Genomic DNA, 137166 nt, shown 5'->3' on the forward strand with positions numbered 1-137166 from the left:
CTTTGATGATGTAGTTGTTCTACTTGTGGGACTACTGATCACAAAACTCATTCTGAAATATCACCATCTGCTCTGTTGTGAAGTGAGAAATGAGCTGTGAAAATATAGTGAGTCATGTGACAGGACATTTATAGAATATAAGAAATGGGCTTGTGGTGCGCTTAAGATTAATTTAAAGTATAGTTTATCCATAGAGTGATGTTTATGGATATCAGTTTAAACCCAAGAGAAACTGGGTTTACTGTGATATATGTATTTTATATATATGCAACGTGGTCGTGGAGCACCATAAGCCTCTTTGGCATATTACTGTCCACCTCTCCTCACTCATATCTCTAATCCCTACAGATGGAAAGCTGATATTGCTCTGTGACAGACTCAATCCTATTAACTCGGTCTGTCCTATATTCACCTCTCCTCCATCTCACACTCCTTGCCCCCCAGGAAATTTGACCCAGGACACTTTGCAGAAGACTAGAAGGAAGAATGCTGGGATTTAAGTCTAGACAAAAGATTAGGAGAATTGGCACACTTATGGCATCAGATCTTTTTTGTCTGATGAACTACATTTTTGTAGGACTAGTTGGCGAAGGAAAACTATCACTCCTAAGAAGCAGTGTTCTCATTTTTGAACCATCTTGACATTCTCATCTTTCAATCAGTTCTGCCATTCACAAGAAAAGAAAACATGTTCAAAATCTTTTAATGCTCAATTACTCTCCCCTCTCCTGTCTGATGCACCTGTTACCCATTTCCAAAGTGTTCACAGTACCATGAAGAAGTTTGGATCTGCGACAAGACAATAAATCTGTCATCAGCAAAGAAACAGCCCCAAAGCTTTACTACATTCTTTGATCTATAAAGAAGTTAAAATCAACTCTACCAAAGCAGCTCAGCCATGAACCAAGAACCAGTTGTATCCCCGAATGCCACAGGAAGAGCTCTGTTCTGGAACCTCACGCAACTGGTGTTTGAGCACCGGCAGCTCCTCCAGCTGTCCAGAAACAAGGAGGAGGAGGAGGCCTATTTCGTGGACTACATCCCCCCAGCCAGAGATGCTATAACTCTGCCGCGCAATGTAGTCTATGTCCTAGTCGGGGTGGTGTTGGTAATAATGGCAACTTACGCCATAGTGGGACACCTGATTAAAGATCTGATGCATGACTTTGCAGGTAACCCCCCCCCCCCCCCCCCCCCCCCCCCCCCCCCCCCCCTCCGGCAGACACATCCTGAGCCAAAATGTTCTCCTTCCCAACACTCTCTCCAGTCTTGCGTACATGTTTGTTGTGTCCCTGAGCCTTTTTTCCCCCTGAATTCTCAGGCCAAAACTGGACCACCATTTTGTCTTTCCTTGTTTTCTCCCTTGGGGTGACTTTGTCTCCTTCACTTCTGTCCTGTGGTTTCTGTGCAGAGGTCAATCTTCCCAACAGTGTTCTTGTTACATCATCAGGGTGAATGCCAACAACTGAGGAATTTTGAGTTGACATCTTGAAGGGGTACTCCAGCAACTTAGTACTGTGCCTCCACAAAGTTGGGAGGCTTGCAAGACACACTTAAAAAAAAAAAAGTAATCAGCTCCAAAAACCTTTCTTATAATGCAACTCATTAGCATCTTTCATTAGAAATCCCCTGCTTTGTAAATGCCCACATTCTTCAAACTCCAAGCCCTAGTTTATAATGAAATGTTAGTCTCCAAACTTCAGGGTTATTTTTTAAAACTTTACAAAGTTCATCCCAAGAGCTTCAGAAGAAATTACATCACTTTTTTTTTACAGTGCTCCTCATGATGAGTAAAATTAACTTAATTTGTAAAATTGGTGGAGTTCCCCTTTAAAACACACAGACAAGTCACAGAAAAACATTTCTCATTCTCATTCATTTTCATGTCTTTTGTCCTGTTTCTCCTCAAAGACTGGGTTCTTGGCCCCAAACCGGTGGATGATGATTCTGAGGAGGGAAGAGCACAAATAGAGGAAGAGCGACGAGTGAGTGTTTCCAGTAGACTGATGGGGATCGACAGACTGAGGATGGAGAAGGAGAAAGACGGACTGCTGCCCGGCTTCCACCAGGGAGACGGCGGCGGCCATCGGCCATCCACCCCTCCTCCACTGAAAAGTGCCATCACGTCATACTTGGGAGAAAAAAGGATTTCTAATCATAGTGTGACCTTCGCCTGCCCTGCCACCCCTTACGTCACTTCCCTTTGAGTTTCTGCAACATCAGAAGTCCTCTGTGTTGATGTCAATCGTGTCATGCTTGTAGTTCGGATACATTTTTTTCTCTCATTTCATTGCAGTGATAAATGTTGTCTTTTTGCTATAGTGAGGCTTCAGCTATGGCCTTTTTGTTTCATATAAAATCACCTCAAACACTGGTAACACTGAGTTTGTACTGATTTTACTGAGCAACTTTCTTTACCTATTAAATATTTCATGTAAACATGGTTGATATTGTCGGTCATTTAACACACATTGCACCATTTTAATATATTATTTCCTGTTCCAGCAATCACTTGTGTTAAAAAAGGAAATTATTTATCATGTCAACCTGTTATCCCCTCCATTAACATCACAGTGTATCAGGAAATATAACACTGACATTCTCACAGTAATAATAAGTGAAATGTTAATATCAATTGTAAAAATTGTGTTTTTAACTGACATTTAAGTGTAAAAATGTAAAAACTTTTAGACATGTTCTGATAAAAAATTTCAAATCATTCCATGAAATTATTATTTGGTTTAAAATGACACCACTGTGTACCATCATTGGAAAGTTACATCATCACATGTTTCTGTACTTCAATTTTTCCTGTGCTGGTATTGGACTAAGCTTGTCTTCAGTAAACAACTGAATAATACAAGAGTGTAGTTGTCTTGTCTTCTTTCATTAATCCATCTTACCTGTCTCTAATGCCTGGTCGTGTCAGGGCCAGTGACCTTGTTGTAAATACCAAGGATTACTGTACATCAGCCATATTGAATACTGTTTAATAGTGATGTAAGCAGAAAGAACACATACAGACAGACTGACAGACAAACAGATAGATACATAAATAAGATGGATAGATACATACATACATACATACATACATACATACATACATACATACATACATACATACATACATACATACATACTTACATACATACATACACACATACATATATAGATATGAGATATATGCAGATATATGCGACAGGTAAACACGCTCCTTCATTGGGAAACTGTCTTCTCAGCGTCATTCCTCTGACCTTGAGTACTTCAATCTGCTGCAGCTAATCTAGTTTCCACCTGTGCAGCTCCACAAGCAGACAGCAAGGGTTTGTGCTTGCAAGCAAAATGAAAAATTCTCCAGTGAGAGGCATAAACTTCTAATTTAAGTTTAGGATAGTTTAGCCAGAGGAGTGTGAACTGGAGGATTGCCACCTGCTTTTCTGCTGTATGTACACTTATTTTTCATGTTCAAGTTGTGAGACTTTGAGCAGCTTTGTTGAAAGTGTAATGTTTTTTTGTTTTTTTGAGGCAGTCTGCGATTAATGTTAGAGAACATTTCCTTGTGATCTTCTCATAACTTGAATAGGAAGGAGACGTTTGTGCTGCCTTATTTTGGTACAACAATGATGCTGAGACTTTAAGTGGATTCCCTGGCTGACAATAGAGGTTTGAGGATTCCCAGACAGCCATGGAAGAGCCAGTGGACAGCTTGCGCGTTCGCTACAGAGGAGAAGATGGGACGGTGTTGTTTGAGAGCTATATACCCCCCTCTCGGGATGCTGTCCACATGCCTAACTATATGCTCTACCTGCTCATTGCCAGCTTCATCCTGATGGGTGTTCTTTATGCCATCATCGGCCACCTCATCAAAGACCTCATCCATGACTGTGCAGGTAGGTTAACCAAAAGCTACTGAAAATGCCTGTTTTTACAATTAACTAGTATAATATAGCCTACAGGTGCTTCTTCAAGCTTGTTCGATGACTTAAGAAGCTTTGACTTGCATCCCATCTATTGTTTTCTTTCCTACACGTCTTCCCTCTCTGTATGTTTTCCAGACTGGATGTTTGGAGAGCAGCCTGAGGAGGTGGTGGTGAACTATTGTGAGGCCAAGGATAAATTTGTGGCAGACTGGTGCCCAGAAACCTCCCCCGAACTGGAGGCAATGGCCCGGGCTGAGGAGAACAAGATGCAAGAAACGGACTTCATGAAAGCCCCTGCTATCTGGATCATCAATACAGACGTGCGAAGGGGAAGCAAGTCAGCACCCCGTGTGGTCTTTGAGAAGAGGACTTAAATGTGTGGACACCCAGAAAAAGAGAAGATTTAAATGACAGATTTGCTGATGCAGATCTTGTGTATCTGATTGTGATTGGATGAATACTGATATGATTGAGAGTGTGAAGAGAATGAATGTAATGACTCATTGGTGTGTAAGTGTAAGGCTGAAACTGTGTTATAATACTGTAGCTCTCTATGTAGGGACAAAGTGCTTTAGTAGTCTTATGGGGACATCTAGTGTCTGATGAGGTCAGTGCAGCAGATTTTGGCAATGTGAACATGCCTTAATCCATCTTTGATTTTTTTTTTTAAATGCTTAAATTGCTTAAGCTTCATTGTTTTTATTTTAGAAAATGATTATATTTCTCAGTCCTTTGTATCACATCTATATTATAGGTGTAAAACAAAAGTCAACTGTTTTAAAATGAGATGCTATTGTTGTGCCTGCTCATTACAAATTAAGTTGAAGCCTATTGTAATAAAGATAACTGGAAACATACTGAAGTAGTAAAAAAAAAAAGTTGTTTGTTTTCATTTTCGTTTGTATGAAAAAAAAGCTTTATGCAGTCAGGAGTCAGATGATGTACACAAAATTACAACTTATGATGTCAACACTAATGTTTCAGACTGATTCAGGAATCATACAGGTATAGTATGATAATACACCAGCAACTTAACTTTTTGTCACACATAGAAGAGTAGGATAACAATTGTAAAATATGTTCGTCAGAGGATGATTTTTTATAGAGGAACCAATTAAGCACTTTACAAGCTTTACTTTAAAAGCTTTCTGTCAGAATTAAAGACTAGTGAGTAAGATTGAAGTTGAAAAAATAGAAGAAAAAGAACAACCCTGATTCTGATTTGTATCTCTTCTGAGTGCATTATTTGGACATATATTAATAATGAATTCAGTTTTGGTCATATATTCAGTCACATCCCCATGTAAATCAAAGGACAGGGACATTTGGGAAAGAACAAAAAAGGTAAGATAAAGGTAAGTTTGACTGTTGGATGGACATAATACTTTCAACTCCATCTGTCTGGGCTAAATTTCCAACTCATGCAGACCTTTTTTACACTTAAGTGTACAACTGTTTATAACTCTAAAAAAAATTGTAATCCTGATTCTTAGTCAGCTCAATCGAATATTAAAAGGCTGGTCCAGCTTGCACAGAAGCTCCCAAACCATCCAGCAAGCATTACTGTGAGTGACTAACTGTGGTCCCAGACGGAGCCATTAAGTACCACACTTACAATTTCAGAAAGACCTTAAGTAAAGACAAAATGTGAGAAAGAACTTCTTATCTCTGATCATTTCACTCCTTTATCATTGGTTGCGAGTAGTAATTATTCATCTTTCGGGCTTGTGTGTGTTTTCACCAATTCATCTTAAAGCAGACCAGCTCCGCTCTTCTTTTTGTTGTGTTTGGGTTTCTGTGTGAAGCACTTTGTAAGTTTGTTTCCATAAGTGCTCTATAAATAAAGATACTATGATTATTATAATGCTGCTGGCTGATGCCTCTTCCCACCCTCTTCCTGTTACTGACTGCCAAAGCAAACAATGACATAATCTTATTAGCCATGTCCCTCCAAATCCTCCTACTGTTTCAGAGCAGGACCCTAACATCTGCAGCACTATCTGTAAATAAATAAATTAATCAACAGCCACTGAAACTTGATGCTAATACCAGGCAAACAGCATATCACAGAACGTTACAGTGTATTTACTTAACTTTTACACTGGGGAAAAGTGGCTAAATACTGTAGAATATGGGGCCATTTAAATTCAGGTAATCAGGCAAAATCATATGGTTGAATAAAGAGCAACGCTCAGTAAGAATTGGAAACACTCATCTATATATATATATATATTTCTGTTTAGTAGTACTCAAATGCGAGTATATTGAGTATATTTGCTGTGGTACTTTTACTTTACTTTGCTGCCCAAAAACTAAACTTACAGTAGCATCACCTCCATCAGCTACAATATGAAAATGCTTCATGCATCAGTAATAACAATAATACACAAGGTAATATAACTCTGACATCTGTCATTCTGCTGCAAGTACTTTCACCTTTGATAGTTGAAGCACATTTTTCTGATAAACGCTTTTACTTTTTGCATGCAGGACTGATTTGAATACTTCTTCCACTGCTGCTGTTTAGAGTGCTTGTGTCATTATTTATTATTTGTTCATATCTGAATAATGTCTTCAGTCAATGATAAACCTGTATTCACAAACAGTATATATCTCCACTATGCACTGGGGGAGAACAGGGTTAGTCACACTTTTTACTTTCATTTGAATTCCTCAAGAGAGAACATAAACAGTCATTCCTATAAGTGCATTTTATTAATCCTTATAATATGCAGCTTCACCTCTCTGACTGTCCTGAGCATTGTATCTGGCCCTTGTTTTTCTCCCTGATACAATTCCTGCCAATTTTTAGTAAAAAAGAAAGAAAGTACTAGATATATCACACCATGCATGTGACAACAAACCCTTTCCCCCCTAATCAAGGAACAGGCATATTTTTTGGGGGGGTGGGTGCTGACAAAGAAATGACATAAATCCATCAGTGATTACATGAAGAACATGTCAGTGAAACATGCCATCATATATGATAACTGCAGTATAGTATATAGCATAGGCTGCATTTTGCCCTGCATGGTTGTAGTAGGCTACTTATTGTTTTTTTTTTGGTGTGTGTGTGTGTGGGGGGTTGAAACCGTATCTTTTTCCTCTCACCTCGGTGGTGGGCTGGTTGAACAGCAGGGCTCTACTCTGTGGGATGGGGACTCTAACATCCCTTTTTTTTTCTACAGGCATCCTCACACACTCACACACCCCCTTTCAATGCTGAGCGATGAGCGGCGGCGCGTCGACCCCGCACATTAACATGTTCCTGAACGGTGGCGATATCTCTGAAAATGAATAATGGACTGGTGATTTGAAGGCAGTGGATTACCGGCATGGATGCCCGTTGACTGACGGAACAGCCTATATGGATTGGAGCTCATCGTCGCCAGAGCAGATCTGGGGAGAGTCAGAGAGGTGAGACGGCATTTAACCGATTGTGTGAGAGGGGACACCGCAGCGCGCACCGGGCATCTGAGCAAAACACAGCCCGGTTGTATTAACCGTGAGGCTAACTAGGGCATGTGTTTCGGTTACAATGCAGTTATTTTCAACCATGTGTAGGTTACTCTCTTTGTCATAAAATAGCCGACCATCCTACGAGCATAAAGGCCTTTTCTTTCACACAATACGTGGCTGTGTCACATACAGTAGCCATCTGCATGCATTATGGTGCGGTGGATGAAGCTATTGAGGCCACTGGCGTTGTGGCATTGTGACTTTGAAACTGCCTTTGCACTGGATTTCTGTATTTTTTAAATATCCCAAATACCTTCATAACATGGACTTGAATAATGGAAGAGGATGCTCTCCTCATGGCTAAATTTGGCCTACTTTGGACAAATAGGCTACATAAATTGTGATGCATGCAGAAGCAAATGGACGATTTAAAGGGCCAAAATGTGCTTAGACACAGTAATGTAGCCCACCAGACCTAAAAGTGATAACTTAGATTACATTCCTTCATAATCTAAAGGCACTCATCACATGTCGTTTTTAAAGTAATACAGTAGCAGCACCTTTACGCTATTAGTGATACAGTAGCAATCCCCCACGATTCAAACTCTCCATGCAGTGTGTCATATGTATAGTTACTGCATCAATGAATCCCTTCCACACATGCTACTGTAACCATAAATGGACCATCTTGCTTGATATTTGCACAGTGGATAAGAACAGCACTGGTGAAATGCGATTGTGACCACAATAATGCAGCATGTGGACTATTTACCCACCTGGTGAACTTTTAAACCCCTGGCATGCAGCAACTGTCTTTACATTTTCTGCCCATGCAGCTGTCAGAGGAATTTACCATGCAGGGACTGGAATGGAAAGCACTGATGGGCAGTGTGTAGCCCAGTATGCGTAGTGGTTGCAGTATAGGCAAAATAGTGAGCCAGTGTTGGACAGAATTTTACTATAGTTTTATTGCAACTGTCATTTAAACACCCCCTCTTTAGACCGATTGGTAGGCTGATAGTTGGGGGTAGAAAATCCCTTCAGTTCCCGCTCTCTTCCCTGCTGGGACTCCCTTAAACCTCTCTGATGACCCCGGTTCCCTACAGAGGTGCAAATTGGATCATGTGGCTGTTGTGAAAAGATTTTAGAGGCTTTTTAATTTGCAGAAGAGCTCTCTGCTTTCAGAGGATTACAAAGAAACACTGTAAGCTGCATATTTTGTGTGATAGTCACACCTCCGTATGTTCTTTTTTTGTTTCTCGCTCTCTCTTTTGTGTGCTGACAGCGTTTTTTGTTTCTCTCAACAGAGCTGTGGAAGAGGAAACTCCATCCAAGACCACAGGTCACATGACAGGTAGGCCTCATTTTAGAAAAAAAAAGAAAAACAATTAAGCTTGCATGAAACAGACTGCGTGTATTTTAAAAAAATATTCCCTCTTTTTCTCCTGTTTAGATTTGTGTAATGATGACACAGACAACTCTCCCCCTCTTCAGCTTCACACACTCAAGCAGTTTGAACAGGTGAGGCTTCACTTTTAATTATCATCGAGTTGATGTGAGTGATTCTACCTTGTCCTTAGGCATCATGAATTATACTATATGTGAATAATGTTATGAGTCCAATGAAAATGTGTGCTACAGTGCCATCATGTGGCTCCATATGTTGCTACAAGATGAAATGAGCTGATTTGGTTTGCTTTGATGCAGATTTCTCTGTGACCACACTTAAACAAGGCACTGACTCTGCAAGCTATTTATTGATGCACCTCTTGTTAAGTTTAAAACATGAAATAGATCGAACTCACTAAGTAATTATAAGGAAGGGATTTATTACTCTGTGGAAATAAATTACTTTTGGTTTTGCTGAAAAACAACAAAAAAAATAAACTACAATAAACAATCATTTAAAAAAAAGTTAAAATACAAAATTACAGTAAAAACTGAAAAACCGTAACCCATTTTTTGTGAAATTCAGGGTAGGCTATGCATTCAGACATGCTGTACACATTTGTAGTGGCTCTCACTTGTCTACAGTGCCTCCCTGAGGGTAAACGCTTAAAGTGTGCAGATGCAGAGAGTGGCAAGCATCATTATTGATCTGGGGGGCTTTACTCTTTATATTTAGCTACTATTTCTCTCTTGGTTGCATCTGTGACTTCCATATAATTTTGCTAGCTATAATTACTATTCTTTTTAGTTTTTTAATTTGTTCCCACTATTAAAATGTCCATCATTTACCACATGACCATATTGAAAAATAAAATGTTTTGAACCAGATACACAGAGGGAAACATTTTCTATACATTGTCTACACTAATGGTTTTAACTATGGGTGTTTTCAGGTTGATAGAGCAGAAAAACAATCTTAATGCTAAATTATTTTAAGAAATGTTGATCTTTACAGTATGATTTGTACTGTTTGCTACAGCTTTCTTCCATTCGAAGCTTACACCTTCATCTTTTTTTGAGTGCATATTGTCCATCTCTATAACTGTGCAGTGTACCCAAAAATAGCACCCACCCAGACTTAGTCGAACTCTCTCCTTCAGTGCACACCTCAGTGCTCTTATCCAAAACAATTAGTATTTCAGACATACTTGATCAGAATAACACACAAGCTAAGCTTTAAAACTTGCACTGACAACTCATCACCACCAGCAACAGCCCTTTAATGTTATCCTGGAGTTGCTGCTACGACCCTGTTAAAACGGGAGGTGTCAGCAGTTAGTCATGAAAGCTGGATTAACTTTCTGAACGGTGGGACCCAACTCACAGCCGAAGTCACTTTCATGACTGCCGACTCTTGGATGTGTCACTTTTACACCTGATGTAAACACATGCCAACACACAAATACTCTCACACGCACATATTTACACATATTCACTCTCCAATTTATTTTCATTTGATCAAGAGCTAAAAACACGAGTGAGGGCCTGGCTGTGTTTAAAAACACACACTGAGTGCATGATGTCATCCCAAATGTTATGTTGAGACCTGCTTGGCGCCTAGCCTATCTTTGCACTGAATTATTTAGTAACACCATGTAATTTGACACTTCAATGGGCACACTTACTGAATGCAGCAATAGCAGCAACTACTAGTGATGTAATGTGTTGGTAACATGTGTCATTCACTTCTTTGCACTTGGCTGTTGCTTATTATGAGATTGAAAAGACAAAACAGCTTCAAACCTTTAAGAGTCCCCTCTCCCTTCTTATTTTCACTTCTTTCTGTCCACTAATCTCATCTCTCTGAGGGACATTCAGGGATTCACTGCTCTGTGATATTCAGGACACCTCTCTATTAATAGCACTGTGGGCTCACAGCTCCCAGGTCTCCTATTTCATCCAACTTCTTTCCACTCACCTGTCTGTCAAGCTACAATCAGCAGCTCCTACTTCATTTCCCCATGATAGTAAGCCTTGTCACGACCACAGTCTCAGATTTTAAGCTTACCTTTATAACTATCACAGAGTAAAAATAATTTCAGGCTGGGAATATGTAGATATGTTCCCTTTCAAATGATAGATGATATTGACTCATTCCCTTCAGTAACATTATGCTTGTAACTAAAGTAAAAAATAAAAATAATAAATAATAGATGTATATATACTGTAATTAGAGCTGCAAAGATTAGGCAACTGACAGAAAATGAATGGGTAACCACTTTCATAATCAATTAACAATTTGAGTTATTTTTAACAAAGAAATAACTAAAAGTATCTAGTTCCAGCTTCTTAAATATGAATACTTTCTGGTTTCTTCTGTGACCTTTGGGTTGTGGACTGTTGGTTGGTACAAAACAAGACATTTTAGGTTGCACCTTGGAGTTTGGGAAACAAAGCTCAACTTTCTTTTGACAATTTTATGACATTTTGTAGACCAGATGACTAATCGATTATCAAGAAAATAATCACAAGATTAATTAATAATGAAAATAATCGTTAGTTGCAGCCCTAATGATAATATATGTAGTTAACGAAAGTATCGCAGTTACATTTTCCATTTGCTTAGTTAAAAGTTACGTTAGTTTGTCCTTTAGTGGTGCAGGATCACAGAAACAAACTGTGTTAATTTGTGTGCTAACAAACAGTGACGTCCACATCCAGCAGACACAAAGCAACATTAGCATTCATTTTAAGTTGTGTAACAGTTCATGAAATGAATGCACATCCAATATGTAGTCTCCTATTGGCTCTGTTTTGGTCCCCACAAACTCCTGAGAAAAATATCTGGGTGTTTGGTTTACAAACAAAAAGTATTAAAAGTATTACAAAAGTATTAAACTTTCTTCACTAACTAGCTAGTTTTAACTAGCGCTAGCATCATTTGCTTATTTTGTCTGATGAGTGACCCTTTTCACATTAGACGTTTTTGTTTGACTCAACATTTATATTAATCTCTAAATAATTATATGTATCACTACTCTGAGCCAGTCATGCTACAGGCTTATTTTTAGTAGAGATAATGCTACTTCCGAATGTGAACAATCGCTTATAAATTTAAAGAAAGTGCTTTGAAGCAGTTTGGGTCTAGAGATTAAGGGTTTACTAGGTACAGGTAAGAAGGTGAAAAATCCCAAAGTGGGGTGTAATTATGTTGTGCTAATGAAACCTACCTCGAAGATGTTTCTTCCTCAGTGAAGTGTTTCCTCACTTGCTAAACGTGTTGCATGTATGTACAAAGTGAATTATTATAAAAGAAATGGATTGGTGTGCACATTAGTGAGATTGTCCTGTCTCTAATTGAGCAGAGACTAAATGAAGATAAGTCACTAATGTGATTATATAAACTGTTGTGGACACAGTTTCAGCTGTTCTCTTAAATGAGGACTCTGCACTTGAATTATATAAAAAGGGGATTGGGAATGGTGGGCACAAAGACCATATGGCTAAACTGGACAAATGATCCAATAAATATGAAAAGAAGTCAAGAAAAGGACACACACTTACCCTCCTCTTCTCTATCCACGCCCCCGGTGTGTACCCTTCAGTCCTGTTTTGCAGTGGGGTGAGATTTCCCTTCATGTCACAAGTGCCTGTGAGCCTCTTTCTCCCCCCCGTCCCCGCCCATCTCCCCTGGCAGTCTGGGATTCCAGGGATGTCTCCTCCAGTAAAATAAACTCCTGTCCTGTCCCCTAGAAGCCCAGAACACACCATGGAGCTGTCATGGCTGCATCTCTGACTGCTCGGGCTGCAGAGTAGCCCTCTGCACTGCAAACGCCCCTTGACACTGTGTGTGTGTGTATGTGTGTTAGTTTTAGTGTGTGTGGTTTTGTAGATAGTGTGCCCATGGCCTGTTAAAGGCTAGGGGGCACATTTGTAAATAACTTGGCTTTGTCAGGTGCCATATTATGCACTTTTGGAGAAAGAGATAGCATGTCTAACGGTTACCAGACTCTAACGGAAGGACTGGCCCTGACGGTTGCTGTCCTTTAAAATGGACTCCGTAGTCCCCCATGATACGGAGAAGTCGAAGAGGACTTTTAATTTCTGACCTATAACTGACATGTCGAACAGTGTCGGTGCTCTTTAACGGTCATGTCTAACGGTTACCGTACTTTGTCACAGCACCTGAATGACCTGAAGAAGGAGAACTTCAGCCTCAAGCTCCGCATCTACTTCCTGGAGGAAAGGATACAGCAGAAGTACGAGGAGAGCAGCGAAGATGTCTACCGCACAGTGAGTAGAAATTTGTATGACTGGTGATGAATGGGATGATGAATGGGTCATTGGTCAGCGTTGTAAAGTGCACTAAGGATTGATTAATGAACAGAAAATGATCAAACCTCCTTGATTTTGCTTTGTTGAGGGAGTTGGGTGGCATTGAGAAAGTTATTAAAAGAGTGATGATAACAGCCGATTATACAGTATTTACAGTGTAAAGAGCTGCTTTACTGAGCTACCTCCACTGTTTGTTGACCCAGCTGTTACATTTATCAGAATAGGGTGATGTGACCTGTCCTGTCCTGTGTTTGTTTTACCATGTGCTTGCTTTAAGATATGACTGCAATGTGAAGGGCTACACATTAACTAAATGTTCGCTCAGGAACTTTTCATGCAGTTTCTGTGTATGTGGCTGTAAATTGTCTAATAGGACCTTTATTTTGTTTGTTCAGGGATTTGTGAAGATTTTCTGCCTTTAGGTTAAACTAAATATTTACTCTCAACCCACAGCACAGAGAAACTAAACCCAGTTATACTGCAATTCGTAAAATAGGAATCCATGCTACAATATGAGCAATATACTTTAAATAAGAAATCAGATCTAATAAATCAAAAAAACTTATGATACAGTGAGATTGAACCTCAAGATTGTCTTGGTACAGACCGAAATGTGTCTTTTGCACCAAGTATCAAACATTTGAAAGTATAGAAAGTTGACATCAAGTGCCTAGTCAGACTGGCAATCATTACTTAAATGATTAGTGTGACATTTTGGTAAATATGCCTGTTTGCTTTCTTGTCAAGAGTTAGGTGGGAAGAGAGCAATACCAATCTAATATCTGTTCATTAAATATAATGCCACAGCCGGCCAGGCAGTTAGCTTAGGTTAGCTTACTGTAGTGCAAACTTCGGAAACAGCTAGCCTGATTTTGTTCAATGGCTACAAACAACACCTAGCAGCACCTCTAAAGCTCACAAATTAAAAATCGATAAGTCACAGTTTTACACTAGGTTATGTGCGACTTTGTCTTGGCTAGGAAGTCGCTGCTCCCAGCCAAGTAATAGTCCAGCAGATGGTTTCTTCACCTTTGGATAAACCCACTCTTGATGTTTCCCCCAGCTTTGTGGTAATCATTTTTCAGCTGTACATGAGATAGGATATGAGAGTGGTTACTATTCTTCTCATCTAAATAAAAACAGACTTAAATTTATTCAGGCAAAGTTGTTGCACAACTGCTTGTGTTTGCTTGTGACAACATTTAAAAGTGGAATGTCTTCTTCTTCTTCTTCTTCTTCTTCTTCTTCTTCATCATTCATCCAACTTTGGTGTGTTCATGAGCTTTTAAGTCTTAATGTGGGAACAACATGGACACTACAAAGTAGATGCGATGTATTTTGTCTCATACTTGTTGCTGCACTAGTAAATTCATTAAAACCACTCAATTATTGCTGTCTGACTTGTTGTCAGGGTTAATGATAATACATAGCTTTTTTTTATTAAGGTCACTCTACATGGACAGCAACTGACAACCTAATACCATATTGCAAATTAAATTTGAGCAAAAAAGTGTTCTGTGCTTCTTACCATTAAACATTTACTTTCGTCCGCCATGTTTCTGCGTGTATGACTTTCGGCAAGTCGAGTACCACAATTTTTGCCAACTTTCCGAGGTTGTTGTTCTGACTTGAGGTGACGTTAACAGGGATTTTCCTGGTTGGGAGCTAATTTTACCAATTATTCTGACACCACATGAATGCCTCATTAAAGAATATTTATCTAGAAAAAACATTTATGTTCCTCAGATTAGTTATTGGAGGGTTATTGGAAACAAGGATAATATTGATATTGGTACCAAAATAAATGTATTGCATCGCACTAGTTTATTTTAATTTGGTAGTAAGTGTGTGTTTAAGTCATTCATTGAGTTGTTTAAGTTTTGACAAATGTTCTGTCTTTCCAACTCCTTGATTGAGAGAATTTTCAGTTTTTTCTCTGTTTTTCAACATTTTAAATTAATTCTTCAGTATTTTGGAACCAAAAAAATGAAGAAGTCAGTCAGGTTGTTTTTTATGTCATATTCTAGATCTAACAATTAACAATTAACTTTACACTTATTTCATTTAAAAAAATGGTAATCAAAATGAAAATAATCATTAGTTGCACCCCTAAAAAACTAGAGCACGCAAATACCATTTTATGTATGAAAAACTTTAGCAGTCTGTCTTTAGTTTGTGTACTTGTCGTGTCCCTGTGTGTGTACATGTGCACCTACAGTACATTAAGGTGACCCAGTTCAGCTGTTGTCTGTTTATACGAGCCAGCCAGTTTAAAACTCGTGTCCTTCTTCACTCAAAATCCCTTCATATCATCGGCAGCTCTTTGATATTTTAAAATTATTCTAAAAGGCTGTTTGATCCAGCTGAAACAGACCTGAGCGTCCTGCCACTTATCTGTCACATTACTGCATACCAGCTGTGATTGAGTAAACTGATCTCATGTTATACAGACATCCAACTGGATTTTAATCCTGATGCTCTTTACAATCTCCCACTCTGTGTGGATAAAGGTTAATCAGTCTAATCACTTTTTATTGGAGACTAAATCTTTGTTCCGTGTATGTTATCTGATCTTTCATTCATTGCTGTGTTGGCTCAGCATCATGACAGTGAGGGTCAGTGTTCCTGTCCTCTCGTTACACGTCTCAGTGTAATAGACTAGGTGTGTTGGGCACATAGTGATCTCTCTGAGAGCTTGAGAGACTCTATTTATAGAGCCAGCTTGAGTACACTGATTTATTTATCACATGAATTCGTATGAGTGTCCATATGAAAGAAGACACACCTCAGTACACGTGTGTGTTTCTCTTCACCATATGATTTGTCAGATTGATTTGCTTTTTTAAAGCATGTAACTTTAGAAATGTCAGCTCATTATTACACAGATGATTTAGACTGATGCATTTAAATAGGAAATGTAAGCAAACACACACAATCAATAGCATCTCGTGTTGAAAGTTTCACAGATTTTATTCATGTAAATAAGTTTCTGATCAGCTCATGGATCAAAATGGAATCAAAAGATTGAGTGTAAATCATATCTGATCATATGGATCATATCTGTCAGCAGGTTGCAGGTATGTTTGGTTTGTGCATGTCAGTCCTGTCAGTGTTTTGTCTCCCCTTTGCTGCGCCGCCTGGTTATTAGGGGATCTGTTGCTGAGGGCCGAGAGGCCAGCAGGGGCCAAAATAGCAGGTGCACTGTGATGGGGGTTCTATATATAGAGCTGTTTTCAAGATGGGAAAACGTCTCTCTTACTGTAAACTGAGTTGTTGACACACACGGGATACATGTTCCTCTTAGTTGTGTGTTACATTATTCATTGTTAGAGTATTTAGTTGAGTCATTTTCTATCATTAGCAATTCAGAGCATATGTTTGGTCATATGTTATATAAGTTCTAGTTTCTGCTGCATTATTTATTGAGTAGATTATGTAAATTGTCAAAATTCAAGAAACATCCCAGATGTTTTAACCATGTAATGTATTTTTGCACTGTTCATAATAATATTAAAATGTGTATATCTGCCCTGCTTTGCTTAACAACTTCTACTGTCATTTTATATTTCTGCACATAGATAGTTTCACAGTCACAGTTTCTGTTTTTAAATGAGCTCTTTCTGAAAGTTGAACATGCCTTGATCAGGACACATCAAATCATGTTCAGTCATAGTGCTGAAAAATATGTCAATTAGACAATCAACAAAATTGTCACAAAAAGGCCACCTATTAATCAAAAACAATAACTGCTAGTTCCAATTTCTTAAATATGAGGATTTGCTGCTTTTTTCTTTTGTGTGATTGTAAATTGAATACATTTAGACTGTTGTTTGGACAAAAGATCTCACTTTGTGCTTTTTAAAATTATGATGATTAAGATTAATTGGCAGATTGATTGATAATGATTATCTGAGCCCTAATTTGTCAAAATGAGAACTAAATTCATCATATCACAACTATATTTCTCACTGTCTGCAGTGATTATGTATGAACTTGTTTTGTCCAGCAATATGGGTGCAGGCAGCACTCTTCGTACAATATGCAGCACTCTTCGTACAATATGTTTATAATGCTGGTGTGGGTTTCAGACTGTTCGTGCTACTTGCTGCACGTGTAAACTGGCTCTCCACAAGCATTGAGGACATAAAACTCTCTGGCTTGGCTGCCAGGACAGGAGAAGGTCAGCAGATTTGCACTTGTAATTCTGCACAAAGAGGTACTAAGACATTTTTAAAAGAGAAAAAGGGGAAGATGAAGGTAGAAAAGAAGAGACTAAGTAATAAAGGTGGAGGAAAGGCAGCTAGACCAAGATGAACCAAGAAGGACAGTGGACAATCTGTTGAAAGGAACCTGAGCCTGGCAGCATTGATAACGCTGATAAAACCAATGATCGCAGTTATCTGATCTGAGCCCAGCAGACAGACAGACAGATAAACTGTCCTCTCCCTCCTGTCTGAGGTCAGAATGGAAAGACTGAGTCCCATCTTTCCTACTGTTAAATCCTCTGTCCCCTAGCCCGGTGTAAGAGCCCTGATTGGCCCTAAAATGTTCCCTGTGGACCCCAGCAGGTAAACAAACTGGGGAGTTTAGCATTTGACCCCTGGGATAAGTATCTGAGACTCCCCAAATTCTCCTGATCTAAATATACCAGCCATGACAGCACGGTCAGATGCTCTGTACTGATGATACATAACACCTACCAGCTCTGATTCACACAACAGAGAGGGAGAGATTACAGAGTGATGGAGTTATAATGACTGAGGAAACTGAGCAAGAAAGAAGACAAATGTGTGTGTGTGGAAGATTGGAGAGAGCGATGGAGATTCAACAGTGAAACTACAATGATACAAACATTTTGAAATGCTAAGAAGCTTTAAATTGTGAATATTTTGTCGTCTTTTTAAAATATACATTCTTTAATTGAACCACAAATGTACAAAGATATAAAAACACTAAACAAAACACAAAATTACGACATATTTTTATTTCCTGATTCACATGCAGCTTGATCCTTAAAAAATTCAATACGTGCCATATGATTAATACCAAAACATAATTGCTATTAATCACACAGTATGTTTATGTTTAGGTCTCATTTAAAAGGTGACAAACTTAATAACTTACAGAGGAGAAGAGGTCTCATTAGCCAAATAAGAAAACACCTGTGTGAGGGTGAACCATGGATGTGTAGGAGCTTTCATATTGACATATTTTATGTTAATTAAGACAATCATCAACAATATATCTCATTGTTTTCAATTTTACTGTTACAGCCTTATAGTAATTACTAGTTGGCTATTTACAGATAGTGAAATTGTCATCATATTTTTCACATAAAAGACCTCATGAAAGCTAATTGCCAAAAGATAAAAAGTCTCTGTAAATAAATGACCAACTGTGTATACACAGTGTTTGTCTTGAGAATTAAATGCTACAGATAATAGTCGCATTGCGTATAAAAGTCTCCTTAGTGCAGCAGGTATGATAATGTCAGAAAATATATGTGTTACATGTATGCTTTGAATTGCAGAAATTGTTCTAAAATCTCAAAATGTTCTTTTATTATGCCAAAGTTTCAATATTCAGCTGGATCTCTCAGTCACTTTAACAGCATGTGATCAAATTATCACCTTAATTCACAGTTCTAGTCAACACTATCCACCATAACTGATGCTGCAGTATAGTAGGTCATTTATCTGTTGCTGAAATGCTGATGTGTAACAATGATAATGTGATGGATGATTAATAAACTGACGATTCACTTTCTGCTTTCATCTCTTGTAGAACATCGAGCTGAAGGTGGAAGTAGAGAGCTTGAAGCAGGAGCTTCAGGAGAAACAGCAGCTTTTGGACAAAGCCCTGTGAGTCCACACATATTGATCTTTTATTATTGTCATTCTTTGTCTGTTCTGTTTCTGTCAGTTGTCTGAGGTGATATGAAAGAGGTTATATCCAGTATAAAAGAGGGAGAGCCATTAATGGGATTTAAAATATGTTATTTCTATGTTAGATTGTTGTTGTTGATTGTTTGAGACAGATGTCCTCCTCTTCCTGCGGGGATTCTCCTGTCCCAAGATGGAGCTTGAAACTGCTGCATGGGTTTAGTAGATTTCATGGGTGATGAAGTAAACAGTGGGGCTTGTTCTGGGTTGATTGAATGATGGCATTACAGTAACCTGTCTATATAGCTTACACACCATAAATGTTTAGCCCTGTATTACTTTAATTTGATGATAGTGTACAGAAAGAGAATTTAGCTGTTGCTCAAATTGACAAAGACGCTTCTGAGAGGTTGTGTTGTTGACCTTTATGTTGGAATGATTTGTTATTGGCCACCATGTAGTGTTCCGGTGAGGGATAAATTGGCTCTAATTACTGCTCTCAATTTTAGTAGCTGTTGTCACCCCCTCTATCCTTCAGTATTGTTACAGTGTATAGATATGATGAGGACTCTGCTTGGTGTCAGCAGAGATGATTCTGAGTAAAGAAGTGAATGATTTTAATGCTATGGCTAACAGTTATGCTGCTGAGGTCTGGTTGTTACCACAGCATTTCCCTACATATTAAACTATCTATTGGTATTTGGTATTTCTCGTTGCCACAGATCGATAGTGATGCTTTTTGTTTGATTTACTGCTTATTATGTGGTTTTAATATCAACCTAATTGCCTGCAATGACTACCATAGCCACTGGAGCTGCTGGCAAAAAAGAAACACATCATAAAAATCCATATAATAACAATAAAAAATCATAATACTAAGAAAATGCAAGGAAATGCCTAAATATAAATCACAGAACTCCAAACCAACAGTAGAAACTCAGCCTGTCTTGATAGCTTTAATTATTTATGTTGTCAATAGACCAGCATTACTGAATCATCCTTCATCTGACCTCTTGCAGAAAGGGTGGCACTTCAGGCTGTCTTCATAGGCGAAAGGTCTCGTTCACTTCACATAAAGAACATTTGTCCAAGACTCAGATATTTGCATTACTCAGACTGGTTCAAAATATCTCAGTTATTTGAGCTGTTGCATGTGGTGGACAGAGTTAAAAACGTATGTAGAGAGGGTCTAGAACAGGACTCATGGCGACAGAACGGCGTGTGGTGTGCCATTCTGGGAGCAGGAATTCTGGGATAGCACTGTCAACTGACTAAGTGATATAGACAGATGCTTGCGCAGTCGGGGGTCTGGAGGAATGAGAGTAACACTTACATCATGAGACAGATCATTTGGTAGTAGGAGAACACAAAGAAAGAGACAGGCATGAGGAACAGATTCATAGCTTTTACAGTTTGTATGAACTAGGCATTTGACCACAAACGCATCTAAAAGTAAACCTTCATACCTATAACAAAGTTTGAACTCAATAAATACTGCAGTCTAGTTTACTTGCAATAGAAAAAAGGACTCAAATTGCTTCCACTGCTGTATAAACGTCAAGCCTTTCACCACTTTTTTTTGAACAGCTCTAATCTCTGCTCTCAGTGGGAGTGTGTTGGGCATCCCATGAGCACTGTAGCATACACGAAAGTGATGACATCATTTTGCTTTCTTGGCATTTACTAATCTCTCTATCATGTCCCAGTGCTCCCCCCTCTGACTATATCTGTGTGTGTGTGCTCAGACTCAGCTGATTAGTACTGTGTTCAGTATGATACCTGATTGATTTGGTGATCAACTCTGACATGTCAATTTTGCTGTTTGACAGCACGACAGCAGAGAGCTTAACCAATCACAATGAGGCAGAGCTGCAGAGACGGTGTCAGGAGCGACAGCATGAAATCGACCACATGCAGCAAGTTCTTGAGACCAAGATTCAGCTCCTGCAGGAGGTCGGTCAATTCGCACACTCAGCAGTCAGTCACACTGTCACAAAGACACCCCAACTTTATAAATCATAACTGCTTTTGTGTGTATGTGTTTGCAGGAGGCCCAGTTAGCACGCAGTGAGGCTGATCGGATGGCCTCGCTAGCTGGATCACACTCCCATGCCTCCCTGCTCTCCCTAGACACCCCTATGGAGGATATCCCTGAGGATGAGAGGCCTCTGAGCATCCTGTCCCCTTCCAACACCAACAAAGACAGGTGCAAAACACTACAAAATCTCCTCAATCATCACCAATGCTAAACCAAATCCATCTCCCTGTGTTGCTGACCATGCTTCTGTCTGTGTTCAGGGTAATAGAGGAGCTGACTAAAGAGCTTCGCTCCAAGGATGCCCTCATCACGGAGCTGAGCGGAGATAAGACGACTCTCACACTGAGGGTGGGAGAGCTGGAGGGACAAGTTCATGAGCTGTCTTCTTCTCTGCTGCAGAAAGACAAGGATGTGGAGGTATACATGTTCTTTAGTTACATTAAATGACTCTTAGTAACACAAATCTTCATAGGTGGCAGTCTCTCTAATCAGATGGAAGCCCAAACTATTAGCTTTTAGCTATTTATACTGCATTGCTGTGGACCACCATGTCTCCTCTGCCCAGACATCTATTCTAGAAAGAGGCTCCTGAAGTAGCATATGTGACATTCCTCAGTGTTATTTTAACAGCTATTCATGTAGGTCATACAAGCTATTTGTACACACATCACTACTTAAACAAACGCACACACTGATGTATACAGGTGGCCAAGTATAGAATTATTGGAATACTTTTACATATCTATAAAGTAATCATTTCATATTTCTGTACAGGTTTGTTCATTAACTCCTATATCTGTGCCTATGTTCCTCAATCATACATCTTAAAATTGTGTGTAATTATTGATTATTGTTTCCAGTCTGAAGGTGGTACACACAGCAGATTTATAGTCTGTCTTCTTTTTCACACAGTTCTATCAGGAGGAACTTGGTCGAGAGAGGCTGCGCATCGAACAGGAGATGCAGGTATGTGGAGCTCTTTATTTTCATGTAAAGAGACTAAAGCATGTCTACAATGTGGGCAAGAAGTTGTAAATTAAGTTTAGCGTTTACAATACCTGGAGCCTTTACATGTTGTTTTAGAGTTCTCCACAGAGTGTCAGAACAGCATCATGGTTCTCATTGTTGAAGTTCAGAGCTCTTTCTCAGACAAACTCTGCCTCCTTATGGAGAAGTGATGCATCGCATTTCCAACAGGAGTTATCATGAACCGAAAAACAACAATAATTGAGACATATTTTAAGAATTTGTTAAATCACTGGATGTTTTACAGAAATGCCTGATAACAAAAGAAATTAAGTTTGGAAAAATCACAAAGTGACTATTGCATTTTCATTTAAAGTAAAATAAAAGAGAAGGTTGTGATGCAGAACCTAGTAACTGCATCTATATTTGACCAGTTTTGTCACATTTTGCTAATGTAGTCTGCCTCTGCAGAACATTTTGTGCAGAAACAATATAACAAAATCAATACAAATACTCTGCAGTGAGAACAGGGACATAATTGTACCTCGTATTTCCAGAAAGCTGAAAGAACCAATTGTTACAGTATCATGACCAGTGACTGTTTAAATTTGCTATGTTCTCCCAATAAAAAACAGAACTGCTAAGAAAAAAAAGAAAAGTCATGGCAAAAAAGTTAGTAAACATCCAGTGAACCCTTCTGTGGAGAGCTGAAACTCTCCTCGTCTTTGTAAAATCTAATCCTAGATGTTTCTTGAGTCAATGTCAGAGTCTTTTTCCAATCTGAATGGAAAATAATACAATTGGTGAATTAGCACATTGCAGCTAACAAACAGAGGTGAGGAACATGACTCGCCTGTGCTCATCAAACCTAAAAGTCTGTCTTACAGATCTCATCTCACAAAGTGCCAGAATCTGATTACGTTTACATCCCCAAGGACACATTTGTCTTAATATGTAATGAAACTTCAAATGGAGAGGGACCATTATACTGACAGCTGCTCACACTGCCTAGTGTGACTCTTTGACACGAGATTGTTCTGCATATTAAAATGAATAACCATCATTACCTTTATCAGTGTGTTCACCCACATCTATCTTAGCTGTGCAGTGTTAGTTCTTGTTATTTGGCTGTAGCCTGAATGAGTCACAGTATCTGTGGCAAACATGTTCGTCACTGGGTGAATTTCTCACAAGCAGCGTTTTGTTTTCAAGGTGCCCCTGCAGGCGTTTTAACTTGTAAATCAGTTTTGAATTAAGGATGCAAATGTACTCACCAGGCAGGCTGTCTGCTCAGATTTCACTCTGGATGCATGTGTATGCATAGTGTGGGTTTTGTGCTCTGTGTTGGCAAGCACTGAAAAAACAAACAAAGCTGAGATGTATGTTTGATGATGGATAACTGCGCTGTATGTGCAAACATTCAGTTACCAGGGGAACAGTGGACTACTGTCCACTGTGACACAGGTATAATTTACATATGAAGAGGTTAGCGTTTTATATATGACAAAGGACATAGCATCAACATAAGTACAACAAGGAAAGGATGTTTGTTTTGTTGATGGCAAAATTTGAACTGTCAATGTGTCGAAAGGCCAGTTCTTGAGTTTTGACTTTGCAAAATTAGCGGGAAGTGGCTGTTGTTTGTTGTGCAAGTGGTGAGTGTGCAAGAATGGATGTGAGACAGCCTGTAAAGCTAAAAGTAGATATGTACTGTTTATGACAGTGATACCTTATAATATGCCTAACAAAGATAAGACCCACAGTGAGGTTAAACCTATGGGAAGATGTTGTGTGGAAAGCTGAAAGAGGCTTATTTTGATTTATCAACACGGGTGGTGAGTTTGTGTCTGTTGGATACAGGGAGGTTCTGTTTGCTTATGGCTTCAGAGACCTAGGCGCTGATTGTGTACACATGGCAAAATACTTTCTGAGGTTTTGCTTATTAAGTCTCAAATTACCACCACTGAAGTACGAATTCTATGTGTTGTATTTTCACTTAATTTTATCTTATATTTATTAAGATTATCAAATGGGTTTCATCTTATATACATTTACATGCTTTTATGTTGATTTTATGTCTTTTTTTGATGTGACGCAATTGGTCTTGTTTTAAAGCACTTTGAGTTGTATTTTTGTCCTATACAAATTAAGTTCTTATCATTAGTAATCAAATATACAACATACAATAAAATATATTTCTGCATTTTAATAATTTACATAAACTATTTACAGCAAAATATGACTAAAACAAAAGTACAAAAACAAAAATGTTTTTCTTATGTAATAGCTTTAGATTACACTTGTTTCTTTTACTACTAGTTTTATTTTATTTTATCAATTTAAGTCTTACAGCAGTCCAGGTGAATTCTGCTCACAGCTGCATCTGCATCTACTCACAGAGATTAAAAGAGATCATGTTAGCATCAGTGTAAGTGGGGTCTTGCTTGTGTGCGTGTGTGCACATTCCCATGAGGTGCCTCCTTTCATATGTGCGTGTGTGCATGCAGGCATCTGGCTGGTTAGCACTTTAGCAGGTCTGGTTTCAGCAGGGTTGTCAATAGGTCAGCTTGACCTTTTGAGTGCTGAGCGACCACTACAGTGATATAAAGTTGTGTTGTGTCCAGACAGACGCCCACCACAAGGCCTCTTAATTAGTTCCCCAGACACCACGGCCATTTAGATAAAATCTATGGCTGGAGAGAGGGGAAAGAGATGTCACTTGAAACATCTTACCACAATAATTTCAGGGTTTCCTTTTCAAGAATAAGCTGTAGTAATTTGTACGTTGTATTTTACAAAACATCAACTCAAAAAGGAAAATAGTGGACAAATGTATTATTCAGATGCATCTTTCCCCTGTGTTGTTGCTTCTTTGAGGGCTCCTCGAGGCGATTTTAACATCTGATTTAGAGAAAAAGACAAGTAATTAACCCTCAAATAATCAGCAATCAGAGGCCTCAGAGCAGACACAAGATCCATAAGTCTGTCTGATGTTAATTAGTTAAATATGTACTGAATCACGCTGTCCTGAAGCAAAAGAGTTGCTTTGAGGATTCAAATATACAGACTGTTGATGGTATTCCTTTACTGCATATCTACGTGGAAATCACAGTGTGACAGCGTGACCATCTGTTTCTGCACCCTCTGGGGAAACTAAATTCTCTGCAGTGATCAACTTGCACAATCACGAGAAAGGCCTGGTTGTTTGACCATCACAGCCAAATCATTGTTGAAATATCAGCACCATGCAGAAAATATAACTATAAATAGTAATCTTGGAACATGTTTTGACATTTGGTACTGGTGATTGGATATATATACCTAATAAATGACTAAAACAATGAATTGATTATCATAATGATGATTTGCTGTTGTAATGCAGCCAGTATGACAATGACCTTATTCAAAGTTTATGTTCCTTTGCCGTGTAACCTCAGGCAGCATTACATCACAAGTAGTGATGTTTAACTACTGCACTTACGTGTTGTCTTGGTAACAGATTTTATGGTTTACTGATTAGTATGTATATAGTAACATTCCTATGTCTTTAATCTGCAGAGCCTGATGAAAGACTGACTCTGGAAACATGAATAGAGTAAAATAACATACAGTGTGAAAATGATTAATCTCATTGGTATGTTCTGTAGTCCAAAGATATTAGTAGTGGCTTTATGAGTTCTAGGTCATGTACAGTAGGCTTTACACTCCTCAGTATAATCATAAAGATTGTGCCATCATGCAGAAGTAAAAATAGGCCCTTTTTACATTTTACTGGAACACTTGAACAGGGCAGATACATTGTTATTGTTAACAGTAACATATTTGCTGTGAAAAAAGGCTTATCAGACAGTGCTTTACTCTAATTGTCAGTTTTGGTTAGTGAATTTCATGAGGGAACTCGTTAAGATACAGTGCTAGAAAATGGAAACCATTTCTATTCAACCCTTAGTTTTGTGTGTGTGTGTGTTTGTTTGTGTGAGAGAGAGAGAGAGAGAGAGAGAGAGAGAGAGAGAGAGAGAGAGAGAGAGAGAATTGTTAATGAAAAATCGAATTAGACAAGATCTAAAATAGTGCCTCATGTTTGTGCTTAGACACGTTTGATTTCATTCGACATAAAATAGAAAAAAAGATATTAGAATTAAAATAGATATATTTTATGATATATATCATATATATCATATATCATATTATATAAAGCATACAGTAGTTTGTATACTGTACAAAGTATACTACGCTACATATTTCTTACATTTTAAATTATTATAGCCTACTTACATTATAGACATTGTGCAGCATGCTCTGGCAATACTGTATTCATGCCAGTGATGTAAACTTGAATAAAAAACTGAGTGTAATATAATAAAATCAACCTTGCTCACTCAAGTAAAGAGTGGAGTCATTTCACTATACAGAGCGTCACTAATGTTACCCTGATACTGAGCATTTCACCTGTTCAGTCAGGCGAACGTAGCTTAGTTAACCGGATAGGAGGAAGTAACAGACTCCTAGGGGAGCATCACTTTGTCTCTTCACTAATAAACCCAAATTAAACTCATATTTGCTGGATTGGCATTTATTTCTGCTATGTAAATCAAAACAGTGTGGCTTATGAATAAGGATCATAGTGGACATTGAAGAATAAAGATCCCTGTCTGACTTCACCGGGCTCCTCCACCCCCTCTTTTCCTGAATGGTGCGCTCCGTCGCTGCAGGTCTGGTTCAGGCAGCTATAGCGTTATCTAGCCGCCCGGAGGATCTCGGACCGCACGTAGGACTGTGGACACGGTGAGCGCGTGCCTGAGTGTAGCAGTCGGTAACGGCTCTGAAATGAATGAACTGTCTCTTCTCCGGACACCGGCGGAAGATTCAGAAGGTTGCCCAAAGACTCCCGCTCCTGCTCTGCGTCCGGGGCAGTGGATAATTCTCGATCCCCGGTCATGATGAACCTGACGGCGCGCGGTGCTGCTCGTGTGTCAGTGACAGCCCGGTGATGGTGCAGAGGCGCGTGCGGTGCTGTAGGGCAATGCAAAACAATACTTTGGTGACAGCGCGAGGACAATATAGACCTAGAGAAAAATACTGCATCTAATTGATTAGAACAATGATGACTTCAGAGTGCGTCTGTTGGAGGACTGCGTCATATTCCTGATGCACCTGCACGAGCTGATCAACCTGACCTGATAGATAGATTTAATGACTGTCTAATTGTCTGTAATCTGTTATACCTCACCGTTTTCTGTCCTGCCAAGAACCACATGTGCAACCAATTCTCTATAAGCCTGATGGATTGCTTTTTGTCGACCTCATCTCCTTAATTTTTAAGCCATTGAATGTAATGCCATTGCAAGGACTGATGTCAAAAGCTATATCCTTTTTATTTCCTCTTAAAGTGTGTGTTTGCTCAGATTCCCCTTAAGGATTCAGCTACCCTTATGTGAGAGTAAATAAAATATTCTGCCATTCTCAAATACTCATAAGCCCGTGGAATGCTTGATCTCAAGATGAAAGAGACATGTCGCATCTGTGGCCGAGATCTCTGCGGCAACCAGCGGCGATGGATCTTCCACCCCACTGCCAAGCTCAACTTGCAGGTGCTGCTGTCTCATGCTCTGGGGCAAGAGCTGGCCCGGGATGGCAGAGGAGAGTTTGCCTGCTCCAAGTGTACCTTCATGCTGGACCGCATGTACCGCTTCGACACAGTGATTGCTCGTGTGGAGGCCCTGTCTATAGAAAGGCTGCAGAGGCTCCTGCAAGAAAAACACCGGCTGAGGCAGTGCATCAATGGACTTTACCGGAAAACAAACTCAGAGGAGGCTGCTGTAACTGGGGCTATTGATGAACAAGGGGATGGGATGGTGGACATTTCAGGTCTCACCCATGCTAAATACTGTTCTCTGCTTCAGGAGGATCTGGTCTACTCTTTGTATGAGTCCTGGGCAGATGATAGTTTGGACTCTCACCATCATCACCACCATCAGTGTGCTGCTGATCCAGGGTCAGAGGTTACAGTTGCAGGGTCACACCGTTGTGTGCCCGGCACTCCAAGGAGGTGTCGAGGATGTTCCTACTGGCGGGTTGCGGACTCTGACTATGAAGCTGTTTGTAAGGTGCCCAGGAAGTTGGCACGGAGTATTTCTTGTGGGCCATCAACCCGATATTCAGCCAGTGTTATTGGAGGGAGTGTGACAGGAGGAGGGGGTGGTGAAGCAGAAAGAAAAAAATTGGAAGGGTCAGATGAACCCCCTTCCTCTCTAACTCTGGTGCCTGGTTCTCAGGACCCCTCGAGGACATCAGACAGCGATCGCACCCTGGCTGGAAGAGCCAGCTCCAGCCCCTCTGTAGCATCCCTGGAGACAGCTGAGGAATACATTCAGCCTGGAGCCAAAACAGATGGGCCACTGAGCTCCCCCAGGGAACCAATAGATGACAGGATATCTGACTCCCTCTCTGAGGAGCACATGGGAGCCCCACATGGCCAAGCCTCTCCTGCACCCAGCCTTTCTCTGGCCCTTTGCTTGCTGCAGAGCTATGCTGTCCACCGACCAGTCCAGAGCACTAAAGGGAGTAAACTCCCAGTGCTGCTCAGACGGAGCTCCAGCAATGGAGGCACGAGGCTGGGCTTCCCTGATCCAATTCTGGGAATGTCTTATGGAACTCCAGATGGAGAGAGATACAACCACATGCCGATACCTGAACTGGATACCCCTCTGATCAGGCTGGATATCGGGGTTGATCAGGGTCTGAGCTTGGCTGACATGGAGGATTTATTGGAAGATGTGTACAAAGAGTACCCTCCCCCACCTCCCCACCAGGTACAATACCTTGATGAGGATATTGCTGAATAGATGTATTTCACTACTGCAGGATGATCTCATTGGGATAGTACATTTTTGTATAATAAATCCGCAGTATCTGCAGCACTCTGAGAACCAACCCCACAGGCTTCATCAGCCTCCCCACAAAACTATTATTTTTCACCACCTATTTGCACTTGTTGTATTTACTCTCATGTGTATGTCGCTTTGGATAAAAGCCTCTGCCAAATGAAATTGTAACATTGTAAGACCAGATAAAAAAAGCTTATTAGCCACATAAGCCAACTCTCAGTCACTTAAATCCTGCTCACAGCTTCTACAACAAGCTTTTACCCAGTGGATGTGAGCTATAGTGTTGTGTGTCCATTATGCTTAGTTGTGTAAGTGTGGGAACACATTACATTAGCAGTCAGGTGTGGGTAAGCTGTAAACCACGGCATGGCCTAATTACTTACTGTGCGTGTGAGCATGCACATAAAGGTCATTAGTCGTGTCAGTAAAGCAGAGTGCAGACAGTGAAAACATAGACATTTTTTCCTTGTTTTTTTCCTATTTTCATGAGCTTAAACTATCCAAAAAACTGAAAACTTGAATTTAATAATCTTGATTTTGTAATTCCTTATCTAATCTCAGTGGTCTAGATTTAGTTCTGATGATCTGAAATAGCAACCTACACACACACCCTACACTGACTTACATACCAATAAGAGCTGCTGACGTAAGTAGGTTAGATGTGGGGAGACAATAAGTCAGAGTGACTCCACTACTGGCCTATTTTCACTCGGAGCCCTTGAGGCAAAGCGATCCACGCAATGTCAGACCACCCTGTCATATCAGCACTGGTTGGCTCCTATAATAACACAATTAAAATGATAAGTTCACTGCAAAAGTTCTATCGGAAAAAAGAAAAAAACTACAATAACAAAAATCAACTGAATTAATTCTTAACTACATCGTACTACAAATTCATGTGAAATTAATGTGTAGACTAGCATATCATAATAACATTCTTATTCTAGTTTTTGAAAGTTGTAAACATTTATATGCCAGTTATGTAAAAATATAAAGGCACAGAGCACTCTGGGTACACACACTCGTGCTAACTCATGCATGCAGCTCACACATCACTCGAGAAGCTCTATCCTTCATCAGAGCTTTTTTACAAAGTACACACATGAATAAGCAGAGCAGATAAATGTACACATATTACACAATCCACTGTGAACGTTATACAGCCTGCAGCCTTTGCATTTTACATGGATTTTGAGCTGAACATCTACGCTCGCTTTATTGTCAGTCTTTAAAGTAACATCCTATTCACAAATAATTCAGCTTCTGGATTTGTTCACAAGATGAATCCAATATATTAGGACTTGAAACCCTAACATCTGACCCTCCTCTCTCTTTTACAGAGCCTGGTTGAGGAGCAGCAGTCTCAACTGAACCAGTATGAGTGTGCAGCCGGCCAGTGTGTCAGTGAGCTGCAGAAGGCCCAGCTCCAAGTCCAGTCCCTGCAGGCCAAGGTCCATGAGAGCGAGGCCAACAATATGGTATGGCTCATAAAAACACCTCATTTTAATCAGATTTGATAAAAGCACATTTGAGGCCTGATGACAGCCTGACAGTGATTTCTGTCTTGTCTATGTAGAAGCTGCAGGAAAGTCTGAATGAGATGGAGTGTGAGCTGCGTTCACTCCGTCAGTCTACTCAGAGTCAAGAAAGAACCATCCAGGGCCTCACAGAGTCCATCAGCACCAAAGACAGTGAGGTGAGTGTTTTTCTTTGTTGTATGAACAGAGATCAACCTGTTTAAGATGATATATGTATTAGAAAATGTGCTCATATGATTCATTCTGCTCCAAGGCCCAGGACCTGTACCAGCTGATCGAACAGCAGAACACTACACTGTGTAAGCTGCGGGAATTGGCCCACCGCAACCAGCTAGCACAATCCAAGGTGAGATATGATGAACGGTCAGTGGTGAAAACCCTGATCCAGAATCATTTCTTGACTTCAGACTGGTGACATACATTCTGTCCTTGTTGTGTGGTCATCCTCTCTCCAGGCTCCAGAAGGGGTCAGCGAGTCCTTGACGCTTGCCCAGCTGCAGGGTGAGTTGGTGGGAGTGCAGAGCTCCCTGTTCTCACTGGGTCTGGAGCTGGAGGCCAGTCAGAGGAGTCTGAGACAGAGCCAAAGGCAAGGAGATGACCTGGTTAAGTTCAAAGACAGACTCAACTCTGATCTACAGGAGGCATTGCAGCACAGGGATGTCACTGAAAAACATAACCAGGTTAGTGTGTTTGTGAGGAAAGTGGGCGTTTAAAAGGACTTTTGAAGTATGGATGATGCAGAATGTGTAATGTCCTCGCTCTCTCCTGCAGGACCTTTGCTGTGGCCTCCAGAAAACTCGTTCTGAGCTGCAGGCTAAAGAAGCAGCTCTGAAAGAGAGCGAGGCAGAGAGACTCTCTGTAGTGCAGGAAAAAGACAGAAGCATTGCACAGCTCAAACACTCTCTGCAGGACAAGGAACAACAGTTACAGGTAATACACCAAATCCCTCACATGTTGCATGAATACAGTATATATGCACAGATATACACACATGCACATTTCTCATCCTTTACAAAAATCTTTATATCTGTAGGAGTACTCAGAGATGTTGGAGTCAACAGGAAGCTCCAAACCAAGAGATGCCCTGCTGGAGAAACTAAAAGAGCGTATTAAAGATAGAGATAGAGCTCTAGAGGTAATACACATACAGGCACACGCACGCACAAACACACACACACACACACACACACACACACACACACACACACACACACACACACACACACACACACACACACACACACACACACACACACACACACATTCAGACATTGATTAATACTGAAGTACACTGAGTATCCCTCTCAACTGCAGTTCCATGTGGGTTACTGTACTTTACACCATGTGATTAATGGGACCGTCTCTCCAGAACATTCTGTGCAGGGAAAACAGAGTTTATTTTTTCATCAGAAAGCAGCAATGTATGCAGCTTGCAGCAGCTGAAAGAGCCTGTGGTAGACAGTAATGAAAACCCCCCATAGACCAGTAGGTCAGCATAAAATATCACCACTTATTAAGTAAAAAATCATGGGGGGAATTATTATGGAGAGACAGAAAGAAAAACATCACTACTGTTTTCTGTTAGAAATCAAGCAGTTACAAGAATAGACAATATAAGTCAGAAAAACCATGAAAAGGATCAAAATATTCCTTAAAATTAATTAGTAAATGTCTCTCATTTGTTTTTATGCATTTCTAAGCGAAAGGAGCTGTGAACAAGCCACATCCATTAGTTTTTGCCTTTAACCATAAAACTGCGTGCTGTACAGAACATGATGAATATCAGGGTGAAGATGAATATCACTTTTGCCCAGAATAGCAGAGTGATTTTTTCCCCCTCCATCTGCTGCCTTCAGCGCTCCATCGATGACAAGTTCCGCTGTGTGGAGGAGCGCGAGGGCCAGGTGAGGAGGCTGCAGCTGGCTCTTAGGGAGAAGGAACGAGACCTGGAGAGACTCCGCTGCATCCTGTCCAACAATGAGGAGACCATCACGGTATGCTAGATATGGACATGAATTTGATGCATGTGAAAAATGGTAACATTTTAGACAAATATGAGGTATCGTGTTCACATTTTTCATCATTTATGGTTACACCTGGGATTGTGTATGTATTTCAGAGTCTGGATGCTTTGGTGCGAGGTAAAGAGCTGGAGCTGGAGCAGGCGGCCGAAGCCTACAGGAACCTCCAGTGGCTGAAGCAGCAGAGCGAAGAGAAGGAGAGAAACACTCTGAGAGAGAAAGACATTATCATCAGCCAGCTACAGGCAGCTTTGCAGGCACGCAGCCAGGAGACACAGGTAACACACACACACACACACACACGCACACTTATGCCTTTATTGTCACGCCTTACAAGTGTTTGTTGATGTCTAATTTTCAAAGTTTTGGAAAAACATGGTCATGGTAGACAAACCTGTAGTACTTGTTTGGCCTTTTACAAATAAATACTAAGTGTGCTGACTCAGCCTTTTCTGTGTGAATTTAGTTTTGTGTACGTCCACAGGATCTGACAGCTGCCCTCGTTGCCAGAGTCCAGGCTGGTCCCACTGAGGTTGTGGAGGAGCTGAAGGCTCGACTGGCGCTGAAGGAGAAGCTCTTCCAGGAGCTGTTGTCAGACCGTAGCCGCCAGTCTAATGAACACCAAACCCAGGTCCATGACCTGCTCAACACTCTCAGTTCCAAAGACCAGTATCTGCAGGTAGGCTGTATTGCTGGTCTGGGAACAGATGGGTAGCATGGTAGAAGTCTGAGAATAGAAATAGAAATATAAAATTCACAGATACATATATTGTGCATGAACCATAGAGTCCAACAGCTGATTTTTTTCACACATTTGACACTGTTTCTCTCTTAGGACAACTCCTACAGACTGTCTGTGGTGATTAGTGAGCGGACAGGTCAGCTGCAGGAGCTACGCAGACAGCTGTCAATGAGAGAGCAGGAGCTGTGTGAGCTGAGACGAGACAAGGAGAGGGAGATGGGAGGAGAAACGGAGCATCTGCAGACTCTGCTCAAAGAGAAGGAATCCTTTATCAAGGTACATGTTCATATTGTCCTTACTTATCTCTTTAGCTCTCTTCCCTGTAGACTTGGTCTTCACAGTGTACTACGTTCATCAGGAACTGTTACAGGGCCAGGAAGAGGCGATGCAGTCATCCTCAAAAGAGAGCGAGGCAGAGATGAATGCTATCCAGGAGGAGCTGCAGCTGATACTGAAGAAGGAGAGAGAAGCTCAGGTATCTGTGTAGTACCTGTAATTATACAATAATCTAACAATCTTTGACATTTTTTAAGAAAAACTCTTATCTTTATGCCCTCTCCCTGCAGAAGGAACTCTCTGCTCTGCGTCTATCTATAGCTCAACAGCATGCCAAGGAAGCTGCCACAAAAGACAGCACTGATCACCAAGTAGGTTTTTACTTCAATCTTAACTAATGAGACAATATTTTGTTGTTTGTACTGCTCAAGAATTGTATGTTTTTACTGTCCTTCCTCCACCCTGCGTGCCACGGTGATGTAGCTCGTGCTGGAGAAGCTTGTGTCAGAGTACCACAAGTTGAATGACGCCCTGAGGGCGGAGAAGAGATTATACCAGAGTCTCACTCACATTCACAGCAAAAGTGACAGGTAAGGAAGCGTCTGACCAATCAGTTTCCTGTAAATACAGTAAACTGCATTTTCTTTCCCTTTTACTATAAAGACACTTTTTCCTTCTCCTCTTCTCCACCTCACAACAGTTCACAGAAGATCCAGGCTCTGCACACTGAGCTTGACTCTGTTCAGGCACTCCGCGGACAGCTGGAGGAGGTCCTGGCCAGGACCTGTAACATGGCCCTTGTGCTGGAAAGGGCAGCTAAAAGGCAGCCCGACATTGGAGGTGGGGATGGGCAGGGTCCAGCCTCCAGGGCTGCAGGGGGCACTGTCACTAACGTTGTGTGATGTTTTGTCTGACAGCACTGAGTGAAACTGGCACTCTTTATGTGAGATGGAGCTGTTTGTTGCCACTGACGGGTTTTTTTTTCTTCGTTTTTTTAATGTCCCTAAAGTAAATGTAGAGGCACACATCTTCCTAATCCTATCCTTTGAAGAAGATCAATTTACCATGAATAATGCTCATTTTATTATGAACAAAAATTAGCAATACTAAAGGTAAATACCCCAACAACAAATGTCACTCTAGGTCAAAACTTGGCAGCCCTGTAAATATGATCAGATGATTTTATTATGTGTGATTATGATACTATGATCAATGTGAGCCGTCAGTCTTCAGACAGCTTCTTCCAGATAGCACAAGCACTACTCACAGTAGCAGAAGTTAAGTCTGTTCAGATTAACCTCATTTGTATGAAGTGGTAACGTGCAACTCGAAGTTTTATTTATTAATATATTGTGTTGTGAGTGTTGGTGTGACTTTGTGTTTTATATTGTTTTTAAAAAACTGCCTGCGTATTGCTTTTGCAGTGCAATTTGTTCTGTATTGCCATTTCTGCGTACTGTCTCTCCCCGGTGTCACCCTTCCAGCCTTACTGTCACAGTGAAGAAACTCAAGCTCATGCCTTACAGTTAAATGTCTTGCCACCATTCATTTGTTTTATACCATTTCTTTGTATGCAGGATGTGAATATTTACTCCAGGCCCAAAATAATCCAAAAAGACGGCCAAGTAGCTCAGCTCAGTACTACCATCTGACTTTAGCTTTCATACACAGTTTTATAATGTAAACCTGCTTGCTCTAGTTACATTTTAGTCTAAAAGATATGCATGATCATATGGGATGGTAGATAACTTAATGGTAATCTAAGATAATATCTATTGTTTGTAGTTTATCTGCTTGTTGAACTTCAACTCAGCTTTGCACCCAGATACCAGTAAATTATAATGGCAGGTAATTTGTTAGTGTGCACTGTCCTCTCTATAAGTCACATGAGATGTGAATGCCAGAAATAATATTTTCCCATTTGATATTTATTTATAGGTAGAGTACATTTTCTCAATATTTGTGCCCTGATCGCTCATCTTGCCTCAAAGATGGAATCCTTGTCAACACTTCTTTTGTATTTTAAATGCAACAGAAATAAAACATGTGCTGGCTTTTTGTCAAAAGCACTTCTGTTATGGATTTCTCTTTATTGTGTTTAATTTGGGAATTTGTCTCAAGAATATCCCAAATGTGAAATCCCCCACTTGATCCTTTATGTACCTCCCATCTCTCCTCAGAACAACCCCACAGTGTCTTTGTCTTCCTATCGGGGTTCCTCATAGTAGAAATAGCAATACCATGCTGTCCTCAATATCCTCAATTTGTCTCCAACTTTATCATAATACACACTTTGATAATCACACTTACATGCATAACAATTTTAAAAATTGTCAAAAATATCAGAATTTTTTCAACATATTTCTTCAGATAATTCAGGGTTTATGTGAAACTATTGTTTCTTCATGTCTGTGATGCATGAGATTGTGGCATGGTTTCATGTTTGCATGGCTGTTCTGCTGTAATGTCCAGTTAGATATTCACAACACTAAAATACAAAATGCACCAAATAAGGGAAGCTCATGTGAGCCCTGTCACTGAATGTCAATGATATTTCTGAAACATGAAGTCTGTGTAAGTTTATATGTCAAATCCTCCAAACAACTAAAAAAAAAACCCAGCTTCAAGTAGTGCCCCCTGTACATGTCCCAAGTGTGAGAGGTCACATTTTCGAGTGCCACTGTGTATAAACAGGGCCCCACATTCACTCAGTTTGGCTTACAGTGCACATTGTTCAATCAGTAATAACCCAGCAGTTTCTCTCCATGAATTTGACGCCTTGTCATTATAGTGGCACAAAAAAATGACTATGTTAAACTGTCATACTTGTTTAATGGTCTAAGGAAACCTTCAGTTAATAACTGCTTTTGAACTGATTATAAGGAAATACAGTAAAATAATAAGCTGCAACAACATGTGTAACTGTAGATACACAGCCATACACCTATGGTTCACGTCTAGTTCTGCACAGTGTGTGTGTGTTCAGGGACAAAAAACAGACTTAAGACCAGTTGACTGGAGACAGCTTGTGCAATTGGGGACAAAGCCGTGTCCCCAATTAGTCTCCAGGAAATTAATGTAAGTCTATGTAAATACCCCAAAAGTCACGTAAGCAAACCTGTATGTGTGTGTGTATGTGACTGTTTGTCTGTTGTGTATCAATGGAGTGTATTATGTTGTATGTAAAACAATTTTCCTTTGAAATTCCTGCCCGTCACTTTCCACTGGGCCTCTGCTTCCTGGCAGTGAACCAACATCCATTTATGTGTTTTCCTTTTGCTCTTCCTGCGTGTGTGGGTGTGTGCGTGTGTCCATTATAGAGAGTTTATATTATTTAAATAACAGAATAATATTCTACATACATATTTAGTGTTCGCACGCAATCTCAAAATGAGTGACTGACACATATGAAACATTCATTCTCTGTTTTAAGTGTTAAAAGTTTCACACTGGTTCTCATCAACACACACGCACACTCACTCACACTGGGCTGTACCGCCTTGGGTGTTTTTTGGCTGGCTGGCAAACTATGACCTAACATTTCCCTTTAGTCCCATGACTTCCAAAGGGGTGATTCAGAGTTGAGGAAAAAAGGGACAGAGTGAACTCTAGAGAGAACGAGACGTAAAAAAAAATGGCAAGAACAAGGACAATAACAGAGGATTAAGAAATAAACAAGAACGAAGACTCACAAGTGGATCTTATCCTCATATGTTTTTTGTGTTTCAAGAGCTCAGCACAGAGGAGGAGGGGGATGATGAAGACGGCAGCAGTGACGAGTTTACGGACAGCATAGAGGAGGACGATGAGAAAGTGACAGCTAGAAGTTTGGCCTCCATTCAGGTGAAATACTTCATTTAAATTTGAATTTACATTATTTTATGGATATTTTCTCAGTTTAAACATTGATGAAAGCACTTTACCCAATCCCATGGTTTTGATAATAACATACAATATTTTATGTTTTTCTGATGGTTTAGACATCTGGAAGGGCCAGTGGACCTGACAATGTCTCCGGAGGACTGGTGATGGGCTCGCTGGCCCAGCGAGCCGATGGGAAGAGGGACAAACAGCAGCTCGAGGAAGCAAAAGCAACACTCGAAGGAGAGCTCAAAGAAATAAGGTCACAGCTGGAAAGGGATGGATACACCTCTGTGGCTCAGATGAGGTACGTACTTCTCTCATAAAATCATCACCAAACATGTCTGGAGTGAAAGTTTTGATTGTTTTGATCTCTCCTTCGTGAGTTGTTTGCATTTGAGGACAACTTTAATCTTATGTCTGTTTCCTTATGTCTTTCTTTCCATCATATCCTAGGAGTTCACTGCAGAGGCTGCAGGAGGAGAACCAGTTCCTGAAAGCAAACCAAGAACAAGCTGGACTCCTGGGAATGAGGACAAACACGGAGGAGAATCACAGGAGCCTGAACCAGGAAGAAAAAGAAGAGGACGAGGAAGAAGAGGAGGAGGAGGATATTGAGGAGGAGGAAGAGGAGGAGGAAGATGAAGAGGAGGAAACATCTTCAGTGCCACTGGGAAAGCGTCGTCCTCCCTGTGTTAGTCTGAGTGAGGAGCGGGGGAAGAGGCACTGCACACGCCCATGCTCTCTGGAACCGGGCACGCTGACGTCTCATCAATACAAACACCAGCCTGAGACGGTAACACATTATCACATTAAACATTTAATTAGAAACAAAATAATGAAGAAGTCTGAGTGACTTAAATCTGCAGCTACAATCCATCACTGATATTTTAAGAGAATCTATTAGCCTTTATTCTTTGCAGGATCATTGTGTAGGATTACATGTAACTTTGATGTTATTTGTCCCACCCTTTGTACAAAATGGTCATCTTTACTGTGACATGCAGTGATCAAATAATTTCCTAAGGTGCAATTGGCAAATGCCAAATTGATGAAAACAGTGAAAAATACTCAATATGTTAGTATCAGAAGTTCATTTTGAAGGATGGTTCCTTTTAGAGTTTTAGATCATTTAGATAATTTAGATAATTGCACTCAAGTGTTTGATTTTTTTATTACTGTCAGTAATCAGGCTGTAGTATGAGGATTGTGTATTTGAGCTCATCAGCATGTAAAATGTACAAGCATGTAACTTAAAACTAATGAAGTAAATGTAGTAAATGTTACTTTTGACAAGCTGTGTTTGAGCAGCTTTGCCTCTAGGTCCCTTACGACTTCTCATCTCTGTCTATTTGCAGCCTCTACATTAGGGTGTTTTGTTCTTTCAGTCCTGTGGTTGTTTATATAAGTGATGGAGTCCTGCTGCACCTGCTTTTCCCACATTAAAATAAAACAACTGAGAAATATATATCATTAAAATGATGTACCTGGGATATCTTCTCTTTTTGTATTATACTTCACAGTTGTTTAACACTTTGCTGTTGCAGGAGGCTGCTGGTGACATCAGTGAGGTGGGAGCACTCTGGCAGGACATAGACGAGGGTCTCCGAGAGCAGGCGGCCCGTCTGTGCTCTGATCTGGCGCTGAGCCGCCAGGAGAACAGAGAGCTGCAAGAGAGGCTGATGGTGTCTGAGGCCACAGTCCATGCTCAGGCTGAACAACTGAAGGACTACAGGGATCTGCTCAGTGAGTTACTGTCAGGAACGGGTATGGAGGCACATTGATAAACAGTTATAAGGACACGTATGACTTGTCTTTTGTGTCTCTGCAGCGGAGACGTCTGTCCAGCAGGCTAGTAAGCAGGTTCAGGTGGATCTTCAGGATCTGGGTTATGAGACTTGTGGCCGTAGTGAGAACGAAGCTGAGAGAGAAGACGCCAGCAGCCCAGGTGAGAAATTTATCTTGAACCATAATATTATTTTTATCATTTCATTATTTAGTCATTAATCATGCAACAATATTCCTCCTCATCTCTCCCTCTCTCAGAGTTTGATGACCTGGAGATGTGCACATCGCTGTCCCATCATCAGGATTACGAGGGGGTTGGTGGCAGCTGGTACTCTGGTAACTGCAGCACTAATAGAGGTGCTTATGATGAAATGGGGGATAAGTCAGCTTCTCTCCAGCATCTGGTCCAGGATCTTCGCTCACAGGTGACCCGCTGCCACAAGGTGATCCGTGGGCTGCAGTTGCGTGTCCGCTCTCTGTCTACCACGAGTGACTATGCCTCCAGCCTGGAGCGCACCCCACGCAAGGTAACACTGACCAGCTGCTCTGCAATAATGATTTTGCTCTCTTTTAGAGTAATAGTTTTTTGATATTTTATTCTGGCTTTGTAGGTAAACTGGGCGTTTGAGACATCACCAGCCCCAAGTGGTGTGGAAGAGGATGAAGGCTGGATGTCTGACACTCAAGGGATTCGTTCAGGGTCCAAGCCAAGCAGGGAGCTGCAAGAACTGGTGGCACGTGTTGCATCACTGGAGGCACAGCTGAAGAGCTCCAAGCTGGAGGGCAAAGGCAAAGCAGAAGAGGGGAAATGTGCCACCTGGCCCGGGTGAGTGGACAGAGATAAAGAGTCAGATGGAAAATATAGAAGAGGGACTTAAGAAGGGTTAGCATTGTTCTTGCTGCCTCTTTAGTTGCTGTGTATCCTAAGGCATCTGTGCTTTATATAGTATCAGTTAACACATGGGAATGGTTAGTCATGCAGTTTAAAGGTCTGAAAACACACTCTGTTAATCTCTCTATTAATTATGTTGTTTCTTGTGTCCTTCTGGGCCTCTCTCTTCCTCTCGTCACAGGAAGTACAACACTCTGATCCAGGCACAAGCTCGTGAGCTGTCCCACCTGAGGCAGAGGATGAGAGAGGGGCAAGGAGTCTGTCATATCCTCACCCAACACCTGGGAGATACCACCAAGGTACTTCAAATCCTTCTTTACCAATAATTAATTTTCTATATCGTGCCAACATTGGGAAAGAATATGAACAAAGGGGAAAACTACATCTTCATGGTCCATATTTTCACATCTGCTTAATTTCTCAACAATGTACAGGCCTTTGAGGAGCTGCTGCGGGCCAATGATATTGATTACTACATGGGCCAGAGTTTTAGGGAACAGTTGGCACAGAGTTCTGCCCTGGCACAAAGAGTGGTCACCAAGATCAGTGGACGTAAGAAACATCATCCCATCACTTAAGGCACAAAAAGACAGTTACATTTTCACATTATGGTGCTTCTTTTCTGCCCAGTTTGAACTTTGCTTCCCCTCTCTGTGGTGTCTTTTCCTGTTTTATGTCCATAGGAGATCGTGCAGAGAGCCATGATGATAAGACAGGCCATGAGTTGCTTGCCCTGCGGTGAGTCAGCTAGATCATATTGTTTATATCACTGTGTGAGTCCACTGTAGCTTTTTTTTACATACCTGTAAAGTACATGTACGTATAGTATTTTCATATTGAGCTTTCTTATGATCAGCTCTCAAAATACCATTAAAACTGAAAAAAGTCCTAACCTCTAAACCTTTGCAACAACAAATAAAAAACCCTCTAAGTAATTAGCTTTCACTATAGAGCACTAACTCGGTCCTGGAGATTAATTTACTGTCATGTGACACACTGCGGCATGCAAGGAGCCGTCCACATGGCTCCTTACGGTGGAAAGGAGCCAGAAGGCTCCTGTTAATCCACACACGAGCAGTAGCACAGATCCTTTGCTGTTAAGTTGCTTTAGTTTTACAGACGACTTACAGGTGTCCCACCAGCTGGGGTTAAGAGGCTCAGTGCGATAGTCCTTTATTGTTGTTCCCTCTTTCAGTCGCAGCCTGATGAATGGATGAATGCTCCTGTGGGATCTATGAGAAGTCAGAAGTATTTGCTTGAAATGTATTTCTGGATACATACTGGTCATATAAGAGTTCAGGGTAAAATTAATAAATGAATAAATCTATGATTTCTAAGAGCAGCTCCATATACAGAGACTCTCTGTGGTCTTTCTCTGTGAGTGATGGAAGTTATTACTAAACTTATTATGTATACATTGCGAGATGAATAAAATAAATAAGAAAAATGGCAGCTAGGTTATATTTCCCACCTTTTCTAAGCATCTTCTCATTTCATTTTTATTTTTATTTTTATTTTTATTTTTATTTTTATTTTTATTTTTATTTTTATTTTTATTTTTATTTTTATTTTTATTTTTATTTTTATTTTTATTTTTATTTTTATTTTTATTTTTTAGGCAATGCTAAACAGTGTCCATTAAAGTAGCCTGCTGTTATAGATATACTTAATTTTTTTATCACTGGATAACAGCTGAGAATCTAATGGTTGGTCTTCATCCTCATGTGCAACTATAGGTTGAGTAAGGAGCTCCAGCAGAAGGATAAAATTATTGAGTCTCTCCACACCAAGCTGCAGCAGCGTCCAGAGACTCCATCCAGCTGCCAAGCCTTGTCTGAAACCACCGACCAATCAGACAGGACCTCTCTGGTGTCCGATGAGTATCGAACCAATGAAGACTTGGAGCTCTGCTCTGATTTAGACGCCAGAGAATATCAGGAGGAGCATCGACTGCGGCAGCCAGGACACCGCTCAGAACAAGACGGTATTGTTGATGCTATTTCTTTTCTTTCTTTCTTTTCGTGAAATACCTCTTTTCTATCCTTTCACCTTCCATCCCCCCTCTTTTAGTCCATCTATCCACCTCTTCTCCTCGTGGCCTCAAGTCTTCCCACAGCTGTCCCAACATGCTTTGCTCAGCTCCTGTGGCTTTGACCCCTCAGTTCTCTCGAGGTATGGGAATCACAGAAGTCGTGCAAAGTACCCCAAAAATGTCTTTTCTCTTCTTTCATTCCGCTTCCTGTCATTCTCCTCCAGCTCTTGTCAGTGAGCCTGTTTCCTCCTCCTTCTATGTCCCCTCTGGCCCTGACGTCTGGGGTGTGGAAGTCACTTCTGACATCCGGCCCCGGGCCCTGTCTGTCATCGCAGTTCGCCCAGAGCTGGAGACACTGTACAAACAGATGAATGAGCAGAACAGGGGTGAGGGGTCAGGGAGAGTGTGTGACATTATTTCTAAACTACAAATCAAAGACATAACTCTGAAACTCTCTCCTGTATGCAACCACTATCTCACCTGCATAGATTAAACATTTGAAGTAACAATCCTCGCGTTACCTGTTTTCTCATCATTTTTTCATAAATCTCTTCCCCTGTGTGTGTGTGTGGTTACAGGATTTGCAGTTCCTCATGACAAGGCTCTGTTCACTCTCTCACCCGGTGCCTGCAACCATCATGACCTCTCCAGCTACAGCCAGCTATCCCATCATGCCTTTCAACAGTACCAGCTGAGTGGCATTCCTGAAGGCCACTCGCTGAAGTCTGACTCAGGTCTAGTGCCGGGGGGGACTTTGTGGGACATGGACAACATGGCTCAACAAGTCGGAAGTTTCTCTGGATCACCTGGACATCAACCAGTAAACAGCCACGCAGGTATGCTGCTGTCTGTGACTCAAGAAGCAAGGCGTACACTTGAGCAAGCAGTTAAATGATTATTACAATATTTTTGTAATGCCGTTTTGTCTCTAGGGGTAAATTTGATAGAGGAGCACCTGCGTGAGGTGAGGGGTCTCCGTCAGCGTCTGGAAGAGTCCATTAGGACAAACGAGAGGCTCCGACAGCAGCTGGAAGAGAGACTGGCCAACACTGGGCGTGATGGAGGTACTGTCACTCTCTCTCTCTCTGTCTCTCACACACACACACACACACACACACACACACACACACACACACACACACACACACACACACACACACACACATACACACACACACACACAAACACCCACTGAAGTAACATTATCACTGGTTTATCTAAGACATGACAATAACTCCTGTTTTAATGTCCAGGAGCACCAACGAACATCTACATCCAGGGACTGGATACAGTCACTCAGCTGTCCAATGAAATCAGAGTCCTGAAAGAAGAAAACCTCAGCTTAAAGTCTCGCCTGCAGGCCAGCACAGGTACTTCATCTGAAAGTACAAACAGAAGTGATTCTTTGTGTGTGTTTTTAAAAAAAAAATCAAAACCTAATTGGGCTCTCCTCTTCATCAGACACGTGTGAGGAGCTGGTGCAGTTGCGGGAGGCAGTGTTTACAGCACGTGCCCGCCTGAAGCAAGCAGAGCTGGAGGCTGAGCAGTGGAAGGAGGAGTTAAGGCGACTGCAGGCCCACAGTCAGGAGCAGGGACAGCAGATTCACACGTTAAGGCAGGAGCGACAGGCCAGTCAGGAGAAAACCAACAGGTGTGTGAACTCACAAACATACAGGTATCATGCCTGCGTCTGTTCTCTGCCTTTACAGTGTCTGTATCTGTGCTTCTTCAGGCTCCAGCATGAGGCATCTCTACTGCAGCAGCAGCTGTGTGAGAGCAGAGAGCTCATCCACTCCCTGCAGAGTGAATTGCAAGTTTACGATCGTGTGTGTTCCAGCACAAAGGCCAACAAAGGTCCGTCTGTTATTGTTAGCACATAAGCTTAATATTACTAGTATATAACTTTTTTAGTTAAAGCCATTATTTGGAAAGATTATAAAAAGTATTTACTCTGGCGCCATCTGGTGGTAGTTTAAAAAGCAACACTGGTGTTAACATTTTGCTTCATTTTACCTTAACATAGATTTTTCATCTATAAAAGTATTGACAATCATGTAAGCAAACTCTTATTGTACTCCTGTGAAACTCTCCACACTCACAAGAACCGTGGACTCTCCTGACATTTTGTCTTTTATCTTTAGGCTACCTCTGTGAGCTTCCAGGTCTACCAGTGGAGCTTGGGGAGCTGTTGGGGGAAGTGAGGAGTCTGCGGGCCCAGCTGCAGAACAGCGTCCAGGAGAACAGCGCCCTCAAGCAGCTGGAGCTCCACAAACAGCTGGAGCAGAAGTTAGGTGTCGGCTCTCCTCGCACTCCGTCCCTTTCGGCCCTCACTGCCAGCCCACAGAGGGAAAACTTTTACAGACGACAGCTGTTTCATGGTAAGAGACAAACTCTTCTTCTTATGAGTCTACATATAGTACACACATAGTGCGGAATGGTGTGGTTTGCTGTGTGTCCAAGCTTGGTTTGTGTATCTGTGTGCTCAACAGACCCAGCTCCGTCTCCACCTGTCAGGGACATTGGTCTGTTTAACTGTGGATCCCCCGGTCCGCCCTACTCAGACCTGGACGACAGCCATAGCACTGCCAATGGTGTGACTTATTCTGCACTGCATGACTGCTGCTTAATCTGTCTTTAACTTGTGGATTTATCGTAAAGAGATTGTATTGCTTTCTAAAAATTATTACCCCATGTTATGATGCTAATGTGCCTGTCACCATATTGTTTTAATCACTGAATTCCACATAATTGTCTGTTTCAACATAATAAATACATTAAAAGTCCTACTAAAAATACTTTTCTTTTATCTCCATCAGACCCTCTCGACCCTCACTCTGAGCTGGAGGGGGAGGCCCCTGACGGATCATTCGCAAACCGTAATGGCCGCCACGCCATCGGTCATGTGGATGACTTCAGTGCTCTGCAGCAGCAAGTCCTAGAGGGCCGGAGCCTTGTCCAACGCATGGAGACAACATTACAGGCCTGCCTCGGCCCACCACTGCTGGAGGGGAGCCAGAAACAGAGCAGTGAGCTGGTGAGAGCCAAAGTAGCTAAAATATTATTTTGAGAACAGACGTAGTAGCTTTAAAGCACCAGTAACAGTATCAGTAACTAACCTCTCTTTGCAGGTGCTGGACTACGCATGTGTGAAGAGTCTTCTGTCCAACACCAAGACTCTGAGACAGATTTTGGAGGAGGCCATGTCTCTGCTGAAGATGTTCTGGAGGGCAGCACTGCCCAGCACCGATCCCTCCATCCATAACCTTAAGAAGGTTTGGAATGCAATGTGATATTTCATGAGCAGCCTGATCTTAAAGGGCGTTAACAGTCAGACATGTAATTAATGCCGCTTTGCATGCATTTTTGTGCAGGAGCAGTGTATGCAAGAGGAAATATTGTCCCTGAAGCTGCGTATTTCAGAGCAGGAAGAGGTTCTAAAGGGGACAATTCAGAGACTGAGGAGCACCAGCCGCACCAAGGAGAGCATGGAGCACTTCATAGTCAACCAGCGTAAGTCTTCATGTAGGGATTTATATAGTAAAAAAATAGGAAAGTAGAGTGCAAAATAAAAAAACCTAATAAGGTAAGTAAAGGAAGTGAATGAGAGACATTCTCAGCAGACATTATTTGTTCCTTATTGTGAATGTAGAGAAAAATTCAGAAATTTCAAGGTTTGACAAAAAACAATAACTCACAGATCTGTAATACAAAGACTTCTGCAGCCTTTAGAAACACAAGTACACCTTATAATGCTAAAAAGAAAGTTTATTTTATCTGGTGTTTGCACTCATTAATGTCTATAGCATATATTGCACTGACATCATCACTGTGCTCTCATGAAAAAGCACTATAGCATATCTTTTTTTTGTGTGTGTGTATTTTCGCAGTGTCAAGGACTCGTGATGTGCTGAAGAAAGCAAGGACAAATTTAGAGGTGAGCACAAATCACTGTTTCATCTGCAGCCTCACTTACCCACTAAATCACTTGCATACTGTATATACATACTCCATAGTTCACAGTATTATATGTATCAGTATTATATGTTGTGATGTCCCTGGTGTCCCAATCTTAGTCTTAGAATTTATTGTGTATGTGAAATCATCACTTTTGGCCTTTCTGTCTCACTTGTTCCTTCGTCCTACATTTGTCTCTTCCTCCTCTCCGCTCCTCTCCGCTCCTCTCCTCTATGCTCCTCTCCTCTCTTTCTTGAAAACCTCCAGAAGAATGAGCTGAGACTTTCCTCTCTAAGCTCCTCCTCTTCCTCTCCTTATCCTGGTAATTGTCTGACATCTTGTGGTCTTGCAGGTAGACATTGTCCCAGATACTGCATCTTGTCAGTCTGTCTGTAGTAGTTGAGACCCATCAGTTAAACCGTAGTTGTAAAGTAAACCTAATGGTGACTCTGTGGTCTGGGGCAGCTTTTACCTCTGCGTGGATTTTGCTGTTTTAATCATACTGACATCACTGCTTTACCATGCCGTCTGACTATTGTAACATTTGACTGTCTTTTTTAGTTTTTTCTGAGATCACTGCTTTATTAAGATTAAACATTGGAGATAATGGAGATGATGCAAATATCCTTGTCCTGAGTGGAAAACAAGATGATCACATGCATGTACAGCTCTGTTTAATGATCTAATTATACCAATGTTTTGACCACACTGTTTCCAAGTGTGTTGGAAACATTGGCCACAACATGACATCCCTGAACAGCTACTCATCTATTGTGAATAACTGTTTTTAAGTGATCTCCTTGAATAAGGTGTTTAAAACCCCACAACACTGACACCAAATTACATACACACCCCATCTACTCAGCCACCTCTACTCCAAACTGTTGCTTACTTCTACATGTGTTAAGGTCGAGTCTATTTACAGCTTCAGACCCCCCACAGTGAGTGCTAAAATAACCACACACTGCATAGTTTCCATTCTGTGCATATGCTGTCACAGTATCACCTATCGAGGATGTACACACTAACATGGTTTCTGCTGCCCTTCAGTCTGAGGATCGAGAGGCGCCATAATGCCCATTCATACCAGCAGGCACGCTAGCAAAAACATAGCAAGTGTGAGTGTGTGTGAGGGATTGTTTGTAATCTTCAAATCACTCATCCTCTTCTTCATCTGCAATCAGTTGTGTTTTGAGAATCTTACTACAACTAACATTATTCACAGCAAACCACCCCTTGCGATGGTTTTTAACATTTCACCTCGCCGGCAGTTTCTCAGTAATATCAAAATGTCTTACAGTTGTAACAAAATCACTTACATCTTGTTTTCTTTCTAAATCCAGCTGAGGAGCCAGGAGGCGCTGTCAGAGAGCGCCCTGCTGATCGCAGTTTCCTGAAGACCAGCGGTGCTTCAGTGGCAGCCAATCAGCGTCCAGCAGCGAGGAAGCGCAGTAGCGAATGCCTGCTTTAGACTTTTAAAGAACCAGCCTCAATGCTACCACTTATGACCTCTGACCTCTATGCTGAAACAGCCAAGATCCTCCTCCCCTTTCCCCTGCCAACCTTTACCTTCCTCCAGTCATGAGATTGCTCCATCCCCCCCTCCTCCAGGCAATATGTGCACACTATAATCTGCACTTCGAGCCTTAGCAAACACCCCCCATTGCCCTCTCGTCCCCTTTGCCCCCCCCCCCCCCCCCCCCCCCCCCCCCCACACTCCCAACCCTCAAAACTCCACCATCACCACATGAATTATTGTCTTTGAGTGATACAGTCAGCAGTTTGCCTTGTTGTGTGTGTGACAGAAGAAGGTGTTGGAAATGTGCCTCTGGTGGTTTCAGTGACGTGCGTCCTACTGATGGAGCTCGTAGAAGCTGCTCCTAGACTCTGATCTCAGACCAGGTGTAGGCTCTCAATCTGGTTTCAGTAAATTTTTGTGAAGTCATCTTGATTGCAGGGTGAAACTTTACAGACATTTTCAGAACAAACAAAGGAAAATTAAGAAATTTCTAAAACACAAATCTGACTGTAAATATTTTCTGCTGGGTTAAAACAGAAGGTTTTACCCAGATCTGTGTCTAAGAGTATCTTCTTCTGAGAGCCAGACAGCCTGTGGACAGAATAAGATTGTTTTTGTATGTTAAATCGTGGCTTGTGAGAGGAATTCTGCACACACGTACACACATACAGTATGTGTGATCGAGCACAGTTCACTCAAAGACAAGAAATCCCTTAACTCTGACTGCCACAGAAGTGCAAGTTAACTTTTCGTGGCGCTTTTATTAAACGAGGAAGTTTTTTTTTTTTTTTTTTTGCAAATGCAATGCAAAGAACAATGACACCCACAATGTATCACTAAACACAGTGGAGGAATGTAGAGTAGGTAGGTGATCACTGCTGAGTAGTCGTGTACTTGCTGTTCTGTACAGTATTTGTAGGAGGAAGCTCATGAATGGTTTGTTAGCTATCAGCCAAGGGTTATGAATAGCCAAACAAAAGCCATACGAAGGTTCCATTTTTGTCACAAGCCTCCTCTTTTAGGTCCTAAAGATGCTTTTTTTTTGTTGCATCGAAACACTGACTTGGAAGTCAGATATGGAAGACGGATGAGTCAATTAAATTTTTAAGGTCACTTTCTATTTGGTCAGTTGTGATTTCTAAGCTAGATTTGTGCTGCAATGTGTAAAAAGAAAAGAGGGTCAAGTGCTCAAATGGAACCAGGCTAAACACGCGTATTCAAGCTCCTCTGTAGGAGTTCTCATACGAGCATGTGCAATAATGTTGTTTCTTGAATGATCATGCTGCACCGGTTTATTGTTATTTCTCTGCCTGACACTGGATTATTAGTCACACTCAAATGTCAGGACATCGGTGTTAAAGGGAGATTTCAGTATTTTTCAACCTGGACCCTATTTTCCCATCTTTTTGTGTCTATGTGACTAATGTGGACAACAACTTGTAAAATTGGTTGAGTATTGAGCAAGAGTGCTGCAGCCAACAGCCACAAAACAGGCTTTACGTCCACAAAAAAGTGCTTGTTTTTGCCACTGACAGGCTCAGGCTGCTATTATCAGTGGAAAGGACACTCAAACAGGAATAAAATGGTTTTTTTTTTACCTTTCATTTGATCCAGTTTGTTTGTTGATGTGTCTAACCAAGTCTCACTCAAGGAGAAGGAGCTGTTTTCAAAATCAGCTAAATATTAAGCTATGACAGAGTTGGAGAGAGGAGTGCCTGGAGGAGTTTGTTGCGCTGCAGTACAGAAAGGGTAATTTAGTGTTATCCAAAAGATTTTCAAAGTCACGGCTGAATATTTAGCCGATTTCGAGAACGAATTGCAAGATTTCAGAGCAAAACTTCTCCTTGAGCTGGACTTGGTTAGATGTACATTAATAGGGCACTTTTGCCATGTTGGATAACATTTCAGCCCGTTTTGCAGCTGCTGGATGCAGCACTCTCAGTCAATACTGGACCAAATTCAAACACTGTTGTCTCCATTGGTCACTTAGACACCAAAAGATGGGAAAATAGGATCCAAGTTGAAAAATACTGAAGTTTTCTTTTAATGATTGTACTTTTCTTTTGGAGTGTGGATGCATGACAGCGATTGTAAAAATCAAACTTATGGAACAGGGGGATTGCCAATACTTGCCAAAGTTTGAACTTTGAACTCTTCACTTCACTTTGACTTGCCTTCTCCATGCGAATGACAAAACCCGGGTCTGATCAGACCATAAGGAGACAGAGTTGACGTTTGTTAATAGAACCACAGAGACGGTAACCGTTAGACAGTTGGTTTGGTTTATTTCAAATTTTGCGACGGAAATGATTTCCTTTTTAGGACCAAAATACAAGTGTATTTTCTCAAAAGGCCATATGCTATTATGTCCTTATGTTATTTCTCTTGTCTCTCAGCATTCCCACGGCAATGGCAATATAGGTTATCAAGTTCTTAGAGATGATACAAACTTTGGCAGGCTACTGGTGGGATCATTGTTCTGTAATTCACTCACTTATAACAGGCCAACTTCACATTTGGTTTGATGTGTTTTTTGCTGTACATTTGCCATTTTATGCTGTAAATAACCTGCTTCTCCTGTATGAACTTTGGTGTGTGAGTGTGAGTGTGTGCGCGCATGTGTGTGCGTGTGCATAAACATCCAACATTTGCTTTTTGCAAAGTTGAATATCTGGGTAGCTGTGCAATAACTTTATATGTTTTATTTTGATGTTAAACATCATTGTATCTCAAGTGTGTTTGCCACATTCACCTCCTGCAATGTATGATTTATATGCAGAGTATGTTAGAGGACATCACTTTGAATCAATTAGTCACATAGGCTGTGTCCGATAAGAAATCACAAACTATGCCTTTATGATATTTAAGTCATTGATCAAAATATTGTTTACCTATAACAAACGCTCTGATTAATGTTGCTTCGCTTGCCTTTACATTTAGCTTGAGAGCTTTGATCTGCTCTCGGTGATAGAAATGGCCTTGAACTAGCGCTTGTCTACCTGAGATCTGCCAAGTTAGGTTTTGTTTGCGCTCAAGTCTGAAGAAAAAGACAAAAGTTGCCAAGTATTTCAATAGGTTCAAAGTTAGAAAAGTCCTGTTGAAATTAAATATGTTAAAGGGAAAAGTTTTGAATTGTCTACTGTTTTAAAAAAAAAAAAGCCAATGACTTTAAAGATTGTGAAACGTTAGATCTACACAGCACCTTGTCGGAGCGTAAACAAAGCCTTATCGCTTTTTGCTATTAAGAAGGGAATTTGAAACGACTAACTGTTTGTCCTGAGTTGCGTATGTATATAATGCTATCTGATTGGTGCAGCTTTTATGTGATTGGAAAGCAGCTTTGTTTTGCATAACGAACTAGAAAGCCGATACAGGACTCATACGGATCCTGTCTCTGATGACAGTTAAGTGTGTTGTGTTGGCCAAAGTATTATCAATGAACGATTTTGGGAAATATTGAATAAAACATTTAAAAAACCTTGTGTGCAGTTTACTTTTGTTTTATATACCTAAAGGAGTACTAGACTTGATTGGTGGTGTATGAAAGTGTCTTTACCCCTGAATTCAGGGCTACTTGCTCCAGAAAGTTTCAAGTTTAATTCCACTTGTCAACTACGTCCATGTATTAAACAAAGAGTATCATTTCTCCAGGACTAAGGTAAGCAACAGGACAAATACATCAAACATCCAAAATGTATGTTTGCATCAGCCCCTGGGTTCAATAAACTTATACAACTTTGAAACTTGTACAAGAACATAAAAGGTGTGTTTTTATCCCAAATACAGAATAAAGGCTACTTGCACCAGAAAGAAAAAAAAGGACAAAAAGACAGATACCAGGAACAGCCTGTTCTCTTTATTTGCAAACAAGTTAAACCTTGTACAGTGAATCACACTTATTTACTTTGCAAAGCATTTTTAAAACATTCATGAAACGGTTGTAAAATTCAAGTTTTGGTTTTAGCCTTTACACCACGACGCTTGTCAGTTCTCCGTTATCATGTCTGCAAGTCTTGCACTTCATGGCAAGGCTCCACTTTCACAAAATACTTTCAGAGCGTCTCGTTAAACGCTAAATGGATTTATAAAAGCTCCTTTTTACATTTCTGTAGAATATCAACTGTGGGTATATACTGAACTGTAACTGCAGAGCATTAAACATCAAGACTGACGAGTGAGAAAAAAATAACTTTCACATGTCTCAAAGCCACTGTACCTCAAAACACAGATTAGCTTAAATAGTTATAAACAACACACACGAGCAAAGATTGTACAACTTTAAATTCGCCCTTATAGCCCTGTCAATTCATCTGCAGTACGTCAGATCTGTTACAGACATTCAATACATGCAAAGCAGCAAGTTGAAGCTGTCTGAGTGTACGCACATTTGTGCATGACGATACTAATAATCGATAAATACAATACATTCCAGTTTGATAAATACAAACTCAACACATGCACACTGCACACACACATACACGCACGTGCGCGCGCACACACACACACACACACACACACACACACACACACACACACACACACACACACACACACACACACACACACACACACGTATAAAGCACTGCAAGGTCTGAATATCTAAAAATGAATGAGCACAAATCAGATTCTACAATCCAGAGAAGCTACAGTACAAGAGTTGTCAGGCTGCATAGTTAAAGCTTATATCAACACTCCTGCTCACAGGATGGTAAAGTGCTCGCAACGTTATGAAAAGATAATGGCAACAGCAGAACCAAACAGCGACCTTTGACCAACAACATGTTTAGAAAATAACTTTGAAGAAACAACATAATCTGTAACATGAGAAGTTGTTCGCTGCTGCCTCCTCAACAAGCACAGACATCATGAGTCTGAGTCTACCTTGAGGTTTCTGCACTTAAACGTTCAAGCAAGTCTACTGCTCTCTTCAGTACCTAAACCCTGACTGTGGGCTGGATTAAGTCACTCTCTTATTCTGCATGCATGCACTACAGCCCAAAATTACATCAAGTCAATTTGTTAAAAACTTAATTGAGTCAGCTCAAGAACACTTTTAAAATCACCAGTAACACTCAAAAATCCCTCACAAAATGACAGCTTCCTTTAAAAGGAACCATGAATGAAATATCAGTCAATGCAGCATACGACAGGTCTGTGCTGCCTCACTGTGCCTCTTCATTTTCTCTCAATTTTTAACACACCGACATGCATAAGGTGCAGCAAACACTCACACACAGTGATTCTGTCAGTCTCTTATCTGTCTGTAGATGTTATAGGTACATACGCAAAAAATGCCCTATGTAGACAGAAGTGCAACCTTTTTAAAACCAAGCCACAGTCACAGCCGCTGACGTTCAACTCGCCTGTAAACTTGTTTCAGTGCAAGATTTGGCTAAATGTGGTGTGATACAAACAAAACAAAAAAAACAAAACATGCCGCTCTCTAAAAGCACTGTGGAGCACCCGAGGTGACGTTTAAATAGGCTTGTAAAGCAGAGATGTGACGTATTTCTTCTTATATCGGTGAGTCGCGCTCAGCACCATCACTCCATCCTACACAGAAACAAACAAAACACATAAACAGGCTGCCATTAGATAAGCCACGGGGCAAAGAAGAAAGTGCTAACTGGTCCACCCAGCATCACAGAGAACAATGAAAATGTGATTTTAAAACACAAGTTAGTCACTTTAATCGAAGTTTGTTGGACACCGGTTCAAGTTTGCTGGTAATGTTTGTAGCTTAGTGGTGAAAGAGATTTAACCTCACTACCAAATCTGAGTGCTCGGGGATTTATATTCAATAAAGCTCTAGCGGGAGATATGGAGAATGGAGAATTGGAAAAGTGTTTCTTACCTTTATTGAGAGGGCGTACAGGTGATTCAGCATGACGTGGTTGGGTTCCGGCAGCAGGGCAGGGTCACACTGCAAAGAGAATGAGAGAAACACAACAACAATGACAAATCATGTCTGAGGAATATATAGCAAAGTAATGTAGGTGGAGAGATGCGAAGGAGAAAGACAGAGAGACTCACAGAAATGTTGGTGTCCTTGTTGAGTATGACTTGAAGGAGGTGAGGGGGGAGTATTGGCGGGGCCTTGAAATGCTCCTCAGGTCTGAAGACGTACTGCTCCTGTCCGTATGGACCTGGAGGGGAGCTGGACAGATCTGTGATGATACAACAGTCATGTTATCCACTTTGTTAGCATTTGTCATTATATGATATAAGTAAGCTGATAGCTGCTGGCTAGTTTATAACTATAATAATCAATAAAAACTACACATATTCAAATGAATATGAAATGACATTGAATTAGGGTCTATATGTACCTGGACCGATAAGCAGTGGTTTTGAGTTGTTTCCATCGGATTTTACAGACATTTCCAAACTGCTAAGGTCTATTTATGTGACACGTATTGAAACATAATAACACTTTTCCAATAACAATTGATATTAGCTGCTGAAATTTGGTTGTATAATTGAAAATTGGAATGAAATAAGACAATCAGTCGGGATGCAAGCTGACCTGATGTGTCTGAGCACTCCAGAGAGTCAACCTGCAGGGCATCGAACACCTCAAAGTCAGACTTCTTCACCTGGATCAGGTTGTTGATGGTACCGAGCTGGCTGGTTACCACCGGCTGCAAGAGAGAAATGGTCCCAGAGGTGATAATCGAGCATTTTTATAATTATTATTTGTAACGCTCTGCACACATTTCTCTGGGCTTTAAACAGGCTTAGCTAACAGTGAGTGCAGCTACTTTTACACAGTAACTGTGAGTGACTGAATGCTTTTAAATAGCACAAAGCAAAGTTTCATATGTTTCTTCAGTGTTAAATTCCTTGAATCAGAATCCTCTACGGAAGCATAGAAAATACTTAGAGTTTTTACACTGGTAACATGAAGTGATAATAAAATGATATTGATGTACCTCTGAAGAATCATGGACCCACTGTCCATCTACAAAAAACTTGTACTGGTGCTCTCCTTCAGGCAAGTCCAGGATTGCTACAAAGTCATTATGGCTTTGGAGAGAAGAAGAAAAAGTCTATCACTGCAACGCCAGGCTGTTCTATGTGTGGAAACTCTACTGTAAAATGAGACTGGAGCTAATGTGTGATAATTAGCATGAGAAAGTATATGCACATCAGTGACATGCTGAATGCTAAATAATTGTGTTCACCTTTTATTTAGTGGTATCTTGGTGTTCCAGTTATTAAAGGAACCTGCTATGTAGACCTCCTTCCCCCCTCCGGCCCAGCGGATGACAGTGGGTCGAGCCTGAGGACCAGTTTTCACCAGGTCATCCAGATCTGGGGTGAATTCTTTCTCTCCTGTCGCCTGGATGTAAAGTAGAAATTGAGTAAAAGCTCATTCAGAATTTCACATGTTTCTAATTTGACTCTTTACTTCTATCTGTGTGAAAAAACCAAAACAAAGAGTAAGAAATACAGCGTCTTTAGTCATTAGTCACTTTTCTGAATAGTAGTCTTGTGGATTCTGTACCTTGGACTCTGACCCATGGGTGTTAAAGATGTTGGGGTCATCTGTGCTGTCCACCATCTTACTGCTGTGTTCTTGGTCTTTGTGACTGCCGCTGCTGTCTGAGCGGTGGGCCTTGGCGCCATGGCGATCTCCCGACACTCGGTCGCTTGTGTTGCCCATAATGTCACACTATTTATAGTGCTGCTGGAAAGAAAATAATTGATGATTGATGATATTAGAGAAGTTGCCTGAACTGATGTTTTGTTGGTCATTTGCTTATTTTCCTGTAAGCCTGCAACTAACAACTATTGAATCACTGATTAATATTCAGATTCTTTTTTTTACGTTCGATATATCACTTTGGTGTATAAAACATCAAAATAAATGTGAAAAAAGCCCATCACAATTTCTTGTCCAAGGAAATGTCATTTAATTGGGACCTGCCAAAGGACTCCAGATAAAAATGTATGGCAACTTTTATGTTGAATATTTTACATAGTTCCTTTTTTTAAAGAATTCAAAGCCTTATTTTATCAAACTAACAATCCAAAACCGGAAGATATTCAATTTACTAATATGTAAGACGAGAAAGAGCTGAAAATTCTCAAAAGTGACAACCTGAAACCATGAAACATCCCACTATATATTTATTAATTCATTCGTTGTTGCAGCTTTAAATGAATGCAAAACCAATGCAATCAATGCAAACCCTTGAAATACCATTGATAATAGAGTATCGGTAATAAGACAAAATCAATTATAGTGAATAATAGCCAGTTTGTGCCACTCATGTACAGTCTTTTTATAACATGTCATTATATTACAGTACATGACTGTCATAGCACTGGGAACAGGTAATTATTGTAGTTCTCCTAAAAGCTTGACTGGCTTAACGGGAAAGCTAAAAGGCTTTCCGGTAGACTAGACCGCCTCAGATATTAGCAGGGTTGAGAAAATGGCTCGTAGCTGTGAACCTGGACTTGTCCCGGGGAGACTGTGCAGCCGCTTAACGTTAATGTAATCATCCGGTCAGACAAACACAACACCCACCGGCTGGCTGCTTATCAACCAATGAACCTATGAAGCTACCGGTTAGCAATCAACGTTCACAGAATATACGACACTTTAGCAGAGAGCATATATCCTGCTATACAACCTACCACAGTGTCCCCGCCTCGGTAGCTCAGCTCAGATCACTTTGACAGGAGAATATTTAGCTGTTGCTAGCTGTCACTTTCTAATAACTCACACGCTGTTTGTCTTATTAACGACGTCGGTGTCGATTATGACAACACGACGAAAACTATACTTACTCAGCATGAAGTTGCGATAGAGCAAACACACTCACTGCCACCAGCTGATATGTTTATGTAGTTTTTGTTTTTAGTGGAGGTGCCCCCTCTCTCTCTCCCAAAGGCTGCAGCGAGGCGGTGCTACGGCGTGCGTCTCGGGACAAAACTAATGACAACATTTTTCACAGGAGCATAGACTGCATGTGAAAAAGCCTATGCTCAGGAGGGTGAAGGACCGTAGGGAGGACGCAGCCTGTGTAAACATTTTAGAGCTATAGTACAGATATCCAGATATCCAAAATACAACATGTGCATGATTAAAATGCTAATTGTAGCAGATAGGTTAGATATTTGGCTACTCTGCGTTAATCTAGCAAATTATTTTTGATTGCTTGTCTAAAACTGGACTGGCCTCACCATCCTAACAGTGCTGTAACATATTGTTCATGTATATTATTATTAATGTATAATTCTATATCATCAGACGCAACACCCTCTGCTACAGATGATGTGATGTAAGCATGCTGTATATTATTATTTTCTTAATATATAATTAGAACCATTTGAATAATTAATTAAGTAAAAGTCATAATATCGACTGATACTGATGTATAAAAAGAAATAGTCTCTGTTCATAATCTCATGTTGTCCATTTCACCTCTATTTGTCTCTTTCTCTTACGCATCAATTTTGTCGACCAATATTATAGAATTAAAATTCAACTAAATTCCCGAAACAGATATGGTAAAGCTCTTAGTCCGCCTCCATTCAGTATCTTATTTTTGTTCCGTCAGTTTTACATTCACTGTCCAGAATGATGTATGTGGACATCTGACACTAGGAGGCTGTTTTCACATTCATCAATTGAAAGTGGAAACTGAGAGATTTGTGATATCATAACTAGCTTGGCGCCAACTGTGGTCCAGCGTGCAGCTTAGACAAGGACAAGGATAGCAGAGACGTTATGTGTCCAGTAGTTACATTTTTTTAAATGAACAATATTTGCATATTCAAATATTATTTTTGTATATCTTAAAATGTCTGAAAGGTTCCTTTACTTTTATACTCTGGTTTACTTACTCTACTGATACACACACACACGCACGCACGCACACAGCAGTAAATCAAGTTTCAATCCTGTAATGTGTCAATGTGTTTTTATTGACGACTAGGTGGAGTCATTAACACATCTCAAGAGTTGTTCAACCAGTAATCCCCACTCTGAAGGACTAAACTCAACACCACTGAACCACTGCTCTCAAGTAAGCCGTCCACCAAAGACAACGTTAAATTTGTTACAGCATGTTCAAGTTAACATTGATTAAATTGACACAAGTTTTAGTTTCTTAATATTCACATGAGTGTAATTAACAATGATAAAAACTTGATTGTCTGTGGTAGATAAAAACAAAACATCTCCACCACAGGGCTGTTTCAAAGAACAAGTAACAAAAATGTTGAATGTAACAGGATCCTGTGTGTGTGTGTGTGTGTGTGTGTGTGTGTGTGTGTGTGTGTGTGTGTGTGTGTGTGTGTGTGTGTGTGTGTGTGTGTGTGTGTGTGTGTGTGTGTAATGTATGTGTTTGGGGTGGGGTGTCTGGATGTGTTGAAATGAGGACTGGGACAATACAAAAACAACTTGCAGGTACTGCAGTCAGATGACAAGTTACTACTGTCTTCTTAAAAATATAAAGTAGTTATGAAGTGGTATCCATCATTACAACCCATAAATAATGGCAGCTGCAAACAGAAATATTTATATATATACACAGTAAATAAATACAGTATATATATAGTAAAAAACATATCTGCTTATGGCATACATACATAAGGCTCCCATTGAATGGCAGTAAGGCACATTTAAATGATTCTCAAATAAAAGAGTGATTTATCACATTGTACATTGTGTGTGTGTCTGTGTGTAGGAAGTATTCCAGTGTTAACACGTATTGATTTTTCAGGGCCAGTTATTTTTAGTGGACAGCTGGTGATTGGAGTGCAGTTTGTCTAAACATAGAGTTGATTTGGCTGTAGGGCAGGTGTTCACAACTTTGAAAAGTGTTAAATTACCTCAGAATGTAACTGGCAAGTGTTGTTTTTTTCTCTTTAAGGGTTTAACAGAGACCTTTGCTGTGTCTCTGTGGGATAAGCTGGTAACATATTTCCTTTGTGAACAAAAAGCACAGTGTGCTGCAATAAACTATTTTTTGGGGGGATTTAAGGAATAACTGAGGGATATATACTATGTGACCGTCATGTTTTATGATTTTTCATTTTTGTGTTTGTATTCATATGCAGTTTTGTCTTTGTGTCAAGCATTGTTTAGGACAATGTGTAAATATGGGGAGTGCATTTCTTTACAGTAGAATGATAATCTAAAGCATGCTTACCTCAACTGATAATGTTTTAGCTACTGACAGACCGCCTTTAGTGGGATACATACAGTTTTCCATCTGCTGAATTCCTGTGCCAGCTGGTGGAAGTCATGCCCTGTAAGTGTTGATGTCTGTCTATTCTTTTCGAGTCATTTCAGGCAAAAACTGTCAAGTCTGACAAATACAGTACGTGTTTTTTCTCATGGCTTGTGGTATCATTTAGAGATTCCCAAACCAGTCTTCATGTACTCGTAAACCACATAGCTAATGCTGACAGCAGGAATGACTTTCATGAAATTTGGCAGGATGCCCCGATAGAGTCCGAAAAAGCCATCTTTGGCTACAATCTTCTTCATCAGAGAGCTCATGGAGGGCTGGTCTGATGCATCTAGGGACGCTGAAGAAAAAAAGACAGGGAAGAAGTGAATCTAAAAGCATGCTTTTTATTTTAAAAATCTGGAATGTGTTTTTTGAATGTCAAACAAGGGTGTTATCTACATTTCTTTTGATAGAGTGTTCCTCCTTATGAACATCTATCCTATCATTAAAAATGATCATGCACTGTGTAATTACATGACATGTAAGTTTTGTCATCACTATTACCAAATGACGGAGTTTACCTTGTGCCTGCATCCGTGTGCGTACAAGTGCGAGTGGATAGCTGGCCAGCTGTCCACAGGTACTAGAGATGGTCCCGCAGCCGAGCAACACCAAAATTCCCGGGTTAGCTGAGTCTTTGGGGTGGTATGACAACCAGGTGTTCTTCAGAGTCTGAGATACAGCAGAGAAGTGGTGAGAGGATGAAAAGACAATTAGCATAGCACAAAAATCTATTTCTCTGATTAAATTTAAAACAGTTCTGCAATCTATGATCACACAATCAAGCAAATGAAGTAATTTAGCAAAGTGCACTCATTTGTAAAATAACACTGGAGGGGCAGCATATATCACAAAGTCTGCATACCTCGTAAACAGCAAGGTCTATCCCAGCATAGGGAATGATGCCCAGTAAGTTTGGAATGTAGCCCTTGTAGAAAGCCGTGATGCCCTCCTTCTTCAGGATTGTCTTGGCACAATCAAACATTCCTGAATACTGGCCGGTTTTCCGTAGTGTCAGTCTTGTCTTCAACACCTTAAAAAGTACCCAGAAAAACCCAAAAGAAGAAAAACTGAACACTTTCTTTTGATTTCTGTGGTATCTTAAAGTTTCTGAGTCATCTTAAAATAGCTTGTCAGTTTATTTTAATACATCCCCCGACTGAGATGATGAAACAGTAGTGCAGTTGTACCTCCATGGGGTAGATGGCCGTTTGTGCTGTGGCTCCAGCCAGCGAGCCTGCCATGAACCTCTTGTGTGTCTCAATTTTTTCGCCCTCTGATGATAACAATTTTTTATACTGCAACAGAAAATTACAAATATTTGTACTGTGATAAGTACCATCATATTACTGTGTTAAATAGTCTTTTCAGAGGCACAGTCCCTTACTTGTTCATATGACATGAATTTGATTGCTGTCTCAGGTGCAATCTTTAAAACATTGATTCCATTTCCCCTCCAGAGTGAAGTCAAGCCTCCCTCTTTAATCATCTGCTTGAAGCCCCCTGCCAGGCTTATTTTATTGACCTTAGAGGAGTGAACCTGAAATAAAAAAATACACAAACATATAATATTTAACATTCCTTAAAAAGGAAGAGGATATAGCTTAACATGATATAATTGCTCATTTTCTGTCACATTATTCACCTGCATGAAGACTTTCATTCTATCCAGAGGGGCAGTACCGGTGCGAGAGACAGCCCCTGCCATTGCACCTGCAGCAAGCTGCTTCCACCAGCCACCTGAGCTCTTCTCCTCTTCAGTGAATTCATCTGGGATGGCAAGACTGTCGCCTATGTCCAGCACCTGGTGAGCACATAAGCCCATTTTCTCACATCACTTTCATTTATGGACACTAATACATGTTTGACAACACAACTGCTATTACTAAAGCTGAACATATACATACTAAGTGGCCTGTTTATGGTCCTAATACATATTTAAGTGTATTGTTCATACCAGCTTTGAGAATGTGTTTCTCTCAGGAAGTAGATGTCACGACAAGTAACAAAAAAAAAATCCACAAGCCTATTAGAAGTTCTTCTTTTGAGGTCTAGTGTAACTGATGATGTAACTTGCCAAATTTCCAACTGTGCATGGCAGAGAGAGCCACATTTACAAAAACTTGAATGTAAGGTGTCAGCCAGACAGAAAACAAATCAACAACATGCACAAAGAAAACACCATACTTTGAAGAAAATGCTTTAAAAAAATCCTAATTGTTGAACTATTTTAACAAACAATGACCTGAGCTTCTTATCCTTTAGCTAGAACTGTTTGTGAAAGCATAATCACTGCTCTGACTGAGCCCTTGTCTTGCATGCTTTGGCTCTTTCAGATAAACATACCCAATGTTTTTCCAAAAGCACTAGTGACATACATGGTGCAAATGTAATTTACAGTAGTGAAACTGCATAAGAAATCACATGGGTTTATGCAGCTATTTATGTGTTCTGTGGTCACTAATCTCACACCTTTATTAGAATGCGGTTCTCTCTGGTTTTGTCATCTAAAATACCAAAAATGTGCACTGCAGAAGATTTAGAAACATTTGCATGCATTGTCTCTTAAAAAAGGTAATGTACTGCTCATGACAGAGCAAATATCTTGAGCAGGAGAAGTAACAAACTAGTCAATGACATCTTTTTCTTCGCTCTAAGAAGGAATGGAGGAGAAAGCTGTAGTTCTGTGACCTAATTATTTCGGACAGTCTAGTCTTTCAAAGCAGCTGCCAAATCTGCTGAGAAAATCCATAATATCTAACACATGAGCACTTGACGACATGTGATTCATTCCACTGCAGTTGCCTCTGTATGTGTCCACAGAATGCATTCGTTTCTGTTTATATGTAAATGTCCCATACCGTGGAGTGTTTCCAGTAACGTATGATCTCTTCCAGGTTGTGAGCAGGGCACAACAGGAAGTGTTCTCTCCACTCGTTCCAGTCCACCATCATAGTGCCATCAATGTCCATACTAAGGAAAGACATAAATATCTATTTACCTTGACATATTATGTTGTATTACATCGTAATGAGCATATCTGTGACCATACAGCTTCTAAATTACACACAAACAATCATTTTGAACTGCTTCAGTGGATAGAACTGGGGACAAACCTATGTAAAATTTTCCGGGCATCCTCAGTGCTGATATGCATGCCCAACTCTCCAAGGGACTGCTGGATCTCTGTGGAATCAATGCGTCCTGACATGACATAAAAAAATCTGCATTAAGACTCTGTATGCTGTAGTATAAACAGTGTGTGTGACTTTGTAAATATTCACTGCCATGTGTCCTTATGTGTGCCAAGTATTTCTGCAATGCTTCGTCTCTTACCATCGTTGTTCCTGTCCAGACTTTTAAATGTCAACCTCAGTTTCTTCTCGTGCTCTTTCAGATATTTGGTGAACTCTTTGAAGTCGAGACTCCCATCTTTGTTTTGGTCACCAGACGACACAATTTTCTGCAGAAAGGAGATAACAAATAGATTTGGTTTATTTGCCTTCTCAAGTAGTTTTCGAGTGACTCACACAGCCCAGACGGACAGACATTCACACACACTACTGAGGAATTTCATGCAAAAGAGCCAAACCAGGATCTGGTCTGGTCCCATTTACTTTTACCTGTGCAGCACCCTGGCGGAATATGCCCATCGCCTTGAGGCCCGCCCGTAATTCTGCTACATCCACCTTCCCATCTTTATTGGTATCAAGCCTCTCAAACAGGTCCTGATATGTCCTCTCACTGTCAGCATCCCAGCACCGGGCATTTGATAGTACAAGCGTCCGTAGCGTCTGATACATTGTAGGGCTAATGTGTAAGGAGCGTCTGAACGAGTCGCCCTGTGGTCAGGATCTGATCATTTAATCCATATCAACAATCATAATAATAAACCCCGTTAAAATCCAGATGTGCGCGTAAATGTGCGATGAAAATATGTCTTCCAGTTATTAAATGTTGCAGACTGTCCCGTGAAAAGGAGTATTCCGTAGTATTTATTTCAGGGGAACTGCAGTGGTCGGGGGAGGAGCTATGAATGCGGCGCAGCTATTCGATGTTTTCTACGGAAAAGCAGGAAAGATGGTAAAATAGAAAAGTGCTGAAATAATCCGTGGATTATGTAACTGTATATGTACTCCAGCAGCTGTTGCTATTGATGGTGAACGTCATCATCTGTCATTTTACCCTCATTATGTGTGCAATATGATGATGCATTGTAGAGGAAATGTTATCGCTTCATCTACACGGACGTGTCATTTAAAACACAGTGTCGAGTCTGTTGGGCACCGCTGGTCGTCACCAGAGGGCGCTGTTTCATCGCAGTAAAGGTGGTGCATGCCCTGGGCCACTGAATGTGGGGCTCCTGTGTGTGGGACCCCTGGACCCTAAACGAATACTGACTCTCAGATATGTTTTATCAAATAAGTTGCCATTTCTGAGGCCATAGTGTTGTTGAGGAAAATACATGTAGACCTTTAGATGCTGTGGTGAAAGGTACATTTATTTACTTTTTTGGGGTATTTCTACTTTATAGCACCTTATTATCCTACTCAGCTACATTTCAGACAGAAATCAGTTGTAATGTGGTTTGTTTCTCTACATTTATTGTATCTGGCAGATGGAGCCTTCTCACTTTTCAGATTACAGTAAGATTACTTATAAAATGATGCATTATTACAGTTTCTTCTTTTCTTCTCTATTACTGTACTTGTGTGGACGTGTATGTATGTATTTATAGATAGATAGATAGATAGATAGATAGATAGATAGATAGATAGATAGATAGATAGATAGATAGGACTTTACCACTGTTGTCATATACTTATTTCATCACATAACGAACTCCTTTTCACACGTATCGTCTGTGTTTATGGGACTAATGCTATGATTTCAGTGTTGCTGATGTAAAAAAACAAAAAAACAAAGCACCCAGTCAGTGGGCGTTTTGAATGAGTTCCAGCTAGATTGAGGGGTTTGGTGTGTAGGGAGGCATTACAACCACGATTTCTCTTTCTTCACACAGCTGCAGCGAATCAAACCTAGGAATTTCCTCGCGTCATGCCTTATGTTTTTCAGTGGGTGGGAAGGAGGAGATTTGAACTTTGATTCGTTTCTGCTGCAGCCAGGAGCAAAGCAGCCGCCACCAGCAACAGCTGAGAGAGTAGCGGTGAACAGTACCGTTGACTGCAGCGCAGAGACAGTCTTCAGCTGTCTGTCCACTGTAACTCAGGACTTGTGGTGTCCCGCTCATACACGTTTGAGGACACACCATGTCCTTCATTCTTATGAAAAAGAAGAGATTCAAATTCAAAGTTGAATTCGTGTTGGAGGAATTATCATCAGTTCCCTTCGTCAACGGAGTTATATTCTGTAAAGTCAGACTCATAGATGGAGGCTTTGCAGTTGAGTCTTCTCGGTAAGAAGTTTTGCTATTTATAGAAGCAGCAGTTCAATGGTTGCTCAAACAAGCTCATGTTAAATTTAAGTGAAACTTGTTCTGAACAAGTTTGCCCTCTTCAGTTTTCTTTAGACACCTGTTAAGCATTTGTTGTCTGTTGTGTAGTAAATATGTAAAGCTTGCTAACTAACGTTATTTATATACACCACATTAACGTAGTTCGCTAGAAGCTAACTAACATTAGTGTTTACCCTTAACAGTAATGTTATGTTATATTAACTCACCTTTACAACAGTTTGACGACTTGTTGCTGTGTGCAAGCACAGTCTAACACACGAGGCTGTGTTTTAGTGTGATTTTTAGAGCTGGTGAAAGTAACAGGTTCATTAAAATAGCTAGTATTGTGCTTATCGATGGAAATCATTATTTTTTTAACCAGTACGATAGTTGATCAGAGCAGTTGCTAAGCAACAAGTACTGCAATTTACGTTAACTTAGATTTGACTGGATTGAATTGCTTATGTCAGTCAACATTTTTTTATTATTATTATTTGGAGATATTTTAATAGTAAATATACTTTGATGGTGGCTCTCTCCAGTTCTTCATTTTATAGTAGGCTATGGTTATGTTTTATATATTTATCTGTCCTGTTTAATAACAACTTCGACAAACAAAACAGAATTTCCTTCAATTTCAAAGGAAAACAACGGTTTGATCTATCGAGTCCATGGTTATAACTGTTGGTAGCACTTAAATGAGTCACTGGAAAAAACGGACACAGTCATGTCAGCCGTGCGCCCTCATTACTTGCTGCCATTGTAACTGTCTGCCCCCAAAAACTGTCATGTAAACACTGTATTTTTAAATTTAATCTGCTCTTACCACAGCCAACTTCTTTCTTCCATATAAAAGCATACTGACAGTCTTGTTCATGATGTAAAGTTATGTAGTGTATGAAAATACCTTGAGGTGGTTTCCTAAAAATATATGTTAATGTCATTTTAGGAATAATGCAATAATAATGTTAGAAAGTGATATGTCAAGGAAAATATGAAACGTTTCCATTCCTGTGATTAAAACATTAAACCTCCGTATTGTTGCTTCTAGTGATCAACAGTTCATTTTTAATATAACCCAATATCACAGGACTGTCTTCAAACAGATCCAGAACTCTTAATGTCAGAGATCGGACTAAAGTGTTACACTCATTTGAGATCTGACAACAGATGAATGAATACATGAATACATAATCTAGTATAATTTTGTAGGATATAGCTCATAGCCTTGAAGAACATCATAAGCTTGTTTACAGAATAAATTAAAGAATATAAGTTGCAATATTCTTCTACATGTTAGATTTAAATTAGAAATGTGCAAAACTGCTCTTTCAGCATTCAGTATGCCTGTGTGTTTCAGTTTTTGTATGGGGTAATGTTATCAAGTGTGCTTTTCTCCTAGTGAACCGGTCCAAGCGAACTGTGTACACTGGAAGAAGAGATTTTCCTTCATGTGCAAGATGAGTGCCAATGCTGGGACAGGTGTACTAGACCCTTGTGTGTGCCGGGTGTCTGTGCGCAAGGTACAGAACATTGTGTTTTGTTTTTTTTGCAGCCAAGTTCTGCTTTGTTGACACTACAGTAATGAGTCCAAGAACCTGAGTGAAACTTGCATGTGCTAAGAAAATGTTTATGTGCACAAAATCAAAAGCACTGTTAATTTGTAACCACAGCGCAGCAGCCAAGTCATTTGTAGAAAATGCTAGGAGTCACAGATTTTGTAAATTAAAGTAGTGTGTTAAGTGGTAATAAAACAGGTAAACGCAAATTCACTTTTTTTTTGTCATTTCAGGAATTGAAAGGCGGAAAAACGTTTGCAAAGGTAATACTTGTTTTCTTTCTCTTCTGTAGACTGCAGTGAGTGTTGTAAACATAAAGGCTCAAGTATGAGGGATCTATTAGAACAGTCTTATCACAAAATATGTGTGATAGCTGTTTAACCAAGTGCCCTTAGAGGACTTCTCTGTTAGGCAATATTCTATTTACAAAGAATGTTTATATTGCCAATTTCCGGCTCTGGTTACTGATTGAAAACCTTGTAAATCAGAACCTCTGCTATGTTAACCAATAACTATGATGAGTGAAAGAATTAGGTTATATGATTTCTCAAGTATTGAAAGTTTCATCTTAGACATAGTGTGTTTCTTTGCATATTATGTCTTATATTCTCTTAGGATGTAATAAAAAACAATTTAAACTCACACTGGTTGATCTACTCTGATCCTTTGCAGCTGGGTTTTGCTGACTTAAACCTGTCTGAGTTTGCTGGGTCTGGCAGCACTACAAGAAGGTGCCTCCTAGAAGGATATGACACCAAGAACACCAGACAGGACAACTCAATTCTCAAGGTTAGGAGTCCATACCACATTTTAGCATAGATAAACGTATTCTTACAAAAATGGTCACTAGAGCAAACACTCTTCTATTTAGTTAAAATGGATGTATTGCATGGATGGAAAAGTTGGATTTCCTCACAGTTTGTGGAAGACATGTCTCAGCCTGTTATCTACAGCATACATTGCCTGAGCCATGAGAGTAAATTTAAAGTATGCAGAATGTTCTTCGGGCACAGTTCTCAAAATCTTATTGTAAACCTTTATTAACAGGATTCCTTTGAAACCACACGACACAGGCCTTTTTCTGCTTGACAGGTCAAGTTGTTTGATAGCCTAAAACTGAAAGTATTCTTCTTGTCTGTTACAGGTTGTCATCACCACACAACTTATGTCTGGAGACCCCTGTTTTAAAACGTAAGCACTTACCTTAACCTCATGTTATAGTCGTAGTTAAAAAGTATGTACACAAATGTCTGCATGAAGCAAGATGTAACCACAGAGGACATCCTGTCTGTCACCAAACTGAAGCGCACTCTGATATCACAGACAAACACTGAGTTCGACATGTAATGTTGCTGCTGAGATCTTACAACACTCTTATCTGTGTGCGCTCATATACACCTCACCCAGACATTAATCAACCTGTCATGAGCAATAACTGATCTGATCAGTTCAACAAAGATGTTATTTATTCAGGAAAGAGTTGGTGTGTAGACCAGTTTATCAGGATACCATTTACTAATACACTCCTGGTAAAGGCTGCGCCATGTGCAAACAGTCAACTTTCTTCAACTAACGCAAGTCATTCTCTTTATTCTGTCATGTTTCCGACTCCCTCACAGTGTAATAAAACACATGCTGCTGCGTAGGAGATGTGTAAAGTTTGAATTCAAGGATAGCGTAGTGATTCATACCACGCAGTGTTACTCATAGTGTGTGGAGCTCAGCGGAAAGATGACGCTCTTTTTCTTTCTTTTTTTAAATTACTGTCTGTCAATCTTTGCTGTGCTCCTCTCATTCCTGTGTTTACAACATCATCGCAGCAGAAAATAAGTAACATTTGACATAAATAGATGAATAGATGATTTACTTATCCACCAACAACTAATATTTGCCAGTGAATTTGAAAAAAAATGACAATTGACTTTTCATTGTTTGCTTGTTGATGTGTTTAAATATCTGCAATTTGCATACATATTACAGTATGTTGACATGTAAATTGAAAGTAAAATAATATTTTTAATTGTAAATTTGAATGAATGAGTCTCTTGAGGAGCAGCAATAAGAATCACCTTGACCTCAATGGCATGCATTGTCTGAAACAAAAGTGAAAGTCATCTTAGTGCAACAACAGACTTATTCACACCAACTTTTGACTGAGAAGCACAACACATGAATTGCAACATGCAGCAAATGTCACGTATTCAACAATGAAGGTAGAGTAGTTACTGCACAGGTATGCATAAATAAAATTCAGTTTGCATTCAAAATAAATGGAATTTACTGTCTGAGCACTTGGACAAACCAGCATGTCTTTACACACTATCCAGCTTAAATATCAAACAATCTGGATAAGGTTTTTACAAGAAATATAGTATCTTAAGAATGAATTGGGTGATTTTTGTTTATAGAAACATTTGACAGTCCCAGGGTTAGGTCATGTATTGCTGTCTGTCTATGTGTGTTCTTGTATCTCACCACTGGGAGTCACCATTTGTGTGTGTATGTAAACAAACAGTGTTGATAAATCACTTCAAAGGTGCTCTTCTCCAGAAACGTTTGATACTTAAGGCACCACCCTGCTTCCAAGTTAATGTACTTCCTGTGTTCCCTGCAGTCCCCCATCTACAGCCATGACTCTGGGAATCCCACAGGCTGAATCAGAGTGTCTGCTCGAGGAGAGGAAGGGAGGGGACAAAGACATATCCCATTCAATCACTGGTATGTGCAAATAGACTACGTAGTTGAAATGACTGTAATTCCTCAGTTCTTGAGAAAAGGAAATATTTGGTCAAAATTTTAAAATAAAAAGCAGAATGAAGTGAATCTTTTAGGGTAGTACCTTGGAGATCCATCACTGCCTCTGAGTAGCAGTTTTAGATATGAATACATTTTGTTCTTGTAAATGTTCATGAATGTTTTTAATGTTTTGCATATTGTGTTGCTGAGTTGCTTACACTTTTTTTCATTTAGGAACTCCTGGACATTCGGTATCAGTCCCAGAGGACCTGGTAGCATATGGTCACAAAAGGACGTCCAGCTATGCGAGTCAGCAGTCAAAAATCTCAGGTACCAAACACACAGATGCATTTTTATGCCCTTTGAACATTAAACATTACCTCCACACTTGTTACACAAATCAGAACTTTAACCTTTTCCTACTGTCCTGCAGGTTACAGCTCAAATCACTCCAGTTTAACAGATCTAAGCCATCGGAGGAGCGCATCAGGAGGTTCTGCCTCCACAGGCATCGGTAGCATCATGGAACCCAGTGAGCAGCAGGCAGAGAGAGGAGAGAAGGAGAGCAGGTCCAGTCCCCTGATCTCTGCAAACTTCCATCATGCACCTGAACACCCCTCGACCCCCGCCAAGGTTCCAAGGTAATACACATAGTCACCTGGGTAAAGTCACACCTGCAATTGTATCCCATTTTGCCTGTTCTCAAACTTTGAGTCTCTCATTTAGATCACTTGAAAATTTTGAAATATTAAATTTAAAAAAAACTTTTTCACACTTTTCATCCACCGTGTGCCTGAGTGACAAAGACTGAAACCAAAACAGTACATTGCTCACACATGCATGTTACTCATGTGTCATGGATAAGCAGTTGGAATTGCTGCTGAATTGTATGGGAAGTACAACAGGAACTAAAATTAATGGTTTTGGATCATCAGTTTGTGTAAACTTGCAACATTTATGTTGACTATTAATAAGATTACTATTTGACTATTCATTTGTTATTCTGCGTTTATTTGTCAGAACTGGCTATGATAGAAAATCTGCTTTACTTGATAATGACCACAGAAACTAAAACACTGCAATAAAGCTTAAAGCACGTGAAGACAGTGAGTTCCTTGTCACATCTGTCAACCAATGACTCAGACTGAGATGTTTCACTACAAATATAATTAAATTATCTTGTGTCTTATCCTATGAAGTATATTTTTTTTAATATTCCACCTTGTTTCTTATTCTTTATTAGACATCCAGTGAAGCAGAACTCAATGGAGAATCAGTTGAAAAGAGTGGATGCCACCAGGGTGGATGCTGATGACATAATTGAGAAAATCCTACAGAGCCAGGATTTCAGCAGTGGCTTCTTGGACTCCAGTGCAGAGGGTGTGTACATGTAATCCATAAATTAATGGAGTTATGAGGGTTGGCTCGGAAAGTTGCCTACTATCTGGCTGATAGGATCAAATTACACTGAGGTGTCGCAATACAACTATGCAGTGTGTCAAGCACTCCCTTGAAATGTTGAATGAGAATGAAATGTTCATAATGGCAAATCATGAATTGTATGTCCACATTTTGGACCATGTCAATCTAAACGTATTTGATGAGCGATTACAGAGGTGTAAACGATATCATTTTCTATGAATAGCACAAAGACAGCGATGAAAAGTACCTAGTGGTCACTGCCACGTGTCAAATCCCCACCCTTAATCTAAAAGACGTAATGAAGAGGACTTTCTCTTACATCATTAATGAGACTGAGGCTGGATACATTTATGGTGTGGAAATGCACCCTTAGCTATCAAGTCCCTCCACAGATGTTCTTCAGAGTATGTAACAATCACAATTGTATATGCCTTCTTGTTAGCTGTCTCACCCACTTCTAAAGTCCCCCAATCAATTGACATTTATTATCAGAGTGATTTTTAAAGTCTGACTGTGCACAATGATTGACAGTTTTCTTATTAGGGCCCGAGCGGCGACTGCAAGTCGCCTGGCGAAAGCCCTATTGAAATTGTAATGTTTATTATTAGGGCCCGAGCGGCGACTGCAAGTCGCCTGGCGAAAGCCCTATTGAAATTGTAATGTTTATTAGGGCCCGAGCGGTGACTGCAAGTCGCCTGGCGAAAGCCCTATTGAAATTGTAATGTTTATTATTATTATTATTATTATTATTATTATTATTCCGACATTTCGTGCCCCAATTTCGCCCCTTTCCCAAATGCGAAAATGCTTATACTTTTGCACGGATGTCCGGCCTCATCCGAAATTCGATATTTTTGGGTGGTCGCACATGGTCGACGCAGAATGGCGGAATAGCGCCCCCTACAAAGTCCAAAAATGCCCATAGGGAATTTTGCTAACTTTGTCCTATGCTCACAAAATTCGGTACACATATGTATTATACCCACATATGCAAAAAAGCCTCTTGACCTCATGACCTCAACCCAACAGGAAGTCGGCCATTTTGGTTTTGATTTTTCCCGCCAAAAGTTGGTGAAGCTACATTATGAACACTGTGAAGCTACGAGTAATGGCGTCCCTGTGGGGGCATGGCTACCATCAATTCCTCGCCATGAAAATACGTTTGGCTTTTTGATGGCTTTATTGAACACGTATCATCATGAAAATTGATACACAGGTCCAGGGTGGAGACCTCTTCCATCTGATAGGGGTGTCGCTCATGTCGCCCCCTAGTGGAAACAGGAAGTGCCATTTTTTGCATCAACATTGTCCGATTTCCACGAAACTTCACATGTGTGATGAGGGACTGACCCTGAACACACCTGCATGCATCCCATTACTGCCCCCTGGTGGATGAACCATCAACTGCTCATAACTCCCTCATGCTTTGTCCCATTTCCACGAAACTTCACATGTGTGATGAGGGACTGACCCTGAACACACCTGCATGCATCCCATTACTGCCCCCTGGTGGATGAACCATCAAATGCTCATAACTCCCTCTTGCTTTGTCCGATTCACTCCAAACTTCACATGAGTGATGAGGGGCCGCCCCTGAACACACCACACCACATGTGCTGACTGCCCCCTGGTGGATGAACCATTAACTGCTCATAACTCCCTCATGCTTTGTCCAATTCACTCCAAACTTCACATGAGTGATGAGGGGCCGCCCCTGAACACACCACACCACCTTTGGTGACTGACCCCTGGCGGATGAACCATTAACTGCTCATAACTCCTTCATGCTTTGTCCAATTCACTCCAAACTTCACATGACTGATGAGTGGCCGCCCTGAACACACCAGACCATATGTGTAACTACCTGTGACTGCCCCCTACTGGATGAACGAGACATTGCATTTTTGGCCTCCTTCCAGGTTTTTTCTCACTTTCTGCTTCACACCACAGCCCCGCCATGCCTCAGGCCCCGCGGTGGCATGGGTGAGCGAGGGCCCACCATCGCCGCTTGCGGCTTTAATTTCTATTGTGTCTGTTTCTGCAGAGGAGGGTCTCCGGTTGTTTGTAGGTCCTGGTGGGAGTACAACCTTGGGAAGCCAGCACACAAGGTGGGTGTGATTATGTAACTGTGGATTGTGGGTGCCAGACACCAGGCATTTACTGCAAATACATATTCATTACAAGTATGTAAAATTGGGATTCTAATAAGGAGTGTTTGTATTAACACAATGATTTGTCATCATGTTTGTTTCTACTGTGTAAAAAATCATGTTAAGATACACGTCAAAGTACGCACCAGTCAGATCAGATAAACCACCCTCATTTCTATTGTGGCATTCTCTTTCAGGGTTGCAGCTGGAGCCTTTGAGCAGGTGGTGATCAAGCGCTAGGCTTTGGGAAGCATGTGCCTGTCATAAAGGGTGCCGTATTACACTGATGCAGGGGACACAAGACGAAGCAGCGGAGTTGAGGCAGCATCAGAAACTGCTCCCTCCTCACTACAGGAGAATTCATTTCTCTTACGCAATCCCGCTGCACGTTACCTACAGCATCTGTAGACCGGGAGAGCCCTCTAGTGTTCAAGAAGTGGAGTTGAAGGCCAAATTGTCGGAACATTTTGGTGGCTGAAACAATAGTTGTGTTGACATTTCTGTTTGTCTTCTTCTGCTCTAAGAGAACTGTAAGACAAGTGGTTAGAGCGGTAAATCTACCATATTCTGTTCACCCCTCCTTGCAGAATTTGTGTGTATATGTTTCTCATGTTTTTTGTTATTTAAAAAAATATGTAAAAGTCTTCAGCATGTTTTTTTTTTCTGGTCCAGTTACATTTTGTTTAACCATTATACTGGTACCAGTAGTGTAAGTGGGTGGTGATGAAGAATGTGAAAGTGTTTCTCTTAAACTGACTGAGTATAGAAAAGATAATGTCACGAACTATCAAGGTGTTGTCCTCTTCAAAACTGCTAATTAATATGGATGTCACTGAGGACTTTGTGAGCAAGATGTTATGTGATGTGAAAATCACAGACCACCACAAGTCCTATTTTCTTAATGGAATAAGTGGGTGGAGGGGGGACTGCGTCTGTTCCTTGCAGTCTCATTTATTTACGTAGAAGAATAGAAACTTGTGACTGTGGAACTGCAGGTTACAACCTCTTAGCTAATATCACAAGCCCGTCTTCACTGAATCACCTCCTCACCTGGTTGTGAGGGAGGTTCATTGTATTGAAAATATAACATGATCACCATTGAGTTTTTATATTTGGTTCCTTTAGTATTATATCTAGTTGTGTGACTGTGTGTGTATGTCAGTTGTCTAAAAAGTGAGAGCAATGAATTTATTTTTAACAACATTTTGTAAAGGTGCAAAACTCGGTAAAATGTATATTTGAAATATATTTTATACCCACTTGGAAGCTATTATTTAGTGCGAGTCAGCAGTATAAAGGCTATGGTGTTTTTAAGATTCATGTGTTATCTTTAAGATGTTGAATGTTAATGTTATATTTAAGGTCAAATCTGTAAATTAAAAAAAATGTGCACTCTGTATAACTCGTTACAACTTTTAGTGGTGCATTTCACCAGACCTTTTTGTAAAAGGTGTAAGGAGGATAATTATACACAGAATTGAAATAAAAGGGAAATAGAAAATTATAATTGCCAAAATGGCAAATAAACTATTTTTTATCTTTTATTACTCAGGATAATCAGAGCATTATAAGAATGAAACCGAAAGAGGAAATTGGACATTGAAATTAATAATCGATATTGTGGAAGAATAATTTAGGCCCCTATTGGGTCCTTGTATGGTCCGTGAATCTTTTGGTCATTCCATTTTTTTTCTTTATTGAAAAACTAAAAAACGAGTGGTTATTTGATTTTCTTTTTAAAATACAAAAGATTAAATTGAAATACCAGCTGTTTTTTTTCTTTTTCCTGGTCAAAAAGAGATGAGCAGAATTTTAAAATAATTTTATTTTCATATTTAGAATAATACAAAAATTAAAATCTTTGTACAGATACAGTGTCAACTCCTACAAGTAACTTTGTTATTTACTTGTTATATTTCTGAGACACCCCTGAGAGAGATATGGTTTAATCTGATGGGGCAATTGAAGACCCATTGATACAATGTAGGCGAGCATCCACACCAGAGCACACTGAAATAAATTTGAAAATAGAATTTCCGGTTTAGGCTAAAGCAATATTTCAAAATGAACGTCTACCGAGTACATCGCTATGAAAAGCATAAACCAAAAGACTATAAATGCGGGCGTTTTTCAATGCACCAAAATGTAACTTTATGATAACTACATGTTATTTGTAAACAGGCCTTAGATATGTCAGTTTGCACAGTCAAATACAATTAAAAACAATCACACATGTTTTTATTTTGAAAAACAGACGCTGCCGTATCTCCTGCACAACAGACGTTACAAATCCGGTTCCACCTCGCAGCTGCACTTTAGATACAACGACGGCGGGAAGTTGTTATCATCAATTTAACCACAAATCAGCAACAACTTCACGGACGAAATTGTTAACGATCGACAACTGACTGTATACGACTGATGGATCTGTAATCAGAAAAACGCTAATTGTACACTGAGCTCAGCGACGTCGGATCCAGCCATCATGGCCAACGTCGGAAACCAGCAACCAACACAGGCCGTTAGCAAGCCTGCAGCAGGGAAACATGGAAATACACTGCCCCTGTGGGGCAACGAAAAGACTATGAACCTCAACCCAATGATTCTCACCAATGTGCTGTCTTCGCCGTATTTCAAAGTTCAGCTTTATGAACTAAAGACCTACCACGAAGTTGTGGACGAAATCTATTTCAAGGTAACGTTAGCACATGCTAATCCGCATGCTAGTTAGATAACCGCTGCTCAGCCAACCTAGCGGTAGCTACTGTGTTAGCAATGTGCTGCGGCCGTCGAATAATAAGACACATAGTATAGTGTTTATTTTTTAAGTGTAATATAATGGCCCACGTATATTAATAGTGCAGTGTTATTAATAAAAGGTTTACCCGCCAGCTTGTAAGATAAGCTCATATTAGAGTTGTAATGTTTAATGACCAGTTTGTGCGAGTGGCTCCACATAGGAGCCATGTTGGGATCATCCATACATTACTGCTACTGTGTAGTCTGCTGCTCTGCTCACCGTGTGCAGACTACACTTGAGTCTCTAATCACAGCGCACCTTAACTAGTCCTAATTATTTACTAGACTCGTCAAATTATACTTTCACTCCCTTTAGCGTACTAAATATGTATATAGCATAATAAATTAAATGAAAAGAAATGCTAAACTAATAAACTTGTTTATCATGACATCAAACAGGACTAAACGATAATATTGGCTTTTTTCATTGTGAACATTTTAAATTAAGGGTAGACTGCTGGTTGCCCATATAGATGCTGAGGATGATTCTGCCATAGCAATCTATTAACTAAATACAAAGTCTTTTAAGTGAGATGTCTTTTCAATCACTGTATGTCTTGATGTGGTGACAGCAACTGGTGTCTGTGTTGTGTCATTAAGTGGTGAAAGTTAGAAGCCTTTGCAAAGTGTGGCCCATTACTGGTTACCACGATAGTGGGGCAACCTCACCTTGCAAAGATGGTGCTGAGGCGAGACCTCACTGTGGCATCTGTTGTGTCTGGTAAGTAGGCAAGCATGATATCTCTGGATAAGTAATCAACTATCACAAGGTAATTTGGCACTCTTATGGCACTCCACTATACTCATGTGACCATCGTACAGTCGTTCCACTATCTCTGACCTCGCTGTAGAGATGCGTTTTACAACATGTTGTGAGAGAATCTGTCACTGTACCAAATGTCTAGATACTGTCTGTCACTTTGGATGCATACTTCGGCCAACTATTTATCACACAATGCATCACCATCTGTAGCTTCAGGTCATCATGTGTGTGCTCTGTAACAGATGTGGACTGAATCAGCCATGCTGTCTGTATGGCTTCCTCTTGGGCCAATATGTCACCTGACAGTTGAATTGTCTCCAGGTGTAGCGCTACAGAAGGGTGTCATGAGAGTGTGTTTGCTACTACAAGCAGGGACATATTCAGCTGGTGTGGTGAATTTCATCATTCTCAAAATGAAATCATTGACAGCGAAGTGGCATCAATGTCCTTAACACTGAGGAGTGGAACCATGGGCTTGTGATCTTTGTCAATAGTGAAGCTTTCCAGGCTGTTCAGATACCTTTTCTCATTTCAGTTTCTGTCTGGTGCGAGAACAGAAGGCAACCAGCCGTAGTTGTCCGTTGTGGTCCTGAAGGAGAACACATCCCAACCCCTAGCTACTGTCATCCGCACCTATGATTGTTGGTTTGCCGAATCATAAAGCTCGCAAAACCGTGAGCAGTTGAATTGTCTTACCTGTACCCGAGTGTTGCTGCTTGGGAGATCTATAGCTTCCAGTGATAGTCTGTTCTCACTGGATGCACCCTTTGTCTGAACGGAGTAAACTTGTTTGCATGTGTGCATCAATTCACACAAAACTCTGGCTCCACTCCGCTCTGAAATCTGGTCTTTGATCTGTTTCGACAGCCTGTTTTGTCTACATATTCTCTCCAGGGTCAAATCCAACATCACCTACCATTTCTGTGACAATTCTTTGTCCAGGACACCAGAACAAGTCTGATTCATTCTTTTTGGCGCCAAAAATTGTACTTATCAATCAACTCTTGTAAACGTTGGATGTATACCTCTACATTTTTGCCATGTTTCTGTGCCTGATGGACTCTTGCCCTCTCTTGTGGATTATTAACTGTTCTGGATAGTGTGAAGCCTCTGTTCGTTATCGGGGAGATAATTGTTGAGTGCCGTGCATAACACCAGCTCAGATTGGGTGTTTGCAGTCTGTGTGTATATAAACTTTTAACATCATTCTCTCATTGCATGCAGGTTACTCACGCTGAGCCTTGGGAAAAGGGAAGCAGAAAGACTGCAGGCCAGACTGGAATGTGCGGAGGGGTAAGTGAGAAGTACGTGATTTTTATATTCCCCATCTCCCCACCATCACCACCACCACCCTAATCCCTCTCCATCTTCCTTAACAGTCTTTGGAAAACATTGGATATGACGTACAAGCAGGGCAAATTCACACGATTCTTTGGGACATGAGTTTTTGTACTTCAGCGATTTAGTCAAAGGGTCAGCCATAATAATAAAGTTAGCTGTGAAAAATTTGCTTTGATTTGCTTAATAAACATATTTTCGTCCTTTCTAGGTACGTGGAGTTGGGACTGGTGGAATTGTGTCAACAGCTTTCTGTCTTCTATACAAACTGTTTACTCTCAAGCTGACTCGCAAACAGCTGATGGGTCTGATCACTCACACAGACTCTCCATACATCAGAGCACTTGGCTTCATGTACATACGGTAAGATCCATTTTGTGGAATATGTAAAAAATATTCTGGGTGCACTGCTGATAAAGATATGTCAGCTTAGTCTGACTGCCAGTTTTAGAAAAAATGTTTTGTTCTTAAGGCAGCAAATATATGATTTTAAAGTCAATTCTCTACATGATCAGTCATTTGATAGCATGAGTGTTTGTGTGTAATGCTCATATTGTGGTCTCTGTCTTCAGATACACTCAGCCGCCAGCAGATTTAATAGAATGGTATGACGGCTTCCTGGATGATGAGGAGGTATGTCACTTCGGGTAATAATTTATTGTTTTTTCTCTTCATTAAACACACAACAGTCACACAACACACACTAAAAACTGTATGCCCCCCTGCCCCCTCCCCTCATCCTGTGATGCTCATGGCTGATTTTTCACCTTTGCCTTCATTTGGCTTAATTGTCCCCAGTTTTGTCCTCTAAACCTGAGTAGCTAGGTTACTAACTTGCTCACTGCTGTTCTGCTGATTTTTATCAGGGTAAGTACCATATATGATGCTGAGTTCATCTTTTAGTCAAATGTTATATTAAGGCATGCCCTCTGTTTTTGACAAGATTTTAACAGGACTTGTTGCACAAAACTAAATTTGCTATAAATGGCAATTGGAGCATCCACACAGATACACACACACACACAAATACTGCATTCATCTCTTGCTATTACAATATAATTTGATTTCAGGTGTGCAACCAGGCCTCCTTTATTGTTCTGTTGCATTATATTTGAATTGATCATATATAATCGTACCCAACTGGTTAATTTACCCTGTTTTTTTCTTTAGATGCCCATTGTGCAGCAGGTGAATTGGAAATTGTATCTCAGCACTGTTGGTTTGCGTGTGTGAGTGCAAAGCGGCTGTTCTCTACACTCTAAAGTTGACAATTATTCAACTGGTGTGCACTTACCTACCGGCTCTAATCTGTGTTTACACTGGGGGTGATTTTTATCCTCTGATGGTCTTTTAAGAGTTCATTGTGCTGAAGGGAGAGTGGACAAGGAAGCCAAGGCTTCTCTCTCTTTGTCCCCTCAGCACAATGAGGATGTGTCATTGTTTTCAGATACTCCTCTCACTTCCCTTCATGTGCAGTCTGTAAAGGGCATACTTTTTAAAGTCGCTCTTTTAAACTGATGATGTGAAGGAAAGAGGAAATATAAATAACCCTGACTATCAAAACTCACTTTGTAAATACAGACGCCATGAACTGCTAGACAGTTTACATGAGGAAAACATTTTGTGATATTTATACTTTTTCGTTTCCTCTATTGTGAATTAAAAGTAAAGCCAGGTACATTTGATTGATATGAGAGATTAAGCTAGATGAACAGAGGTGAAGGTTCAGTACTTGGTCATCACAAACTGCTTTTTGATTTGAGGCAAGATTGATGAAAAAGCAATCAGATTTACCTGTGCCTTGCCTGTGTGTGCTAATTGAGTATCTGTGGCTGTTTCCCACTGTTTGATTCTAGGAGCTCGACGTGAAGGCAGGAGGCGGCTGCGTGATGACCGTCGGAGAGATGCTGCGCTCCTTCTTGACCAAACTGGAGTGGTTCTCCACTCTGTTCCCCCGTATCCCAGTGCCTGTGCAGAAGATCATTGACCAGCAGATGAAGGCTAGGCCTCGTAAGGTCGCTCAGAAGGAAACGCAGGAAGAAGAGGGCGACTCTACAGAGCCTGCGAAGCAAGGGGAACGCCGCCGCTCCAGGTGACACATTAAATAATTAAATAACAACACTTTTTGTGTTGACTGTTGTTTCTTTAGAAAAGCTTCCCTGGCCCCATCAGTGTCTTTGCTTCAACACATTTTTAAAATTCATTTTACGTTCCTGTATTATACACACATCATTTATACAATTAAAGTTGTAAATATTATTATTGGTTTTAAAGCCTTAACACACCAGTTTGGTTAGTTGTTCTGCATGTTTGCACTTTTTCTCAGAACTCTGTGAGTGAATTTGCCAACATAACTCAGTGCGACTTCAGCTACAGGTCTTTTCATAAAGGTGTAAATGACAAATTGAAATGAATGTCTCACTCATAAGTGTGACGATGCAGCCTCTGAAAATAAGATATGGTTGACTTTAGTGTCAGTAGTCAGTTGTTTGCTTTGGTTTTACTGTCTTAGTTGTTAAAACTAATGGTACTGTTCTCTCCAGGACCCCCAGACGGACACCGAGCCCCAAGCGATCTCCTAAACGGTCAAGGAGCAGGAGCCGGCACCGCGATCGAGAACGCCATGGTCCAAGCTTTGACCGCGAGCTGGAGAGGGAGCGCGACCGGCAGAGGAAGGAGAGGGAGGGCAGGGATGGCAGGGATGGCAGGGAGGGCAGGGACCGAGATAGGGAAAGAGGGGACAGAGGAGACAGGGAGAAGCGACGATCCCGAAGCACAGACAGAAACCAAGACAGACGAGAACGTAGAAGAAGCCGCAGCAGCAGCCGGGACCGAAGGAGCGAACGTAAAGACAAAGAGAGGGAAGGAGGAGATGACAGGAGCAAGAGGAAGGACAGGGATCACCACAAAGACCGTGGCACTGAGAGGGAGCGGTCTAGGGATAAAAAGAACAGGGGAGAAACTGATGACAGGAAGCATAAAGACGACAGGGAGAGGCACAGAGAGGAGAGGAAGGCAAAACGGTCGAGTCGGAGTCGAAGCAGGGAGAAGAGGCACAAAAGTGGGGCGGAGGAGAAGAGCAAGAAGAGGGAGCGCACCCACAGCAAAGAGAAGGACAGGGATAGAGACGGAGAACAGCGTTCCCACAAACGTAGTGGTAGCAAAGACAGGAGCCATCATCAGCGAGAGTCCAGTAACGATCATAGTAAACATAGCGAACGCAGAAGGAGTCAGAGCACTGAGTAAATGTCACCTTGGAGAAATATTACTTCTACTCCTGTGTTTTTCTTCTTTTTTTTTCTACCCAGTTGTCTAGTCTGTTTTGTGCTACAGAGAATGAACGTTAGCACATCGGACATCTGGAATCGTCGTCTTTGGCCGATGTAATGTTGCTTTACGTTTATGTTTTCCTGCCTTTTTCACTCCCCCGGTAAACCCAGTTAGTCTTCACTTATTTGAAAAGTGGAAAAAAATGGCATTTTAATTTTCTACGGTTCATTCTTTTGCCCCTGAAAGATGTGGGTTTGTATATAATGTTTCAGAGGCTGTCTACACATGAAAAGTGGTCTGAGTTGCATTCATTGCTGGGTTGGGCAGTCACGCTGAGCTCAACACCGATTTGTTTTCTAAAATTTTTGTAATCTCTAGAAAAGAACTGTTATGTTCAGGCTGTACATAAGCCGACGAAACTTTTTTAAGAATTTGGCTAATATTCCAGTTTTACAGGTTTAAGCTATATTGTGATTAGTTACACTTGAAGAGCCAGCATCAAACAGTTGAAGTTCAAATTTGAGCACAGCAGCGATTACGACTCTAGCCAGCACAAAGCAATTATGTCCATGACCATGTGTAGACAACCTGAGAATGTTTTAATCCCCTCATGGGCCATCTGCAAAGGGTAATTTTTACTACACACACTGAGCCCTGCTTGTGCTGTGTTTGGGTTATTGCTCTGTTGCATTTTGTTTTCTAATAAAACACTTTTACGAACAATGCGTGTTCTTGTTTTAATAGTAGTGCGTGCAAGTGTCACACAACTATAGAAATGGAAAAATATCAATTTCCTGGAGATTCAAAAGCTGAATGCAAACAATATTTTTGACAGTTTTATTAGAATGTAGTTTTGAAACATTTACCATATTAAATATACATTCAGATATTACATGTAAAACACTTCCTGATATATTACCTTTTGAGATTACTAATATATAATTTACAAAAAGTGAAAAAAATATAAAAAGCAGGAGGAACAAAGCCCCAGATATAAAATATATAACCTCAACCAACAATAGACAAAACATGTACCTCAATGAAAGACTTTTACACAAGCACAGAATAAAGGGAACCATTACAGCCTGGTCTGAGTACCCTTTAAATCACTAAACGGTGTAAGATACAGGAATTCCCTCTGTTTATGTGTCAGCTGTTGCAGCTTATGGTAAACTAATAGAAATGTAAATGTCAGTGCATCCCACACAAATTCCCATAATCTATCAACTCTAAAACTATTGTGCTTCATGTAAAACAGGGAAAAAGATTTGTCAAACATTGACAGAAAGACCATCACATTTTAGTCGGGAGTGTTGTGTAGACGTCTCTCAGTCTACGTGAGTGTTTTTCTATTGTTGGAGTCCCTGTCCTGTTTGCACGCACAAAGGCTCAGACTCCGGTCCACTTGTGGCTGCGTTCCTGGCCAGCACAGAGAAACAGTAGGTGGAGCTGGGGATCAAGTCAGTGAGAATGACGCTTTCTCCATACACTGTTAACTCCTGAGACTTGTTGGAGCTGCCCTGCAGCCTGATAACCACACTGTAATGGGATGCAGCATCTACTTGAGACCACTCAACAAAAATAACTGTTGACGTCGCCTGTGTGAGCTGCAGAACGGGAGCTGAGAGGCCTCCTGCTCAGAAAAAAAAGCCACAGTTGTGAAAAATGTCCTAGACTTTTGTGTCCAATACAGATTGAGACAAACATCTAATAAATAAAATAAGGAATTAATGTGAAGATTGCGTGAAAGCAAATATATTTTCAAAACATCCCTTTCAATTAGCTGTGAAATAGCCAGCCATTAAAATACCAGTACAAGACTTAATACTTCTTTTTTGCTCAGCTATTTAATGTATGAATACTTTATTCATTCTAAATCACCTACAAGAAGTTTGAGCAGATAGAAACTATGAAGGGTCCAATATTATACAACTTACTATTCTCTGGCATCTGTTCACTGAGATCTCTCCTTCTTCTTCGTGCTTGTGTTTCCACTGAAGAGAAAGCTTTATCAGTTAGTTTGCAAAACAAACAAACAAACATGACTCTTAGTATAGATGTTCATACAAGGTCACAGCATCTTCTCCATGCATACATCAGTTCTTACCATTCGTGACACTTTTTGCTTCACTTTCTCCAGCTGCATTGCTGGCTGTGATCACCAGGTTTGAGGTGGTGATGTTGGACAGAGAGCAGGACAGCCCTGCAGTGCTGCACAGCTGAGCCTCAGGAGAAACACGGTTGTCGTACACAGTGTACATGGTGGCGAACACTGAAGCATTCCACGAAACTGTGGCAAAGGAGCTGTTAACGCTGTGCACAGCTGATGGAGGACAAGGAGCTGGGTGAAGAGAGATCACTGTTACTGAAATCATCTGCAACTTAAAATGTATCTATGACACAAAATATTTATGATTATATAGATAAGCAACAAAGCTCAATCAGTTGATCTTCTTCATCAGATTGTGAGGGTGTGGTTTGATAAGATTTGACCTCCTAACTGTCATCACATTCATTATGATTTGTCATATCAGGAAAGGCACAGGTATGACTAATGACAATGACGATGGCTAATGTTATCCATTTCTCCCAGCCGAGCTAGAGAGCCTACAACATGCACACCACAGGGTCCCTGAAACATGTTAATGGAAAGCAGCCATTATTCATGTTATCAATTATACTGGTGTGTTTCCTAGTATGACAGGTTACAATTTCTACTGTGAAAAAGGTCCATAAAAGTGTTCCAGTAAGGATGAACGCCAGCAAGCAAAAGTACTAGAACAATGCTGAGTTCAGGCCCACTTCTTTTCTTTATCTCTTAAAATCTGACCTAAACAGATTTGCTGAAGCTTGAGGCTAAATGTTGGAATGCGGCCTTTAATATATAATTAAATGTTATAAAACAAAGAACTTTTTATTTCTTGCAATAATCTCAGATCATTGGACAAGTATATCTGCTATCTGTATCTAATGTACATACAGGAAGGGAGGCCTTGTAAATTTGGCTGTAAACATTAATTGTCTCTGTTCTTCTTTGTCTCTTATCTGTTTTTTAGTATAGTTTTATCTGTTGTCTGATTTAGCATCAATATCTGGTTAAATAGAACAAACCCATTTTCTTTTAAATTTACACTTTTGCTACTATTGCTTTTGGCATAACCTGTGCTAGTAAATAAACACTGTAAATACTATAACTCGTTAAGTGGCTTCCCTTGCAAACATAGAGCATACAGCATTGACTTGTCACAAAGAGAACAGGTGTAACTTATGATGTTGATTATGGATGCTATAATTAATACTATTAATCACACCTGTGAATGAGAAATCAACTTACCTACATTTTCTATTAATAAATATTTTGTTTTAATACAGACATTTACTCGTACTCCATTGTAATTATTGAAGGGTGAAATGTAAAACTATGCTTGAACAGTGGCTTGAATCCAAAGTTTAGTCTACCTGTTGTTTTGTTAAGAGCTACAGATGGATTACTGGTGCCAGCTGCATTCCTACTCTCCACTGTAGCAACATAGGATGAACTGCAGGGGAGGGGAATCTCAAAGGACGTCATGTTTGTCCAATAGGAAGAGATCTCGAACTGTGCCTGGCTGTCTCCCAGAAGACTTCCTGTTATCTTCAGCAGGTATTCGGTGTCCCTGCAGGTGATCTGTGTCCAGCTAAAGCGCATTACCTGGATCTCCGTCTGCATCGGCATCAGCTGTACCTGAACAGTGTCTGGAGGACAGGGAACTGAGGGAGAAACAGGAAGTTCAGACATGATACAATGACCTCCACAAAGTTGTTACATCTTTGCACACAGCTCGTGTACCTGCTCCACTCTGAACTGGGTCACTGAAGGAGCTGTTGCATGTCCTATCTGAGGCCTGGACGGAAAAATTGTAGACCGTTCCACAATCAAGACCCTCGATAGTGCAGGTGGGATTTGTGCTGTGACAGTACAGCATGTCTCCATTGTCTGCCTGAGCACAGCCATAGTAATCTACAGCATTATGGCTGCGTGTCCATGAGAGCAGCGCAGACTGATTGTTACAGTTAAACGTAACTGAGAGACCCTCTGGCTGACAGGGACCTGGGCAGACAGAAAATTGAAAACTCTTCATAACTCCTCATCAGAGTGCTGAATCCAATATAAATAATAAAGCACTGGTATATTGTGCATATAAAGCACATAAAAATGACAAATACCTGTCGTAAAAGTCGCATTTTGACTGGCCTTGCTGGAGCAGTTCTCATGGCTCGCAGTCACAAATACTGTGTACTGCTGGTCACAGTGACGCTCTGATAAGCTGCAGTTACTGGAGGTGGTATTGCAAGTATGCACATGTCCATCTACACCCTTCGCAACAACGTGGTAGGTTTCAGCAACTGGAGAGGTGGTCCAGGACACCAAGGCGTCCTCACAGGAGGGGTTAACCATCACATTACTGGGTGGACAGGGCTCTGTAAAGAGCAAGAGATTCAGCATTAGTCAGCTTGGAATCAATTACCAAGGTTTTCTGATGAGTAACAATGTGGGGATTTATCAAGATAAATCTGTGAGGCTGTGAGATGATTAATGCTACAGGAAACAGTTCTGCAATTTTCTGAACTTCCTTGTGAAATGCCACTACACTATTATTCATATAAAACAAGCTGATACAAAATTATAAATATCGCCTCACGGTTGTATGCCTGCGCCAACCGGTAAAGTTGCAGTTTACATCCATGTCTGTGCAGACTATAATATTTGTAGTGAAGACTTTTAAAGAATTTTATAAAATCTCCAGTTTCAAGGTTGGCAGTCAAGATTCCGTCTCTTTCCCCGAGTAACAGCATCTACTATGTACAGTCTTCTAAATTAATTTGAGAAGAATGAATTAATTTTAAAATATGTTTTATAATCAGCTGCAGAAAACAAATGTAAAATAAACTATGTACCCATGCTAATTCTGTAAGGTGGACTCCTCATACTGCTGCACTGGTCTGATGATGCAGAAACAATGATGGTGTAACGGAGGTCACATTTCGCTCCATGCAGGAAGCAGCTGGTGCCAGTGTCATTGCAGGACAAGTAAGTGTGGTCACTAGCTTCAGCTGTGGCAATGTACGCTGTGTTTCCCTCTTTGCCATCTATGAGATCCCAGACGACGAGGATGGAGGAGTTGTGGCACTGAGGGAAGGCTGTGATAGCAGAAAGGGAGCAGGGCGCTGGGGGGAAGAGACAGATTTCAGTACTTGACACTTCAGTGTGCATGGTCTTTATTTTTTACTCAATATTAGAATATTTATTTCATATTAAAAAATAGTACGGAGGTATTTCCTTCACTAAGGCAGACATTTGTTACCTGTCTGCAACTGGATGGTCGCACTGGGCTCACTGTCACAATCGCTGTTTTTAGCAATAACACTGAAGTTATAGAGCACTCCGCATGCCAGGTCTTCCACCTCGCAGGTAGTGTTTGTTGAAGTGGTGCAATTGGCTATGTAGTCATCTCCACCTACAGCTGACACAGTGTAGCTGTCGGTCCCGGGGGCAGCATCCCATGATATCCAGGCAGAATTGGTCACACAATCAAGTTTACCACTAATTCCCTGAGGCTGGCAGGGAGCTTGAAAGAAGACATGAACATTAGGTTGGTTACTGGATGGATGGATGGAGGGATGGAGGGATGGGTGGATGAAGGGCTTTTTACAGTTTTCATACCTGTCAGGAAGGTGCGGGTATGGCTGTGCTGGCTGCGGCAGTCTCCTCTAACGGATGTGACTTGAACAGAGAATGTATCTCCGCAGGTCAGATTGCTGATGGAGCATGCAGTGTTTGTGGTGTTACATGACTCGCTGCTTTGTCCATTGTCCGCAGTTACAGAAACCAAAAAGTAGTCCACCTCTCTTGTCGCATCCCAAGAAATCATCACATTGTTTGACAAGCAGTCGACCTGGGCACTCAAGTTCTGAGGCGGGCAGGCGGCTGGGAATAAGGAAACAATCTGATTATTCAGCTTCAAATTTCAAGTTGACATGTTTAGTGTTTCGAGTGAGTAAAACTCACCTGAGTTAAACACCAGAGCCTGGCTGGGGATACTTGAGCAGTTGTCATCCATTGCGACTACTTGAACAGTGTAGCGGCTGCCACATGTGATGTTGTCAAGGTTACAGGTAAGGTCAGAGGTCTGGCAGCTGGCGTTGCTATGACTACTGTGAGCTCTCACTGAGTACTGTACAGCACCCCGACTGGCAGACCAGGTCACAACAGCGGTGTTATTGTCACAGTTCATCACCACTGAGAGGTTAGTGGGAACACATGGCACTGCAGATAGACAAGAGGGGTTGTTACATACTGCAGGAAAAGAAAATCATTTTGTAGGTGAATTCAAGTAAAGCAATTGTTTAAGTGATTTTGGGCTGCCGAAAATGACAATTTATGACATCTTCATTGTAGTAAAGGAGTAGTTTATCCCCAAAAAAGCCATTTTGTGTCTTTAAATCTCTCCAACTTCCTAACATTTAATGTATCTGTTACTTTATCTTGTATTATATTATACAATGTACTGGCAATTTATTACAAATTGCTGAGGATTTGCTGAGGAAGCTTCTTTTCACATAATTGGTCCCTTGGAAAGCATGGCATGTCAATTAAAAAAAAAGTTGTTTAATTCCTTCTTAAAAGTTGTCCCTGTTCCATTTCTTCAAGGTTTTCAGTAGACAAAACAATGAAAAATGACGTGAAGCAGTTCTTGACTCAGTAACTAATGTGCTTTTTCAGGAAGTACTCACATGTTTTAGCATATTATGATTAGATTGTGTTGAATGAAACTGTATGTTATGTTATTAACAATAACATAATGCATATTTTTCCCCCTCTGCCGACCACTGAGACCTCACCTGACTGCAGACTGGTGGTTAGACTGGAGGTGATGTTACACTGCTGGTTGGAAGCTGTGACGGACACCGAGAAGTTGTGCCCACAGTTCAGGCCAGGGACGCTGCATTTATTAGAGTCGGACATGCACATATTTGAGAGGCCAGAGTCAGTCTGCAAGGTGGCTGTGTAGTAGTCAGTGCCATTACTGGGCTGCCAGGTTACCATAACGATGCTGGAGAGGCAATCCTGCATGGTAGAGACTCCTGTAGGCGGGCACGGCCCTGAGGGGAAAGAGTTAAATTATCTTGAACTTACTTCTACTGTTATATTTGAGTTATTTCTTCATCTGTTTGCATCTACATGTAAGCTTAACTCATATATCTGAGTCTTTGACATGAATACTGCGTATGTCAGATGTGTATAACCTACATGTCTGTATGGAAGCAGGTGCACTGGTGTCGCCAGGACAGTGCTGGCTTTGAGGTGTGACTGTGAGGCTGTAGTTTTGTCCACAGATAAAGTCAGAGAAGTACGCTGTAGTGACATTAATGGTGAGCCCAGTCGATTTGTACCCTCCCTCAGCTGAGACCGTGTACAACTTTGTCCCATTACTGGCATCCCAGTTAAGAGCAACAAATTTCATATCACAGTTCACAGAGGCAACCAAATTCTGGGGCACACAGGGATCTGAAAGAAACAAATGGATATGCTGCATCAGAAGTCTTCAATCACATCAGCTGTGTTTTTTTCAGTGATTTCAGTGATTGTGAAAATGCTCTGAAGTTTATTTTTCCAGCACTTGAAAATGTAATTACCCATATGGATGACTGAGGTGTTGCTGGACAGACTAGTGCAGTTGTCATCTTTTGCTCTCACTAGAACAGTGTACTCCTCCCCGCAGTGCATGTCCTCCCAGGTGCAGGAGGTGGTGTTAGTGAGACACTGGTGGGTGTGTCCATCCAGTCCAGTAGCTATGGCAACATATGTTTCAGCACCATCACTGGGCCCCCAGCTAACAGCACCCGTGCTAAATTCACACTGCACATAGGTCGTTACATCGCGGGGAACACATGGAGCTGAGGATGGAAGGAGGATGTGAACATATAAACACACAGAAAAAAACACTTTTTAATGTTGTTGTGGATTGTGGTTTAAGATATGAGATCGTACTAGTTTTGAAGTAGGCATGGCTGCTGGGGATGCTGTCACACTCGCTGCCTTTTCCTTGTACAGTGACATTGTAGTTCTGTCCACATGGTAGAGTGGGTGACAGAAGCGTCTGGGTTGTATTGTAGCTGTCAATGTATCCGAGGCTTCCTGTGGCTGTAATTAGGTAATGCACGACACCCCTTGCTTGGTGCCAGGAGATTTGGACTTCATCACTGTTACAGAATGCCTGAGCAGACACAATCACAGGCTGGCAAGGCTCTGAGAGGAGCAAAAGAAAAGATAAACAGGAAAAAAAGGAGAGAGAAAGCATTAAGATGATTACCAGAGAGGAATAGAGTGTTATATTATAAATTATATTATGTTAAAGTTTTACTATTAGCGTTGCCTCATTGTATAGCTGTGCCACTGGTGGAGGAGTTAACTACTATTACTACAGCTAGGTAATTTAATCTATAAAAAAAATGCGCTACAATTCACTGAAATTTATGTATGTTTTTGTATGTCAAATAACGAGTAACGGCAAAAATATATTTAATGGAGTAAAAATTGCAATATGTCCTTCTTAAATGAATATATAGAAATAATAGTAAAAGGGAAGTGTAAAAATATGATACCTAAGTACAGTGTGAGTAAGGCTTACAAAAAGAAAGCATCTAGCCTCTGCAGTACCTGTCTGGATGAACACGGTGTGACTGGCCTCGCTGCTGCAGTCTTCAGTGTGTGCTGTGACAGTTAAGTTGTACGTCTCTCCGCAGGCCAGACCAGGGAACTGACAAGTAGAGCCTGTAGAGTTACACTCCTGCACCATCCCTCCTGATGCCTTGACAGCCTTTGCTTTGTAGAGTTCAACATCAGACCTCTCGTCCCAGGACAGGTCAGCAGTGTGGGAGCCGCACTGCAGATCAACAGCCACGCGCTGAGGGGGACACGGACCTGGATAAAGGATGTGTTGAAAGATAGCAGTCAAACCTTGAATAAATAAAACCCAGACTAACATGATGTGTGAGGATTTTGGCAGACAACTCACGTGTGGTGAGATTAGCGTGCATCGGTGCTGTGAGGCTGCACTGCTTGTTACTGGCAGTGAGGCTGAGGTTGTATGTTTCCCCACAACTTAAATCTGTCACATTACATCTGTTCTGCTGAGTGGTACACATGGTCTGAAGACTTCCACTGATGATGGCTGTCAGGGAAAAGTTTGCTGTGCCGTAAGTAGCGTTCCAGGATACCACAGCAGCACCGTCGGAGTTACAGTCGACTTCTATCACTACCTCTGGGGGCAGGCATGGAGCTGGTGAAAAAGCATGAGTGTGTTTTATAATGAGCATAAGTAAAAGTTAGATTGTATTATAGATATTTAGACTGTAAAGTGTATTTAATATAGGAATATCTTTATATTTAGTATATCTATACCTGATGTAAAAGAGGTCAGTGTGCTGTCAGAGCTGTTGTACTGCTGTCCCAGGGCTTTGACCCTGATGTTGTACTCTGTCCCACACATCAGCCCTGAGACAACACAGCTAGTATCTCTGTCTGTGCCAGTACAGGAAGTTAAGAGGCCATTTTGGTTGTCAAAGTAGGCAACATAACCCACAGCGAGGTTACTCTGCTCCCAAGAAACAGTCACTGCAAGTTGCTCACACGCAACACTGGCCTGAACGTTGGCGGGTGGGCAGGGCTCTGAATGAACAGAAAGTATACACATTTATGTATACCCATAAAGACCTGTATCAGTATGTGGTGAAACAGTTTAAAGCATACATTACTTTTTGATCAGGTGACTGACCTGTTATGAGGTGGTAAGTTTCAGAGGTCACAGAGTTGTTGCAGGCCAGGTTGTGTGCGGCCACAGTGACGTTGTAGGTCTGACTACACTGCAGACCAGTCAGAATGCAGCTGGTGGTGGTGGTGGTGGTGTTACAGGTGGCTGTCAGGCCCTGGTCAGTCACAGCCTGGACAGAGTAGGATTGTGCACCTTTTGTTGCACCCCACAACACCTGGGCAGTGATCACATTGTAGTGGACAGAGAGATTCATGGGAACACAGGGCTCTGGAAGGAGAAGAGATTAAAAAACATTGCGCGTGAGAGAAGAACAAAATAGTTTGTCATCCACATATCAGACACAAAATTTCCCCTGCTTACTTTACCTGTGGTGAAGTATCCTGCCATTTGACCGGTGCTGTTGAAGATTTTTCCAACAGACTGTACAGTGACGTTGTATTCCTCCCCGCACTGCAGAAACGTCAGCTGACAGTTGGTCTGGTTGGTAGTGCAGCTGGCAGTGTGGCCCGACGAAGCTTTGAGCTCAGAAATATAGGACACGGCTCCAACGCTGGGTTGCCAGGATATAATAGCAGAGTGGATTTCACAGTCCATTACGGCTTCGATGCCGCTCGGATGGCAAGGTCCTGCAGAGTTAAGAAGAATATGACTCGACATTTATAGCTGCCAGAGCGGCTTATGATAATGATCCAGTCTGATAATCTATGGTGCAGACAATCAAAGCCTAAAGCCTCACTTACTAATGATTTAGAGCTTTCAATTGCATCTCACAGTATTCATATCATTCCATTTTCCATTTTATATATTAGTGGAGCTTTGAGGCTTAGATGTTATTCACTATATTGTTCCCAAACAACAAAGGTCACGTCAACATCCACACACAAATTAATCCAACATACCTGGATAAGGCTGCATCAGCAACTGTAGGTAAATCAGGAATATACTGTATTCTTCCATTTTTAAATGTAAACTGGTAACTGTTACAATCCCCACACAACCATATATATACTTCCCAACATGTGTAAATAAAACCCAGAAAACTGAAAATCCAAGGAGCAATTGGCAATCCCAGATTATGAGTTGAAACAAGAGCAACATCAAGTAAAAAGCAGAAATGCAACGCTAATGTCAGCTTGTTCTTCTCTCAGTTAACGTCGCAAATAGGGCATGGGGGAGAATGTGCCAGGAATGCAAAACAATTTTGATTCAGTGTGCAAGAACAATGCGACTTACCACAGCAGGAGAAAACACAAAACATACACATTAGGGTGGATTGGTATTTTGTTATGTAATCGTAGCATCTTTCAAATGAGCCAGTGTGTTTTTTTGTTATACTATCATGGTTGTAGCATCGTAACAAATCCTACACATAGTGGCTTTAATCTGTATCATTACTTCAGAAATAAAGGGTAAGTTGCTGGCTAGCTGGAGTGCAGTCTTTCTCAGAGTTATGCACACAATTACAGTTGGAAATATAAACATTACTGCCTTCAACGAATCTACCGCTTGCTTAGGTTGTTGCAATGGTGTCGGTATGCATTAGTAAATGTATGTAATATGTGTAAAACTGTCTATACCTGATGTAAATGAGATCACTGTGCTGTCAGAGCTGTTGTGCTGCTGTCCCAGGGCTTTGACCCACACGTTGTACTCTGTGCCACACATCAGTCCAGAGACAACACAGCTGGCAACTGTGTCTGTGCCAACACAGGAAGTTATGTGGCCATTTTGGTTGTCAAAATAGGCAACATAACCCACAGCGAGGTTACTCTGCTCCCAGGAAACAGTTGCTGTAAGTTGTTCACTTGCCATGTTGGCCTGAATGTTGGTGGGTGGGCAGGGCTCTGAATGAGGGGAAAGCATACACATTTAAATTTAAGAAAAAAGCCACCTGTAAATATTCTCATGCACATCTCTTCCTGATTAGGTAACAAACCTGTCATGAGGTGGCTGGTTTCAGAGATCAAACTGTTGCAGGCCATGTTATGTGCTGTCACAGTGATGTTGTAGATCTGACTACACTGCAGGCCATTCAGGAAGCAGCTGGTGTTGTTGCTGTTACAGGTGACTGTCAAGCCCTGGTCAGTTACAGCCTGGACTGAGTAGTATCTGGCACCGCTTGGTGCATCCCAAAGCGCCTGGGCGGTGCTCATATTGTAGTGAACAGAGAGATTTGTGGGAACACAGGGCTCTGGAGGGACAAAACATTTTGTTCAAGTAAAAGGCCTTGAGAATTGTGGTCAATCCTGGACACATAGAACATCAGTGATAGTATAACATATTTCATACATAATGTATACATGTAGTTAACAAACTATTATATATGACACATTTATTTCATTATCATTGTTTTATAGTTACAAAAGCAGAAATTTGGTTACTGGCATCATTTTTCTTTTCTTTTTATCAAATTATCATCACTCTAGAGATTTTTGCAAAGCAGATAATTACCATCACTGGGTGTTTACTGCGTTAATGTGACTTCTTGAGCTACAACTGCAGTGGATCAGTCATTACAAACACACTTTGCAGCCAAACATAGCTCAAACCCACAGAACTTTAATGCAAATGTAAGTGGACATAACAAATAGCTCATTAATATTTCATATGTGCATGAATTTGGGGAAAATGTCTGTAAAATGATGCACAAGTGATCACAGATATTTCCATTTGCTGAAATGATGCAGCCATAAAAAAAAAGTCAGTCTGTGTAAGCAACATATAATGTAGAATTAGCTTTTTTTTCAATCCTAAAATTTAAGTATTAATAGTTCAATGTTTGAGTTATTCTCACCCGTAACGAGCCTGGCAGGGGCACTGGCAGGACCAGAACAGCCAGTATTCATTGCCTCCACAATAACAGAGTATTCCTGTCCACAGACCAGGTTGTTTAGGTTACAGAATGTGTCCATCCCACTGCAGGAGGAAGTGTGTCCATTATTGAAGGTTGCCTGGACGCTGTAAGCTGTAGCTGCAGCAGCTGTGCTCCAGGTGACCAGAGTTTTACTTGTGTTACAGTTCATTTCAGCAGCTACATTGGTTGGAGGACATGGAGCTAGACAGGAGGAGCACAGGTGAGGAAAAGAGATGAAAATATATAATGTATAATGAGGCAGAAAGATCTGATGTAGACACTAAATTTACTGTAAAGGAAATGTTAGACATTTCAGGAAATATCTTTCTATAAAAATATCTCTTCATCTCCTCCTCTTACCAAGAAAACTAGTAAGTATGTTCCTCAGTAGAATATGTATATTTTTTATTTTAAGCCAGTGTGTAATGTGTTTTTTATTTTCATGTTGTTGTTGCAGTAATTCCCTTTAACTGTGATAAACTTCTCCTGAGGGCCTTGACCAAAATGTGAAACTATTATTTTAAGGAATACTCATTAAAGTAAACTTATTAAATGTACCGGTGTGCTTCTCCATCGGGGTGCTCATCTCGCTCATGCAGACATTAGTGTGTCCCATCACAGTGAAAGTGTAAAGTTGACCACAGGTCAGGTTCAGGAAGGAGCAGCTGCTCTCAGTGGAGTCACAGGTGGAGTTAACACCTGAAGCAGACGTGGCTTTAACTGTGTAGTTCTGAGTCGTTCTGCTTTGACTCCACCTTACTGTCATGACATTGGAGCTACAGTTCTGCTCAACAGTGGTGTTCTCGGGTTTACAGGGAGCTACAGGTGGTTGAAAGAAGCAGAAATACCCCACATTAGAGTCATATCATTTAACCTTCAGCAAACGCCATCTTTACACTGATTTTATATTGAAGTTATGAACATGAAAGAGCTGCAATCACCAGACTGAACTTTGTAGTCAGAGCCTGCAATGATTTTGCAGTGAATGGAGGAGGAGGTGACGGCCACCTCGTAGATGTGACCACACAGCAGATCATAGATGGAGCAGGAGTTGGATGTTGAGTTACAGGAGGTTATGTGTCCCTCAGTGCTGATGGCCCAGGCAGTGTAGTTGTCTGAACCTGGGGTCTGTGTCCAGCTCACATTCAGCACGTTGTTGCTACACTCCAACACTGCTACAACATTGTCTGGGAGACAGGGAGCTATGGGGAAAGAGTTTGATTACAGGTAAGCTCATATGCTGCCAGTAGAGGTATATAGAGGAGTCTAAAATGAGAAATTTAACTGTTCACTGTCCTCATATCTTACCAGAGTCGAACTGAATGTCAGCATGTTTAGTGCTGTTGCAGCTCACTGTGGAGGCCACCAGTGTAGCTGAGTATGAGCGGCCACAGTGAAGTTTTACAGTGCAGGAGGTGTCATTTGAGGAACAGGAGGCGACATGGCCATGCTCTCCTGTCACCTCAACAGTGTAGAAATCTGCTCCACTGCTCTCATTCCAGGAGAAAATGCCTTTGTTCGTCCCACAGTCCGTACGAGCAGTAAAGTTTGTGGGCTGACAAGGAACTGAAGGGGGAAGAAAACTGACACTTAACACATGTTGAAGCAGCTGTCTTTTGATTTCTAGTCCAGCAGGTAAATATCTTGCAGCTGTTGCCATAGAAACCTTAGACCTTACCTGTGCTTATTTCTATGGGCGGGCTGTAGCCGCTGCGGCAGGTTCCATCCTGTGCTGCGATGCAGAAAGCATATCCCTGTCCACACAGCAGGTTGGTCAACCTGTGTGAGGTATTAGAGGTAGTGTGCACTGAAGGAGGGAGTGTGCTGCCTATCCTCTCAGTATGTAAGGTGTAGGTGGCCCCAAGACTTTGGTCCCAAGTGAGGGTCAGTGTACTGGTATCACAGCTGACCTGGCCCGTCAAGTTTGTTGGCGGACACAGAGCTGGGATCATACAAAGGGAAGTTAAAAACTACATCTGAATATTCATATTTTTGCCATTCCTCCTTATTAAACCTAAGAGAGAAAAATCATGTCAAAAGCTTTTCATTACAGCTTCCTCTCACCTGTTCTCAGTTCCACAGCTGAGCTCGGCTCGCTGCTGCAGCCCCTGTCTATAGTTACAACAGTGACAGTGTAGGTTTCCCCACAATGGAGGTCAGTGAAATTGCATGAGGTGGAATAGTTGGAGCTGCAAGTGTGAGTGTGTCCTTCATCTGCAGTTGCTGTTGCTATGTACATTTCTGCCCCTGTTATGTTAGACCAAGACACAGTGCTGTCCTCGCAAGCTGGTGACACGGTGACATTACTGGGAGGGCAAAGACCTTGAGAAAAGGGGGTGAAAAGAGTTTAACATTGTCTTTGAACTCAATTGTACAGTTGTAGATATATAACTTGAAATCTTTCTGCACCTGTTTTAAAGCTGTAATCTGCACTTGGGTTTCCAACACATGACTCTGAGTACGGTGTGACAGTGATGCTGTAGGTTTCACCGCAGTGGATTTCAACTAGTTGGCAGCTGGTAGTGTTGGTGTGGCAATGATGTGTGTGTCCATCTTGGCCAGTTGCTGTCACATTGTATCCTACAGCACTGGGGCTTCCCACCCATGACACCAGGGCTGCGTGACTGAAACACTCCAGAGTGGCGCTGACATTCTCCGTGGCACACGGGACTGGAAAAAATCAGAACAATTGCTTTAATTCCACCTGTTTCCTGTACCTCTGTAACAATCACATCAATCAATTTTGGAGGTTTAGTAGCTAATTTATACATTAAACCAGTTAAAAGATTACCAACCTGTTTGAATGGTTTCAATGATACTTGAGGTGCTATTGCACTGTGGTCCCTGAGTCTGGACTGTAAGACTGAAATCCAAGCCACAAGGTAGATTGTTGAACGCACAACTGGTATTTGTTGTCTGGCAGCTTTCCAGATACCCCTCTCCTGCTACCTGAGCCAGGAAGCCAAGATGTCCCAAAGAATCAGTCCAGCTGAACACTGCTGTGTTGATGCTACAGGTGTATTGCTTTGATATGATAGCTGGAGAACAAGGGGCTGCAAATAATATAGATATAGATGTGAGATTACCAGGTGGAGGAAGCAAGAACAGATTCCTTAACTTACATACACCTATTGATTTCTCACACAAACCTGTACAAACACAGGCACCCATGCACACACTCACCTGTGGTGATGTTAGTGATGGGTCCAGGTGCACTGTCACACTGGTTTCCCAGTGCAGTGACTGTAGCTGTGTAGGTCTCACCACACAGAAGATCTGTTAGCGTACACGTAGCAGTAGACGTGCTGCATGAAACTTTGTTATCACCTGTAGCTGTAGCATTAACTATATAACCTGTGGCATCAGCCACTGGCACCCATGACAGAGTGGAGGAGTTGGTGCCACAGATCAAGGTGCTGCTCTGGATAGAAGGAGAGCAAGGAGCTGAGATGGAGGAAGAAAGGGAGAAGTATCAGATGTGTTTTATTTAAATGTGTTAGTTGTTTCTAAAGACATTGAAATGTCCACAAAAGGTGAACCTCCCTCCTACCTGTAATCAGGACTGCCCTGATGCCTCCAGTGCTGTTACAGGTGGCATCCTCAGCCAGCACAGTCAGGTTGTACGTTTTTCCACAGCGCAGATGGTTCAGCTGACAGGAAGTTGTATTGCTTCTGCAGGAAGTGTAATGCTGAGAGCCGTTCTCTTCAGCAAAAACAGTGTAGGCTACGGCGCCGGCAGCTGTATCCCAGGACACTGTGGCTGTGTCTGTGCCACACTGAAGCATACTGGTCACATTGACAGGATCACAGGGTCCTGGAGGAAGAGATAAGTGCCATATGATGTGTTCCAATTGAAGAAAACAGCTTTGAGTTACATAAAATCTACAAAAATATGTGAAAACTACCTGTAATCGTGACAATTTGACTTGGAGAGCTGGTGCACTGGCTGTCCTGGGACGCTACAGTGACAGTGTACTGACTGGCACACTTTAGGCCACTGACAGAACATGTGAGGTTTGATGAAGAGCAGGTTTCAGAGAAACTGTTGGGGCCTGTCACAGTCGCTCTGTATGACGTTGCTCCAAGAGAGGCATTCCAGGAGGCCAGAAGGGAGTTTGTGCCACACTCTGTCACTGCTGTCAAACTCTGAGGGGAGCAGGGTCCTTGGGGAGGATGGCACAGTATGTGAAAAGGTTGTTGTCAAAGTTTGAAAATATATCAATACTAACATCTTGTATTTTACCTGTCTGAACAGTCAGGATGCTGTATGCCCCACTGCAGTTGCCAGAAGAAGCTTTTACAGACACATTGTAAGTCTGTCCACAGTGAAGGCCACTCAGACTACAGCTAGCTCTGTCAGTGTGGCAGGTGACTAAAGTTACATCTCCAGCCAGAGGCGCTGCAGTGACACTGTAGTTTAGGGGCACAGAGGCAGGTTTCCAGCTGACCATTAAGTCATTGTTGCTACAGGACAAGGTAGAGTTCACATTCACTGGAGCACACGGCACTAACAGAAAGAGAAAATAATGAGATAGAGTCAAAATCCACACATTCGTAATGTTTTGCTTGAAAAATGATTGAAATGACTGGGTGATTATTAAAATACCTACTTTCTTGTCAAATAAATCTACTAATTGTTGCAGCTCTGGCTCTTAACATCTAGCAGGACAACTAGTCAAACTCACTGAAGCTGTTGGCAACTTAAAATTTCAACGCAATAAGTTAGTGTCTTTTGCAACAGCTGATCATGAAAACCATCTGATCAAATTTAGTCCCATGTGGGAATCGATGATGCCAGATGTCGCTTTTATTTAGCACCAGTGGCGGTTCTAGCTTGAATGACGCCCCCCGAGACTCCCCCCCGAGAAAATACTGGTGTGCGCTGATTAGTTACCTTTCACATTAAATTTGAAAGAGGCAGTCATGGTGACATTTAAATGTAGGTGGTCCTCTCTCTCAATACCTGGAGCTTGTCTGAAGTGGGCGCTGTAGTTACTGACACAGGTCCCATCAGTGGCGGTCACCACAATGTCATACGCAAAGTTACAGATCAGGTTACTCAGTGTGCAGCTGGGACTGGTGCTGTTGCAGGTAACATTCTGTCCAGAGCTGGTGGCTTTCACATCATAGCTCATAGCATTTGGACTCGGGTCCCAGGACACCTGTGCAGTACCAGCGCCACAGTTCAGCTGGCTGGAAACATTAGAAGGAACACATGGCTCTGTAGGAGGAAACAATATAGTCATCAATCAGGTTTAATGAGGCCTTTATGAATGAGACTGTAAAAATAAATTAACCGAAATAAAACCACTTTCATGTTAGTTATTGGTGTTGTGTTACCTGTGTACAGAGACACAGTGTCGCCCTGTTGGCCTGTGCAGTTGTCATCAGCTCCTGATATACCAATGGTGTAAACCTCCCCACACAGAAGTCCAGAGAAGCTGCAGGATGTTTTATTGGTCGTACACTCTGACCTGTGACCTATGCTGCTCACAGCAACAGCAGTGTAATATTTGGCACTGTTACTGGCCACCCATGACACAGGAACAGGATCTGGAGCACATGTGTGCACAACTGTGGCGTTGGTCGGAGGACATGGCACTGAAGAGGAATAAAGACAAAAGGAGAAGTTTGAGACTGCATTACAAAAAAACTTCCCGCTGCATCCTTAATGATAGCAAATCAGCATCTCTCACATGTTTGCACTGGGACCTCTGTGCTTGGCAGACTGAAGCACATCCCAGTGACAGAGAACACTGTCACAATGTAGGAGCTTCCACACGCCAGCCCTCCCATGGTGCATTGGGTCTCTGTAGAGTTACAGTGAAGGGACTGACCCATCCCACTGGAGATGACAGTGGTATAGTTTTCCGCAGGGACAGAGATGTTCCAGCTTACCGTCAGCTCACCAGTAACACAGGCCATACTGGTCTGGACATCCTCCGGACCACATGGCACTAAAAGAAGAAGACATAGAGATAATAAGTCATTCATAATTTTCATGTCTTACAGACAGAAGCAGTTAGGGTTGCTGCTGGTTCACATCCTGATTAACAGGCTTTTATGGATCCAGACTCAACACAGCAATACCTGAGTCCATATTGATAGATGTCGAGGTGGACGGGCAGTTTCCATCATGGTAGGTGACAGTGACACTGTATCTCCTTCCACAGGGCAGAGACGTGATTTTACAGTTGTTGACAGTGTTGCTGGTGCAGGTGAGTTGAACTCTGCTTTGATCTTCTATGGTTGCTGTATAGAGGCCTGTGGACTTGTGGTTCTGCCAGACTATCAGAGCATGGTTGGCGTCACAGTCTCTGAATGCCTCGATGTTGGTTGGAGGACATGGTGCTGGAGAAGAAGCAGAGGATTTGGTTGGAAAGTGCAAGTATTGTACAGTAAATCTTACTTTCATCCATTTTTATGAAGACTAGATCGAGATGAATAATCAGAGAGTCTGTTTCCTGATGGCAGATCCATTTTTTATGTAATTCAACTCTCTGACCTACCTGTCATGAAAGTGACCTCCATTCTGGCGCTGCTGTTGCACTTGAGATTAGTGCCTATTACACTGGCAGTGTAGTTCTGTCCACATTTCAGGCCTTCAATCAGACAGTTGGTGCCCATTGAACTGCAGCTTTGCGAATTTCCATCTGAATCCTGAGCAACTGCGATGTACAACAAAGAACCAATGCTCGTCGTCCAGTTAACTCTGGCAGAATCCTGGCTGCAGTCGACTGATGCTGACACATTGGTGGGGGCGCAGGGAACTGCAGAGTGGGAGAAAGGTTTGTGTTTCGTTAAACATCTTAGCATAACAGAGCATACACTGCTACTCAGAGCAGCGTTCATGTATCATATCTGTGCAACTATAAATTACATCATACAGTGTCTCACCGAGCTTCTACCACTCACCAGTCTGAGCCGCTTCTCCCAGCACCTTGTCAGTGGAGCAGTTGTCGTTGGAGGCGACGATCCACACACTGAGGTGTTCTCCACATGGCACACCAGTCACCGCACAGCTGTTGGAGGAGGAGGTGCAGTTGTAGGTTTCTCCAGTGTTACCCTGAGCTTCAACAGTGTAGGAAAGAGCTCCAGCAGCTGAGTCCCAGGTTGTGACCAACATGTCAGAGTGACACTCGGCTGCTGTCTTTACATTAGTTGGTAGACAGGGAGCTGGAGGAGAAGAAAAGAGAAAAGAAAAAAGACAACGAATTAGGAATTATGTAGTAAGATACTTTTATATTCTTCTCACAAGTAGAAATTGGATGGATGCCACATTTACATATATGTAAATACATATAAATATTACATATACATTTAAACTAAAACAGATTTTCTTGAAACTGTTGAACTGCTTGGAGTTCATAATTATACCTTAAAAAGTGTAAAAAAAATCAAACTAAATCCTTCTCACCAGTCCGGACGAACTCAGGTCGAGTGACTTCACTGTTACAATCAGAGCTGACGGCGTACACAGAGTACTTGTAAAACTGACCGCAGCCCGTATTAGTAAAGTAACACAAGTTGTCTGGCGTCCTGCATTCAGTCACTTTGCCAGTGTCATCCTCAGCTGTGGCCACATAGTAGAAGGTGTTGTTGGTGGGCTGCCACCTAAAGACGATCACATTGCTGGAGCAGTCGTGGATGGTCTGAGAGTTGGCAGGAGCACAGGGGACTGGAGAAATGAGACAGTGAATTAGAGAATTACAGCACAGTAAATAGTGAGTAGCACGAAACATTTTTAAACTCTGTCTAAATGAGGAGAAAAAAGCATGCATTGCATAATATTAGCTTAAAAGTCTAAAAAGTCCACAAATAGCATCTGAGGAACCTGACATTTGACTTCTTTGTCATTTGCCTCTTTGTTTGCATTCATAGAAGTAAGATCTAGATCTTACTTGGGTGGGCTGTGTGTGTGTGTGTGTGTGTGTGTGTGTGTGTGTGTGTGTGTGTCTTCTTCACCTTTTCACTTTCCAGACTGATATTATAGCTGACCTTTGAGATAACTCCCTGACTTCAATAGACTATAAAGAACTTTAGATTAGCTGGTGTTGGGTGGCTGTTCTTGGTTACAAATGAGAGGGTGTGTTTCACCTCCCAGCATGAGAAAAGAGCATCGGACACAATGGGAGGAACCTAAACAGCTTCCCAAAGGACAGAATTATGGGGAAGATTTATGATAAAGCATGTCCAGAAGTGTGAGTGTCTGTTACAATGAGAGGTACCTGAGGTAAAATGAGAGGGGGTTGCATGTATGTGGGAAACATACAGACATGTGATGAGGCACAGAGAAAGGTGAAGGGATTTAAAAAGGTAATGGGCAGACAAATAAAAGGCAAGTTTGTAGTTTGTTCCCCTCACCTGTCTTGAACAAGCTAGAGGCATTGGAGGTGCTCTCGCAGTCATCAGAAATGGCTGTGACATGGACCTGGTACTTCTCACCACAGTTGAGGCTGGTGATCTGGCAGCTGGTGGAAGCTGACGTACAGTTAAGTGCTGCACCAGTACCATCGACAGCTGTGGCTCTGTACAAGTTAGCTCCAAAGACCAAATCCCATGTCACTGTCACCATGCCGCTGGCACAGCTGTAGTCCACTGAGGTTGACGTCACAGGGTTTATGGCTAAAGAAAAGGAGTGTATAAAATGTAAACAGATAATATATTATGTGTTTTTTTTACCCAATTTTTTTTTGAGAATTGCTTTTAAATCAGGTTTTGAATTGATGTTTGAATGATGTTTCAGAAGTCTGCTAATGAAAATGACAGAAAATTACTTCTGTTTGTGGACTCCAGCTGCTAAACATGGGAAAATACAGTGTTCTATACCTGTGATTACTTTTGACAGTACTTTTTTATGGCCCCTCCCCATCTCCCAAATAAGTCTATTCTGATTTCTATTATTGGAGTTTTATAACTGTTTATTCAGAGGAAATGACCTCTCTGGCATCTGATTGAGTCCAGATTTAAGTAACATCATGTATGATCACATACTCACATGTGAATCAGTTTGTGGTTAAGATAAGCATTTGAGTTTCTATACTTTTCTACATATTGGTGGATTTTGCAATAATGATGATGAATAATCTGGCAAATACAACAGTGGGAGCCCACATATCAACATCTAAAGAACACAAATGTTACATTGAGAATGTATTTAATCAGACAAATATGTTTTGATGCTCAAATACTCACTAGAGGTAGTGTGTATAACATTCGAGGGCTCCCCAGGCACTAAGAAGATGTTGACTGATGACACTCCCACTGTGTAGGTGGAGCAGGGCTCCAGATTACTGATATCCATGGATGTGGTTGAAGTGTTTCTGATGACTGGGTCATTGCTGGGGTTGTCGTTGTCTTTCAGGCTCACTTGATAAAGCAGGACTTTGCTCACAGGGTTCCATGTTACTCGGGCTGTGCTCTTTCCCGTCGATACAAGAGTCACACCAGTTGGTGGCTGCACCACTTTTAGGAAAAAATACAAGTGTTGATATAAATAATGTATTTAAATAATGTATTTACAAATCACTTATTAAGCATGGATCCACTCACACATACTTACACCCAAATAGCTTTCTGAATATCAATCTGATCATTCTAAATAAAATCCTGTAAAACCAGCATCTTGTGTGCACTTACATGTCATTATTGTCCTTATATTACTTCTGGCACCCTGTCCAGCACTATTGGAGGAGTAAACGTAACAGTTGTAAGTTGTAGAGGGAGTCAGGTCGTCCACCTGTCCACCCAGGGATGTGAAGGTCCAGTTGTATTTCTGTGCAGGAAAACTAAACAACTTCTCCACATACAAGAAGTAGCCGTCTGCCCCAGTCACGCTGGACCACTCAAACTTTATAGACGTACTTGAAATAGCTTTGGAAAAGGTGATCTGAGATGTGGCGGGCACTGCGGAATGTAAGATAAAGCATTTAATATCATCAAAGGGATTCTTCCTATTTATTTAGCTTTACTTAAAAAAAAATTCTTCCCCTTACCTGTAATGGTTTCTTCAATGTCTGTGCACACAACAGTGTAAAACTCAAAGACCTTTAGTGTGACTTGATAGACATGTCCTGGTCTTAATCCCTGAATCAGCCTCTGTGTGCTGGGTGGAGGCTGCATTACCACCACTGGGGCGATACTGGTAGAGTTCACAACTCTCAAATCCAGCAAATAATATGAAGCTCCTGAGTAGCTGCTCCATTTCACATCTAGTGTTGATGCTGAAGGAGACGTCACTGACACAATATTACATCCTGAAAAAAGAAAAAAAAATTGATTTGATATATTTTATACAGTAAGGAAATGAGCAACAGGTTGTAACCTACTATAAAACACACAATGGGACAATAAAAATACTTATTACTAAAGCAAAAGGACATCAATATAAACGTATTAATGAATGCCACCAAGAAGATAGAATAATATTATATTATATTGTATTTTTAAATCTTATTTTTATACATTTTAATCAAAGCCATTTTTAAATGAAGTTGATTCAGATAATTGTATACATGCTTTAAACTTATAGGAACATTAGAATGATTTTGTTTTCGTGGTAAATCCCATAAATATACAAACACAACTGTTTATAGCTCAATTCTGAGCATGCCATGGGACATTTTCAGTATAACAATTATTATATTATGTATTAAAATTATCATTAAGTTGATTTTATGTTTTCTCCAATTATCATACTTATTTTTCTGCAAAATATGATTAACATGGTAGCAAAAGATCTTTTTTGTGTTCATAATGTCCCATCTCACACTCAGATATGAGAAACAAATCAATTTCTAAAGATTAACCATATTTAAAACATAGTTAATGGTTGCATTGATTTCTTTTGTCTGGGATGTTTGTTATCTATCTCTGGAGATGGAAACCTCCTCAGCAGTTATTATCATTTTAAATCAAGTATATCTTCAGTCAGTCTGATGGTGTCCAAGTTTTCCAGTCCCCAGCGGCATGTCTCACATATTTACAAATTGCCAGAACATTTTGCCACCACCATCTACATTTATATGATTTGTGTTATTTTCTATATTTGCTCAGGTATTTAAATAAAAATAAAAAATGGTTTATGTCTATAGTTTTGCAATGATGGAGACCATATCATTATGGAAATCAGTTTTGATCAGATTTCAAACAATTTCAAACAATTTTCGCACATTTTTAGGTCACAGTTCTGACAATAGGATACACTGTGTTATGAGGCATACATCTGTTAGGATGAAACATACAGCTATAAGCTATAATCCATTGTACTAATGTATGGATGAAAAATATTCAGTGCAAAACATTATCATCTATCCAACTTGTCTTATAATGATGGACAAAAAACAACAACAACAAAAAAGATCCCAACAAGTCACTGAAAAAGCACACTCACCTGTAGCCAAAACATGTTGCATCTAAGAAGAAAAAAAAGTGGTTTAATGACAAATTATTGCAAACGTGATGGTACTTTAAAAATAAAGCTAAAAAGAAACAAAATTTAAAAGGAAGTGTAAGTACCTGTATGACAGACAATAGGATGACTGATGAATATAACGTCCACATCTTATCCATGATGACTGTCAGAGTTTCAGTACTTTATTATGTCCATACATTTGTCCTGCACGCAGCAGCTCATCTGAAATCTTTACAGGCTGAGCACTAGAGATCAACTTCATGGGAACCAATCAGGACGTCCTAAACGAGGACAAGTAAATGCCTGTGGGTGCCCTGTCATCATGAGAGGGAAAAAAAGAAAACAAAGTCCACCAATGCATCCTTACACTCAAACTGCACTTACTCGATGTTCCTGGAATATTTTGCTTATATTATAACTCATAAATGTGGAGTTTATATCTGTCTAAGACCAACTTAGCTTTGAAAACATGAACTGCAATACTCATCATAAAAAGTGATTTTTCTCTTAATATCTATATTTATTTGATAATGCAAACCACCTCGTATAGAAAACAGGCTTTTCTTGCTGTAACATAATATGATCTCTTTTGTATAACATACTGAGTGACTGAGAAATGACCGAAAATCCCCTGCCACATCCTTCATTTATCTTGAAAATGCTCCATCATTAGGCAGAATTGTATAATAGTTGATCTCTTAAGTCTTATTTAGGTTAGCAAACAGCCATATACAAAAATGTGCCTTGTGGTCATTATACTTGTTAATATTTTGGTTGCATGATTTCTTTTTACTTAACTTTTTACCAGGAAAGTCTCACTGAAATTAAAAAGACTTAAACAATATTACACATATAGAAGATCACAAATAGGCATCAGCGATTGATTAAATCACCAATACGAATCACAGTGCCACATATTCAGGAACTAAAATACCATCTGTTTAGTTTCCATTTGAAAAGGTTTACAAATAATAGAAACCATTCATACTTGTTTGAAGGTTATCCATCTAACTAAATAAGGTGGTACTAAACCAAAAATTGCTTTATCAATGTATAGTATGTCCAGTTAGAAGTGAGGTCTTTGCAAGTCTTAATACTCCATGATGTACTGTATGAAGAAACAGCCATTTGAAGTGATAAATGATGGTGAGTATAAGATGTCTTGCTAGATATATGTAAATGTCCCTTTAATCCTGACTGTTGGTCTGTATTATAAAATTAAGAGCTTGTTGTTGTTGATGTCACAGAGCTAAAGTATTAAGTAAAGTAGGGTTCAGGGAATCGTACTTTGGGAAATATAAACTTATTAAGGACTAATAGGAGGATCATTTATTTTCAATATAATTCCATCCATAAGTAACACAATGAAAGTATGAATATTTTGGGTACAGTAAAGCATCTAAAAGCAAAAAATCTTATCAGATGGAGGACCCTGGGACAATTCTGATCAAATGGAGGTCCATGGTCTATTTGGTGTCCATTTAGGGTTTCTTGACGTGGAATGTATAATGTTTAGTTTATTTTGCATTTGACTTTGTCTTTGACTTGTCTCAATCTCTTAAATAAATGCCATTTTGACATTTTAATTCGAATTTAATTGATCAATATAGTTTCATTTCTTTATAAGAAATAAATCAAGGACTGTTTACATACTTTATGTGACCCAGGATGTTGAAACTACAAATAATAATGAACTCAGAACTTTAAGAACAGCTAACATGTGTGACTACAGGGATTTCCTGCTCATAATATGCAAAACATCCCAATGTTAAGCTCTGTGAACTCTCCTAAAGGTGTTACATAAATGAATATGATAGCTTATTGTGTGTTGCAAGCGTTGACAAAAGGTTCACACCTCTGACTCCTTTACCCGGCTACTCGTGTTCATCTTAAGCATGACGTCCCTTTGTGAGAAGCCTGGAATTCAGCTTGGACACCATCACACTGAAAAGTATCCACCTAGCTAAGTGTTGAGTAGCTTGTGTCCAAACACTCTTGAATACGGGCATGTTTAGTTGATTCAGCCCTGTAATTGTTTTTGAAAGTGCACCCCTGGGATTTAGGTGCCACCATGTGTGGTTTTGTCTGGAAATAACCTGAATCAGAATCAACTTTAATGTCTAACTCACTGACATAGCTGCTAGCATGGCTGAACACTTGAGTTATAAAATAGTTTTACATAAATATTGATATAAATGTGAATCAATTCCTTCTGAAATAAATGTAAAGGTACTTAAGACATTAAAGTTACAGACTGAGTAATGAAGGGGTGAAAATCATTTGCCTACCAGATTTAATACTTAGTAAACACAACTGGTACGTTTACAGATGGGAAGCTGGTGAGGGATCACATCATTGCTGCTAGCAAATGTAAATTTACTGACAATGCTTCACTGATTATGCTTTAACAGTACAGTATCTGGTCATGCTAGTAAAGCTCTTTGAATTGATTGGCAGCAACAGTGTTTCAATAACTGTGGTACACTGATTTTCCTCATTACATTACTCACCAATTTGCATTTTGGTCAAATTGCAGACATGGAATTTTGGAGGTAATGTTAGAGTTCGGGGTTCTGGGTATTGTAAGCCCATGGAGTATAGGTTTTTGTACTCTAATAACCTCACATAAGGTTTATAAATCTTCAGTTCCTCTGTTTGTATGTATTATAGTGTAATACTACAGTTCAGCTTTTATCTTCTACTTTAAAGTGGCCTTTATTAATCAATCAACCAAATGGACCAACAACATTCATCATCCACCCCTGCAATGTAAAACATATGTGCAATAAGCCCGGGCAGAGATTCTTGGGTCAGTTACAGTATACAACTTTTAAGGCTAGTGAAAGTCAAAGATCCATATTCCATAACAGGTTTTCTGTATAAGTGAGACCTCCTTTAAGAAGCCTCTCTGACTTGTTGCTGGATTATTTTGGAGGACTGAATATAACTCATGTGTCACACCGGGACAAAACATCTCTACATCATAAAGAAGACCCACACAAGATGATGACAGCACACATTGTTGTAATGCAAAAACAATGTTTGTTTATTGTTGTCATCTGTCAGCGGGGGGCAAACAAATCCAATGAAAGCAGAGGTAACATTGAATCTATCTCTAGCAATCTGATCAGACGTATCATCCACAGGACTCGCCGTACATGACTCCAGGCCGACGATGGATACTCGCTGCCCCACTTTAACCACCCGGGCAGTTTTACAACCCAGAGACCTACCGCAGCCGTGTGGAGGTCTCCTACTTTGAGAAGTCCTACAATCTTATATCAAAATGTTTTTGAATAATTATTGCTATGCTATGTTTATGTGCTGTAAAGTTTAAATTTCTGCTTTTTCTTAAGTTTTACCAGATATCATTACATGTTGAATTAATCAACTCATGAAAGAGTAACTGCAATGAATAAAACATGAGCAATTAGACAGCAAAAAGTAAAATAAAATGCAGCCTATGATAAAAAGTAGAAATATGTAGAGTATTTTCAAATACACATGATAAATGTCATTAACGGTGTAGTCTATTTTTTCCCCAAAGCCCTCTTTTCTGCTTTATTTGTGTTCTCATTTAGTGTTTTTTCATATTTATTCAGCAGAAACAGTTTGTCAGACTCTATACAGATTATCTTGAAAACAGCAGTAACAGCATAGCAGAGATATTCCTAAACAATAGTGATATTTCATCTGGGTATACTGGATCTTCACAGTTGCCGTTGGTGTAAACACAGTAGCCATGTTGGGAGGTTGTTTTTGCAGGAAGGGGGGCGTTTCACTGTAGGACAAGAGAATATAAATTAGAGAGAAAGATAATCAACCTGCAATTGGTGGAAAACTTCATATTACAATTATTTCATCAAGTTTCAGCACTGATGAGTGTTTTTTTCGTGCAAAATAAATGATCATATTCTTTGTGAAATTTTAGATGCATAAAGCTGAATACAGCTTTGTCACACTAAGTCCGTAGCTATAAAAAATCTATCATCTTACAGCCACTCATCACAGACACAATAAGATGCCTGAGTCACGTTCCTGCAGCTGCTCTCCATCTTTATTTCCCTGAGTCACGTTCCTCTCATTCTTCCCTCCATGTTTTACAGGCAGACATGAATCCGAGAAATCCCAAGAGGTAAAGACAGATAGACATCATTCTCAGCTGTGCTTCTCTCTTGTTCTACTCAAACACTCACATCTATTGTTACCTGTAGGTACAGTCAATTAATGGACGCATGTGATGCTGTCACAGGATACGCCTGAAACTGTGAAGTAGCACAATAGACACCTCCTGAGAAAGCAGCCTTTTATCAATATCTTTCACACATGTTCACAATCAGCACACGTAAATGTAAAGGAGAGCACGTTGCTTGTCTCAGGCTGTTACATAACTTGGCTTCCATGTGGTCTGAAGACAGTATGTTCTTATCTGGAGTTGAAAAACAAGGACTCACCCCATTTAATGCACGCTTCGTCTTCCACGAGAGATCACTTCAGAAAGAGAGAGATAAGATTTCAGTGCCGTAGCAGTAAACAGCTTATAACTGTATTTGTGTTACTGCTGCATTATGCGGCCCACTGAACGGTAGTAGTGTTTCCCTGCTGACCCTGCCCACAGGTTCCCGTTCGGCCCATAGACTTTATATTGCGTCACAGATTTTTTTTTAAATCGCTTTTCTCAGTTCGAGGAAAGTTTTACAAATATAAAACCTCCATGGATCAAACATTCGTAATAGAAAGAGTCATAATTGACCTTTTCTGCTGTTTAAGATGTCCTGTCAACAGTTTTACAGGCGTCTGTTTTACAATGGTGGTCTATGGGGGAAATTATTTTGGGGCCAAAGGGGGGATTTTTCGCTGCAACACCACCACTGGGAAAAATTGGGTGCAGTTACTTCCTGAAAAAAAAAGTTACTGCGAGCAGCCAAGAAATAGTCTGGAACATAACTCCACATAAAACCACAAGTTGGCAAGAAAGCAAATACACATATTTCCCCAAATTTCAAAATTAATTTAACTAAAAAGAAAATGTGAAGTTTACTGTTGAGGATACTTACCCATACCAGCATTACTTCCCGGGCAGGGAACTGAGGATATAACAAAATGCACACATTTATGCAGCTGTTACCACAAATACAGATTTAAATTAATGATATTAGTCCTGTAGTGCAGTGCAGAGTATAAATCCACTTATGACTCACCTGAGTATGTCCTCGGTTGACAGAAGCTAAGTTTGATCCCGTCCTGTCCCACCGGTGCAGCCACTACTGTGTAGACGTCCCCACAGGTTTCCTCCTGGATATCACAGTATATGCTGCCAGCAGCTGCGATACAGGTGTAGTTGGCTCCCGTCCCATACAGTTCTACTGTATGGTTCTGGATCCGAGGACCCAAAGACCGCCAGTACACCCTCAGGGAGTTGTTGGCCCTGCGATAGAGCTTGACACTTGTTGGACAGCAGGGATCTACAAGAAAATGAGTGGGTGTTGAGTGATTGAGAATACTCACCCTTTCATCTCAGTATGGAATGCAAATTAACTTCCAAAGAAATTAGCTTGAAGTTAGGTTTTGTTGCATGTTAATGAAGAAAACTGAAAACTAACTACAGACCTGTATTTTGCAGTAAATAGGCTCAAATATGCAAAACCACTGCTATGATCCTTTAACGTTACAAAAATTTGTTTTTTTGTGTCCAATGTCTAAAGTCAAGTACCTCACCCTCAAATAGCCACTGTGTATACATGTAGCATGTATGTATTTGTCCTCACTTGATGAAAATCCATGATATTTGCACTCTGACTTGTGTCCGGTGCTGCTGATGGCCTCCAGATGGACGCTGTAGTTGGTGCCGCAGGTGATGCATCCCATCAGGCAGTGGGTGTCCAGAGTGTGGCACTTAGCATGTCCACGTGATGACGTCAGTGTGGTGATATAGGAACGAGCTCCACGGCCGGCTGACCAGGTCACGTTGGTCATAGCCTGTGTGACCTGGGTCACATTCACAGATGTGGGGCAGCAAGGACCTTGAGGAGAGAAATACACTTGGTGAGAGTATTTGTAAAGCTTTCGCTTCCATTCATTTGATCACAAGTGATAAACATGTTTAAAATAACCGGGTTAATAGGATTTGACTTCTCTAATATTGACATTTCTGTAACATGAAAAGGAAAACAAACATTGCTTTATTATTATCAGCATCAGCACCTGCTTCCCCAGTTTTTAGCTGGGATCTGCATGTTTTCATACTTTTTGCTGGTTTCATTTTATTCTCTATCTATTACAACAGGGACAGTAAGAGAGGTTGTAAAGACCCTCAGCTCAGTATAATCAAGCACATGAGCACATGATTTTATTTCAAGGTTTTTAGGGAGTTTTTCCTTACTACACAGATTATAACAGATGACTAGTTATACTGTCGTACCTGTTTCCAAAGGTTTACTGTATCCAGGTAGACTCCTTCCTACAGCTGTGGTGGCTACTGCCATGACGTCATAGGTTGAACCACAGGGCAGCTGTGTGAGCTCACAGGAGCTGTTTCTTGTATTACAAGTGTGTTTGTCATAGCGTCCGACGGCAGTGATGGTGTAATTTGTGTTTTGAGTGTTGGGGTTGGTGAAGAGGACTCTGTATGAGGAACTGTCGGACTGCGTCATATTCAGGATCTCTGGGGCGCACGGAGCTGCAGCAGGACAGACAGGCATCATTTTAAAAATACATACAGTGTGCAATTGCAAAGTTAGAAATTATGTTAAAGGAATAGATTTACATTTTGGGAAATACACTTATTTGCTTTCTTCCTGAGAGTAAAATTAGAGGATTGATACACTCTCATAGAAACGGATTGGCTTAGTTTAGCTTAGTGGAAAGATTGGAATCAGGTTGAAAACAGCTGGCCTGGCTCTGTTCTAAGACAACAACATCATTTAATTTTTTCAAAAACAAGTGTAATTTTAAAAAAAGTGTAAAAACATCATTCAGGTAATAGAAGGCAGATTGTGTTACCTTTAGACAGAGACAGGCTGGCTGTTCCCCCTGTCATTGTGCTAAGTTAAGCTAAACAGCCGCTGGTAGTAACATTATATTTAACGGGTATGGTATCAATCTTCTCTAAGTGTATTTCCCAAAATGTCAAACTCTACCTTTAAATCAGTGCTGTTCAATATTTCAGGTTTATCAACTCATCTTGAGAGAATCCCCTCCCTCACTTATTGTATGTGTGTGTGTGTGTGTGTGTGTGTGTGTGTGTGTGTGTGTGTGTGTGTGTGTGTGTGTGTGTGTGTGTGTGTGTGTGTGTGTGTGTGTATTTGAGATTAGAGAAGCCACTCTACTTTATGTGTTTTTGCAATAACCCATCAGCACCTGTCTCATGTGTGTGTGGTGTGCAGGTGCGGTTGCATCCTCGTAACTCGCTGCAGGGTGTGACCACCACAGAATAAGCTGTGTTGCACTGCAGGTCAGACAGTGCACAGACCGGTGCTGTGTCATTACAGTGGATGACATCATTGGTCTGTGTTGCCGTTGTCTCGTACAGCTCTGCCCCTTTGACCGGTGACCATGTGATCTCCAGAGTCTCTGTGGAAACCAGGTTCACGGAAACACCCTGTGGGCAACAAGGAACTAGGGGGATGAAGCAGGGAGGAGAAGTACAGGAATAAATAATTAACACTGGGCAAAGGACCACAGTTTCACATGTTTTGTTGTACTTGAAAGTCTGTTGCACTACTGCTGAACCTCATCTTTTAATGTGTACAGTTGTGAGCAGCCAACGCCAGTTTGTACAAAGCATTTGACTTGTCATATCAGAAAAAGCACAGGTGTAACTACAATCATATTAACTTTGTTCATGTGTCCTCAATACCAAGGAATTGGTTTTGTGAGATAAGTGGCACACGGAAATGGATTACAGTCAATTTTAATAGTATTGATTACACCTGTGCTTTTCCTGCCATGGAATCTAAGAACATCTGTTATTAAAAAGGCCTATTTTAACAACAATGACATGGTTGAGAATACAGCAGAGCTCCGATATCTGAGATTTTCGAGTCAGCTGCCAAAAAGCCTTGCAGTCATGATGTATGATGTCAAAGAACCAAAGTCACGTAACAAACCCAAACGAGCCAGTTATGAAACTGAAAATGTAGATTTGGGTGTCTTCCTGCGTTAAACGTCTGCCATAAATGGAAATTTAGCTGTGAATGTTTCTGTGACTCACCAAACAATCTCTGCTTAAAGTCCATTACAACATGACAATAAAATAACAGTACCAAGATATAACCCAGATTAAATCTTCTCTGTGACTGGTTTTCAAGCGACTTTTGTGTCATGGCAATTTGATTCCTAAATTATACATTATCGCCATAATAGCCACAATTACGCTATGTACGGGTTAGTTACTTCACTTAAAGATATCACAGACATTTGACTTGGGGAAAAACATGAATTCGTGATGGTATTTCAGTGCTTTTGGGTGACTGTCCTACTGGTGGTGTAGTTGCGGACATGTGCAGAAGGGCTGGAGCCAGCCTGGTTGTAGGGGAAGACAGTGGTGAGGTAAGTGTAGCCACACATGCAGAAAAACGGGCACGTGGTTCCAGTGGTGTTACACGACTTCTCTGTGCCATCGTCCCTCTTTATGAAGGTCATGTAGTACTCCACCAGCGGCACTTCATCCCACACCACTGAGCAGTTGCCTGCTTTGGGCTCCTCCACCCAGATGTTCTCCGGGGGACACGGGTCTACCAGAAAGAGAAAGGTTCATAAGCAACAAGAGCGAACATTACTTGTTAGAGGCCATTTCGGAAATATGTTTATATATGCTTTCTTGCTGAGATAAGGAGATCATTTGAGAAATAAATGTATTTCTAAAAGTGTACATCTATTCCACAAAGGATTGTGTGTATACAAATAGTCAATGTGTTTGTGTGTGATAGACCCACATGTGATGTAGTCTGCTGGTTGCGAGGGGCTGCTCGGTCCAGCTGAATTATAGGCTGTGACAGAGACAGAGTGGTTCTGGCCACACTCCACAGGAAAGATGCTACAGTAACCAATGCTGATTGTGCTACAGTTTTGGCTATTAGAGGTCAAGGCCAGGTACATCTCCGCTCCCTGCACCTTAGCCCAGTACACAGCGATCCCAAGAGACCGACCCTGAGTCACCTGAATGTGAGTCACATCTGGGCTTGGTGGACCTGAAAATTAAAACAAAAAGAGATGATTAATAAGATCTGTTAGATTCACTTTAACATTCTCTGTCACACTTAATTCTTCCTTTTATCAATCATCTTTACGCGTGATCTGGCAGACGGTGAGGTCGTCTCCGGCGCGACCCTCAGAGTCCCAGGCCGTGCCCTTGATACAGTAGGTTGTCCCTGCCTGGAGGGCATCAAAGGTCACTGTGATGTCAGTGGTGTTCAGTTTGAGGCGGGTGCTGGAGCCCTCTTGGATGATGCAGAGCGTGTAGAAGACAGCATGTTTAACAGGGGACCAAGTCACAAGGATGGTGTCGTTGCTGGGGGAGGTGGTGTTTAACTTGGGTGCCATCACCACTAAAGGATACAAGTAAGAAGTGGTGTTTAAAAAAAAAAAAAAAAAAAAAAAAATTTGAAATAGACAAAAACACTGATTTCTTAATTCTGCTCTTGCCCTGACAACTTTTTTTTCTAAGAGGTGTGAAATGGAATCAATTCTCCTGTGATTATATTACGTTCAGTTCTCCTTCGGGAAGGGAGACAACCTAGTTCTCATGGTTTCTCTTTTCATATTATGAGAGCATTATATAGCAAAGAGATGGATACAGTTTCCAACCTACTGCGTTGGCAGCAAAGAGTAGAGACTGTGTGACAATGGGCAGTGAAATGACATACCGTTATGGCCGGCGGAGTAAGCTAACCAACTATTGTCCTACAAGAACAACAGAAAGGCTGTGTTTCACTCTTAAAATGCTGATTACCATCTTGAGTAAACTGCTTCTTATGTGTGGTGTCTGAGCGTGAAAGTGAGTGTAAACTATGGTTATTAATTAATTTTCATACATCATACATATCTCATAATTGCTGATTCAGTTATCATGTTATAATATCATCTAAACTAGATCTTTCATCAATTTTTGAATTTTCTGTCATCTTTTAAAAATGCTCTAATACAAGTTTAGTCTCTGTAGGACTCAAGTGAGAGACTTGTCTGCACCTGTCCTGGCCTTGATGGGGTATGAGGGCTGGCTCCGCCCCCCTTTGTTGACGGACATGACGCTCAGTTTGTAGCCAGTGTAGGGCTGGAGCTGGACGACGGTGCCTGGGGAACCTCTCACTTCTGTCTCAAAGAAAAAATCTCCGGCCTGCGACTCTGCCCTCAAGATGTAGCTGGTTGCCCCGTAAACCTCTGTGAACTCCACAGTGATGCTGTCGCTGTGCTTGGAGTAGGCCTGCTCAATGCTGGGGACTTCAGGGGCTGGAAAACAAGACAGACATAAAGTTAGTTAGATTTTAAGCTTTTTAGGTGCAGTAAGTTAAAGTAGGATCTCTGTCTCTATTGTCAATCAATCTTTATTTGTATAGCGCCAAATCACAACAAAGTTATCTCAAGGCACTTTACACATAGAGCAGGTTCTAAACCGAACTCTTCAGGTTTTAATTTGAAAGAGACCCAACATTCCAACATGAGCAAGCACTTATCGACAAAGGCAAGAAAAAACTCCCTTTTAACAGGAAGAAACCTCAGGCAGAACCAGGCTCAAAGTGGGCGGCCATCTGCCTCGACCGGTTGGGGTAGAGGGGAGAGAGAGCAAGAATAGGAGAGAGAGAGAAGCACATAGAAAATAAACATTGAAGCTAGGAGGTCCGGGACTGGAATCTGTCATCCGGACGTCTACAGGCCCAGATTGCCTGTGACACGAGAAAGCACAGACAACTCCGGGGAAGAAGTGTAGGTTACTGAATGCATTAATAGTACATGAATGTTATTGGATATAGATGGATGGATAGAGAGAGAGAGAGGAGGAGAGAGGAGCTCAGTGCATCATGGAGGTAGGAGTCCCCCGGCAGTCTAAGCCTATAGCAGCATAAACTAGGAGCAGGCTAACTATAAGCTCTATCAAAAAGGAAAGTTTTAAGCCTACTCTTAAAAGTAGAGAGGGTGTCTGCCCTCCGGACCGAATCTGGGAGATGGTTCCACAGGAGAGGAGCCTGATAACTGAAGGCTCTGCCTCCCATTCTACTTTTAGAGATACTAGGAACCACAAGTAGGCCTGCGTTCTGGGAGCGCAGTGTTCTGGTAGGTACATAAGGTACTATAAGCTCTTTAAGGTATGATGGAGCCTGACCATTAAGAGCTTTAAAAGTGAGGAGAAGGATTTTAAATTCTATTCTTGATTTTACGGGAAGCCAATGCAGTGAAGCTAAAATAGGAGTAATGTGATCTCTCTTTCTAGTTTTTGTCAGAACGCGTGCAGCTGCATTCTGGACCAGTTGGAGAGTCTTTAGAGATTTATTAGGACAGCCTGATAATAATGAATTATAATAATCCAGCCTTGAAGTAACAAATGCATGGATTAGTTTTTCAGCATAATTTTGAGACAGAATATGATTTTTTAAATGTTACGCAGATGAAAATAGGCAGACCTTGAAATTTGTTTTATGTGGGAATTAAAGGACAGATCCTGGTCAAATATAACTCCTAGGTTCCTTACAGTAGTACTGGAGGCCAAAGTAATGCCATCCAGAGTAGTTATATCATTGGATAATGTGTTTCTGAGGTGTTTAGGGCCAAGCACAATAACTTCAGTTTTTTCTGAGTTTAACAGCAGGAAGTTACAGGTCATCCAGGCCTTTATGTCCTTGATGCATGTTTGTAGTTTAGTTAACTGGTTGATTTCATTAGGCTTTATTGATAGATATAATTGAGTGTCATCTGCATAACAATGAAAATGTATCGAGTGTTTCCGAATAATGTTTCCTAAAGGAAGCATATATAAGGAAAATAGTATTGGTCCAAGCACTGAACCCTGAGGAACACTGTGTTTAACTTGTGTTTGCATGGAGGATTTATCATTAACATTTACAAACTGAAATCTATCTGACAGATAGGATTTAAACCAATTTAATGCTGTTCCTTTAATACCAATTAAATGTTCAAGTCTCTTTAACAGGATTTGATGATCAATAGTGTCGAAGGCAGCACTAAGATCTAACAGTACGAGGACAGAGAGAAGTCCATTATCTGATGAAGTTAAGAGGTCATTTGTAACTTTTACCAGTGCAGTTTCTGTACTATGATGAGCTCTAAATCCAGACTGAAAATCCTCAAATAAGCTGTTATTATTTAGAAAGTTACACAGCTGATTAGCAACTGCTTTCTCGAGGATCTTAGAGAGAAAGGGGAGGTTAGATATGGGCCTATAGTTGGCTAAAACCTCTGAATCAAGAGTTGGCTTCTTAAGAAGTGGTTTAATGACAGCTACTTTAAAAGAGTGTGGTACATATCCTGTCACTAAAGACAGATTGATCATATCTAATAAGGAAGTGCTAACAGAGGGAAAGACTTCCTTAAGCAGCCTAGTTGGAATCGGGTCTAAGAGACAGGTTGATGGTTTGGAGGAAGTGATCATTAAGGTTAGTTCTATAAGGTCGACTGGAGAGAAACAGTCTAGATAAATATCAGGTTTAACAGCAGTTTCTGAGTTTCCTATGTTAGAGGATGAATCAGTGTGTATTGAGGGCAGGAGGTGATTAATTGTGTCCCTAATAGTTAAGATTTTATCATTAAAGAAACTCATGAAGTCATCACTACTGAGAGTTAAAGGAATACATGGATCAGTAGTGTTATGACTCTTTGTCAGTTTAGCCAAAGTACTGAAAAGAAACCTTGGACTATTTTTATTCTCCTCTATTAGTGATGAATAGTAGACAGCTCTGGTGTTACGGAGGGCCTTCTTATATGTTTTAAGACTGTCTTGCCAGGTATCTGTTAATATATTATAAAAGTTCTGCACAAAGTCCATTTCCTACTGCCCTCAGTGTTGTTACTGACCTGTTGTCTCCTCAGTTGCTGCACTGCTGAGGACATTGAGAGCATTGTCCATGGCCTCTAACTGCATGGTGTACACCGTGTTTGGTGACAGGGAGTTGACTGAGCCCATCACAGAGTTCCCACTGAACTGAGCAAAGACCGGCCGCTCTGGAGAGTTCTTGGGTGTTGCTGTGATCTTGTATGAGCTAGCACCAGTATGTCCACTCCACTGCACTGTCATACTCTTTGATGTGACCGTAAACACTGACAGAGTGATGTCTGAAGGAGATGATATAATAATGTTCAGATACATTCATGAGGCATGATTGCAGGTTAAAAAGGGTCATATTATCTTCAAATGAACATTTAAATATATTTTTGCCCTGAAGGAGGACTGTGAATTTTGTCCCCCATCACTTATAAGCACTGAAAGTGTTTTATGAAGGGATTTCTTAATGGTTAGTATAAAAAAGAGGAATGATTAAAGCAAAAAAGTGTCAGTGTTCATATGGGCACCTAAACATGTTCTTTAATCAAATTTAGGATGTTTGCATTTTAGGTTTCAGTAAAATACATCAAGGCAAATGTAAAGGAGGCTTATTTACCATTTGTAGCAGTGCATATCTGAAAATGACAAAACATGTCAGGTTAGTGAATGAAACAAGGAAATAACTTGATGATAAATGACAGGAAACACAGCATTTTCAAGACAAGGACATCATTCCAAGGGTAGCAAGTGATTGGTATTTCACATTATATCCTGAGGCAAATTATCTCCTGTATCATATTCTCGGAGCATGAGAGGCAGCAAGCTGCACATTACCTTCACTCAACACAGATTTCAGGACTGGTCAGTGCAGGTATTTCTTTCAGGTTGGAATGAATTTGTCTATTGAGCTAAGGTTGGGCATGCCACACACACTTGTTGAAAGCACTGACACTCAAAAGAGCCTGTGTTCATGTGTTTGAAAAGTCGTCCCTCTGTACACTATTATTCATTATAAAACATGAATGAGATCAAAAATTGGAAAACATGCCAACTTCTGCACATTAATATATTAAAATGTTCTTCATAGTGTATTTTTGGTCAAATATTTGGGAGAAAATCAATGTTAAAAAAAGGAAATGATCATCCCTTACCTCTGTGAAGGCCAATAAAAGCAAAAGTTTTAGCATCTTTAACTGTGTTGTCCACATGCCTTCAGTGTTTTAATGCGAAGCCACTGCCTGGAGGCAAGATGTGTGATGCTGTTTCTCAAAATGACTTCAGGGAAGCAGCTCAAGCTTAAATTTGACTCTCTCTCTCTCTCTCTCTCTCTCTCTCTCTCTCTCTCTCTCTCTCTCTCTCTCTCTCTCTCTCTCTCTCTCTCTCTCTCTCTCTCTCTCTCTCTCTCTCTCTCTCTTTCAGATGAACTGACAGGTCCTTTATTGTTTCAGCAAATACCAAAAAGCCCAGAGGCTGTAACTCCTCCCCTCAGGGGTGTTTGGGTGGCCTATCAGAGCCAGAGGAGGAAGCTCACCTTTGTTAGATGAAGTTGTAGATTGAAAAAAAATGATGCATCATTGAAATCATGTCTTTAAAATACATAAATGCAAATTGTTTTCTTTTAGTCTTAAATATTTTGTGTTGACCAAAAAACTAAATTGACAATTGCCAGTTGAGAAATATGCACATTCACACCTTACATAAAGAGATCATTTGGTACAAGTGATGACCTATTTCTGAGCCAGGTGTGTCTGGAAGACATTTTTATTAGATAGATAGAATTTATTTAATATCAGGTGTGTCTGGAAGAAATTTATATTGCCTGCCTAAGGTTTCATCCAAACAATATTTGATTTCTCCTGGTTGAAACATCTGTGATATCAGATTAAACCATTTGTTCCAGAAATGAGTCATTTAGTCCTGAAACACTTCAAATTAAACGTAAATTCATCTGCTTAGAAATCAACTAAGGCCACAACTTTGATTAACGAGTCAAACTAGTAAATTATTAGTATTGTACTTTTTATCCAATAATCGCTTTGTATTCCCTTGTGGCTGTGTATCTGCGTCAGGTGTGTATTGTGATGATGGGCTGGGAGGATCCCCAAGGACAGACTAAGGACTCTCTTTTGTGAGTAAAGGCCAAAAGTGGAAAGAGGATGAAATAGACCTCACATGAATGAGATCATCATCAGAGAGAGAAAGACTTTAAAGCAGTGTCACTAAACTGTTGTTTATACAGGTAATATTCCAGCATTTATCAATATGTGCTAAATAATGGAAATTGCCTCTTGCAATTGATTATTTGTACCACTGACCACCGAGAAAGCCTCAGACTCAACTTTGGGTTTACCTCACTTAAAAAACATGAATGTTGTTATTTTAATAGCATGTTGAGTCTAATAATTACTTTGTCATCATGAACTCAGAAGAATGTCACAGGTCATCAGGTTTTCCCCTGTGGATTTGTGCTGAATCCAAATGCCCCACATCTAGGATGCAAACCTGGACTTCAGGAAATCCAACACCCCAACAATGGCAGCTACAGGAGTTGCCCAAAGAAGGGAAGATGGCGCCTATTCCCTCAAACATGGCCATGAATATCATCATCAAATCATGGGACAAATGGGGCTGACGGGCAGAATTAAGTGATTTGCTTACCGTGTGCAAGGATGATTTCCATTTTGAGAGTCCAATTAAACCTTGTTGATTGGGACAAAAACTATACTTGATAAGTCTTTTTTTGAATATTTTCTCACTACTCTTGGCCAGTAGGTGTCACGTGATATCATTGCATCCCAATCAAATCTTGAAGGCCAGGAGCCAAACCTGCACACCTCAAAAGTTAAGGTGGGCAATAGTGATATAGTATGATGTGGTTTGTTGTAAAATTCTTTGTCACATCCTGTTTGATTATGGGTTGCTATAACTTAACAGACTATGCTGTAAGTTATGTCGGTGTTTTAAAATCTTGTCCCATGTGCCCCTTTTTAACTTTGAGCACCTGCCCCATTAAAGGTCTCTGCAAAGCCTGAATTTGAACATAAGAACATAACATACGAAAAGTAGCCAACTAGTGTAAAATAACATGACACTGTGGGTTACTTTTCTTCCTGTCCTCTCCAGTTATTTGAGTCACCTGCCGCCACTGGTCTGAATTAACAGTCAAATGTTGAGTGTAGGAAAGTGACTTATTAGACTTTTACAGACTGCTTTCATTTTTTGTCAGACGTTGCATGGAATTATTTTTAAATACCAGGATGCATCACTTCATGTAATTATCTCTCCTTTCATGTATCTGCTCTGCGCTGTCCTTTCATTATTACGATTATTCTCTCATTCTCTCATACAAGTTTACTGTAAGGGGAGGTTTCACAGTAAGATATAGTCCTCGACTAAAATGGATCTTTTAAGTCTTGAGGAGCAAAATTCACCTTCTGAGTTGTGCATTAAAATAGTCATTGGTTTGAGATAATAGGTTAAAATTATGATGATTTATTCATGTATAACATTACAACTACATCAGCTAGTAGTGCTATTGAGAAGATCTCCCACTACCTGTGTAAAAAGTATACAGGTGGGACTGGATTTAGTTAGTTGTTGTGAGACCATTTCATTCATCCAAAGAGTTTGTGCTTTATTACAATTGTTAGACTTTAAAGATGACCTTGTGAGTACTGAGAATAGCAACCCTCATGTGAAACATTGTTAACTGTGCTTAATGCATTCTTGGTTTTCATAGCACCCTCAATCTAACTAATCTAGCAGGTGGCTCTTTGTTTTGTCGAATTAATCCAAGTAGAAATGCAGGAAAGTAAAAAATTGCATTTTTTCTAGGGAGGGACTGCCTGATATGTAAATATGTGATCAGAAATTGGTACAGTTTTCACATGTGCACACAGACACCCATGTGCTTGTGTTAGACTACTGATTGATTGCTGATTAAGTATTTTACTGCACAATGTCTTAACATTTCAAATAAGTGGACATTTGAGATAATATCCCACATTATTAAACTAAACCTGATTATGACACATGATGGATGTGAGTCTTTGACATGCTGCTGTTCAGACTGTGAGCCTGTGATGTCTCATAAATATGTTTTCACATATTATGTGTAAACTACTGCTTCTGTGGAGGTGAGCCTGTATACATCTGAGATGAACTGCACTGATTAAGTCATGCTTTCTTCTCTCTGATAAGTCTAACTAGACACAGTGAGAACTTTGTTTGTTCTTAAAAAACCAGAGGGGACAGTTCAGGAATGTTGTTTGGACACATCTCCTTCCCTGATACCCCCGTAGAACAACAGGGAAACTCGACACCCCACAACAAAAACTGAACACAGCCTAGAACCAGCAGGCATTGTCGGTGACAGGAGCGCGGCCACAAAGCCAAAAGAAACTCAGTAAGACACTGTGTCGTTAGCACCCACAGGCCAGCAGGATGGAAATAAAAGGCATCAAATGAGCATATTAGCTTAAAGGACAAAAGTTGATACTCATTCTAACTAAAGACAAAGAGGATTTTCCTGAAATGTTATATTACCAATCTGACCTACTTTTAATTTGATTTCACTTTATCTCCTTGGCCTGTGGCTACTTGAGTGTATTGGATAGCAAGCAGTTAGGGAGCAGTGTGGTCAAATAAAATAAAAACAACAAAACTAAAAGGCTTAGGTGACACACCTCTGCTGACATGGGGTGCCTTGAAAAGGTAAAGTTTATGTTTATCGCTTCATCTGTTGAGTGACACTGTGCTGCGTGTTGCCCCCAAACTAAAGATCACAACTGGATCCCATTGTGCCCCCTTCTGAGTAATCATTTACAGTTATACACACATTACTTGACTGGTAAAATATAAAGTATAAGGCAAAAGAAAGCTATAGAGGATACAAAGTATTTGTTTCGATAACATTTAAGCACACTTTCAATTATTACATTTTCAAGTTTTTTGGAGGAGGCAGGTAAAAAGAAAGCGTTGCAATGGTCTCTGGCAACTCAGTCAGATTTGCTTGTGATTTACAGTATAAGATTCATATGCTGGATGGAGGTTAAGTGTATTCAGTACAAAAACAAGACTTAATATAAACATATTGTTCATCAGCAGTTTCCATCCAAAAATACAAATTTGCTTAAAAGGAAAAAAACTTACAATACACAGGTATTTATATATCAACATTTTATTTTTACAGTGTGTTTTCAGGCTTTTCCATTTATTGTTTCTGTCTATAGTAAATGTACAGCAGCAGTAACTTATTATGCAGTAATTTCCCATAAATAACAAATACATCATAAATAAAAACGTTCTCTCTTCATCCAACAAATACTTAAATACTCTGCATCATGTATCACAGGTACCAGAGGGTTGTTAGGTTAACTGATCTCTGCCTGTTATAGGACGTGGTGTTTCCTGCCCCCTAGTGGCTGGATGTTGTGCAGTTTAGCCAGGTCTGCTGACAGGCTCTTAGCCATGCGGTCAGTAGTCCTCTTCATGTTGCGGGCCACCTCAATAGCCTGATCTAGAGTCCTGTTAATCTCTTCCTCCTAGAAAACAGAAGCAAACATAAACTCCTTGGTGCAATGAGCAGCAGATGCTCTTGTAGGGAAAATCTCTGAAATGTCAGAATATCCAGCAGTGACGCATGTTAAAGGAAGAGTCATTTCACCTTGTTCCCTCTGCGTCTCCCTGCCCTGCCGCCAGTCTTTGACAGCACTGATACTGGGGACAGGGTCCGCTTGAAGTACACGTTACTGGGCAGGAGTGCTGTGTCCGACTGGGTGGAACGCTTCCTGTGATGGGACACGGACTGCAGCGGTGGCTCCCTCACTTTATAGCTGGATTTAAGGACAGATAGCAAGAAAGAATGGTTTAATTTGACCTGAACCACATCATTTAACAACTTTGTTATGAAAACTGTGTTACAAATTAGACACCTGTTTACCTGGCAGGCAGGCTACTGCAGGAGCCGTAGCTGACCTGGAGGAGAGGCCTCTGACGTGATGCAGGGGAAAAGAGAGACCATCTCTCCTTGGAGTAATAACTCTCCATGATGGTTGCTGGCAACAGAAACATAATCACTACAGTATGTACTCTAATAATACACAATGCTGCACATATTTACACTGGTTTGTTTTTCAGTTACAGAACTGTAAAGAAAAACAGTTATTAGGACACTTTTATGAGTGATATATTGTTATACTGACAGCAGTTATGATGGTTTTTGTTATGCAGCATGCGGAGAATCCTGCTTACACACTATATTTCTGACTGATTGTCTTCTCTTTATGTTCTTATTCTTATGAAAACGTATAAGTAACAGCAACTTATGTAAATACATTTCATATTGACCAAACGGTTGACCTTGTAAACATCAAATGATGAAGTCACTTGGCATTGCTGTCTCTCGCCCCCTTTAAACTAGAGCTCTTCATACCTGAGGTCTTCAGTGAGCAGTTTCCCTCAGACCCTAAAGGAGTACAACCATAGACTGTATATAAAATGGACGTAACATCCGTGACGTCACCCATTGGTTTGTGGACTGCTGCTTGGAAGCGAATAGTATCGGATCTAAGCAGCGCCATCTTGAAAATTTCAGGTGCATGCTGGGTAAAAAAACCCCACTCATTCTACTTATATGGGCAACAGGAGGAGCATGAGACGCCCTCCTGAACCTGTGAACCAATCAACCTGTCAATCATGACGGAGCCACACCCTAATGCATACCCTGCTTTATCGTCAAATATAAATTCAGGGAGGCCAACATTTCACAAATGAAAATCATACTGCATTGAAGAAGGCTTTAAACTAGCGATTGAGACCATAACCATAAACACATTTTGAAAACGTTTACTGAGATTATAAATCAAGTGAGAAGTTGGTTAATTCTTGTATAGAGACGGAAGTCCTTTTGACACCAAAACGGTCGCCCCCTGGTGGCCTTTTGATAGAATGCAGTTTTAAGTTACTTCCGCGTTCGCATCATTTCAGAGGACCAGAACTCCCCGCCTGAGTACAACACACAAGTTGCCGTGTTTTACCCAATCACAAGGTCCGTGGTTCAATCCCTAGCTCCTCCAGTCTGCATTATGTGTCCTTGGGCATGATACTGAACTCCAAATTGCTGTTGATGGTTGCACCACCATCGGTGTGTAAATGGGTGAGCATATAAAAATTGTGGATAGGTATCGATCCTGATGAGCAGGCACCTCACATGGTGGCCTCTGCCATGAGTGTATGCATGTGTAAGTGAATGGGTGAAAGTTGGCATGTGTTGTAAAGAGCTTTGAGAGTTTGATAGGACCAGAAAAGCATTTACTCACTTTGGACAGAATAACTTATTGCAAATGATGTACATTAAGAGGAATGTACTGTGAAAATAGCTGTGGCTCTGACCTCTACTGGCTTGCAGTGTCCCCTGAAGTTTATATTGAAATTCTGGTGCAGAGCTTTTGCTGCCTCTCCGGCTCCCCACAGGTGAATTGTGGAATTGTGGCGAGATCTCCGAGCCGGCCATGTCATCACTGTCTGCACCTGGAGAGCAACAATTAAAATCATTGTAGATGATGAAGAAAATATCTGCACACATATATACATATGCAGTTTTGTTTCAAGTTTCAAGTTTATTTTTGTTGGTATTTGCTTGTCAAAGTATTGTAATAATGGTGGTGGAATACCTTTGCTCTTGCTGGGGTCCATATCTGAAGAAATCCAGTCTTCTATCCTCACCTGACTGGAGCTGAGATTGCTTACATCCTGTCTGCTGCTTGTTGCTTTCCACACACTAGAAGTTATAACAAACATGGTAATTATAATGACTGAATGTCAAATATAAAAGGACTTCTTAGTATCCTGGATTTTGTCAGGGCTCTGGCTGGGTCTTCAGTTTTTTTCTCTGTGTTTCTCTATATTCCCTGTATTCCTGCATCTCCGCTAATCCATCTAATCTTATCCATCTCACCTGTTGTCCGTGTCAGCTTTTGCTTCCAAAACAACCTTAGCCTCAATAGATTTTTATATTCAAGTGCTCATATCTAATCTGTTTTTTCATCATATAAGCTTAAACATGCGGTCTTTCGTCTAAGATTTAATTTGTTGCAAGGTCTGCCTATGCCCATCATCCCTCTATTCCTACACTGATGCCAGCCAGATCAGCTCCCCACCTACTACAGGCTGGTCTGTGGTGGGTCCTGGGTCTGGTTTTGGATCTGCGCTCCTGACGATCCTGTCTGTTTTTGGAGGTGAGGTAGTCCATCTTCTGTGCTAAGTGAGGCAGCTGGACCAGGCCTTCCTCCAGGTCCTTCTTCAACCGGGATACCTCTGACTGCAAGGCCAGGATAGCCTCACTGAACACACACACACACACATACACACAGATATTGAGATGTTTACTCTGTAAGCCGGCAGGGAATAAAAAAAAAAAGATGATTTGGTAGCGCTTTATTTTCAGTGTCCTCTAATATTATTTTACATTTTCTGATTAATTTGCAGGTATTTAATAGTTCATTTTTTAGACCTTTTACAGAGATGGTGCATTTTGGTACATAGAAACAAAGTATTAAGTTGGTTTACTTGGTAAGTACCCACTCATCATATTGTGTTCATAGGTAGTTGTTATTTTGCAAAAAACTTGATAAAATTGACTAGAACTGAGGAAGCCCATTGGATGAGATTCGAAACATCTTTAAATATCTTTATTCAAGTCTAGTTCCCTCAATTTAACCCTCCTTGGAGAAATAAGACTCTTGACAAATCTTTAACTGACAGAAAATACTTGGCTTTCAGTGTATACGTTTGCATGTCTTTCAATTATTTCTTAAAAATAGTTGGTGTGTAACTGTTCATTCTTAGGACATTTCTTTAAAGGGTTATGCAATTTGTAGTAAACAGGAAATGTGCACATTGAAACAATAGAGAAGAAACAACCTGCACTAATATATAGATTTTACACACCATAATACACACTTAAAACTAAGTATTTTCTGTCAGTTAAAGAGTAAAAAGAGTCAAATGTATTAAGAAGTTTTGCAAATTACCAGTTACATATGGATCCAAATGTAATGGCCCTCTAAAACGTTTACAACTAAAACTGTTACATACCTGCAAATTATTTTGAACATTTCTAGGAAATTTGTATAAATTAGACTACCTGTGAAATTAAGCGTTTCAGATGATTTAATAAATGTTTACACTGAATAGACGAGTTCTTAAAATTATGAGTTTTCAGCATCTCACTGGTCACATAACATATACTGACCTATTACAAGAGCAGAAGTACATATGGCTGTCTCTCTGTGCTGTATCCATGGTGGTGCTGAGTGTGGGCTCAGAGACGTGGTGATGGAGCTGGGCAGGCAGGCTGGGCTCAGATCCTGGTCAGTCAATGGTGAAGAAACATGACTTTAATCATTTTGTTACTGACCAGCTAAACAAAAAGAAAACTATGAAGAATGGCTTACTCACCCTTCAGCCTAACTGAAGGCTCCTTGGTGGTACTCTTCACCCACAGCTCCACTGAGGCTGCTGCACCACCGGACTGTGTCTGGACAGACGGGTGAGGGCTGGCCCACCACTGGCTGGCTGGATGGATGGCTGTCTGCAAGTTGGAGCAGGACCCTTCACTGTCTGAGCTACTTAAACCATCATTCTGGGACTGCACACTGTAGATGAGAAAATCTAACCAGAGTGAGTCTGATAGTCAGAGTACACATACAGTGCCTTGCAAAAGTATTCATACCCCTTGAACTTTTCCACATTTTGTCACGTTACAACCACAAACTTAAATGTATTTTATTGGGATTTTATGTGATAGACCAACACAAAGTAGCGCATAATTGTGAAGTGGAAGGAAAATGATACGTGGTGTTCAAGATTTTTTACAAATAAAAATCTGAAAAGTGTGGCGTGCATATGTATTCAGCCCCCCTGAGTCAATACTTTGTCGAATCACGTTTCGCTGCAATTACAGCTGCAAGTCTTTTGGGGTATGTCTCTACCAGCTTTGCACATCTACCTACTGCAATTTTTGTCTATTCTTCTTTGCAATATAGCTCCAGTTCAGTCAGATTGGATGGAGAGTGTCTGTGAACAGCAATTTTCAAGTCTTGCCACAGATTCTCAATAGGATTTAGGTCTGGATTTTGACTAAGCCATTCTAACACATTAATATGCTTTGATCTGAACCATTCTATTGTAGCTCTGGCGGTATGTTTAGGGTCGTTGTCCTGCTGGAAGGTGAACCTCCATCCCAGTCTCAAGTCTTTTGAAGGTTTTCCTCCAGGATTGGCCTGTATTTAGCTCCATCCATCTTCCCATCAACTCTGACCAGCTTCCCTGTCCCTGCTGAAGAAAAGCATCCCCACAGCATGATGCTGCCACCACCATGTTTCACGGTGGGGATGGTGTGTTCAGGTTGATCTGCAGTGTTAGGTTTCCGCCACACATAGCGTTTTGCATGTAGGCCAAAAAGTTCAATTTTGGTCTCATCTGACCAGAGTACCTTCTTCCACATGTTTGCCGTGTCCCCTAAATGGCTTGTGGGAAACTGCAAATGGGACTTCTTATTGCTTTCTTTCAACAATGGCTTTCTTCTTGCCACTCTTCCATTAAAGCCAGATTTGTGGAGTACACTACTAATAGTTGTCCTGTGGACAGATTCTCCCACCTGAACTGTGGATCTCTGCAGCTCCTCCAGAGTTACCATGGGCCTCTTGGCTGCTTCTCTGACTAATGCTTTCCTTGTCTAGCCTGTCAGTTTAGGTGGGCCATGTCTTGGTAGGTTTGCGTTTGTGCCATACGCTTTCCATTTTCGGATAATGGATTGAACAGTGCTCCGTGAGATGTTTAAAGCTTGGGATATGTTTTTATAACCTAACCCTGCTTTAAACTTCTCCACAATTTTATCCCTGACCTGTCTGGTGTGTTCCTTAGTCTTCATGATGCTGTTTGTTCACTAATGTTCTCTAACAAACCTCTGAGGCCTTCACAGAACAGCTGTATTTATTCTGAGATTGAAGTACACACAAGTGGACTTTATTTACTAATTAGGTAACTTCTGAAGGCAGTTGGTTGTACTGGATTTTATTTAGGGGTATCAGAGTAAAGGGGGCTGAATACATATGCACGTCACACTTTTCAGATTTTTATTTGTAAAAAATCTTGAACACCACATATAATTTCCCTTCCACTTCACAATTATGCGCTACTTTGTGCTGGTCTATCACATACAATTTCAATAAAATACATTTCAGTTTGTGGTTGTATCGTGACAAAATGTGAAAAAGTTCAAGGGGTATGAATACTTTTGCAAGGCACTGTATATAATCAATGTAATGTGATCCAATATAGCACAATATTAGTTGTTGTTGTTGTGACTGTGGATACAATGTTTTACCTTTCTGGGTGCAGATTTGGCTGAGATGCCCCAGGAGCTGATTGACTCAAGTAAGAGCTCCCAAATCCACTATCTGTCTCCGGACTCACAATCCTCTGCACCCCGGAAAAAAAATCTAATCAGCTACAATGAAGTAACCCATGCATCAAAAACTACTATAACACACTATTTGTCTAGCAGATCAAATTATAAACCAATTTAAGGATTCAACAAAACAACAAGTTGACACAATTAAAACCAATATTCATATTTTTTTGGGGAGACCCTACAATCACATGCAAAAAAACAAACTGACTTTTTAGTTGCGACTGACCTGGGATACAGATGAGGTGTTGAGGGGCGGCTCTGAGAGGCTGTTGGTGTCTCGGTCTCTGGGTGCATGAGAGGAAGAGGAGACCTCCACAGCCAGACTTACACAATCAACCAGATCACATTCACTGTCTGGGTTCAGGACACTATCCTGTGGGCTACTGCAGCAACAACAACCATTAAGATATTTATAGCTAGTTAATGACAAATGTTACAGCTGAGGTATCTTTTAGATATGAACAACACTGTCACTCTTAGTTAGTATATTGACAACATATATTCAAAGGTAGCTCGCTTACAGAATGATAGGTACAAGACAGATTACTTGTATGAGGAATACATTATTTAAGAGCAAACTGAGCAACTGCAACAATCAAGTCACAGTAAATATACTGTCACGTACACTTCAATAAAACAACACCTACCCTTCAGGTGTCCACTGTCTCTGTCTTGAGGGTGAGCTAGTTCCACTCAGGTATGCTATGATGTTACCATGAATTATCCCTTCTGACAAGACAGAGCTCCTCTCTTCTTCGTTGCCCTCCTCATCCTCAGCAGTCGAGGTGTTCAGTCCCTCGAGAGAGCCCACAGACCTGAAATAATACAGGAGAAACCTTGCACATAAACAGACTCCAATGCTGTGGTCCCTCTGCATGGTGGAACCTAACACCAACACTGTACCTGAAACACTATCTGTCCACAGGAAGGCTGAAAACGTGCCTATTATTTGAGCAGAAACAAACTAGCAAGCAAGCACCGCTCAAAGCATCAAAAGCTAGGCACGATAGTGACAGTGAAACATGCACAAAAGTAATGTATTATATTTATTTATCCCAGCCAAGATAAATTTCATTTTTCTGCATTTAATTAACACTGGTATCTATTTGATGACATTATTCACAGGAAGAAAAGAAAGTGATCACACAGTTGATCACTTTGTATATCCAAATCTTACAAGCTAACAGTATTTATTATTCAACGACAAAGTAGAGATTACTACAACTAAATCAGAGCATTTACAACTAAATGTTGCATCATACAAGTTTTTAAACATTGAGTTTTTCTAGAGTTTAATAAGTACCGTGAACAGTAGCTGCCATGTGCTGTATTTTTCAGAAGAGAGTCAATGGTTATGAGCTCACTGCTTTGCTCTAATCTACCCTCTCCATGGACCTCGCCAGTCTCCTCCACTTCCTTGTTTTCCTCTTCCTCAGTCTGTGTTTCCATCTTGTAACTCACAGTGGAAAATCCTGCACTTGACCCCTGAAACATGAGACAGACCCTGTCAGATAATTTGCGGTTAGTGTAATCTTACACATATACTCAGCATTTCCTCCAGGAGAGAACGACTCACACCGTGCGCACACAGTTTCACAAAAATGGAACGAATAGGAATGGGTGAGAATACTACAAAAAATGACAATTCGTTTGTGGCACTATATGAAGTGTTTAGGGTTCAACCTCTGTGGACCATGGACATCTGTACAAAATGTCGCAGCGTTCCATCACACAGCGTAGTCGAAATGCAATCACTGAGAACTTTATTGAGAACACTGGTTCAGTCAAATGCAATCCAATACAACAGCTCTGCTATAAATTCTACTTTTACAAATCATATACATTTACAGTTTTTGTTGACACTGTCATAAAAGTAGTGCTCGGTACTGATCTTTGATACTTTTATGGCACTTACTGAATTGCTTTGATATTAGTGAGTATTAAAAAAATTCTTGTAATTCGGTACCAAATTTTGATACCTAAACAACAATGGCAGAGTGGTTTCATCAGTAACAGATAGTTGGACCAAAATACATAACCTGCAGGGAGGACAAGACGAATCTATATTAAAATATTAGAGATGCAGGTACTTGCCACTGTAACGTCATTTTTTTGGTTAAATTTTAAAAAGTCAGGTTCAGGAACCAGTATAGAAGTCAAGGTATCGGTACCAGTATCAAACATTTGTCAACAATACCCAGCCCTACATAAAGGTGATAATTTTACTTCATGTTTGTCATTGAGGTGGTAGTGGGCCCCACATTATCCCACTTCTTACACAGCTATTTAATAAAGAGATCAATAATTTGACGCATGATGTTAATTCATGAATTATTTCATTGGTTTAAAAATAATTGTATTACTTCCACTATGGTTTGCACTGCATCCATAGCAACGTAAACTCTGTAGGCATCTTAGGGTGAGCCTATGTATCATTCTAATTTATGCTAAACTGAACATTTCCATTGCTGGTGAAGTGAGACAAGATCAATGGGCCGTTTTGCAGATGACACTCTTGGAAACATAATTGTTATTAATGTTACATCTGGTAATAATATAATTATTATCACAGTTAAGAGGCGGTCACCAGACAGGATATTGGTCTACATTTCCCTTTCTGTAATGGTCCTTTTTTTGCCAAAGGGTTTCACGAATGAGCAGCAGGTGGTAATTTTACTGGACTTCTTTCTGTGGATTGATATTCAGTTCTTCAGCGTCTATTCTCAGACTTGCATCCATAGTATATCGGGAGCTTGTAAATGAGCTCATGATGGAGAAGAAACAGTGGGAGGTTCTCTCCCAACAGATCCTGGACCTCAGGCTGTTAAGATAGCAGACAAACTTTTCCAAAAACTGAATGACCTGTAAAACCTCTCAAATGAGCCCTCAGTTCCAACCCAGGTTCTCAATGAGCTTCCACCAAGAAATTGCAGACTTGAGCCAAATCCTCCAGGAGGAAAAGAAGGTGAGGGCTCAGGCAGAGGCTGACAAAAATGAAGCAGTCAAGATAACAGGAGCACTGTGCAAAGAAGTAGGACATGCAAAGTACTTTAAAAGCCTCGAAGAGCTTCTCTGGCAGTGCCTTAAAGAAGCTCAACACACTGGAGGAGATCGTTGAGAATATGGCCAACAAGAGCATGGCAGAGAGGAAAGAGGGATGCTCTCCAACAGGAAATGGAGGAGCTACTGCAGAGACACAGGGACCTGAAGGACCAGACTGAAGCTGTAAGCAATGAGTTTGGGGAGCCACTTTCCCATAAAATGAACAGATGCAAGGTGTGCTCAAAGTCCAAGGAAAAACAAAGGACCCTGGCCATGACAGTGAGGGAAGTGAAGTGCAACTGAGCATTGATCAATCCTTTTTTTTCACTGCAACTTGATCATTGTTTATTTTGTATGTATGATGGCACTGGAGGGAAAGTCAGGAGATGTTGATTGCTTACATATTTCAGTCTGGACCAAAGTGATGGACAAGCCATCTCTAGAAAAGAGAAAGTGATTGAGTATTGGTGAGTTAATGGATGTATTTGTGAGTTGGTTACCTCATGCAGTGATAATGGTGAGGCTGTGTGCATGCTGAGCGGACTGGGCTTCCCATACAGCAACTCTGTCATGGGTGTGGGAGTGGAGGAAGAGTGGGGTGGGGAGATCTGATCGTACATGTTTTTGTCTATCATCTCCTTTATATCCTCAAGGTGCATCCCTATCCTGAAAATGTCTCCCTCCACCAGCCTGCACACACACACACACACACACACACACACACACACACACACACACACACACACACACACACACACACACACACACACACACACACACACACACACACACACAGGCAAACACATGAATGAATGCATAAACATGTGACTGACACATCCACATGAGTGCAATAGTGGGGTCTTTTTTTAACCTGTTTGGGTCAAATGTGCCAGTGTTCCTGGATAGGCCCATGTAGTTCTGCATCTCCAGAGCTCTGTGCTCATCCTTCTTACTGATGTATTTTCTTTCCAACTGGTCCTGAGCCTCCATCATGCTCCTCAAAATCTGACAAATGACAAGTTCACACGCACACATATGTAGAAATAAAAGTGGAAATATACTGCTCTAAAAGTATTATAATGCATATAGGAGACATACAAATGAAATGTTCTATATTGTCTGTGCATTACACTGAAAAACTACATATAAGAGGTAAACAATACTTACCATTTGCTGTTCTGCTGTGCTAAATGACATGTTGCTTACACTCAGTTTTAATTCTTCCACCTGAGTAGGAGAAGGTTTGTTAATGTCTATTTTCATGCTTTATTTATTGGTAGTTAAGTAATATCTGGCATATCGTTCAACTAACCTTCTGCATAAACTGGCTGATGATGTCTCTTAGCTCAGAAGTCATTTGCTCCCCATCACTGGGACACTCTGGATCAGGCTGGCTGGAGGAAGCTTTGTTCAGCTCCTTAATGTTTCTCTTGTGGTTAATTTCTACCTTTTCACCACATATTTCTGAAATGTAGCAACAATGGAGTGGTTCACACCAAATGTAGGCTTATGAGTTCTCATATTTAAAAATTATAGTTTAATTCTAAACTTCCATTACCCACTCCCACTCTGAAATTAGGACAGATAATGGGAATCAATCAGTCAGCTGATACTTCGATCCACCTCACTGGTGTACTTCTTAAAGAAAAAAAACTGGTTGCATAGCTAATTACATGAAATCGTAATGTATAGAGCAAGTGATATTTTGATATAGTTGGGTTGTCTGGTTTACAGTCATTCTTTTTCTCTGAATTAAAGTGCTACAAAAGTGAAGAAGATGTGTGTCACTAGAATGGTGTCATCTGACCCTGTTTGTCTCTATGGAATCCAGTAGCATTTCATTGGTTAATTTGCAGTGGCAGTGAAGCAAAGCGTTGACCTGTCATAATATCAAATGTCAGACACAGAGACGTACCTGATGGGGGAATGTGAGGAGCCAAAGATCCAAGATGGCTTCCCTCACCTAAGTTTCCCTGATCATCATCATCATCATCATCATCATCATCATCATCATCATCATCATCATCACCATAGTCATCAAGCATCAGCTCTGAGGAGGGCTGAGTCTGCCAAAATGTATTAATTAAGTTAATTCATTTTTAACTTTTACCCCATGTTAATTTCTCCAACACCTGGATGGTTTAGATCAATCAAAAAAGTTTTTACTTACGTTGGTTTCAAGTCTCAGTTTGTCTATAAGATTCTCTGCCTCGGCATATTTGGTGAGTAATTTATCATATTCAGCCTAAAGAGATGAGGAACAAAACAAATGTTAATCGACAATCTACTGTTAAGGTCGATTTATGGTTGCTCGACACTTTTGATAAGTGTTGCTCATCAGAAATTATATTTTTTTTCAACAGAAAAAAGTGTTGCTCAACACTTTCCTTTCATGACGCACACCTAAAGAATTTTGCTGTCGTGGTCAAGGTCATATTTTGTCATGCATTGGAGATTGGGTTTTACTAACATTGGAGATTGTAGTTTTCATGGAACTTCTTTATTGATATTTTGGTCTGTAACTTTAAGTAACTTGTAACATCCTTGCCTTGTCTAACATCCTTATCATAATTGAAAAAGATGCGTGACTCACTTCAAAGTGTCAAGCAACCTTCCATAAGTCAGCCTTTACTGTGCAAGCAAAAAAAAAAAAAAAAAAAAAAGTTATGGGCACAGGTGCACTATGAGGAGTAAATCTTAAATCTTCCCACCTGCAGGTGATGCACCAGTGCTGGGGGAGTCTGTTTCTCCAGGTCTTTGAAGACATAGGGCTTCTCTGATGGCTGGATTGAATCCTCCAGGATTTGGCTGATAACCTCTAACATCCCTGGAGAGGACTGGGCTCTGTGCATGGTGCTGGGGACCTGAGGAACTGGTCTGGCTGGACCACTAGGGACTTTAGGGATTTTTACCTTGGGGGCAACCTTGGAGAAGTCAGGGTGTGGGTAATGGACTTTGCCTTGGCCATACTTCATCTCATTGAAGGATCGCACAAGCGGGACTTTCGGAACTGGACCATCCTCTTCAGTCTTTTCTTTACTCACTATATTTAAAGCACTGTTATCACTACTGCCATGTTTTGAGCTTAATGTAATGCTGTCAGTAGCAGCAGAGGTGACACTATCATTTTCTTTTTCCTCTTCTAGACTTGAATTTTTTGATGCATTATTTCTCTTATCATCAGTCCTACTATAGCACAAACTCGGATTAATCTTAGACTCACACGCACGGCTCTCAGAGTAGTTACTATGAATTTCTACACCATTGTGTGCTGGAGCCCAGCTAAAAAGGGTCTCGTCCACACTCTCCAGCAGGGACACTTCGGGCAGAGTCTCTGCCTCGATCAGCCTGCCTGACCGCAGTAACTCTTCCTGAGAGAAGTGTCGCAGCAGCAACTGGTTAATGTCCTGCAGCTGGTTGCCATCAGCAGGTCTAGTACATGATGGGGCTTCCTCTTGACATAAAATTGCTGGTTTCTCAGCATGAGGCTCAACAGGAGCCAAATGTTTCAGGGTATGGCTGCTGTCTCCTGTAGTACATTCATGCAGATCAGACACATCAGGGCTTGCATGAACAGTTTCTCTTCCATCAGACCTCATGTTGCCCTGAGAGCTTCCTGTCTGGTTGAAGTAGGGGCTTCCAAGGTCACCATCATAAGGTAGGTCTTCCTGATCCTCATCACTGGTACTTTGTCCTGGGTCCTGATCCTGCATGGTGTTGGGTCTTTGGGCAGACACATGCAATTTGCTGCTCTTGGTCTTGCTCCCTACCACCCTCTCGCTCTGGCTGCTGACAACACTAGAGTTTGAAGAGGTGTCGTCCAAAGCAGACAGCTCTGCACTCCCTGAAAGAACACCAGTAGAAAAATAATGCCTGATTACAGGGTAACAGTCTTTGCCATAATTCTTTTAAGATTGCCTCCCGTTACCAACGACAGCCCCATAGTACTGTCTGACTTTGCCAACATATGCTGTTACATGTATCATTTGAACTCTTTTGTATTTATATTTGCCCTTTTAAGTTGCTCTTATATTATATGTGGCTTTGTCACATAACATGTAAACAAATAAAAGGAAAAATACATTAGGTTTTCCTTTTACTGTTGCATCATATAGTATGCCACAAAGTCTTCTCCACTGGTTGAATTTAAATGTATTTCCAAGCCTACAATCGCCACTAATGAACTGTTGTGAATCTTTGAGAAGTGTGTGGCTTGTACTACATATATTTTGTAATACAAACTTTGCTACATACGTGTTTAAATCAACATAGAATTATTCACTCAGTGTAAACATTATAAACAAATACAAAGGTGGTGACTCCAGGTCTTACCACTGAGATGGATACTAGCTTCTGATGGAGCAGACTCTGCCTGTGAGAGATGCAAAGCTAAGGAACCCTCCAGATCACTGAAGTGGAGACTTTCGTCCTCACTGAGGTCAACAATGATGCTCTGCTGAATGCACTTTTCCCACAGCACAGTGGGTTTGTCCTCTCCCTGAACGTCCTCGTCAGATTCCTCTGGTTCTCCCTCCATGGACACTTTCTCAGTAACAGAAAATGTTAGGTGGAAGCGCTATTCAACCTTTCTTCACCTGCTGTAAGACAAGGGGGTAAGAAAGGAGGATGGAGCACCTGTTCATCACTTAGCAACGCATCTTGTGAACTGACAACATTGGATCAAAATGTGCTAAGCCGTCAATTATTTAACAATCTATATATTGTGTGGGCAGAGCTTTGCGTGACCTGAGTGTGGAGGGTGTTTGTATGAATGATCATGTGTGTAGATGAAAGAACTTGAGACAGTAGGGAAAAAAGCAATTAGGTTCTTTACTCATATAAAACTAGCAATTAGGGTTGCACTTAATATTATTTTCTTTATCAATTCATCTGTCAATTATTTTCTCAATTAATTGTTTCATAGTTTGGTCCATAAATTGTCAGGGAGTAGTGAAAATGTCAATCACAGTCACAATAACACAATCACAGTCCACAGCTCAAAGATATTTAGTTCACTATCATAGAAAGTAGAATATATAACATAATATATAAGTTGGAATCATAGAACTTGGACATATTTTTATTTTAAAAATAGCTAAAAATTATAATTTGATTACCAAAACAGTTGGTGATCTAATAATCTAATAGTTGGCAACTAATCAATTGATCGAATGGTTGCAGCTCTAGTAGCAATACCACAATATAAAAATATTCAATTACACATAAAAGTCCAGCATTTTAATCTTAATTAAGTAAGAGTTTAAAAGGGTTGTTATAATGTGGCCAAATAGCCCCTGGCAGTGCTATATTATTATAAAAATGATTATAT

At 40.7% G+C, this 137166-nt stretch overlaps 8 protein-coding genes across 13 annotated transcripts; 3 read left to right on the forward strand and 5 right to left on the reverse strand.

Moving 5' to 3' along the window:
- Positions 1 to 12549: 12549 nt before the first annotated feature.
- LOC133990311 (myomegalin-like) lies at positions 12550 to 47659 on the forward strand. The gene is made up of 45 exons (XM_062428588.1): positions 12550 to 13061; positions 18888 to 18964; positions 20815 to 20938; positions 21034 to 21191; positions 21284 to 21440; positions 21936 to 21989; positions 30217 to 30354; positions 30453 to 30572; positions 30668 to 30760; positions 30870 to 31094; positions 31186 to 31344; positions 31448 to 31549; positions 32271 to 32408; positions 32534 to 32713; positions 32920 to 33114; positions 33271 to 33453; positions 33536 to 33652; positions 33744 to 33824; positions 33937 to 34043; positions 34154 to 34293; positions 37184 to 37296; positions 37434 to 37621; positions 37771 to 38110; positions 38862 to 39060; positions 39146 to 39262; positions 39361 to 39629; positions 39714 to 39928; positions 40176 to 40293; positions 40429 to 40546; positions 40678 to 40732; positions 41731 to 41978; positions 42065 to 42166; positions 42251 to 42412; positions 42605 to 42862; positions 42959 to 43090; positions 43280 to 43396; positions 43488 to 43677; positions 43759 to 43880; positions 44168 to 44404; positions 44516 to 44617; positions 44843 to 45060; positions 45155 to 45298; positions 45398 to 45536; positions 45914 to 45960; positions 47324 to 47659. The coding sequence occupies exons 1-45, from the start codon at positions 12921 to 12923 to the stop codon at positions 47375 to 47377; spliced, it is 6693 nt and encodes a 2230-aa protein (XP_062284572.1). The 5' UTR covers positions 12550 to 12920; the 3' UTR covers positions 47378 to 47659.
- Positions 47660 to 51335: 3676 nt separating this feature from the next.
- Positions 51336 to 56384, reverse strand: prkab2 (protein kinase, AMP-activated, beta 2 non-catalytic subunit). Of its 4 annotated transcripts, none has more exons than XM_062428701.1 (8): positions 56299 to 56384; positions 55007 to 55189; positions 54684 to 54841; positions 54432 to 54525; positions 54026 to 54140; positions 53533 to 53666; positions 53354 to 53422; positions 51336 to 53052 (listed from the first exon to the last, which is right to left on the reverse strand). In XM_062428701.1, the coding sequence occupies exons 2-8, from the start codon at positions 55163 to 55165 to the stop codon at positions 52975 to 52977; spliced, it is 807 nt and encodes a 268-aa protein (XP_062284685.1). In that variant the 5' UTR covers positions 55166 to 55189; positions 56299 to 56384; the 3' UTR covers positions 51336 to 52974. The 4 variants fall into 4 exon arrangements, with proteins under 4 accessions (XP_062284685.1, XP_062284686.1, XP_062284684.1 ...); XM_062428702.1 differs by having other exon boundaries at positions 55007 to 55186; positions 56299 to 56377; XM_062428700.1 differs by having other exon boundaries at positions 55007 to 55186; positions 56146 to 56377.
- A 746-nt stretch (positions 56385 to 57130) lies between these two features.
- On the reverse strand, positions 57131 to 62736 carry LOC133990400 (mitochondrial adenyl nucleotide antiporter SLC25A24-like). Of its 2 annotated transcripts, none has more exons than XM_062428704.1 (10): positions 62375 to 62736; positions 62088 to 62214; positions 61868 to 61937; positions 61613 to 61724; positions 60397 to 60555; positions 60139 to 60291; positions 59942 to 60049; positions 59617 to 59784; positions 59273 to 59423; positions 57131 to 59049 (listed from the first exon to the last, which is right to left on the reverse strand). In XM_062428704.1, the coding sequence occupies exons 1-10, from the start codon at positions 62552 to 62554 to the stop codon at positions 58868 to 58870; spliced, it is 1410 nt and encodes a 469-aa protein (XP_062284688.1). In that variant the 5' UTR covers positions 62555 to 62736; the 3' UTR covers positions 57131 to 58867. The 2 variants fall into 2 exon arrangements, with proteins under 2 accessions (XP_062284688.1, XP_062284687.1); XM_062428703.1 differs by having other exon boundaries at positions 61868 to 61955.
- A 1151-nt stretch (positions 62737 to 63887) lies between these two features.
- On the forward strand, positions 63888 to 73527 carry LOC133990980 (EEIG family member 2-like). Of its 2 annotated transcripts, none has more exons than XR_009926974.1 (11): positions 63888 to 64167; positions 65609 to 65729; positions 65999 to 66028; positions 66438 to 66554; positions 66910 to 66956; positions 68380 to 68483; positions 68736 to 68831; positions 68935 to 69142; positions 69745 to 69881; positions 70953 to 72031; positions 72271 to 73527. XR_009926974.1 is itself a non-coding variant. In XM_062429423.1 (11 exons), the coding sequence occupies exons 1-11, from the start codon at positions 64022 to 64024 to the stop codon at positions 72311 to 72313; spliced, it is 1113 nt and encodes a 370-aa protein (XP_062285407.1). In that variant the 5' UTR covers positions 63888 to 64021; the 3' UTR covers positions 72314 to 73527. The 2 variants fall into 2 exon arrangements, 1 of the variants encoding a protein (XP_062285407.1); XM_062429423.1 differs by having other exon boundaries at positions 71968 to 72031.
- A 718-nt stretch (positions 73528 to 74245) lies between these two features.
- On the forward strand, positions 74246 to 80960 carry prpf38b (pre-mRNA processing factor 38B). The gene is made up of 6 exons (XM_062429300.1): positions 74246 to 74768; positions 76860 to 76928; positions 77185 to 77336; positions 77546 to 77606; positions 78830 to 79065; positions 79517 to 80960. Exons 1-6 carry the CDS (start codon positions 74559 to 74561, stop codon positions 80217 to 80219), a joined length of 1431 nt encoding a protein of 476 aa, XP_062285284.1. The 5' UTR covers positions 74246 to 74558; the 3' UTR covers positions 80220 to 80960.
- An 18444-nt stretch (positions 80961 to 99404) lies between these two features.
- On the reverse strand, positions 99405 to 103034 carry LOC133990821 (fibronectin type III domain-containing protein 7-like). The gene is made up of 7 exons (XM_062429228.1): positions 102908 to 103034; positions 102576 to 102818; positions 102108 to 102377; positions 101277 to 101510; positions 100330 to 100590; positions 99828 to 100088; positions 99405 to 99682 (listed from the first exon to the last, which is right to left on the reverse strand). The coding sequence occupies exons 1-7, from the start codon at positions 103032 to 103034 to the stop codon at positions 99405 to 99407; spliced, it is 1674 nt and encodes a 557-aa protein (XP_062285212.1).
- Positions 103035 to 108784: 5750 nt separating this feature from the next.
- fndc7a (fibronectin type III domain containing 7a) lies at positions 108785 to 117616 on the reverse strand. The gene is made up of 11 exons (XM_062429231.1): positions 117352 to 117616; positions 114514 to 114774; positions 113616 to 113873; positions 113262 to 113516; positions 112806 to 113060; positions 111685 to 111942; positions 110747 to 111004; positions 110094 to 110348; positions 109527 to 109790; positions 109383 to 109412; positions 108785 to 108816 (listed from the first exon to the last, which is right to left on the reverse strand). The coding sequence occupies exons 1-11, from the start codon at positions 117569 to 117571 to the stop codon at positions 108785 to 108787; spliced, it is 2346 nt and encodes a 781-aa protein (XP_062285215.1). The 5' UTR covers positions 117572 to 117616.
- Positions 117617 to 122709: 5093 nt separating this feature from the next.
- LOC133990826 (microtubule organization protein AKNA-like) lies at positions 122710 to 136374 on the reverse strand. Its single transcript, XM_062429233.1, has 20 exons — positions 136170 to 136374; positions 134549 to 135681; positions 134008 to 134082; positions 133753 to 133903; positions 133150 to 133301; positions 133005 to 133064; positions 132709 to 132842; positions 132338 to 132527; positions 130099 to 130280; positions 129443 to 129610; positions 129031 to 129178; positions 128709 to 128803; positions 126779 to 126975; positions 126573 to 126687; positions 125479 to 125661; positions 124993 to 125048; positions 124712 to 124849; positions 123261 to 123375; positions 122985 to 123153; positions 122710 to 122862 (listed from the first exon to the last, which is right to left on the reverse strand). Exons 1-20 carry the CDS (start codon positions 136372 to 136374, stop codon positions 122710 to 122712), a joined length of 3819 nt encoding a protein of 1272 aa, XP_062285217.1.
- Between the last annotated feature and the right edge of the window lie 792 nt (positions 136375 to 137166).

The sequence above is a fragment of the Scomber scombrus genome, chromosome 11, assembly GCF_963691925.1.
Source record: "Scomber scombrus chromosome 11, fScoSco1.1, whole genome shotgun sequence".
NCBI classification, from domain to species: Eukaryota; Metazoa; Chordata; class Actinopteri; order Scombriformes; family Scombridae; genus Scomber; species Scomber scombrus.

Coding starts and splice junctions, on each gene's coding strand:
- LOC133990980 (XM_062429423.1), top strand. CDS start 64,022: ATGTCCTTCATTCTTATGAAAAAGAAGAGATTCAAATTCAAAGTTGAA. Junction 64,168..65,608: donor TTTGCAGTTGAGTCTTCTCG/GTAAGAAGTTTT, acceptor CTTTTCTCCTAG/TGAACCGGTCCAAGCGAACT. Junction 69,882..71,967: donor CTTGGACTCCAGTGCAGAGG/GTGTGTACATGT, acceptor CTGTTTCTGCAG/AGGAGGGTCTCCGGTTGTTT.
- fndc7a (XM_062429231.1), bottom strand. CDS start 117,571: ATGACAGTGCAGTGGAGTGGACATACTGGTGCTAGCTCATACAAGATC. Junction 109,791..110,093: donor ATATCATGGATTTTCATCAA/GTGAGGACAAAT, acceptor ATTTTCTTGTAG/ATCCCTGCTGTCCAACAAGT. Junction 109,413..109,526: donor TCAACCGAGGACATACTCAG/GTGAGTCATAAG, acceptor TTATATCCTCAG/TTCCCTGCCCGGGAAGTAAT.
- LOC133990821 (XM_062429228.1), bottom strand. CDS start 103,034: ATGCAGCCTCCACCCAGCACACAGAGGCTGATTCAGGGATTAAGACCA. Junction 102,378..102,575: donor TGCTGGACAGGGTGCCAGAA/GTAATATAAGGA, acceptor TTTTCCTAAAAG/TGGTGCAGCCACCAACTGGT. Junction 99,683..99,827: donor GGGAGAAGCGGCTCAGACTG/GTGAGTGGTAGA, acceptor CCCACTCTGCAG/TTCCCTGCGCCCCCACCAAT.
- LOC133990826 (XM_062429233.1), bottom strand. CDS start 136,374: ATGGAGGGAGAACCAGAGGAATCTGACGAGGACGTTCAGGGAGAGGAC. Junction 133,302..133,752: donor TCCTCACATTCCCCCATCAG/GTACGTCTCTGT, acceptor GCTACATTTCAG/AAATATGTGGTGAAAAGGTA. Junction 125,049..125,478: donor CACAGACCAGCCTGTAGTAG/GTGGGGAGCTGA, acceptor TCTCAGCTCCAG/TCAGGTGAGGATAGAAGACT.
- LOC133990311 (XM_062428588.1), top strand. CDS start 12,921: ATGTCTAACGGTTACCGTACTTTGTCACAGCACCTGAATGACCTGAAG. Junction 21,441..21,935: donor AGAAAGACAAGGATGTGGAG/GTATACATGTTC, acceptor TTTTTCACACAG/TTCTATCAGGAGGAACTTGG. Junction 32,714..32,919: donor CACGCAGCCAGGAGACACAG/GTAACACACACA, acceptor GTACGTCCACAG/GATCTGACAGCTGCCCTCGT.
- prpf38b (XM_062429300.1), top strand. CDS start 74,559: ATGGCCAACGTCGGAAACCAGCAACCAACACAGGCCGTTAGCAAGCCT. Junction 74,769..76,859: donor TGGACGAAATCTATTTCAAG/GTAACGTTAGCA, acceptor CATTGCATGCAG/GTTACTCACGCTGAGCCTTG. Junction 77,607..78,829: donor GCTTCCTGGATGATGAGGAG/GTATGTCACTTC, acceptor GTTTGATTCTAG/GAGCTCGACGTGAAGGCAGG.
- prkab2 (XM_062428701.1), bottom strand. CDS start 55,165: ATGGGCAACACAAGCGACCGAGTGTCGGGAGATCGCCATGGCGCCAAG. Junction 54,842..55,006: donor CCCATGGGTCAGAGTCCAAG/GTACAGAATCCA, acceptor CTTTACATCCAG/GCGACAGGAGAGAAAGAATT. Junction 53,667..54,025: donor GGAGTGCTCAGACACATCAG/GTCAGCTTGCAT, acceptor GTATCATCACAG/ATCTGTCCAGCTCCCCTCCA.
- LOC133990400 (XM_062428703.1), bottom strand. CDS start 62,554: ATGTATCAGACGCTACGGACGCTTGTACTATCAAATGCCCGGTGCTGG. Junction 61,725..61,867: donor GCCCGGAAAATTTTACATAG/GTTTGTCCCCAG, acceptor GTCTTTCCTTAG/TATGGACATTGATGGCACTA. Junction 59,424..59,616: donor TAGACCTTGCTGTTTACGAG/GTATGCAGACTT, acceptor GCTGTATCTCAG/ACTCTGAAGAACACCTGGTT.